Source organism: Pinus tabuliformis, chromosome 4_2 (genome assembly GCF_031772625.1).
Source record: "Pinus tabuliformis cultivar Carrire ecotype Pingquan chromosome 4_2, CPIR1, whole genome shotgun sequence".
Taxonomy (NCBI): Eukaryota; Viridiplantae; Streptophyta; class Pinopsida; order Pinales; family Pinaceae; genus Pinus; species Pinus tabuliformis.
This window is the reverse complement of record NC_142304.1, coordinates 378,533,177-378,677,355: the sequence shown is the minus strand read 5'-3', so window position 1 is coordinate 378,677,355 and position 144,179 is coordinate 378,533,177.

The window sequence follows — 144,179 nt, the reverse complement described above, 5'->3', positions numbered from 1 at the left end:
CTGACTAGTTCGCAGGACTTGGAGGCATTATAACAATTCTTCCATGGTTCCTCCTCCAGCCAGTGAAAGGTCCCACTTAGCCACTGGAAATGAATCCTCACACAATGGTCTCTACAGACATTCTGGGGATCATATGATTGAATTCCAAAGTACCAAATTCAAAATTTTCTATCACCTTTCCTTTGGTATCTGTGACTTTCAGATTATTGATCTCATACAATTTGATTTGCATAGGAAGTGTTGGCCAAGGGGCTTTCTCCTTCCTATAAAAAGATGTTGACAACCATGTGGAGATATGATACACAACTTCTTGCATGACTAACTTATTAGTGGCATACCTCGGTAAAATATGCATAGGCCTACGTCTACCGAATACCTTAAGGAAAGTGCCATCTAGTGAGGCAAACCAATCTGCTATCACCAAAACTACTTCTATTGCCCCTTGTGACATGCAAGGTGGCACTTACTCAAAGATCAACTTGTATAATGGAATGAGGAAGTGATCAGTCATCTTTTTCATTACCCATCTATGGATGAACTCTGAAAGCACCTTGCAATGAATGTGCATGACAGGGTCTCATGGTGTCCAAGTCCAATTCATGCCAGGGAATGCATTATGTGTGCAGATTTCAACCAGTAGATATGCAGACATTCAAAATCTAGATTTCTCGACCTTGGGACGATTTAGGGAATTGGCTACATGGATCTCAACTGTCGAGGCAACAAATATGACTAGTTGAATGGTTTACCTTTGTTCACAACCTGGTTCAACAAAAATGGCCACCCTTCAAGAAAGGTCTCGGTACTCTATTGGATGTAGATTATGAAACCTAGAATGATCAAGAGTCGATATGCCCTCTTGAGAGACTTTCTCTTGTATGTGTTGGTGGGTGCCTAATGGAACTTTGTTGTCTCCTTCACCCAACCTTTAACAATATCCTTGGTGCTCAAGTAGCTGGTGGCAACATAAAAGTAGGAATACATGAGTGATTCCAACTCCGGAAAATGATACATGAGATGATAGTATGGTGCTAGAAAAGAAGCTAGCCTTTGTCTGCTAGCATTTCTCAAAGTCATACTCTTTGGATATGTATGAGAAACTATAGAGTTAAAAACGTATGCACATGGGAAAGATGGATACCTGCATGCAACCTTACGTAACCCCAACTTCTGCACATTAACATACACCTACTGATCTTCAAAATTTACTTTGAAGCTTCTTGCTGAGAATGCTTCATTCACTTTCTCCCATGTGATTTCTAATTCCTTTTCTATAAATAGTTGAGTATCTATGTAAACTGGTAAGTTCAGTGGCGTACTCTAAATTTCCTCCCCAATGCTACTTTCTATGGTATCCTTTAAAGCAGATCTCTTTGGTGCCATAATTTCAGTGACTGATGAGGAGAAGTGCTCAAAAAATGCAATACCTATAGAATATTTCTACAAATCAGCTAGCTCTGATACCATGTAGAAATTCCCACCTGTAGATCACCTGGTAATGCAATATACTAAAGCAAAACAGTTGATCTACTTCTACAAACAATTTAGTGGAAGAATAATCGAACATGAGCAACATCAATACGAGCACATATAACTGATAAGAAGGAATCAATCACACATAACACAAAAGAAATATCCAGGGGAAAGCACCAGCCTAAAACCCCATCTCTGTATTATCATACAAGTGGAAATATGATCAGTATTACAAAAAGAATCAATGCAAAAGCTATCCCGCTCTCTCTGTAATACCTCTACTGCTCATAGACAGTCAAAGGCCTCTCTCAAACCTCCTGATCTACCCTCCAAGCCTCCTATTTCTTTGCACAATTTCGATTGGGGTCCAGTGCAACCACTTGTGTGAATTAGCCTCTTCACACACTCACTAACCTCTAATCCAACTGCACAACCCTGAAAGAGATAAATCCTCATCATGGATGAGGTTCCTTTATAGGAAAAATATTCATCCAACTGATAGTACACTGTCCCTTCTCTGATCTCAACTAGGTCTCTGTCTGAACTGATATGCATGAGTTATTCATGAGAGAATCTTCAGTTATCTGAAGTGCAGCAGTTATATGCAAGCATGCATTAACTAACTGAACTTACTTAATTTAAACAAACTGTTTAAATCAAATATAACTTGACTTGACTCAGTTAACTGAGCCAACTAATTACTACTCAATATAGAACTTATCCTTATCTCTTTAACTGATGGATAAATCCTTCAATCAATGGAGAAACGGTTGCATGTCCTCATATAGACTTCATGTTTGATTTTTCACAACTAATTAACTCATGGAGAATTAATTAATTCATTTTCAAACAACTGTTAAGATCAAATTCGAATTTTACTTCCTATTTTTAGTCTAGGGACTGACTAAAATAGGAATCCATCCTGAACTGCTAAAAATAGAATGCTATTTTTAGCACTTTCATTTTTCATTCCCTGTTGCCCAATCCAACACTAGTACTCAAACTGTTATTTTTAGCAGTGCTATTTTTAGAACTTCTCTTTTTAGTATTTCTTGTTGCCATTTTCAACACTCTCTCAACAATAAAGGCTTCAACTCGAACCTAATCCTGTAACTCTGGAATGTTCTGCATGCAACACTTCTACCAAGTGTGGTTGCTCCAGCAAATCTCAGAACAAAAAAACTCCCCACTGACCTCTCTGTTGGGCTAGAAACATACTCTGATGCTGAAGCTCTACCTGCTGCTGACAAGTGCTCTTTCTCTGACCTCTGAGCTAATGCAACATCTCCATGCATCTTGCACCATTGCACACCTCTCTGTGCCAACCTGCACTGGTGCAACACTCTTGTGCCTCTCGCATTATCGCAACCTGCTAGCTCTGCGCTATCTTGGGACTCCTGCACTGTAGCTCTCTCTGCCGCTCCATCTGCATATGTCTCTACCCAGTCAGTCAGTCCTGCTACTCCTCATCGGGGCTCCCGTAGAAAAGTTGAATCAAAGAGGTTGGGTACGTCAAGGATCCTTCCCCTATTCTAGCCTTGTTGGGACGATCACTCCACATCGCCCCACCTTCTACTTGGAGGTATGGATGCATGTGATACCTCTGCCCACTTGGCTGGAAATTCCCCCCTACTAGAGGTCTCTTGTTGGGTCCCTATAATACTAGTGATTACCCCATTATTATTATATTTATACCCCTTATTTATATTGTTGTGCCCCTATTACCCCCTTATTGTTATTTCTGTGCCCCATAGAATCCCTCTATTGTTATTTTTGTGGCTTTATATTATTATTGTTAGGTCGGCTGGATTATATTGTGACTCCTTAGACTCCTATATATAGAAAAGAGGTTTTTTCATTTGAATCATCCAAGAATTGTTCATTTATGTAATGTAAAGGAGGTTTCCCCCTCGAAGAGGCTGAATTCTAAGGCGTTGATCTATCTTTTCTATCTTTTCTTGAGCTAGTTTCATAACATTTGGTATTAGAGCTTTGGATTTTAGGGTTTCGCTGCTCCAAACATGTCATCGTGGAATTTTCGCTATAAATTTTTTTCTGTGATGTTTCAGAAGTAAAAAAAAAAACCCATTTGAGAAGAAATCGTACTGAACCTTGGGACCGAATTTCAGAGCTTTTTACGTGATATTTTCAGAGATATGATCTGAGGAAGTTGGTCTTTTTGCAGACTCCTGAATTACATTCAAAACAGGTGACCTGGGGAAAATTGTCATAACTTTCTCTCTGGGAATCAGATTAAAATTTCGTAAGAAGGTACAGAAAGAGGACAGACTTTAGTTTCTTGTATATATTTTTTAGAACCAAATATCGAAAATTGTACACGTGGCACTTCATACAACTTCGCTCTTCTGGAAAGGTCTATAATCAGGTCATCTTGGGAGATTGTGCATAACTCTTTCTTGGAGAATCCAATTTGGATCAGACTGGTGGCATTGGAAAGAGGACACAGAGAAATACTACAGGTCAGAAATTCAGAACTAGATGATTGGAAAGTACAGAGATACATCAGAGGCAATATCGAGCTCCTACAAAGTGAAAAAAGGTGTGTAGATTTTTTTAAATTTTTGCTTAAGCTTGGTTTGAAAATTTATTTTGAAGGAATTAAAAGGGCATAGTAGAGCATTATTATCGGTAACTGATGCCCCGAGGAAATAAAATGCAAACACCTAGTAAGGAACCTGAAAGCTCTAGCATGACTCATGAAGAAGAGGAAGAAATGCTACATGATATATCAAAATTACAAGAACAAGTGCAACAAATGTCACGCTCACAAAAGTTAACAGATGCTAAGATAAATGGCGTGGAAGCTAAGATGGACAATTTGAAGATAGATTTGAACATAAATTTGAAGACAGGCATGACAAATTTGAAGACAAATTTGACTAATTTTCTACAAGAAATACTTACTAATGGTGAAAAGGTAGTAAAGGAAACTCATGATGAGAACAAAAGAAATGTTAATCATGATTCCATAGACACTAATGTTGGATCTAAGAATCACCATATTCGAAAAATCGATATGAGGAAGTTTGATGGCAAGGATCCCACAACATGGATATTACAGATGGAGCAATTCTTCGATCTCATTAATGTGCAAAACGCACAAAAGGTACGTATGGCAACTGTATATTTGGAACCAAATCAGTTTGTATGGTATCAATGGCTTTGTTCTCGTAAAAAATTTATCACTTGGGCAATTTTTACGGAAGAATTGATAGCACATTATGAGGATACAAAAAGCAACACTTTTTTTAGCCAATTGATAAGTCTCAAACAAAAGGGTTCAATAATGGAGCACATTGAGGAGTTCCAAAAATTGAACATAAGGGTAAAAGATATTCTAGAGGAGCATAGGATTGATGTGTTCATAGGGTCTTAAAGGATAATATCCAACATGATGTTCGCCTTTGGGAACCTGATTCATTAGAGAAGGCATTCAGGTTAGCAAGAAAAATGGAAAGAAAAATTATGGCAACTAGGAAGCATACCACTCACAACTATAAAGACGGAAGTGTTGTTGCCCCTAGTCTTCCACAACCTACAAGGTTGACACCACAACAATTGGAAGAAAAAAGAGCAAAAGGGCTTTGTTACAATTGTGATAGCAAATACACAAAAGGTCATAAGTGTGTTGAGAAGAAATTATTCTACATAGATTGTGAAGAGGAAGAAGAAAAGGAGCAAGAAAGGTCAAAAGAAGAGGATATATTCCAGGAACAAAGCCTAGATGAAGAACAAATAAATCCGACCATATCTTGTAATGCATTGGCGGGAATTACCACTCCTCAAACCATCAAGATAGAAGGACAAATCAAGAAGAAAAAGGTAATAGTGTTGATTGATTCAGGAAGCACCCACAATTTTATTCATTGTAGGGTAGCAAAAGAATTGAATTGCTTCCTATATCCAGCACCAGAGTGTCAAGTGATGATTGCAAATAGAGGAACAATAAATTTCTCTGGAAAGTGCCATAATATCAAGCTATCCATGGGAGAATATGTATTGACTAGCCCAATGCTTTCCATTCCAATGGGAGGTGCTGATGTTGTACTAGGAGTCCAATGGCTACAATCCTTGGGTACAATAGCTTTTAATTTTCAAGAACTTTTCATCAAATTTTCTACAGAAGGAAAGGAAGTTGAATTAAGGGGTATTTTAGGGAAACCAGGAAAGATAATCAGCTCTAATGGCATGACAAAGCTTCTAAAAAAGGAGCAAAGAGGTGTAATTGCACAATTATGTTCGCTAGATGTTTCCACATTGGAATCATCTATTTCTCCAGATCTCCAAAAAGTCCTGGACAATCATTCCAAGGTATTTGAGACTCCCAAAGGTCTCCCACCTATGCGTGATCATGATCATGCTATTCATCTGATTCCAGGAAGTGTTCCTCCAAACATCAGGCCGTACAGATATCCCTATGTCCAAAAAAGTGAAATTGAACGTATGGTTGCAGAAATGCTAGAGGCTGTTATAATTCAACCGAGTCAAAGTTCTTTCTCAGCTCCAGTAGTATTGGTGCACAAGAAGGATGGATCATGGCGCATGTGTCTGGATTATAGGGAGCTCAACAAGCTCACTATTAAAGATAAGTTCCCCATTCCTGTCATTGATGAATTACTGGATGAATTGCATGGATCAATTTACTTCACCAAGTTGGATCTTCGTTCGGGATATCATCAAATCAGAATGAAGATTGAAGACATTCCGAAAACGGAATTTAGAACTCATGAGGGTCATTATGAATTTTTGGTCATGCCTTTTGGCCTTACCAATGCACCTTCAACATTTCAAGGTTGATGAATTCAATTTTCAAACCATTCCTTAGAAAATTTGTGTTAGTATTTTTTGATGATATACTAATCTACAGCAAGTCTTGGAAGGATCATGTTGAACATGTTGACAGGGTGCTACAACTATTGGAGGAGAAACAATTATATGCAAAAAGATCCAAATGTTTCTTTGGAGTCCAGGAGGTGGAATATTTGGGTCATATTGTATCTCATGAAGGAGTTAAGGTAGACCCTAGCAAAATTAAAGCCATTAAGGAATGGAAAATCCCCACATCCATAAAGCATCTGCGAGGATTTCTTGGGTTGACAGGGTATTATCGCAAGTTTGTTAAGAATTATGGGAGAATAGCAGCACCTCTAACAACATTATTGAAGAAAGATTCATTTTCATGGACTCCGGAAGCAACAAAGGCCTTTGAACATCTTAAAGAGGCAATGTGCCAAGCACCGGTCTTAGCTACACCGGACTTCACAAAAACCTTTATTGTGGAATGTGATGCTTCAGGAAATGGAATTGGTGCTGTTCTAATGCAAGATGAAAGACCCATTGCTTTTGAAAGTCGTCCAATCAAGGGAAAGTTTTTAAGCAAAGCTATTTATGAGAAGGAAATGTTGGCAATACTCCATGCACTTAAGAAATGGCGACCCTACCTAATGGGAAGACACTTCAAGGTAAAAACGGATCATGATAGCCTTAAATACTTTTTAGAACAAAGATTATCCTCTAAAGAGCAACAAAAGTGGGTCACAAAGATGTTGGGTTATGACTTTGAAATCATCTTCAAAAAAGGGAAGCAAAATGTGGTGGCAGATGCACTCTCAAGAAAGGATGAGGATGTGGAAGCATTGTTGTGTGCCATTTCTATTATCCAACCAGATTGGATAAACGAAGCAAGGGAGGAATGGAAGAATGACGAAGAAGTGTGGGCACTTATTCGAAAGCTACAACAAGATTCCAGTACTTCTGATACATTTAGCTGGCAAAATGATTCGTTATGGTACAAAGATCGCTTATACCTCTGTAAGAATTCCCAGCTAAAACAAAAGATTCTTATGGAATTGCACACTTCTCCCTTAGGAGGGCACTCAGGATTTTTAAAAACTTACCACAGGGTTAAGAAGGAATTTTTTTGGGATGGCCTTAAATCAGATATTCAAAAGTTTGTGGCGGAATGTTTGGTTTGCCAACAAAATAAAGTTGAAACAATTAAGACACCGGGTCTATTACAACCTTTATCCATTCCAAGCCAACGTTGGGAGGAGGTTTCAATGGATTTTATCACAGGTTTACCCAAGTCTGAGGGAAAGAGTGTCATCATGGTGGTAGTTGACAGACTTACCAAGTATGCACACTTTTGTGCATTATCACACCCATTTAAAGCCAGTACAGTTTCTACTGCATTTATGGAAACAGTTCAAAAGCTACATGGAAACCCAAAGATTATTGTAAGTGACAGAGATCCCATTTTCACTGGAAATTTTTGGACAAAATTATTTTCTTGTCTTGGTACTCAGTTAGCTCATAGCTCATCTTATCATCCTCAATTTGATGGGCAAATTGAGATAGTAAACAAATGTTTGGAAGGATATCTTCGTTGCTTTGTATCTGATAAACAAACACAATGGGTCAAATGGTTGCCTCTGGCTGAATGGTGGTATAACACTTCCTTCCATACAGCAACAAAAATGACCCCATTTATGGCACTTTATGGGTATCAACCACCATCCATCACATCATATTTAAGAGAAAATTCTAAGGTTCAGGCAGTGGAACATCACATCGAACATCAACAACAAGTCCTCCAACTCTTAAAGGATAACTTCGTGTTGGCACAAAATAGAATGAAACAACAGGCCAATCAACATCACAGTGAAAGAAGTTTTGATGTAGGTGATTGGGTATTCCTACGGCTACAACCGTATAAGCAAGTGTCCCTAAAGCAAGCTAAGAAGGATAATAAACTATCACCAAAGTATTATGGTTCGTACAAGGTGTTGCAAAAGATTGGTACTATGGCATACAAATTGGAGCTTCCTGCAGCTTCTCGATTGCACCCAGTTTTCCATGTTTCATGTTTAAAGAAGGTTATAGGCGACAAGCTCCCAATTCAAACAATATTGCCAGAACTTGACGAGGAAGGAAAAATTATATTGGAACCGGAAGCAGTCACAGAAACAAGAACTCGATAGCTACGAAATCGATCAATTTCAGAGTATCTTATCAAGTGGAAGAACTTATCCGCTGAAGATTCCACATGGGAGATGAGAATTTTATGCAGAAGTATCCAGAATTACTCAAGCATTGAGGACAACACTTTTTTGAAGGAGAGGGGCATGTTGGGTCCCTATAATACTAGTTATTACCCCATTATTATTATAGTTATACCCCTTATTTATATTTTTGTGCCCCTATTACCCCCTTATTGTTATTTCTGTGCCCCATAGAATCCCTCTATTGTTATTTTTGTGGCTTTATATTATTATTGTTAGGTCGGCTGGATTATATTGTGACTCCTTAGACTCCTATATATAGAAAGGAGGTTTTGTCATTTGAATCATCCAAGAATTGTTCATTTATGTAATGTAAAGGAGGTTGCCCCCTCGAAGAGGCTGAATTCTAAGGCGTTGATCTATCTTTTCTATCTTTTCTTGAGCTGGTTCCATAACATCTCTACATGAGTGGATGCCTCAACTCGATCTCTTCTTAACTTTTCTAGTTGTGGCTACTCCACAACCCCCTGAAGCTGCTTCACCAATCGTGGCTCCTCCACAATTGTCTGAGACTTCTTCTGCGCTCCATGTTGAGAGGTAATTCACTCTCCCTCTCAACCACCAAGTATATAACCCTTGCCTTGCTCCTCAAGGCTTTACATGCATCTTGTACCTCAAGTGCATATAGGTTCTTGGCTAGCACACCAATCTATTTCCACTTTCCCTCCGTCATGAAATTTTGTGGAAAAAGAGCTAATTTTAAATCAGCGATATCTCCCTCATCCGAACTCTGATTCAGCCAAATTTTTTTTTTTTTTTTTTGATTTTGGGTATTTTTCCGCAAGGAAACCATATATGCTATTTGTTTTTGAAAATTTTATACAGAAATTTTCATATCTGCTTTGCAAACTCTCGGCCCAAAACTCAAAACTTTGAAATCTCCTCAGAGTATACTGTTCTCTCCTTTGATCACCTGTGCTCCGATACCATGTAGATTTTTTCTACAAATCAGCTAGCTCTGATACCATGTAGAAATTCCCATATGTAGATCACATGGTAAGGAAATATACTAAAGCAAAACACTTGATCTACTTCTACAAACAATTTAGCGGAAGCTTAATCGAACATGAGCAACATCAATAAGAACACATATAACTGATAAGAAGGAATCAATCACACATAACACAGAAGAAATATCCAGGGGAAAGAACCAGCCTAAAACCCCATCTTTGTATTATCATACAAGTGGAAATATGACCAATATTACAAAAAGAATTAACTCAAAAGCTATCCTGCTCTCTCTGTAATACCTTTGCTGCTCATAGACAGTCAAAGGCCTCTCTTAAACCTCCTGATCTGCCCTCCAAGCCTCCTATTTCTTTGCACAATTTTGATTGGGGTCCAGTGCAGCTACTTGTGTGAATTAGCCTCTTCACACACTCACTAACATCTAATCCAATTGCGCAATCCTGAAGGAGATAAATCCTCATCATGGATGAGGTTCCTTTATAGGAAAAATATTCATCCAACTGATAGTACACTGTACCCTCTTTGATCTCAACTAGGTCTCTGTCTGAACAGACATGCATGAGTTATTCATGAGAGAATCTTCAGTTATCTGAAGTGCAACAGTTATATGCAAACATGCATCAACTAACTGAACTTACTTAATTTAAACAAACTGTTTAAATCAAATATAATTGGACTTGACTCCATTAACTGAGCCAACTAATTACTACTCAATATAGAACTCATCCTTATCTCTTTAACTAATGGATAAATCCCCAATCAATGGAGAAACTATTGCATGTCCTCACATAGACTTCATGTTTGATTTTTCACAACTAATTAACTCATGGAGAATTAATTAATTTATTTTCAAACAGCTGCTAAGATCAAATTCGAATTTTACTTCCTATTTTTAGTCCAGGGACTATCTAAAATAAGAATCCATCCTGAACTACTAAAAATAGAATGCTATTTTTAGCACTTTCATTTTCATTCCATGTTGCCCAATCCAGCACTGGTACTCAAACTGTTATTTTTAGCACTTCTATTTTTAGCATTTCTTGTTGCCATTTTCAACAATACCTATAGGAGGAAAATACATTCATGGCAAAGAAAAATTATCTTTAGAAAATCAACTTACAAAGTAATATCACAACAACAACTAGTGGTTTGACTAGGAAAATTGCGCAAATTTTGATGTGAAGGAGGGAGACTGGCTGCTTGAACTGCACATTGCATAGCCTCAAAAACCATTGGTGCAACTTGAGGCTAGAGATTGCACAACACACCATTTTGCCTGGGTAGAATTAGGTGGAGACTGCACATTACGCAATATGAGAGGCCAAGTTGACAACTTGAGCCTTGGATGTTAGGCCAGGCAGTAACTCCATAAGGAAAAAATGATATGTGTGTTTTATTCCATCAGGCAGGTCTTTGTTATATACAACAGGGAGGGACTGTTCAGTTCATCTCCCGATGACTGTTCACATTTCTAATTTAATTATTTACATAAATTCACCCAATCACAAGGATTAGGTGTCAACATTCCCCCCTTAATCTGAAGGGATGTTGGTGAGTCCAAGCATCATTCTGAATCGTTCAAGCTTTTCTCTTCCAAGCGCTTTGGTGAAGATGTCTGCAATTTGCTCATTTGTGGAACAATGACGGAGATGGATTGTTTTGGCCTCAACATGATGTCAAATCAGATGATATTTAGTATTGATGTGCTTCTTTTGATCATGGAAGTTTGGGTTCTTGGCCAACTTTATTGCAGAGGTATTATCAATCATGAGTGGAGTTGATTGTACTTGTTTTACCTGCAAATCTTCAAGAATTTTCCTGAGCCACACAATTTCTTTTGTTGCTTCAGCTGCTACCACGTATTCTACTTCTGTTGTGGAATCTGTTGGAACTGATTGTTTGCGTGATCTCTAGGAGACAACTCCTGATCCAAGACTCATAGCATATCCTGAAGTTGATACCCCAGTTTCTTTGTCTCCATCAAAGTCTGAATCAGAGTATCCAATCAAGCTGAAGTCGTCCACCTGTGTATACTTGATTCCAAAGTCTTGAGTTCCCTTCAAGTACCTTAGAACTCTTTTTGCAGCAGACCAATGTCGCTTACAAGACTTTTGCATAAACCTGGAGAGGATTCCAACCACAAACGAAATGTCTGGTCTGGTAGTAGTTAGGTAGTTGAGACTTCCGACAAGCTGTCTATACTTTGTTGCATCCTCAAATTCTTTTCCTTCAATAGAAGTGAGCTTTAAGTTTTGTTCCATTGGAGTAGTAAGAGGATTGCACTCTGTCATGCCAAACCTGTTCAACAGATCTCCAATTTATTTCCTTTGAGAAAGAAATATGGACTTTGGATGTTGGGTTACTTCAATGCCAAGATAGTAATGAACATAGCCCAAATCAGTCATTTCAAAACTTTTCCCCAATTCCTTCTTTATGGATGCAATGCAGCTTTCATTGTTCCCTATCATCAAAAGATCATCTACATATACCGCAAGATATACAACTGTTTTTCCAACTTTCTTGACAAATAAAGTTGCATCATCAAGATCAAAATGTTTGAAATTGAGTTTTAGAAGATGCTCAGTTAGTTTTTCATACCAAGCTCGCGGTGCTTGTTTGAGGCCATACAAGGACTTCACAAGTTTACATACTTTATGTTCATGTCCTTTCACAACAAATCCTTCAGGTTGGGACATAAAAACATTCTCTTTTAGATCTCCATTCAAGAAAGCAGTTTTTACATCCATTTGATGGACTTTCCAACCGTTCTGAGCTGCTAGTGCAAAGAGTGTCCGGATGGTAGCCCATTTTGCTGTGGGGGCAAAAGTATCCTCATAATCGACCCCTTCCTTATGTGCAAAACCTTTTGCCACAAGCCTAGCTTTGTGCTTGTTAAGTGAGCCATCAACATTATACTTGTTCTTGTAGACCCACTTGCAGCCAATTGGTTTGGTTCCTAATGGAGGATCAACCAGCTTCCAAGTGCCGTTCTTTATGAGGGCATCATACTCCTTTTGCATCGCTTCTTTCCATTCATCATGAGAAGCAGCTTCTTTGAAGGAAGTTGGTTCAAAATCTGTAGACAAGTTCAATTCACAATCATAAGAAACATCCATATCAACAGGTGAATTAGAGTCATCTACATCACCTCCATTTTTCCGGTTTAAATTTCTGGTTCCTGTCTTTCCAACTTCATCAGGATGAACACTTTCAAGTATCTTTGTCACCCACTTTGGGGGACCTTTTTTAGATGGTCTAGGCTGCTTCGTTGATTGAGTTGGGATTGAATCAAGATTGAGACTCCCAATTCTATCAATTACATCACTTAAAGCATCATCCGTTTTTGGAGTTTCATGCGGGGGAGAGTGTTCTTCAAAAGAAGATTCCACATGTTGATCTAGTATAGGAATCCACCCTTCAAGATGTGGAATCTGATTATGAAATTCTTGAAATGATTTTGCTTTTTCTAACCTATCCAAGCGATCAAGTTGCCGCTCAACAACATTGTTAGTTTTGGATGATTCAAGAAAAATTACATCTCTAGATACAACAAACTTCTTATTTACTTCATCATAGAGACGGTATGCTTTGGAGGTGTTTGATTACCCCATGTTGTGGGGAAAAATGCCTATGCAGGACGATCCTATCCACCTAAGGTGTGACAGTGCCTTAGCAACAAACAAAGACAGCTATTCTAGTATTCTTCCTTTATGAATTAAGAATGAAGAGAGATAGATGGACTAACCGGTGTCTTCGGTTTGTCCCTCGATCTGGTCTCCCTTCTCTTTGTGAGTTCCCAGCTACTTGCCTTCTCGCTCGCCTAGCTTCAAGAGGTTTCTGCAAGATCACAAGAAGAGAACACTACACAAGACATGGATTCATATTCATAACTAGTTTAGGATTAGAAATAAACTAAACATACTAATGCAATCATACATCAAAAATACATCAGTATATAGGAGAAACCAAGATAGCTTTATTGATGAATAACAAGGTTCAGGAAGAGATACAACCCAGAGGGCTCCAATCCAGCATCTCCTTCCCAGCAAATGGAATTCCTATCTTCACCCCCTTCAAAGCATTAAGCACCCAATGATTCCAATCTCAAACCAACAGCAATTCTTTGCAATAACAAAATTCCAGCCTCCAGATCTCATGGAGGAGAGATCCATATATAGATGTTTGGAGAGAGGATGAGTCAGCTTGAGATCTGACTAGTGTCCTCTCCCTCTGTCAGTTCTTGATTCCACTTGGAGGTTCTTGCTTCCACTTGGAGATTTGGAACCTCTTACTCATCACCAGTCGAATTCCCTGAGGCAAGTGTCATTTTGGAAGCTTCCTGGGGTTTTGACACCTTGTGGAATGAACTTGCCACATGTCAACTCTCGCTCAGCGCAGGTAGCCAGTGTTGCCTTTGACATTCAGCGCAGGTAGCCAGTGTTGGCTTTGACATTCAGCGCAGACAGCTAGTGGAGCCACTGAAATGATCCTGAATTGACTTGTTTTTGAGTAGTTTCTGGTGGAGAACTTCTGTGAATTGCTGTGGTTTGTTAGCCTTGTTCCTCTAGGGGTAGGAACAACATGTTTAGGGACTTTGGATCCCTTAGATTATGGACATTTTATGCTCAATGCTAAGGCACAAAAATGTCTATAACAATTGCCCCCTAAAGTATGAGGCTGTTTATCGGGTGAAATGCTTTATCAGGGGGATCCGAAGTTCATCCAATGCTGGGAGGAGACCTGTAATAAGATACAATACAATACATTATTTTTCATACTGCTTTCATGATCTAGCTGAGGCGGGCATTCCCATGCTCAGCTTTATAAATTCATTTTTCTGTACATAGAACAGACAATCGTCTGATGGTAGACTGATAATTTTGATGAAATTATCATCCTTTGAGTAGGATGATTATTTGCTGCAATGATGTACATGTCAATGTCTTTATCTTTCCTGAATATATATCGCAGCCCGGATGGATGAAACTAGATCCGGGGTCTTCAAACTCGTTCGATCTTCACTCTAAGTACAAGTCGATCCATGTGAGAAATGTTCTGAAGTCAAACATGGAAAGACATCGCTTGATTACCGGTCAATGATGTGAACCGTTAACAAGCGCGAGAGGAATCACTGATAATGATAATGACCCTCAAGGTACTGCAGTACAATTCACGTGGTGTGAATAAAGGACTTGGCGTCGAAAACCACGCAAAATCTTTCGGTCGAAGGTCATTGATGTATACCTGTCGCCGGAAGTGAGAAACTTGCCATTGAGGCATGCAAGCTTCAAAGTACTGAAGGGGTTGTTCCTAGATCAACTTCTTGGATAATGAGCTGATGTCGACAAGAAGCGATCCGTCAAAGGAGGGCCTTAATGTATCCCACATCAGTGACACGGAACGGAGCAAATGATTTTGATGGAGGTGAAAACGATCTGTGACATATGATTCAGGGTGGCGGTCATGAAAGGATGAAGGATAATGTACGGCAGTGGATGGGACACGGTTGACTTTTCTGAACGACTTCTCTTGAACATATGGCGACACTGATGCGATGGATCGGTAGCATTACCCCAAATATGGATGGTATGGCGAGACCATGGTGATGTGACCGGTGAATGAAACAACCCAACCCGATTGTGGTACGAAGAAAAAGTGTCATGTTCAAGAGCGCCTTGCTACCATCAAAGTTTTCTTGAGTTTCTCCCAATTTTTCCCCAGTCATTGCTGACCAGTACCTCTTTATTTTTGTCAAGCTTGAGGAGGATAACATATGCTTGTTCTATAACCTGCCCTTCGGGCAAGCCCATCGCTATGTTTTAACGAGCCTAGCGATAGTGAAACTCGTTCTCGTCTAAAGACAAGTTTGTCGCTATTTAATGATTTTAACGAGTCTAACGACAAAGATAACTCGGTCCTTTTCATTTTTAGAGAGTCTGAAAAGGTACATAAAGTTAACTCCAAAAGTCCTTTTTCGTCATCTAATCCCTTAAGTCCGAAAAAGTATAAAACAATACAGAAGGGATGAGTTTTCGATAGTTTTAACGAGCCGAACAAAACAAGCGCTCGATCTTTTTGTGCAATAATCCCTCAGGTCCAAAAAGATTAAAATCTAGAGGAGGGATAACACTTCCTGTCCCTTTAACGAGCTGGAAGGCCAAGGACTCGACAGTCTTTTCATATTTTACGAGTCAGTTGAAAAGAGCTTAAAGAAGACTCGTCTTTTGAGGAACGAGTGATAAACAGGGTTAGCAGCTGATTCCAGGTACAGGTTGGAATTTTCCAATCACGGCAGTGTCACAAGGATGGCTAGTGAAATCACTCTTCACAGATGTTCCTCAAAATGGGTAAACAATCATATGGAGGTGAACGATCGGCCAAATGAAAAGTGGAGGTGATGGTGCAAACACGACCAAGGCTTTAATGGCTGATAAGGTTACATTCACAGTGGTTATTTACCGAGTAGTTCAGTTTTTAACGAGCTTAAACGCGGGTGGAAACATTTGCTCGATCTTATGTTTATTTTTTAACGAGCATGAACTATGTGCTAAAACTGCTCGGATCTTGCGTTTATTTTTTAACGAGCATGAACTGTGTGCTAAAATTGCTCGAAGATCAGTTTGCATGCCCCCAGCACAATAATGCAAATCGAGGTGCATGCATATTGGTCACTATTTAAGCATAGTAATGCTTGAGGTACAACCCATTACGGGGCTGCGCCAGTGGAATTCCGTCATAATCCATTAACTCGTAGGCTCCTTTTGCTAACACTCGTTTAACAATATAGGGGCCCATCCATAAAGAATTAAATTTACCTGCTCCCAATTTATCGGATTCTTGGTCATAAAGCAAGACCAAGTCACCTTCTGAGAAGACACGGGGTTTGAAATTTTTGTCGAACTGCGCCTTGACTCGTTTCTTATGGGCTTCGTTAGCCAAAGCGGCATCATGACGGGTTTCATCCAATTGGATTAATTCCAAGAAACGGGTCTCTTCTTCTGAAGTTCCGGGGAGGAGATCAATTGCGAGTTTAAGAGACGAGATTTCACACTGGATTGGCAAGACTGCTTCCAGGCCATACACCAGTTGGAAAGGTGTGAACCCGGTCGCATTACTTACCGATGTTCGGTAAGCCCACAAGGCTGAGTACAGGATTAGGTGCCACCTTCTTTTATGAACTCCGATCATCCTTTGCAACATACGCTTCAGGACCTTGTTGATCGCTTCAACTTGTCCGTTGGCTTGCGGATAGTACGGGGTAGAGCTGTCGTGGGATAGCCCTAGCTTGGCAGCTAATTCAACCATCATGTGATTGCGAAAATGCGACCCATGATCTGTAACTATAGCCTGTGGTATGCCGAACCTGGCGACTACATGATTGAAAAAGAAAAGGGCAGCTGTTTCACCAGTGTTATCTAATGTAGGCATCGCCTCGGCCCATTTGGTAAAATAGTCAACGGCGACTATAATATACCCATGCCCCCCGGTCGAGGTGGGGTTACATGTCATGAAATCGATGCCCCATTTGGCGAAAGGCCCAACAGCAACTATTGGCTGTAAAGGTGCGGGTGGTCTTCTGGTTTTGCTATAAAAAATTTGACAAGCATGGCAACTTCTGACTGCGGTTATGCAATCTTTGAACATGGTTGGCCAGAAGTATCCTGCTCATAAGATTTTTTGTGCTGTAGCATATCCAGATTGATGCCCCCCACACGCGCCTGAATGACACTCATTCAGGGATTTTTCGGCCTCCTCATGGGTAAGGCACCTTCTCAGAACTGTATCGATACCACGACGGTAAAGCGTATCACCGACGATCATGTAGTCTTTTGCCTGGTATCGTATACGTTTCTGTTCTGAGTGAGAGGTGTTAGGCCTGAATTTTTGGGTTTGGAGATAAATTATTATATCTCCATACCACTCATTGCTTGTAGATATCAGAAACAAACTTTCATCCACGATTGATTCTTCGGATGTTTCATCGTTGGACGACGATGGGAGATCGCACAATAATTCTGCGAAAACTAAAGCTTTCTTTGATTTGGATTTTTCAAATTCTAGATCAAACTCTTGAAGGATCGCTATCCATTTTGAATATTTTCCCCCCAGCAACTGTCGCGACAATATATAAGTCATGGGGTTGCAATCTGATAGAATGGTAGTTTTCCGAAAGAGGACGTAATGTCGAAATCTTTGTATCGCTTGAACAGCAGCGAGTGCTAGCTTTTCAACATAAGAATATTTTCTTTCTGTATCATTCAAGTTTTTGCTTAAATAATATATAGGATGTTCAATTCCATCAACTTCTTGAACTAAAACCATTGCAATGGTCGTATCCGCTGCAGCCAGATACAGGTTAAAATCTCTTTGATAGTCTGGGGCATACATTAATGATGATTTTACTAGAGAATCTTTCAGAGCATCAAAAGAAACTTGTGCCACCTGATCCCAGACAAAAGGTACATCCTTTTTCAAAAGACGAGTATAACCTTTAGCAAGTTCTGCGTAATTTGGAATGAACCTCCTCAGAAAGTTTGCTTTCCCTTGGAGTTTCTGAATCTGAAGCAAATTTGAAGGTGGAGGCAAATTAATGATTGCCTGAACCTTGCAAGGGTCGAGACGAATCCCATCCTTAGAGACTACAAAGCCAAGTAAACGATGAGAACCGACGCAAAATACACATTTGTGCGGATTGAGTCTTATCTTGTAGTGTCGGCAACGTAGAAATATCGCTCTTAAATGCTGCGGATGATCAGTCCGCTTTCGCGAATGAGCCGGAAGGTCGTCGAGATATGGTTGAACGATGTTCTTGATGTCATGGAAGGCATAATTCATTGCCCTCTGAAACGTCGCCTCTGCGTTCTTTAAACCAAAGGGTAATTTTCGATAAGCGAATGTGCCCCATGGACAGATGAATGCAGTCTTTGACTGGTCCTGTGGGTGGATATTTATTTGATTATACCCGGAAAATCCATCCATGAATGAAAAGATTTCACATCCGGCACATTCATCAATTATCTGGTCGATGAAGGGTGTAGGGTAGTTGTCTTTCGGACAAGCTTGGTTTACATCCCTATAATCGACACACACTCTAATTGTCCCTTGTTTCTTCATAACAGGGACAATATTCGATACCCAATCGGTTAGAGGAACCGGGTAGATGAAACCATCATGGAGGAGCTTTTCAACTTCTGCTTTAATGGCAGCGACTTTCTTGGGGTGCACCTGCCGAAGCCGTTGTCTTACTGGTTTGACATCAGGATACATCTTGATTTCATGTTCAACGATACTCGAGTCAATGCCTGGCATTTCATCATATGACCAAGCAAAGACATCTCTGAATTCGCGAAAAAGAGCGTTATATATTTCCAGTTCTGAAGGAGAACAACCTTTGCCGACATAAATATTCTCTACAACATTTGTTTTAGTCGAGATATTTATGGCTATAGTCTCTTCAATATTGGATAAGTTTCGCTCGGAATCCACCGTATTTACAGTGTTTGATAGGAATTCAAAAACTGAAGGGTGGTAAAGGTCATGTTGAGTATCTTCTTCATATTCTGGAAGAAGGGAACGATGGTGGCAATCATTCCATGGTGCCCCCTCAATCAACATTGATTGTAGGATTCCTTCGTCAGTCCCATGCACTTTCGACCAAGGATCTAATGGGGTACCATATTCTCTAGACCTATCTACCCAAACGCTTGAGGAGCGTTGATTTGGGTTCGCCTCCCATGCTTGAAACATTGATTGCTACAATATTTCTATTGGGCTTGGGGGCAAAACCATTGCATGATCCATGGCGATATCGTCTTCTGAGATCTTCGTGGAAGATATCATGTTGCAGGCTCCTACCAATGCTACTTCTCCTATATAGATTGGAGGTGGAAGTGCGAAAGTTCCCATTAATGTGGGGTCTTTCAGTAGGCCTACTCCGATGTCTTGAAGCGAATGGTTGCTTCCATGGATCATAGGAATGCTTCCTGTAACTTGTGAACCATTAGGGAGGAAGTCTTGTTGGTCGACGATCGTAATCCCTCCTCGAAAAGGGAATGCGATCTTCCTAAAATAAGTCGACACTACAGCTGCCATGGCATATATCCACGGTCTTCCCAGCAGGATGTTGTAGTCAAGATTCCCATCGATGACTTCAACATCTATTTCTACTGTTTTTCCTCCTAGTTCAACTTTCAAGTTATTAAGGATACCGCATGGGGTATAGGTCCTTCCGTCAAATGCTTTCAATGTCGTCGAAGATCGCGACAAGGTCGGAGACCATAAAGTTTTCCAGCAACTCATCGACATAATACATGTAGATGCCCCCTCATCAATAATTGTTCAGCGAACAATTTTGTTGAGGGCTTTCACTTGAATAAGGAAAGCTAGTTGAGCTGGTAACTGAGGATCATATCCTTTGTGGTCGAAGGATACAAGATTGGAATCCTTAGGATCAACCCCACCAATAGCCGATAACAATGCTTGCCTTTGGGATGGACAATTTTGTAGTACTTCAAGAGTCGATATAGCGGTTGGCGATTGGGCCAAATCTTCCACTATGTTATAATGCTGCGCCGCTCTGGCGCGAGGATTAAATGTTGACTTGTGTACTACTCCCTTTGGTGGTTTTATTGTTAATTCAGGAATGATGGGCGGTACAACTTCTGTCGAACTTGTTGTCAAACTATTTGGTTGATCTTTACCTTTGTCGTTCGACAGCTGTGGATTCCCGTAATCTTTGTTCCTTGTCGAAATCAAAGCATCATTCTGCTGTTTTGAAACCGACAACATAAGCACTTGCGACGGGGAAGCATTTCCACTTTCAACCAGATTTTGACCTGGATTTGGGAATGGATCAGTTAACACAGCTGAGGTTTGCGAACTTTTGAAGAACCGTTTAAGCTCAGCTTTGTATGGACAATTGCCTGTCCAATGATCCTCATCACATATTTGACATGGACTTTTTGGTTTCCCTTTCCCAGGAGGGTTTGCAGAAGTTTTTCCGGGAGATGACTCACCCTGTTTCTTCTTCTTCCCTTTGTTTTGCTTCTTCTTGCTTCCTGGTTGATTGGTTTCTTTGCCTTTATCTGCTGATACGACATTTACTTCCGAAGCAAGAATTTCTTCTTTTGCATTTTGATCTGAAGTCTTACGGGCTTTCTTAGACGAAGCCTTTGTCGATTTCGCGTTTGCTGTGCCAATCACACCATCGCCGGCATGAGAGTCACTATTTGATTTAGGAGGAGGAGGAATTGAGAATTCCGGTCTAGGGGCGTCAGGTATTTTGTCATAGAGCGTGCCAGACTGAGTATAGACTAAGTCTAGATATTGTGCACGAGCAATAACTTGCTCCTCCGTTACGACTCCCCCCTTGGCCACATCTTCTGTTATGGCAGGAAGTAACGACTTGATAAACCATTCAGCTAATAGCTGATCGGGAACGTACGTTTTCACCATTCTACAACGACGACGCCACTCATGTATATGATCGGATATATGAGTGGTCGTTGTCTGTTTGAAGTTGGTTAAGATTTCCGTTCCCGTTTCATACCTTATCGGTAATTGAAAATGGGTTAAGAAAGTCGTGGCTAGGGAGCTGAAATTGTCGAACGAGGCTCTAGGTAATTCAATATACCATTTAACTGCTGGACCCGTTAACTTCCTCTGAAAAAGGCGAAGCCTTATCGAATCATCGTTCAGGGTGTTTGATGAACACCACAGATGAAAAGTCATCACGTGATTCGATGGGCCTTCACCTGGATTTCCATTAAATTTAGGAATGTCTGATGGAAGTTTGTGAGGAATCGCTGGCCACCATGGGGTGTAAGCAATTAGATCGTTTGTTAACCGGTGTAAATCGGGTAACTCTAAAGTTGCCACAAAGGGTAACTGTTGATTCAGGTTAGGTGAAGCATACCCAGGGTACGATGGAATTGCCTGAGCAGTGGGTCTTTGCATACCAGCATAATGTAATTGATGTTGGTATGACTGATACGGTTGGTGGACTTGACCACTGTAAAGCGGTTGGTTTTGACCGTTTTGAATATACGGTTGTCCACTGTTCGCAAAGATATGCTGCTCATAACCTTGGTACACTTGCTGGAATTGCGGTTGTTGGTATTGCACCAGCCACGGTTGTGAAGCCATGTTCTGTTGCACTATACTAACTGTTGGACCAAGGTGTGGGGTAATTGTACCAGTTTGGACCTGTGTCGCCCCACTAGTTGGCGATTGTGGTTGTGTCACAGGGTCAAGGGGCTGTTGCATTACAACCTGAGAAATCTGAGGTTGACACACAACAGGCAACGTTTGAACCTGTGACACCGTCACAATAGCTGGTGTGGTTGGGATGTTCGACATAGGTACACATTGTTGCATGGAATACACAACCCTTGGTTGTTGAGGTAGCATAGGTACCCAACCACTTGATGTAACTCCAGTATAACCTGAATATTGTTCTGAACTCCCGTATGGATACCCTCCCGGAGGGGGTAGTGAAAGGGCATACTGCCCCCCATACGGTAGCAATCCGGAACTCAAGGGGATTGTTTGTACTTGGGGACTGGATTGCCCAAATTGACCTCCAAATGGATCAATCTAGCGAGTTTCAACATAAGAGTTGCCGGATATTATTCCGAAGGAACAAACTGGAACAGACCACAGTGTCGAAATAGTCCCTGGGTGGACTCCTTCTAGTGGTTGTGAGCTAGTTGGGACAGATGGTACGCCGGCAAACATTGTTGGAGTGACGGCAGGGGCTTCTGCTGTCGCTGTGTCATTCGACACAGTCCTAGATGTTGACGGTTGTTCAGACATTTTGAGTCTATCCAATAGATTGCCTAGCGATTCTACAGGAACTTCCACTGGTGATGGACTAACTTCTGATGTAGAAGGAAATAGAGTGACCCCTACTCCAAAATGTGTTGGAGTACTTGCTTGCGGATCCTCTACAATTTCCTCTATCGCAATCAAACCAGGTGGAAGAGGAAGACTGTCAGGTCCGTAAAATATTTCTGGTGCCGAAGAAGGGGTTGAATCGACAGCGACAGTCGTTTGAGGAGCAAGACTCTCTGAACCGGTTACAGATGGAACTGGTTCAGTAACGCAAGTATTTGCTCCCAGACTAGGATCAGTGTTACTGTCCCTCTGTGGCTGTTGAACTTCTTCTATAGAGGCAGGGTTTCCAGAAATGTTTGGAGTAACCGGAATCTCAGATGTCGTTGGAACACTTGTTCTAACTTTGATAGGAGATTTCGAACCGGTTAAACGAGTTCGCTTTGTCCGTACTATTTTCGATTCCGGAGACAAAGACGGTTGACTCGTAAGCCTCCGTGAACGACGGGGTTTCAATTGAATTTCTTCCACGATTGCGGATTACTCGATCAACCAAAATACAAAGGGGAAAATGTGTTTCTGAATTAAATGAATTTTTTAGACGCTTTTAGATACAACTTGCTTTTTCACTTTTAAAGAGTCGAGAAAAAGCTAAAGATGACTCTAGTCTCCTTCGATGTTTTAACGAGCCCGAAGTGACAAATGCTCGGATGGACTTTTTCCGTTATAGAGTCTGAAAAAGGCCAAAAGGAACTGCTATGGAGTTCTAGGCAGAGGGTGTGCCAAACTTTTCGCAAAACCGTAGAATACTTTTTAGGGTATGGGCGGTCGATCTTCCTGAATGCTGTGTTCAGTGCATTGCGATCAGTAGGGCGGCCGACACGGCTTCCTAAGGATAAAGGTTTTATGCCTATAGGGGTCTCCCAATATATACGCGACGGTACGTGGGAGCACAATCCGTACTGGCGCTATCGTCCCTCAGGAGGAATCACCCACCATCCACGAGATTGACAGTCACCAGGCTTTACGACGCCGGAACACGTCTCTAGCATAGACCTCTATGTTGTGCGTTATGTTGCAAAGCGTTGTTAAGTTCATTCAATTTATTTTAGGTTGATCTTTTTAGAAGTTTGCCTTTCAAGGTTCACCACGAGATGTATGATACAATTCCTAAATGTAGTCTAAAGATGATAAGCAAGCTTTATATCTTTTCAACTTTGAAAATCCTAGCTACTAAGGGAAAAGAAAGACACCATCTTTTCTCAAAGAGCAATCAACACACTCTAATGCACTTTTCCTAAATCAGACATGCAAACTATCAAAATGCAAATGCACAATGCAGGTGTTTGTTTTCTGCTTTCTTAGTATTGATGCCTACACAGAAAGCTTTTTGTACAACTTTGAATTTGCTTTTAAATGACAAATACAAACAAGTTTACTTTTTCGAAATCAGAGAGGGTAGAAGAGATTACAACACTTAACGATTTCCGAAATGAATACTTGTTTCGACACTTAAAAGAGACAAACTCAAACCAATAAGCAAGAGTAAATGTATAATCAACTGCAAACAGCCAATGAACTCTCTTCTAAGATCACAATCAACAGATCTGAATCAAGGGCTACAGGATGATTATTTCACTCATGCAAAGGAAAACTGTAAATGACGCCACAAACACATAAAAACACTCACAGTATTTTTGTACAAAAGGAGGCGGAATTTAAGCAGAGAAAAGGAGTTATCAGACTGGTACCTATGTTGGTTGTAGGCTGCAAAAATCAGAGATCAAAACAAGGCAAAATAGAGCAGAGAACCCCAGCTGCACAAAGCCAAACTGGTTCAGTGCAACCTCAACACAGGGGTTTTGACATTCAGCGCAGGTAGCCTTCACGGGACCTGCGTTGAAATGCAGAATCCCTTCACTGGGTCTGCGCTGAAGGAGAAACTCTCGTTTCTCACTGGTTCTGGGTCACAGATTGCTATTTAATCTGCTGTTTCAGGCCAAATAAAAGCAACAAGAAAGGTGCAATCAAAGGGATGCTTTGAGGGAGTACTAAGATCTATCACAAAGGATCATCAAATCATTTGTGAGTCCATTGTTCAGATCATAGACAAGTCTAGTGATTGGATCAAAGCAGCAACTGTCTACTTTGCATCCGGGAATAGCAGATGCAGTTCGATTGTTGCTGTCGAGTCTATGAAACAAACAATGATAGAAACACAAATAAAATGACTAAACAGATTTCCCCAGTGGAGTCGCCAATTTGTTGTGGGGAAAAATGCCTATGCAGGACGATCCTATCCACCTAAGGTGTGACAATGCCTTAGCAACAAACAGAGACAGCTATTCTAGTATTCTTCCTTTATGAATTAAGAATGAAGAGAGATAGATGGACTAACCGGTGTCTTCGGTTTGTCCCTCGATCTGGTCTCCCTTCTCTTTGTGAGTTCCCAACTACTTGCCTTCTCGCTCGCCCAGCTTCAAGAGGTTTCTGCAAGATCACAAGAAGAGAACACTACACAAGACATGGATTCATATTCATAACTAGTTCAGGATTAGAAATAAACTAAACATACTAATGCAATCATACATCAAAAATACATCAGTATATAGGAGAAACCAAGATAGCTTTATTGATGAATAACAAGGTTCAGGAAGAGATACAACCCAGAGGGCTCCAATCCAGCATCTCCTTCCCAGCAAATGGAATTCCTATCTTCACCCCCTTCAAAGCATTAAGCACCCAATGATTCCAATCTCAAACCAACAGCAATTCTTTGCAATAACAAAATTCCAGCCTCCAGATCTCATGGAGGAGAGATCCATATATAGATGTTTGGAGAGAGGATGAGTTAGCTTGAGATCTGACTAGTGTCCTCTCCCTCTGTCAGTTCTTGATTCCACTTGGAGGTTCTTGCTTCCACTTGGAGATTTGGAACCTCTTACTCATCACCAGTCGAATTCCCTGAGGCAAGTGTCATTTTGGAAGCTTCCTGGGGTTTTGACACCTTGTGGAATGAACTTGCCACATGTCAACTCTCGCTCAGCGCAGGTAGCCAGTGTTGCCTTTGACATTCAGCGCAGACAGCTAGTGGAGCCACTGAAATGATCCTGAATTGACTTGTTTTTGAGCAGTTTTTGGTGGAGAACTTCTGTGAATTGCTGTGGTTTGTTAGCCTTGTTCCTCTAGGGGTAGGAACAACATGTTTAGGGACTTTGGATCCCTTAGATTATGGACATTTTATGCTCAATGCTAAGGCACAAAAATGTCTATAACACCCCAAGAAGATACACTTACGACTTCTAGCACCAAGTTTGTTTCTATGTACCTTTGGTATCAAGGCATAACAGGTGGAACCAAAGAACCTGAGATTCTTTACCGAAGGAACATGTCCATATCACATTTCATAAGGAGTCTTGTTTCTTATAGCATTAGATGGGCATATATTCTTTATATATGCAGCACATAGAACAACATCAGCCCAAAACATTATCTTTACATTTTTGAAGAAGAACATGGATCGTACCATATTTAAGATTGTTCTATTCATTCTTTCAGCTACACCATTCTGTTGGAGATTATAAGGCACAATTGTTTGATGTTTGATCCCATGTTGGAGAAGATAGTTTTCAAATTCATTTGATGTGTATTCTTTTCCATTATTAGTGAAAATAGACCCAATATGAGATTGTGCATCATTTTCAATCCATTTATGAAAATTCTTGAATGTTTGAAAAGCATCAGATTTGTTCTTCAATAAATAAACCCAACACATTCTGGTGTAGTCATAAAAAATGTCATGATATATTTATTTCCATTTGCAGAAGGAACAAGCATTGGACCACATAAATCTGAATGAATGAGTTCAATTTTTCTATGTGCTCTTGAATGTGAATCATGAAAAGACTGTTTGCTATGCTTTCCTAGAATGCAAGCATCACATTGATTAAGTTTCCTAGGAATTGAGGCAAACCAGCAACACCATTTTTCTTCAACAATCGGAGACTGTCATAGTTCAAATGTCCAAATCTAGCATGCCATAATAAACTTGATGGAAGTGTACCTTCTTCATGATAAGAATTGTATGAGAAATGTTGTGCACGAGCAGAGGTTCCTTGCAGCTTGAGAAGCCTTTCTTCTTCTATTCCCCTCATGACAAGTGAGTGGTCAGATTCTTTTCTTACCTCAAGCTTGCCATCAAACATATGAATGGAGTGACCTTGCTGGTAGATGTGGACCAAGGACATCAAGTTTCTCTTGAGTTGTGGGAGATATAGAACATGATGCAGAAGAGAGTCTGGAAGACCAAGCAGTTTAAGCCTAATTGTGCCAAGCCCTGATGGCTTGATTTTTTATTGGTCTGCAAAGTATATTGCTCCATCAACATTGTCAGTGAAATCTTTTCTATGAGTCATGTGGCAAGTTGCTCCTGAATCAAGCAACCAATCATTTTTCCAAGAAGTAAGTGAAGCATTAAACAAATCTTCATTTACTCCAATGTTACATTGTGCCACAACATAGTGAGCGGAATTAGGTGATTTACCTTTGTCTGTATCATCAATTTTACCTTTCTGTTGGTTTCTTTTCTGCTCAATTTTGTCCCATGGTAGCTTGCATGTAGAGGCATTATGTGATCCATTTCTTTTGCAGCGAATACAATGCAAATCTGCCTTTTCTCCTTGAGAATGTCTGCCCCCCCTGCCTCTGAAATATCTTCCTCTTCCTCTTCAACCACCTCTTCCTCTTGTAGAATCTTGAGCAGGATGCTTTTCTTTATGATCAAGGCACACAGCCTCTTCAGAAGATTCAGGGGCTGTCTTCTTTCCAAAAGCTTTCTCTCTTTCAGCAAACTTTTTCACAAGAGAGTCAAAGGTTATATCTTTGAGATTTCCATTTGCTTGCAATGACTCAAGATAATTGGAGAAAGTAGGATAAAGTGCCTTGAGAAAAGCAATAAGAGGAATATCCAATTCAACCTTAGTGGATTTGATATCATGCATTATAGACTTTGCTTCAGATGCAAGAGCAAGAGGATCATTATTTTGCAGTTCAAGAGTGAAGAGTTTAATCATGAGTTGAACAACTTCAAGTGCAGAATGTGAGTCATAGAGTTCTTTTAGCTTTTGTAAGGCTTCAAAGGTAGTTGAATATGACGAAATATGGCGAATCACCTCTTTGTTTACAGATGCTGCGATTAATGCATAAGCTTTGCTGTTCTTATTTTCCCAAATGACGAGCTCTTTGTCTGAGGTACGCTGTACTGGTTCATTGTCTCTGTCTCCAACACACACTCCTTTCCACAACTCATTGAAAATGAGGGTGTGTTTTATCATCCAGGACCATTCAGGATAGTTCTCCTTGCTAGTGAGAACTATTCCCACCATGGATATGATTGAATGCATTATGTAAAAAAATATTTCTGCGGATAGAAAAATACTTCTGCTAACAAGAAAAAATCTGTGTACAGTAAAAAAAATACTTCTACTGGCAAAGAGCAAAACTATATTTTATCCATATAGAATATCACCATTTGTATTTTCAACCTTAATTCATACGATATATCAAGCATCCATGCCCTTGACAAAAAGGAACCACTCACTGCACCATTATCAATATATTGTATTCCTTAAACCCATAATGACTAATAAAATAAGGAAAAAATCTTGAGCAAAATTGTTTCTTTCCAATATATTATTATGCTCAACGCCTTTTTTTTTTCTTTAGTGATACCAAGGCTAGTCAAACACCTTCACAGTCTCAACATTTAGCACACAAAGATAAACTACTACTCCTTTCAATTCACACGAATCAACACCATTCCAAGACTTAACCTTAATGCCTCTGTGCTGATACAATCATAAAAATTTGAACATAATTTTTTTTTTAGGAGCTCAACGCGCAGGAGTGGTAGAAAATACGGAGGCTTTTAGGCAATAACCCATCAAGCATCTCCCCTTTCACGACTGATTAAAAATAACCATGATTACATCAGTCCCTTATGCATTGGATTAACCTCAAATCAAACCATTACAGTAGACCCTCATTGAAAAACTATATGCGTATTAACAACACTGTAACTATATTAACAACAAAACTATATTAATACCAGCTGTATTAACCCGCAGATAATATGCGAAAAAAATGTGAATGGGAATGGAGTTGGGCAGTATGGGCAGTGTAACCATGAACCATCACACAATCATGCTAAGCTGCCAACAACACAACTCACCAAGAAACCAACAGTCTACGTCCCAACACACGTCGAATTCCTGAAATAGTGCCATTTCCGTTGTGGGGGTTACGGTTTGAATGGGATTCGAATAAGCTTCTGAGCTCTTTCAAGCTGCAGAGGTATTTAACTAAAAGAAAGGACGACGGCCTTGGACATGCAAGTGGCAAGCAGAAACAAACTCTGCGTTTATGGAACGATGTTGAGGGGACCATCAGAAATTAAGCAGGAAAAGGCTAAGGAGGAAGTGCTCATGCTTATAAATCCTGAGCCAAAAAACCAATGTAGGAAAGCCCTGGCGAGAATCGTTGTGTAGGATAGTGAAAAACGAACTGTCACCTACAAACCCGTAGCAGCAGGCAGTGTCAGGAGCAGTGCAAGCAGTGAATTATATGGAGAGCAGAGGAGCAGCACAGGCAGTGAATTATATGGAGAGCAGAGGAGCAGACTAGGGAGTTACATGGGGCATAAAGGCTAAAAAAGGAGCTGGCTCTGATACCATGTCAGGCCAAGTAGTAACTCCATAAGGAAAAAATGATTTGTGTGTTTTATTCCATTAGGTAGGTATTTGTTATATACAACAGGGAGAGACTGTTCAGTTCATTTCCCAATGACTGTTCACATTTCTAATTTAATTATTTACATAAATTCACCCAATCACAAGGATTAATTGTCAACATTGGACTTGCGCAATGCCCAACTAGACAAGGTAAACACTTACCAAGGGATGAGCAGATTTACCCGGTAAGAGTGTGGGAAACAAGTAGATCTGTGTGATGGGGCAAGTTGAGGTGTAGATTTGATTAAGTATGGATAGATCAGTGCAAAAAAGTGCAAAAAATCAACATGCAAAAGGAAAAACAAACATGCATAGAGAGTCGCCAAAACGACGACCACCAATGGGAAAAAATAAGAAAACTAATGCGGCAATTGTGAAAGGTGAATGATGGACCAAACCAACACTTGTACAAGCTAATATACATTAAAATTCCAAAAACCATTAAAATAAACAAGCAAAAAAACACTCACAAAAGCTAAACAACAAAAAGTGATGAAAAAGCGATAAAAGACAACAAAAACAAAACTCACTCAGAAAAGCGCTGCAAACTCCACCGAAGGCTCCTTGATCTCCTTAGTAATGTTAGAGATACACGATCGAATGAAAAATTGAGCTCCAAGGGCATCCATTAGATATATCTAGACCGATTAGGGTTTATTATCCACATGCCTAAAATCAAGGAAAAAGTGGCAATTGGTAGAAAGTTAAAAAAATAGTAAGTGTGCCACCTTCAAGAAACTAAATAATGAATCTCTATTTTCTAGGGATGATTTTTACTTCTTTTTTTTTCATTTTTTAGAAACTTGCATGCACACTTCCAAGAAGGATTGTGCAATTCCCGAGGATTGGGAAACTTCTTGACTCATTACATTGCATAGTTTCTAAGCTGATGAGAAGCTTTTCCTAGTTTTCAACATCAAGGCTAGGTTGCCATCCAGAATTGCATAGTTTCCATGCTCAAGGCTGGCCTACGAAGAAGAATTGTGTAGTTTCTAGAGGTAAGGCTGGCTTGCCTTCCAAGATTGCGCAGTTTCAGGAGGCAAGGCTGGCCCGCATTCCAAGATTGCGCAATTTCTGGAGGAAATCCCAACAATGCTGCAAGGTCAAGTAAGAAGTTAGCTTGTGTTTGAAGTATATCAAAACCATGATCAATACATGACAAATAAAGCATGAGAAGATAAGTCTTGTATCATAGCATGAAATAATTTACGATAATAAACGATAAGCTCCTGTGGACAGAAGGGAGTTTCCAAAATCAAAGCATAGGAAAAATTTTGGAGGGTGGTTGTAGCAGCTACAACAGATGGTATTCACAATGCCCCAACCATTAAATCTTAGGCCCTTTCCTTCATATCCAATCTTCTTCATTAGCTTCGAGATATATTCTTGTAGTGTTCTTTTCAAAAGAACCAAAATCATGATCGTAATGAGAACATGAAACTGAAGAATCATTGAATTGTTTAACTTAGTTTCCGATTCTAAAGTAGGCGAGGATGGCTTTGCTAAGCCTTCATTGCACTGCAACTTTTCCAAGGCATATTTTGTGGCTTGTAACTAAAGCAACAATCCCTTCTTCTCCTCTTCTACTTCTTGTAGCAATCTTCTCAATTCAACATTCTCTGCTTCAATTCTCTGGTTTATTTCCTTGAGTTCTTTGAGCCATGCATTCTCTAATGCCATGACCATATTTGTTCCAACACTTACAATCACAACAATTGCAATCTTCATCTCATCACCTAAATCAGAACCTAGGTCATGTTTCACTATAGCAATGACTCTCTTCTTCCCTTTTCCACCATACTTCTTAGGCCTTAACTCATGAGTAGTTTCCAACAATGCTCCTAATCATGCACATATTTCTTGCAATGAGCATAAGAGGGATTTCTTTCCTTTTTATTTGCAGTCACTATCTTCCTTGTATTATTGTGTTGACAGTGCTCGATACCATCAACATACATGGGGTCTCCCCGATATGGGGTCCCAATTAGACCTCACACCATTTGGTGTGGGAATCCCATCCAGACTACGACCCAACTACCATTTACTTAAATATATGGCTTGGATTTAGCTGTTAGCACGAGAGAGAAGTGCCCATGTGCTGTTGAATGAGCAAGAGAGACAAGTACCCATGTGCTGTTGAATGAGCAAGAGAGTGTGACTTGTGAATGTTTGATCGCAGATGTATCAAAGTTATTTTACTGCAATTGGGAAATAAAGTGAGCCTATAAGAGAGAAGTAGTAGTACTATCCTAATGGAGACACACATCAATGAGAAAGGTTCGTCTAACATCAAGAAAAATAGTTCACATAAATGCGATGATCATTACAATGATTACAACACATTTCCAATAGGTTAAGCACCAAAGTCATCGAAATAGTTCAATTACTTCAGTACATATGAAAGTGAAAATGAATCATAAACATTCAAATAATAGTCATAGAAGAATCCAAAATCCATGTGTGAAAATGTGTCGATAGAAAGGCTTCAAGCATTAAGCAAAAGTTCCAAGATTCATAAGTAAAATGAACATCACTATCTCCAATAGTGGAGCATTAGAGCAATTTTTCGCTCCCCAAAAGTACTAACTGTATCTCTCCAATGCCTCGTGGGAGAAGCTAAGGTTAAAGGTTCTTTGCATGAGCAATGAGGATCCTTTTATAACTTGAGGCATGACCTTTCACATATCCATGAAACTTGACTTTCCAACTCCTAATGACCTTTAAAATTATACAACCTTTGGACTTCCAAATGACTTTTGGAATTACATATGAATCTTGGTATTACCTGTATTTTGGACTTCTATGACTCTTTTGTACATATATGACTCTTGGAATTTCACTTATCTATCTTTACAATTATTAAATCATTACATCATAACTTCCACATCATCATGTGATAAGACATGGCAAGTCACTATCCTTGATGACTAGGATAATAGTGACTAATGACATGGACTTTCCTCAATGGGTGATAATGGCTGCCACTCATGTCTTCATTCTGAATGCAACTTCTGATCATTGATGTATTCACCCTCCAAAGGGTCTATGATCTGATGGAGTCTTTATGGTACTTTTATCATCAAGTCTTCAATGTGTTCTTGTTCTTTTAATTCTTCCTTTGTTTTCCTTCTTTTCCCGATCTTCTTCATGCATGCTTGTCACGATGTTCCTAAAATACCTGTAGTTACAACCACTCATGGCAAGCAACCATCTGACAACTTGAAAATATTCTATTCTAACATGTTTCATGCATATTTTCTGTTCATGCCTTAATAATGCGCTCAGAAGGATCAAGGAGAGTGTTAGATAATCTAATTGTCCTTAAATTACTTCATTAATTGTCAACCAAGGTTCATGTACTTATGAGATGTATGTGCACCATATATGCTAGGAATTATATCTTGAAATGAAATTGATCTAAGTGTGGATAAATATTAAATGAAATTAAAGAGTTATCACACACATGTTCTTTCCATTAGAGCTACATCCAAATCAAATGCCAAACTGAATTGAAAATTAATCTAGAACTTAAAACCTCAACTTATTCTAACTGTGAAATTGAAAGTCTAACTCTAATTGCAGAATTGGAAGTCTATCCTTAATTGCAGAATGGAAAAGATTAATACTAAATTGCAGAAAATAAATTGTAACACTACTTTGCAAAAAAGAAAATTAACTCTAATTGCAGAAAGGAAAGAAATTAACTATGATTGCAGAAAGAAATGCGCTAATGTAAATGTTTGCAGAAGAAAAATCAAATGAGAACTTGTAACTTCCAATGATTACTGATGTGCATATATTACTCTAAAAAGACATTTCTTCATCATCCACAAAATTAACTGAGTAATGAAAACTAAACTACTAGAAGTAAATGCATATGAGAATCAAATCTTTTTGGTATTTTTCTTTTATGAGCGCTCTGAAATCAAAACAACAAATGATTAAAATCACACAACTGAGATGTAATTATTCTAATTGACAGAAATAAAATTGTATGAAATTGCAAACTGAATGAAAAACTATCTATCAATGTAATAAAAAAGAAACTAACTATCCTTACAACTCTCCAGGGGGCCCTCCCATGAGTGTAAGTCTGGTCAAATGATTTCTCAACCACACATTGAAAACATAGGATTATATTAATTCAAAATAGAGTTTCACAATATTTGAAATAAACCACAACATACTTAACTTTTGAACTGAACTTTTTGGTTTTGCCTTATGGCTTTTATACAATTTTTCATAAACTAAATTAAGAGTCTTATGCTGAGAGGCAATGAAACTGTTCTTCCATCTAAGAAGTAAATGTAAATTGCAACTTTATCTCCTCGTTATTTGCTACTACAAGAGAAAATCATGAGCGATTCTTCTCGAGTCCTATCCTCCTGATCTAACAAGTCTCCTGCACACACGCCTGATCTCATTGTGATCTCCTTCCACACTTTTCTGAGACGTTGTACTGTCATAACTAGAGTTTTAATTTGGGTTTGAATCTTAGATCTTATGATCTCTGTAGCTTTCCATGTCATGCCAATAGGTGGTCGTCCATGTGGTAAACATTTTCCATATTCAAATACCTTTCATTCTTTTATTGATGCATTGCAACCTATCTAATCATGGATATGGCTACGAAATCAACATTAGCTGCAGAATGATCAAGATTCTGTAATTGTAGAGATGTTTTCATTATAATTCATAAAGAAACATTGATTCTAAAAAATGGATGATTACCAACTTTTTATAAGCTCAAGTAAGTCTAAGATGACCTTGATTAAGCTAAGTCTGCTGCAAAATGGTCACAAAAAGATAAAGGAGAGGGAAAAAGTAGTAAAAAAGGAAACAATTTTAAACTTCAATAGAGAGCTTTTGGGCGCACTTTGAAAGGCTGAAGGGATGAAGGGAAGAAGCTTTAAGGTTTTGGGATGCACTCATGTGCTCAAGAGAAAGAGGCAATCAGGGTAGGGTGTGTGGCACAAGTCTGAAGGACGAAGCAGAAGGCTTTGGGCTTACCAAGTGCGATGTGCACTCCAGGGAGACAAGGAGGGCACATGGTGTAGTGCTAAAGGCTGAAGGGAGAGGCTTTAGGGCATTGGGTTGCGCCCATGCACTCAAGAAGGTAGAGGAGGGAGCATGGCACATTGTCGAAGGACAAAGGATGAAGCTTTAGGGCTTCAGAGTGCGTTCATGTGCTTAAAAGGCCAAGGAGGGTGCAAGGTGCATTGCTAAAGGCTGAAGGAGTTGAGCTTCGGGTCTTCAAGGTGAACTTATGTGGTTAAGGAGGGAACATTCCTTTGGGATGAAGGAGTGTGCTAAAAGGAACACTTTGTTTCTCAAGGGTGCAATTCAGAACAAGGAAGGGGAAAGGGCTTAAGGAGTGCGCTTTGCACTCTTGGAGAGTGAAAGGAGCACTTCCCAACAATGAAGGGTTCCCAATCAAGGCTTAAGAGAGCATTCATGTGCTCCTTGCCTTGATGGGTTCACTTTGCAACCAAAATTTGTTTAAGTCTCGTTATTTGGAATTTAAGATTGTGGACAAAGGTGAATTCCCTAGACCTAGTGGCCTAGTCTAGAACAACAAAAGGAAAAGAAAATAGAGTTTTCCTTAGAGAAATTAGAGTATGGAAATGAGGCGTACCTCAAATCTATAGCAAACTTCCATTTTCTCCTCACTTATAAGCTCCAATTGTAGCTCAAAGTGTTATAATTATAACCTGCACACATGGCTAAAGCAAGCAAAGGATCCACAACATCTATGTAGCATAATATAACATATCTATTCAATCAATTAGCATGGCATTAAAATACATAAGTGAAAACATAACAAAACAAATATAGGAAAAAAAATACTCTTTGTATAAATAGAAATAGGAGAGAGTTTATAACCATAAATAGTAGCTGACTTTGTAGATGTCTCCCCAAGTTGACTTATCCTTCCTTGTCACAAAGCACACCTTAAGATAAACCCTAATGCATGAAGATGATGAATCCTTTAGGTTCAAGGCAACAACATAAGGGCACTATAAATCTCCAAAAGCCAACCCTGATGTTATGGATGGCAGTAAATTTATAGGAGAAGTGTGGTAGTTTAGGATTTACCATTATGGGCTTGAGATCCGCATATGATGGGAGGATGATCTCAAGGGATAAGAGGTGAAGTCTCCAAGATATGATTAAATAGGATTTAAACTATTTATCCATGGTAAATAGTTAAAACAACTTTGGAAGCTTCTAGAAGAGGAAGCTTTAGATTTATTTTTAATTTTCCCAAATTTCTAGAATCAACGCACCTGCAGAAGGAAGAAATAGGTGCTGACCAATGTAGGTGGACAAGCATGTAACCATCGCTGAACACAAGTGGCCGAGGAAGTAAGGTGTGGTGGGGCTAAAAACAATGTTTTTGAGCAATTTGTCCCAGAAAAGTAGAGTTTTTGGAGAGTTCACTCATATGTCTTTACGAAGGGATGATGACAACATGTTCACATGTATTGATTGATCTGGTTTGCAGGCCTATTGACTAGATGTGACAAAATGGCCTATAACGTATTCCCCCCTAAAGTAAAGAGTCAGAAGTGGAACTGATGACTAAAGTGCTTTACCTTGTGACAAGTCGGGATCAAGAAAAACTAAGAGAGATCATCATCGGTTACACTATATTTTCATCATGATATCACTGTTGAGAGAGGCATACCCATGCTCGGCACATAAGCTAACATTGCAAGTGTGATGATCAATAAGTCTCTTCCACTGATGAAAGAATATAGACCCATGCTCAGATGACTGTCTATATGATCATAGCCATCATACTTTGTAATCTTGTATTATTCCTGAAATCATAACTCGGATTGATGAAACTAGATCCCAGGGTCTTCTATATTATTCACTCGATCATCCAATGTACGAGTCTAACCATGTGAATAAATGAGTTGGATTTGAACATGGTAGGAACCATCTGATTACCAGCCAATGATGTAAATCATTTACAGATGCGAGAGAAACCACCGATGACGTTAATGGCTCTTAAGGTATCATAGTACAATGAGATGAAGTCAAACACCACACAAAATATCTCGATCGAAGGTCAATGATGAAGACCTGTCACCGAGAGTGAGGAGAATTTTCATTCATGTATGCAAACCCCAAGGCACCAAAGAGAGTTTCTAGGCCAACTTCCTGGATAATGAGCTGATGTTGACAGGAAGTGACCTGTCACAAGAGGGCCTTGGTGTATCCCCCATCAATGACATGAAATGGGTATCAAGATTTAAGATAGAATGATGTTGATGTGGAATTGATTCAGGAATGACAGACATGAAATTAAGGGTTAAGAGTATTGCAACATATATCAACTGAAGGAATTCTCTTGAACATATCGGCGACACTTTATGGAGTTGGAAACATTGACCCAAAACTGAATACAGAGGTTTTTGATACGGTGTGATGAACCAAATAGGAAAGAAGATTTCCCAACCCAACAATCATGGAGATGAAGTGAGAGAGTGTCATGTTCAAGAGCGACACATTGCCATTAATATGTCATGTACCCTGTTTTCCCAATTTTCCCAACCATTTCTGGTTAGTACCTCTTTATTTTTGACAAGCTTGAGGAGGATAACATATGCTTGATTTGTAATTTCATTCCTCAGATGAATCCCTCTCAGTATTTTTTATGAACCCTAAGAGGGAGAGGTTCAGTCTTGTCATGTTCGACGAGTCCAACATTGTTTGATGATTTTACGAGTCCAACAAAGGTGTAAATCAACTTCTTTTTCATGTTTAGAGAGTTTGAAAAAGAGGTGAAAAATAAAACTCCAAAAGTTCCTTTTCGTAAAATTCTCTTGAGTTCGAAAAACAAGAAAATGATGCTCAGGTGAACCTCTTAGCCATGTTTGACTAAGGTATTCCTTTTTTGTAAATAGTTTATACCAGTCGGGAAAAGGGTTAAACTTATACTAAGCAGACACCTTTTCATTTCCTTTAACGAGTTTGAAAAGAAAAGTACTCAACAATATTTTCACATTTAGGGAGTCTAAAAAGAGCTGAAAGATGACTCCAGGGGGTTCTTTTTTCATGAGTTTACAGAGCCCAAAAAAGTGATAAAAGTATTCTCCTTCATCAAAATGATCTGTTTTGACTCAAAAATGTTATTAAATCCTTCAAACAACTGTTAACCTACTCAGAACACCACCAAAAGATTAAAAATATATGATACATGGTAAAATTAGGTAAAATTTAGGTCAACATAACAAAATATAATAAAATAATCATAAAAATGACCATAAATAGGAAAAAGTAAATTCATTTTTTACCATTTTCATTTTACCTCTTTGTGAGTGAGCTCTGAGTGGTTTTTTCCCCCAAACTTTAGGAACTGATTACGTTTAATCAGGTGGATCATTTTTGGTGTCGTCACTTATAGGTAGGATATCTTACCTTTCTCTTTCTTTTCACAGTTCCAGTTTTTGATTTCATGCACTTTTTTTCAAGTTTTGAGCGATTTGGGGCTTTAAATTTGTGCCCTAGCTCCAATGCACCCCATCAACATCGAAAAATGTGTTGGGCTAGGAAAAATATAACTGGGAAGAGCACTTCAATGCACCTCCCAGAGAAGGGAGGGTGTGCTGCAACGCTCTGTTCTCCTTTAGCAAGGTGCGCTAGGGGCATTTCAAAATATTGTTTTTTCATTTTCACCCATTTTTTTGTCAATTTTTTTGCATTACATTTGTTTTGATGATTCTTCTTATTGTATTTTAGGTATCCATTGGAACAAAAATGACTTTGATTTGGTGAGAAAGAGAACATGAATACCAAGACATGGATGCTGCCAATGATCCAACAACTATTCAAGCATTGAGAAACTGTGGGCTTCTCAAGTTCTTTTGGCTTCCTGGGATGAGAGAACAACTGGAATCATTGGAGTATCATGGGATGTTCAGGCACAATGCTTTAGGCTTGGAGAACTTATGCTCAACATACAGGTGGAAGACATTTATTTATTGACAGGTTTATCAAGGAGAGGAGCTTCTGTCTCATTATTTGGTTTGAGAAGGGGTGGAGAGACTGTCAAAGACTATATATCTGCACAATGTAGACCTTGTTCCCAAACAAAATATAGGATAATCGAGATTAAGGATGTGTTCCATTTTCCTCTCAGGACAATCTTTTCTATCATAACTATATTGGCTAGTAGTGCTACTCTGCATTTGGCTAACAGGTCCCACATGCAATATGCATTAGAATTCATGGAACCAACAATGTTCAATTGGAGCGAGGGGGTGTTAGCAAACGTGAAGTAGTAACTCACTAAAGCAAAGGGTGGAAGGTTGAAAATATTTGGATATGGTTCCATCTTGATTTCATTTGCCTTAGAGAGGATTCCATTGCCTCGTCCTCAACATATATCTCCTAAGCTTCCAGATCCTAGAGTTCCACGGATGAGGCATGGGTAGATCTCATTTCCAAACATGTAGGTCCTTCTTCCATGAGTTTCATACCCACCTTCTATAGAATTTTTCTACAAATCAGCTACCTCTGATACCATATAGAAATTCCCACATGTAGATCACCTGATAATGCAACATACTAAAGCAAAATACTTGATCTACTTCTACAACCAATTTAGTGGAAGCTTAATTGAACATGAGAAACATCAATAAGAACACATATAACTGATAAGAAGGAATCAATCACACATAACACAAAAGATATAACTCAGGGAAAGCCTCAGCCTAAAACCCCAACTCTGTATTATCATACAAGTGGAAATATAGCCAGTATTACAAAAAGAATCAGCTCAAAAGCTATCCTGCTCTCTCTGCAATACCTCTGCTACTCATAGACAGTCAAAGGCCTCTATCTAACCTCTGGTCTACCCTCCAAGCCTCCTATTTCTTTGCACAATTTTTATTGGGGTCCAGTGTAGCCACTTGTGTGAATTGGCCTCTTCACACACTCACTAACCTCTGATCCAACTACGCAGTCCTGAAGGAGATAAATCCTCATCCATGGATGAGCTTCCTTTATAGGAAAAATTTCATCCAACTGATAGTACACTGTCCCTTCTTTGATCTCAACTGGGTCTCTGTCTGAACTGACATGCATGAGTTATTCATGAGAGAATCTTCAGTTATCTAAAGTGCAACAGTTATATGCAAGCATGCATTAACTAACTGAACTCACATTAATTTAAACAAACTGTTTAAATCAATCTAACTGGACTTGACTCAATTAACTGAGCCAACTAATTACTACTCAAATTAGAACTCATCCTTATCTCTTTAACTGATGGATAAATTCCTCAATTAATAGAGAAACTGTTGCATGTCCTCACATAGACTTCATGTTTGATTTTTCACAACTAATTAACTCATGGTGAATTAATTAATTTATTTTCAAACAACTGTTGAGTTCAAATTCGAATTTTACTTCCTATTTTAGAACAAGGAATGACTAAAAATAGGAATTCATCCCGAACTGCTAAAAATAGAATGCTATTTTTAGCATTTCCATTTTTCATTCCCTGTTGCTCAATCCAGCACTGGTACCCAAACTGCTATTTATATCAGTGCTATTTTTAGCATTTCTTGTTGCCATTTTCAACACTCCCTCTCAATAAGAAAGACTTCAACTTGAACCTGATCCTAAACCTTTGGAATGTTTTGCATGCAACACTTCTTCCAAGTGTGGTTGCTCCAACAACTCTCAGAACAAAAAAACTCCCATTGACCTCTCTGCTGGGCAAGGAACATACTCTGATGCTGAAGCTCTACCTACTACTGACAAGTGCTCCCTCTCTGACCTCTGAGCTGCTGCAACACTCCATTCATCTTGCACCATTGCACACCTCTTTGTGCCATCCTACACTAGTGTAACACTCCTGTGCCTCTCGTATTGCTGTAGCCTGCTAGCTCTACACAGTCTCGGGACTTCTGCACTGTAGCTTTCTCTGCTACTCCATCCACATCTGTCTATACCCAATCAGCCAGTCCTGCTACTCCTCGTCTAGGCTCATGTAGCAAAGTTGAATCAAAGAGGTTGAGTACCTCAAGGATCCTGCCCCTATTCCAGCCTTGTTGAGACAATCACTCCATATCGCCCCACCTCCTACCTGGAGGTATGGGTGCATGTGATCCCTCTGCCCACTTGGCTCGAAATTTCCCCCTACTGGAGGTCTCTGCGTGAGTGGATGCCTCCACTTGGTCTCCTATCGGCTTCTTTAGTTATGGCTACTCCACAATCTCCTGAAGTTGCTTCACCAATCGTGGCTCCTCCATAATCGTCTAAGACTTCTCATGTGGCTGCATGTTGAGAGGTAATGTACTCTCCCTCTCAACCACCAAGTCTCCATTAGTTTCCTTGCTCCTCAAGGCTTTTCATGCATCTTGTACCTCAAGTGCATATAGGTTCTTGGCTAGCACACCAATCTGTTTCATCTTTCCCACTGTCACGAAATTTTCTGGAAAAAGAGATGATTTTAAATCAGCAATATCTTCCTCATCTGAACTCCAATTCAACCGATTTTTTTTTTGAATTTGGGTATTTTTCTGCAAGGAATCCAAATATGCAATTTTTTATTTTTATTTTTATTTATTTTTTTTTCTGAAAATTTTGTACAAAAATATTCAGATCTTCTCTGCAAACTCTCGGCCCAAAACTCAAAACTTTGAAATCTCCTCTCAGTATACTGTTCTCTCCTTTGATCACCTTTGCTCTGATACCATGTAGAATTTTTCTACAAATCAGCTACCTCTAATACCATGTAGAAATTCCCACCTGTAGATCACCTGATAATGCAATAGACTAAAGCAAAATACTTGATCTACTTCTACAACCAATTTAGCCTAAGCTAAATCGAACATGAGCAACATCAATAAGAACACATATAACTGATAAGAAGGAATCAATCACACATAACACAGATGATATAACCCGGGGAAAGCCTCAGCCTAAAACCCCAACTCTGTATTATCATACAAGTGGAAATATAGCCAGTATTACAAAAGGAACCAGCTCAAAAGCTATCCTGCTCTCTCTGCAATACCTCTACTACTCATAGACAGTCAAAGGCCTCTATCTAACCTCTGGTCTACCCTGCAAGCCTCCTATTTCTTTGCACAATTCTAATTGGGGTCCAGTGCAGCCACTTGTGTGAATTTGCCTCTTCACACACTCACTAACCTCTGATCCAACTACGCAGTCCTGAAGGAGATAAATCCTCATCCATCGATGAGCTTCCTTTATAGGAAAAATTTCATCCAACTAATAGTACACTGTCCCTTCTTTGATCTCAACTGGGTCTCTGTCTGAACTGACATGCATGAGTTATTCATGAGAGAATCATTAGTTATATGAAGTGCAACAGTTATATGCAAGCATGCATTAACTAACTGAACTCACATTAATTTAAACACACTGTTTAAATCAATCTAACTGGATTTGACTCAATTAACTGAGCCAACTAATTACTACTCAAATTAGAACTCATCCTTATCTCTTTAACTGATGGATAAATTCCTCAATTAATAGAGAAACTGTTGCATGTCCTCACATAGACTTCATGTTTGATTTTTCACAATTAATTAACTCATGGTGAATTAATTAATTTATTTTCAAACAACTGTTAAGTTCAAATTCGAATTTTACTTCCTATTTTAGAATAGGGAATGACTAAAAATAGGAATCCATCCCGAACTGCTAAAAATAGAATGCTATTTTTAGCACTTCCATTTTTCATTCCCTGTTGCTCAATCCAGAATTTGTACCCAAACTGCTATTTATATCAGTGCTATTTTTAGCATTTCTTGTTGCCATTTTCAACACCTTCTTCTGATGGCTGCGAATGTAGCTCATAATGATTGAAGACTACCCATATGTCGGGATGGACTTTCGTGGAGACCCAGAGCTTGTGCTGAAGGCAAGCAATGGGGTGCCATAGGTAAAACAAAATCATTTTGAGCGTTTTTTTATTTCTGGTTTTTACAATTTTTTTTTGATATTTTGATGCATCCAAAACTGACTATCAATTTTACATGCAGATCTTGGACCTATTTGACTAGTGGGTTCATCCTATCTTCAACATCCTAGAGGACCACTTCATGCATAGATTGGAGCACCGATTGCTATATGGGCACAGAAAGAGATGCAAGATCTCAATGTGGCTGAAACCCTTACAGAGTTCAAGTGACATGTTGTGGGATTGACCTAGAGCATACCAGATACCAGGGTCAATGAGATTCCAATGATACTACAACGCTACACCATTAGGGTGCCTTAGCGCATTAGTAAATTTCCGTGCAAAGTTGCTCGTGCAATTGTTTGTTGCCATCAAAACCATGAGGACTAGTCTACTAGGAGGCCTTAGAGCCATATTTTTACTACATTGATTTTGGTATGATAGGCCGTGTGGCCATATGTGTATTGAACACATATTTTTTGTAAAACCAAACACATATTGGATTTTACTTTACATGTGTCACAAATGTCTGTCTAAAACATGATTTTCCAATGCATCTAATAATGTGTTTAGACTTCTAGGAATGTGTTTCTATAGAATATAATAAAAATGTATTCCCAGAAGGTGAACCCTTAAAAACATACGTAACATAGTTGGACTTTGTACTAAGTAGATATTAGTTAAATGTAGTACTACAAGTTGTGAGTCAAGTTTGATGACTATACGACATATGCCATGAGAAATTGAATTAGACAACAACTCGATCATTGTTCTATACTCAACGATGTTATTGGTAGAGCGACTGATGCAAATCCCTTGTAAACTTACTAACTTGCCACTCAGAGCATATATAACCCACGCCGTGGAAGAAAGATTCTGAGTACTATGACCAACACCATCATCATAACCAACATATGGTTGAAGGGGCGTCGACATTTGCAAACCAAATGTAAAGCAAGACTAACAGAGATGGTAGGAAAGACCAAACACATTGTAAACACACTAACAGACCTATAGACAATATGTACACGGTGACTACACAAAAATGACTTAAAAATAGTATTTTTTGATGTACAACCCATTTCTAGGTTGTGCCAATGAAATTCCATCAAAATCAATGAGCTCATAGGCCCCTTTCGCAAGACACATTTCACTATGTACGAGCCTAGCCACATTGGCTCAAACTTCCCAGACCCTAACTTATCAGATTCCTGATTATATAATAGGACAAGGTTACCTTACGTGAAGGCACAAAGCTTAACATTCTTGTCATATTGTGCCTTAATGCGTTTCTTGTGGGCCTCATTATCCATAGCGACATCACGCTGGGTTTCATCTAAGCGTGTTAGATGCAAGAGATTCTCTTCTTCTTTGGAAGTGCCAGGGAGGAGTTCAACGACAAGTTTCAAAGATGGAATTTCACACTCGATAGGAAGAATTACCTCTAAACTATACACCAATTAGAAAGGTGTGAATCTAGTAGCAGTCTAGATAGAGGTTCGATATGCCCACAAAGTTGCATAAATGATAAGGTGCCAATCTGATTTATGGATCGCTATCATGTGCTGAAGCATTGTTTTTCAACACTTTATTGATAGCTTCAACTTTCCCATTTTCTTGTGACTTGCCTATTCGCTTGGGAGTAAAGATTTCATGTCGAAGGCCCAACTTGGTAGTAATCTCATATATCATGTGATTTTGAAAGTGTTTCCCATGGTCTGTAACTATATCCCATTGTACACCAAACCTTGCAATGATGTGATTGAATAGGAACAAAGCGACTGTTTCATCGGTGTTATTATATGTAGGCATTGCCTCAGCTCACTTGGTAATATAATATACCACCACAATGATGTGGCCATGCCCCTTGATTGAGTGAGGGTTACATGTCATAAAGTCAATGATCCATTTCACGGAAGGTCCAATGACGATAACATGATGTAGAGGAGCAGGTGGATCACAAATTTTACGATCATAGATATGGCAGACATGACACTTTTGGAACATGATGATGCAATCATGAAACATAGTAGGCCAAAAGTAGCCAGCACTCAAAATACTATGTGTGGTGGCATAACTAGACATATGTCTGCTAGATGCCCCAACATGGCATTCATTTATAGCTTTCTTGACCTCCTCATGAGTGAGGCACCATCTAAAAATTGTATCAATACCATGACGATAAAGGGTGTCACCAAGTATAATATAATTTTTATCCTGGTATGAGATACATCACTGGTCAGAGTGAGAGGTATTGGGCCAGAAAGTCTGGGTCTGGAGATATATGATGATATCTCGATACCACGGGTCAGATGATTTGATCAGGAACAATGACTCATCAAGAATAGAATCGTCTAAGGTAGACTCAGAGTTAGAAGAGGGAAGGTTGCATATTAGTTTAGCAAAGACTAAGGATTTCTTGGATTTGGACTTGATGAACTCTAAATCAAACTACTAGAGAATGTGTTGTTGTTGCGACAAAACCCTCCAAAATTTTTCCTACACTTGAATTTTGGAGCCTACTGAGGATCTTGCGATCAGTCGTTCTGTAGTCACTTCTTGGTCAGCTGATGCCTTGTTAAGTCTTTGAGCTCCCTCTTGGATTATAAGTGTCGAAGTCACCTACTCGCACATGCTCAGTCTGCAACAAGTTCATGAGTGCATTATTTTATGCAAGCTTGTGCAAGAATAAAATAGTCCATCAATATTGTGCTCGTGCGATGATCAATCCATGTCGATAGTTAGTGCGCACTTTCATTGATAATATCTCACTTTTGGTTGTGATTGTACCTTTGCTTCGGTGAGTTTTCCAAACTGTCACTTTTGCACACCTTCACTTCTACAAGTGTCACTTTCATTTTTTCAATTGTCACCTTCACTTGCTTTCATGCTAATTAGTTTTTTTCATGCTATCTTGGATCTAGCATGTATAGTTTTCACCGTTGTTCACATAATGCAAGTGTCGTTCACAATTTTATCTTTATATAGAAAATTTCATCTTTTAGCAAGGGAAGTGTCACTTATCATGTAAAGTGGAGTTATGGATTGTTTCAAGGGGTAACTTTGGTGTTGATGAGTCCTACTGGTTATGAAGACTTGTTTTAGATTCATTCCCAAATTTTCATACATGGTCCCACAAGTGTCGTCACTTTTGTCACAAAGTGTATCTTTTGTGTCATAGTTGGAGAGGTATGTTGCATTGTTATCGCATTGAGGGCATCATGTTGTTATTATTTTTTTGAGTGATAAATGTTATGTCATCAATTGTTCCGAGTGTGTGATCATGATCTAGTTTTATGTTTGCTCATTTGAGCCTCACTAATCCCACACTTAGCCTCATCCAAAAAATTTCGTTCCCAGGAAAATTGACTTCACTCAACCTTCTTGAACTATTCATTATGAAATATCAACCCTCAAGCCCTAACCTTTCATCTTAGAACTACGCACTATGCAGTCTTAGTGCTCAGTCCCATTCCTTGAACTCCAAAACTATGCAATCCTTTACTTCAGCCGACCTTCTCTACGCACTGCGCAATCTCAAGCATCAAGCATCAACCTTGAGCTCTTGAACCATGCAATTTCACAATCACTTGGCCTCTCTCCCTCCAAAAATGCGCATTGGGAAAATTTAACCCTCAAGCCTAAGGCCTTGAACCCCTCAATTGCACAGTCATCCAACCTATTTTCCTATTTGAACTTTGCATTGGGAAATTTCAAGCCTTCATTTTGACCTCTTGAGTGCCTCAACTATGCTGTCACTTAGCTCAGGCCTTTAGAACTACACACTATTTAGTCTCAACCCTCAAGCCTCCAACTTGATCCCTTGAGTCCCTCAACTATGCACTCCCTCTACCCAAGCCTCTAGAACTGCACATTACACAGTATCAAGGCTCAAGCCTCCAGCCTGAGTCCTTGAGTCCCTCAACTGTGCAATCCTTTGACCTTGGCAATCTCGAACTGCGCATTGCATAGTCTCAAGCCTCAGTCCTAGACCTTTGCCTCTAGAAATATGCAATTCCCAAGTCATTCACTGAACCAGTCACTAGTTCTAGCCTTAACAATTGATTTCACGAAGCATCTTAGGCTAGGGGTTTATCAGAATGATGTCATCTTTTCATGGGTGGATTGCAGTTGTAGGTATTCTTTCTTGTCATGACAATGTGATGATGGAGGGAAAGGAGAAGGAGAGCATGCTAGAGGACACCTATGGAGCTAAAGAGATAAGATGATCATCAGGGGAGAAGATGAAGTAACATCAGATGATAAGCAGAGACAAAATATCGGGACCACATGAAGACTCCATCTGATTCACAACCCTTTGGAGGGTGGATATGAAGAACAAAACATATCTCTCATGAAGATGAAGTATTGGATACATATCTTATTGAATACAAAAAGAAAGCAACAACAAAGAGTGGCTTGACATGGACATGTCATCTTGAAGCCCATGTCATTAGTGTCATGTCATGTCATGCCATAAGTCATCATGTGCCACATCATTTTGTGGATTATGTAAATTAAATATTGGAGAAATGTAATGTAAAGTGGAAGTCCAAGAGTCATCCATGTAATGTGAAAAGTCATGTAGGAAGTCGAAAGGTCATAGAGAAGTCAAATAGTCATGAGGGTAGTCCAAGAATCACCACGAAGGTGAATGATCACCCAATTTGTTATATATACACCCTCATAGCACATGAAAATGATTTTTCACCTTGGCTTCTCCCATAAGGCATCAGAGAGATAGAGTCAATACTTTTTGGGAGCGAGTCTTGGCTCCAACACTCCACTATTGGAGCTAGTGATATTCGTTGTATTCATGTATCTTGGGAATTTATTTTAATACTTGAAGCCTGATGGCCCACACATTTCCATGCATGGATTTTGAATAATTGTAAGACTGTTCTATGAATGTTTATGATTCATGTTTTCTTTCACCTGTACTAAAGTAATTGAACTATTTCGGCTGTTTTTGTCCTTATCTTATTGAAAATGTGTTGTAATGGTTGTAACAATCGTTGCGTCCATGTGGACTATTCTACTTGATGTTAGGTGATTCTATTTTCACTTGTGTGCGCCTCTACTAGGGTGGTACTTGTTAACACCCAGGTTGTTCCCTATGACTCCCAAGGGAATACGGCCGGGGTAACCACTAACCAATCTTTTGATCACTGTTTCTAGCCAAACTGTGATCAGAGAGGGCTCTCTCTTTATGATTTGTATCTGTTTATGATATGGTTTTAGGCTAGGTATTATGCACAGGTTTTGTTTATGTTTTGGTTGAAGAGTTTCTTTCAGGTCTTATGATGTAGTATTCAAAGAGTCAAATATCATTGGGCAATGGAGTCTATGGCTGTAGGTGTCTAGAATCCTTAAGGTGAACTGGTGGAACTTACAGGGCCATTTGGATACTTCATACAACACAAATTTTGATTTATAACACAAACAGGTGAAAACACCAGTGAAAGCACTTAAGAATTTTCACTAAAGTGTTTAAGTATTTCCACCAAACTAGGCATGAACAACGGATAGATGTCTCAGGGGCAAAACTTTGAATCCCTGGGAATGTCTATCACTGCAAAAGATATAGTTTTAAAGTGCAGCAGTTAAGAATTACACTTCATTCACTGTATCTGAAGAAAACATGGATAATAGCTCAGTTTGAGTCCAGGGTAATCAGTGATTAAATCCTGGGACTATTCTTCTACTTTAGCTATTAAGTGTAGAACATTTAAACAATCAAAGAGAACAAAAGACTCGAAAACATGTAACACAGAGACTTAAGAAAGACTTATTGTTTTTTGAAGCACTCTGGAATCCTGCAACGTTCACCATTCATCACAATGCATCAAGGCACGACAAGCTTCGGAAATTCCATTCACCCTTTGTATTATTTCTCTGAGAATTTTACAGCAAATGAGATGCCCAAAATGAAAATAACAACAACCCCTTAAGCTTCTGCGAGGGGTGAATATATACTTGCGATTGTTTACAAAATATCTGAGTTCTAAGTTATCTCAGAATTAATATTCTCACCAACTTTTGAGATATTATTATCAGAAATTTATTACAGCATTGAATACAAATTAAAGGCGTCTTGATGTTCTGTCAGAAGATATTTTAGCCTTTGAGAGCTGCTGAGTCGGTTAAGATACTTTGATTAAATGCTGGAGAGCCCGACTTTTTGGCTTGTGCGCTGTATTTTGGGTCTGCCGCCAGTGATTGTGATTGCTGCTGTGGTGAGTAAATAGCCCTGCTGAGTTGGCTCAGCATCTGTCTCTTCCTTGTAGATTTTATCCACCAAAATTCTGCCTGTGCATGACTGTTCATAAACTGGAGAAAAAACTATCGCTACAGGTTCGGGCCTGATAAGATTACCTGTGTCAAATTCCTCCATTCTTCCTGTGTGGGCAATTGGTGTCTTATGATTGCCCCCAGAGTTTCATCTGCTTCTGTATACTTAAAGAAATTAGGTGGTGTATCAAACAGGTGATCAATTTCATTCATGATAAAAAACAGGTTATCCACCCTATCATACAAATTCTGCCCTGATGCTGGCCCTGTTTCTGCTGAGGTACTGGGCTGTTTTGCTATTTGTGCTGCAGCATGTGCATCAACCCTTTTGATGTAATTTTCCAGGGTAAGCAGCCTTCCTACACTGCTTAATATGCTGGGGAGGCCTCTGTTCTGTAATGCCAAGAATCTGTCCAGGAATTTGTTGATCTCAGTCTGCATATCCTGTGTTCTCCTCTCCAGCGTTCCGACTAGACTTCGTAGTGTCAGGACTCTTTTAACCACTGAGATTGTTTCAGTCCTGTTAGTAATTCCTATTGTGGCCAGCTGAGAGCTTGTCTTGTTATTTAAAATATTGATCATTCTGCTGGCAGCATCTGGCATGTGGCCAAGACTTGCTCTTGCTCTGTGTATTTCCTTGTTTGCCTTTGTGATGAGTGCTATTTGCTCATCCATAGTCTCAATATACTGCCACTGCTTGGTGATGGATCGACCAATGTTGCCCCAGAGGACTGCTTTTAATTCTGCTGTTACTTTTTCTAGTGCAAGCTCTTTTTCTATTTCAGCTATTCTCTTTTTTAGAGCTTTTACCTCTCTTTCCTTTGCTGCCTCATTCTGCTTGCTTTTGTCAAATCTTTCATTCACCTTAGTCAAAGACCTTTTGACTTCATCAAGCTCTTTCATTTGGGATTCAAGAACTTGGATCTCAGCTTGCAGCCTCTGCATGTCCAGACTAGGAGTCTGCTCTGTTGTTGGCATAGTTGTTGCTGTAGATGGTGCTGTAGTTCCTATCTGCTGCGGAGGAAGAGTAGTTGTTGGAGGAGTTTCTTCAAGATTGATTACTTCCGGAGGGGGCTGGGAAGTTTGGCCCTCTTCTCTCTGTTTCAATGCTGTCTATAATGCTGCCTTTGTAGCTTCTGATTGTCCTAGCTGGTCTTGAGTCCGAACCAGCTCCTTGTACAGGGATATCAGTAGGTCTGTAGCATCCTTTTCCTGCCTTTGCTGGGCAACCTCGTCTGTTTGAGGATGGATGGTAGCTGGGAGCTTGATTTTCTTTCTTAAGGCTGCCATGTCTGCATCCCTTAGCTTCAAGAGTTCTTGGATACCTTTAACATCTTTAGGATCATGTCCTATTTCTATAATTACCTCTTCCAAGGACTTGATCCTGTTGTCCTTGGCTTGTGATGATGCTCTCTCCAATTCCAGCTGAGAGGCTGTATTATCAAGGCTGCTCTTCAATTTGTAGTTTTCCAATGTTTCATCTGCCAAGGAGGCATACACCATTTCACCGGTTTGTTTATGCAGTTCGATCTTATCCATAGGGTGTATGTCTTTAGCCATAACCTCCATGTTGGTTCTTAGATAATCCGAGGTAGATTGAGGATGCAGCGTTGTGGGCATGAAGTGACTCATGATCATCTTGCCTTCACTTACATCAAAGGCAGACATGAGTCTTTGCTGATTGGTAGGAGCCAGGTTCAGCAAATGATTGTACAGCTGTACTTTAATAGGATCACTTCTCTTCTTAATGTCAATAAATTGCTGTTTGATGCTTGACTGTCCTTCTCTGTGCTGGCTGGAGGAGCTGACCTCTCCTCCTATAGCTCTATCATGTTCATGCTGGAATGAACTGGCTGAAACTTCTCCACTGGGTGGGCCCATGCCCATTGCTTGTCTTATTGCTATGTCATGCTCTGGAAAGTCATTTAGTCTTTGTCTTTTCTCTCCCCGATTGATGGATGAAGTCAGGGGAGTCTCTCTATCTCTTTTCCTGGTTAAGTCCTCCTTTTGTGGGGTTTGGAGGACCGAGGTATCAACAGTAGTCTCTGCCCTAGGAGGCACTATTGTCTGAGCCTGTTGCTCTGTGGAGCTTGGAGCATCAATCACCTTTTCTTGCTGCAAGGGCTGCTGTTCACTATATTGTACCTCTTCTTGTTGCTGCCCTTGTTCCTGCTGCTCCATTTCTTCTTGCTGCTGTAGCAATGTATCCACTTGTTCTTCTGTCAATGGAGGTGGCTGCTCCACCTGCTTCCCTTTATCTTTGCTTGCTGTCTGCGGTGCCTTCTCGGCAGTTTGCTGTTGTGTTGTTGATGATGTAGTAGCTGCTCCAGGCCGCTTTTTGTATGAGAGGGGAACCTGTCCACAAGTTTCTAAGTCAGCTTCCTTTTGAATGTTTCTAGCTTCTCTTTCTAGAAGCTCTTCAGCAGTTATTTCTTCTTCTAAGGTACCCTCTTCCCAGCTTAATGCATTGGCATACTGTTCAATCTCAGGTTGTCTCTTGTGTGCATAACTACCCAATTTGTATTTTATCCTCCTGAGGGAGACAAAATGATTGGGATCATAGGGTATCCATTCAAAACTAGTTTGCAGTCTGAGGCCTTCCAGGATAGTGTTTGCCTCTTTCCATCCCTCCTCTTTTCTGTTATATAGGAAAGGACCCAGCTGGCTCCTCACCTTTAGCTGTGACTTCTTGTTCTTGCTCTGAAAATGGAGGTAGTCTGAGTTGCCAAACTGTCTGAAATATTCCAAGGCAAAAAGCCTCATGGGGACATACCTTGGCAATCTAAAAGGTGTCAACTCACAGCCATATATTCTGATGACTGTGTGGTTCTGGTAGAGGTACCAGTTACCAATGCTGTAGGATTTATTCAAATGGAGAATTCTTCTCATATCATCAGTTAGTCTAGGAGGAGGAGTACCATGCAATACTGTCATGACTGGATAAATGAATAAGTCAATAAACTCAGTGTATGTGTAAGGTGATATAGAGGTACGATGAAAAACAGAGGTCCAGAACACAACTGACCTTGGATTTCCCTGGGCATTGAGTTGCTTCAAAGGAAAAGAGAATATGGCTGGCTGATAAAACAAGAAGAGGTGGTATATATATGAGGTGTACCTGAATAGTCTTTCCCTCTTCAAGTTCATAAACTGGTCATGGATTTTATCTGCAATGTATGTAGCATAATCATAATGCACAGCTGGGGGCTTACCAGGAGAGAATAGAGACATCATTGCTACTATGGTTTCATCCACATCCTCCATTCCCTTGAATCCTAGGGCATAGCTGATCAAATCCACTAACATCCTGCCCAATTCATTCAAGTAATGATACCCAATAGGAAGAGTTCTGACAGATTCAGAGCCTGGTCTTACAAACAGCTGATTGATTTTAATGAGTTGGTCGCTTGACAGCTTGCTCCCTTTCTTTATCAAATTCTGAATATGGAGTGGGGTCAATTGCTTAGCAGTATGGAAGTGCAGCATTTCATTTATACTCTCTGGGGTGATGTGGAACAAAACTAAGCCTGAGGGGCTAATGACAGCTCTTCGGCTTGGGTCATAGCATTCCTGGCAGCTGTGTATCAACTCTGGCATAGGATTTACCTGGGGGAGGTTGTAGATTGGCAGGTTTGAGTCCCAAATCCCCAAGATGTCTGCTCCACTCAGGTGCTGGGCTTTCAACTCATTCAGCATCTGGATATTATACTTGGAGCCTATAAGAAACCAGTCCAGCATTTGATAATCCATATCTCCCAGGGCTTTCCACTCCAATTCCTGGTGAGGGGCATTGAGGGGCTTGATGTTGAGAGCAATGGGAGTCTCCATGATCTTCTTCAAAGTTCAACAATTGTAGGTGGATGGTTTAATGGAAGCAACACAGAATAGAAGTGATTTTCTGTAAAAACAGTTTGTATCTCAGGTACCAGAGGAGGAATTACACAACAGCAGTTGAAATACTGTTTGTTTCAGGAGCAGGGCTTCTCTATGGTCTCACTATGTCCTCTTTCAGCGGGTGAATTGAGCTTAACAAGAAATTAACCGGGAATACGCAGTGAATGTTGTTTTTGAGCGAAATTATAGGTATTAAGGCTCGGCTGGTGTCTTTGGACTTCACAATTGCGAATGTGGACGTGCAGAGGGAAATAGCCGGTGAAAATATAATTTTTAAGGTCTCCTTAGCCTTCTGAGTAACTTCAATTTCAATAACAGGCGTATGGAGGGTAGCAAGCGGTAAATACCTGTTAATTGACGGACAGAGGTCGCATGGGCGCGCACGGTTGAAGCTCTGGAGGTCGCCTTGGTCACTTGAGCAGGTTGGCAGAGAATTTGGACGTAAACAGGCATGCAGAGCCGAAATAGCGACAGGAGTAAAAAGTGAGAAAAAACACGGTTTTTTGGGTTAATATGGACCTTTTACCATTTTGGCGCTTTTTAGTGATGACGTCAGCATGACGTCATTGGTGGGTCAAGGTCAAGTGACGTCAGCTGACGTCATCGGGTGACGTGTCAGTACACTGTTGGTCCATGGGGGCGATGAGGTGGCAGCCATGTCAGCGGCCAGGTGGACGAATAACAGGGGCGGGGACCAGCGGAAATGACGTGGCGATATGGCATAGGCGGGCAGCTGGCGGTCAGGACCGTAGCGGTTATGGTTAAGGCTAGCCGCTACGGTCTCTCGGGGCGGTTTAGGTACGACGCCGAATGTGTCAGGCCTTGCTCCGAGAGACTTTAGCGCTTGACGCGTGGAAAGGCCCTGACGTGACGCAACGTCACTTTCTCGGGCGGTAAAGGACGGCTGCGGGGGCTGCTCCGATATCATCGTGGATCGTCGGATCTTCGGGCCTTGATCCGACGGTGGGCGGAGCAACAACATGCTCGGGTGATATGTGGGCGGAAAACTTTGGGTTGCGGGTTTTTTTAATGGTTTTTTCAATGTTTTTCATAAAATCAAACTGCGCGCTAACCCTTTGGAAATGCGCCAGAGGCGGGTTTTTTGACTTTGGGTAATTCTTGCAAAGGTTTTAAGGAGTAGAAGAGGGTTTACAAGGGTTTTTCAATGCAAATGGTGGTTTGAAGAGCAAGTTGGCTTGTAGCAAGGGGGAATGGGATGTGATAGGTTCACCAAGGTGACCAGAGGTCTCTTTGGTTCCTTTTGAAGAGCATATGGCTATAATGCCAAGGGGAGGAGTATTTATAAGATTTTGGGGCTTTATACACCATAGTGTTAGTATTATTAGGGGAGGGGTAAGATAAGGGAGCTATATAGTAGAATTAGAGGTTAATATGAATGAGGGGAGCAAATGAAGGGGATTTTACTGAGTTTATCTGAAATTGATTTAGTTTTGAGAGTAGATCAAAATGAAAAGATCTTAGACAAGAAATGTGGCTTCTGAATGAACTAGAACCACCATAAAACCATGATCTCTCTCCATAAATCTCAGCTAAAAGAAAGGGAGTGTTAGTAATGGAATGAAGGGGGAGAGGGAGGTTAGTCATGCTCCTTGCTGTAATTTGATGGAATTAACCACTTTGTGCATTGATAGATTTTTGCCTTGGCAAAACACCTCTTGACATGTGTATAATGGTGAAAATACCCTTTCTGCAACCACAACTACTTACCCAGCTATTTTCCTAGCATTTTTTGTTTCTCCATTGGAGGGTGCACTTGGACTTGCAAACCCTTACTTGCCTTTTCTTTTCTTTGGCTTTTTCTTTATTCTTTTCTATCTACTTCTACCCTTATCTCTTCCAAGGTCCCAGATTAAGCTGTTGGGAACCTTTACTTCTCTACCTAAACTACTTGTCTGCCAAGATTAAGCAGTTTGGACAGACTTCTTTCTCTATTCTATAACATCAAAATTGAAACATGGCATGATCCAGGTTAAACTGTTGAATCATCCATCCAAGTTGGAATAAGGTCATCAATATTTGAAACACTTTACACACCTCTTGTTTTCTAGGAAATATGGGATCTTTGTAATACCAAAGCAGAGCATATTTGGACTTTCTTTGGCCAATCATGAAATATGAAACCTATTGGTATAGGTATCCAACAGTACTATTACCTCTCTCTTAGAGCCTCACTTTTCCTCCCTATGTAGTAGAAGAACCTTGATACACCTGCAACTGAACATTCACCATACACACTTTCTTTTTTCAAAGGCACATACATGCTTCTCTCTCTTGATGATAGCTTAAGCCAAGGAAAATATATAAGAATATATGGAAACTAGGCTAATACTTTGGATGGGGATCCTATTCCAAATGGTGTGAGCTCAAATTGGGAATTCACATCGGGGAGACCCCCTGGTTGATGAATTTTCAACACTGTCAACAAAATGACGCTAGAAGGAGGGCCTAAAGAGAAGCTGTGCCCGTTGAGCCTATTTTGTATCTCTTACCTTAGATGGTTCATCCTGAACTCATACTCCCAGGGTGATTTTCTAACCTATCCTCTGGTAAAATTTTCATCCCCAATGAGCCTCTTTATCACTTGTCCCAATTAAAGTTTGATGGTGAGGATGGAACATCCATAACCAAGCACATCTATGATTTCCTTAAATTTTGCGAATATTACAAAATTGATGATGAATATTTTGCATGTGTCTCTTTCTTTGTCACCCTTGAAGTCCATGTTAATCAATGGTGTCATACCTTACCATCTACTTCCATCCATTCTTTTCATTATTTCCTCCTAGAGCTTCATCAAGCCTATGATAGGTATGATTACTAAGATGTTTATAAAAGAATCAATCAACTTAGAAACAGCTAATGATTTTTCTAACAGATTCCTTCACTTATGTTATGAATTTCCTAAAGAATACATGAATTGGGATTTTTCTAATTTTTTTTTTGAGCATTTGGTTCATATCTCTTTGCACGGTGAATCCAAACCACCTAATGTTTCTACTTCCCCAACTCTGGTAAATCATGAGACACCCCTAATTTTAGAGGAGGAACCTTCTATTCATTTTGTTCCTTTTCCTCCTCCTTTTTTAGTTCCTATGTAGGTTCCTCCTTGTGATGATAGTAGAGTTGAGAAATCTACAAATCAAATTCCTAATCCATCTTCTCATCCTCCTTCCCCTTTTCACGATTCAGATCCCATGGAGGAAATCCCATAATGGTTCATGAAACCTATGGTGAAGATTGATTTCTCTGTTCCTCAAGATGATGCTCTTAATTTCTTGGATGATTTGCAATATTCTAATCTCGGTAGTGTATCAAATGAAATCAATCATGCTGATGATGATGGCTCTGTCAATTTATGCGATGATGAATTCAAAAGTGGACCAACTTATCTCTTGATTCTTCCAAAAGAGGTAGATTTGATAGAATTAGATATGGAATCTAATCTAGCCAATGAAAATGTTCTCATCGAAACTACCTTGTCATGTCACTATCCATTGTGATCTCCTATTTGCGATGCATCTACATGTAATGAAGATACTCCATGCTCTTCAAGTTCTTCATCGGATGAGTTCACTTCCCAATTGACACAAGGTAGTGAGGTTGTCCATTATGAAAGAGTAAACAATTAGATCATTGAGTATCCTTTCCATCCCGTATCATCCCTTGTTTTTGGATGAATACAACTCTTCAAATCATCGTGCTCATGAAATTTCTCCGATTCATACATCTCTAGATTTGTGATCAGAAGAATATTTCGACTTGAGTAATCTGGTTGTCAAAGTTGTAAAATTCGATCAAATTAGTGACAAATATGACTACCATTTGGTTAATATCAGTCTCTTTGAAATCAATGAAAGAAACTATCCTCACACCATGCATGATCTGCTTCAATATTAAAAATGCGATTTTACAATCCTTGAAAGTTCCTGGACTTGTTAGGGAGTCGAGGCACTTCAACTTCTATTGATGGTTATGTCAGGATCTCGCAACTATCGTAAAATTCCAAAGCTAGGTTAGTTATGGTTTTCTTTGCAAAATTATTCCTCATGTATGGTTTCACTTGATGTAAATTCATTCTTGAAATATCTTTGGCATTTTGGATATAATCTTTCAAACTTTCAAGATTCAATTTTTGATCGGATTCAAGATTCTATTTCAGTTGATTCATCTCCATGCAAAACTCTTGCTCTTAACTTAGGTTTGGAGTGTGTATCTCTCACTGAAGCATGGAACTATGAAGTTTATTATTTCAAAGACTATATTTGGATGAAGGAATCATGTCTATCAAGCGCATTTCAGAATAATCATCTCATAGTTCTTGTGAATGTTATCGCACTAGAAATCCTCTTGAGTGCTAGTGAATGCATGGGTTATTTGATGAATTGAATTCTTCTTCACTCATTTTACCCTAATTGGTTTCATGTGTTTTTTATACTAACATTCCTTTTCACTTATTTCGACGATTATGATGCTATTGCAATGTATAACCAATTACAAGAAAATGGTTTGTTTCATTCATCACGGGGGGAAGATGATTATGTTATGCAGAGCATTTGTGAAACTGTTCAAATTGATTTATCCTTATTAATTAAAATATGGGAATATAATGTTTTAATCAACCCATCTGATCATGATTCTATCTCTCAAAACTGTAATTCAACTCACCATTTTCCCATCAACACCTCCAATGATAATTGTTTTACATCCTTTGATTGGTACGGTTTAAAATCTCACTATTCGAGTACTTGTCAAGCAGTTGAGGAACTTATGCACTCGCTGATGGTTATGTCAGGCCCTCATTGTCTTGACATGCCAGCTGAATATGATTAGATCCATTTTACCTCACAAGATTCTCATCCCTATCGTATGATTCTAATTGAAAATTCATCTTCTCAGGGATTTGGGGGTTTTAAAGAGGATTGTTTTGAATTTCATGATCCAATCTATGATTGCTTGGAAGAATCTTACTTAGCAAGCCTATTTGCTAACAACAAGTTTCGATATCATCTCATGCTTGATGAGAAGGATGGTAGAAATGAATGTGTATTCTCTGAAGTTTTCGAGATTTGTTTATTTGTAATCTTCATCAAAAAGGTAAGATCACAAGTTGGGAAGAAGTAGTCGCTATGGCATATCTTTATGCTAATAGGAAATACCTTCAAATTTTTGTGCAAGTTATTCAATCTCTTATCTTTTCTATTGCACATTATTTTATATCAGTATTAATTGGTCGTATCTTTGTGATTGTATGTCAACAACAACTATGGTGACTTCACTAGAAGTTTCATTACACGTGACCCTAACCTTCTAGCTAGTTAGGTTAGGAGTAGGTCTAGTTGCATATTAGTTTCCCTTGCACATGCATCTTGTAGAAATTTTGAATAATAAACACATATTAAACAGATATTATCCTGATCATGCACTATTGCGGAATACATGCACAATACATAAGCTCCTCTACGTTGATCATCAATTTAGCAGCATAAAAAACAATGAAACATCAATCGCATGCACACATTAACACAGTATGTAACCCGGGGAAAGCATACAGCTGAAAACACCACACTATCTGTATATTAATGATTGAGAACATGTAACATTACATAGTACAATACTCCTCACAAGTATCCAGCACTATCTCCACCTGTTACACACAAAACTAGCTTAGATCCGAACAAGTCACAGGTTCAAATCTTCTCCATTGCTTTGCCTGCCTCTATTGCACAATACCTGTTGAGAATCACTCACACTGGAAATCACGTGAGCACAGGCTATTCTACTGGGCATATACTGGGCAATTATCATGCGCATACTCAATACATTGCTTGTGCAAAGTCTCATGCACAACTATAGTCACAACTGATAGCAATCTCAACCTCTAACACCTGTCTCCACTGAACTGTACATGCACTGACATGCAACTGAGTTAATTGATGTATTCTTTAGTTGCATTATGAGTTAATAATTAGTGAATTAATTAACAATCAATTCACACAACTCATCACTAGTGTATTCTCCAGTTAGACTGAATACAACTAGTTCAACTGAACAACTCCACATCCAACTCTACCAAAATCAACTGCTTGAGTTCTAACTAAAGTCCTGCATGCAATAGCTCAACTGACTCACAAAGAAAGTGTATTTCCTTCTGACAGATGCATGTGCCACATCTGTAGCTCAAACTGAAGTGCTCCAAGAGGATAAGATAATGTTTATAGTCTAAATATTATTATGAGACAATAATATTTGACTTTTCTATTTTTGACTGCCAGTCTATAAATAGACTTTGATCACTCCTGCTATGATCCAAAAATAGAAGTCCATCTATTTTTCCCAACATGACCAATCATCCATAAACAACATCCTGTAACTCATAGACCATGATCCATATGTCTAAAAATAGACATAGTCTAAAAATAGACTTTGCGCCATAATTTGCCTACGGGCCCACTTAGTGAAGGCGACTCCTTTCCACTAAGCTCCATCATCTTGTTGCATTCTCAACACTCCCTCTCAAAAAGATATGGATTATCAGCAACCCCTATCCTGCCTCGGTGGTATTCGAATTTGCTCCTGGTGAGCGCCTTCATCAAGATATCAGCATCCTGATCCTCCGTTGGAACGTATGAGAGTAACATGATTCTTCGCTGCACACAATCTCTGATATGATGGTACCTGATGTCATCCGTTGAGATCCCTGCCCAATCTAAATCCTCTTGTTTGTACCAAGATCCATATCCAGATGTGCCTCTCTTGAGCCTGCACGCATGTGATTTGCTGCTGAAGATCTCAAAACCTTCAGGCTGCTCAATGTACACCTCCTCCTCAATGACTCCGTTGAGGAACGTAGTCTTCACATCCATCTGATGAATGTGCCATCCCATCTGTGCTGAGAGAGCAAGAATCATCCATATGGAAGAATACCTTGCGACAGGTGCAAAGGTCTCCTCATAATCGATCCCCTCTATCTGTGAAAAGCCTCGGGCAACAAATCTTGCCTTGTACTTCTCCACACTCCCGTCAACTGCCTGCTTAACTTTGTAGATCCATCTCGAACCCACCACTGATTTCCCTTCCAGTCTTGGGACAATCTCCCATGCACTGTTTCTGACAATTGAATCATACTCTTCCACCATGGCATCTACCCATGCAGGATCCTCCACAGCTTCCTCGAAAGAGGATGGCTCAGTCACAACACATTTGCTCATAAGAGCCATGTATACAGTGTACCGATTAGGTGACTGTCTCTGCCTGCGTTGGGCTGTAGGTGGTCCTACAACTTTCTCTGCATCTTGAGCCAGTCGCTCAGCTTCTGTCAAGCACTTTCGCCCTCTGATGGTTGGCGCTGCATGAGTGGTCTCTTCCACTCCATGAACTTCTTCATGTGGCTGATCCACGTCCTGAAGATCATCCTTAGGAACTAATAGCTCCTCATCTGCATGCAAGTGTGGCTCCCTCTCAAGCGAACACTTCATGGCTTTCTCCTCCAGAAATTTTATATCCCGTCGCACAACAGTCTTGCCACTGTCTGGAAAATACACACGATAGTTGTGGGGCGTATCAGTGTACCCCACAAATATACTAACCTCTGCGGTCAGCTCCAACTTCTTCCTGGCATCCTTCGTCACATGCATGTAAATGTTAGCACCAAAAATCCTCAAATGAGAAAGATCAGGCTTCTTACCAGAATAAGCTTCCTCGGGTGTACTCATGCCAAGTATTCTGTGAGGACAACGGTTCTACACATAAACTGCTGTATTGCATGCTTCTGCCCACAAGTGAAGGGGTAGGCCCTGATTATGCAACATTGCCCGTGCAACACCCACGATCGTTCTGTTCTTCCACTCAGCAACCCCGTTCTGCTGTGGGTTATGGGGAGCTATGAGCTCTCTTCGAATCCCTTCTGCATTGCAGAAATCCTTGAACTCGCCAGAGATGTATTCACCACCATTATCGCTCCTAAGAACCTTCACCTTCTTCCACAACTCCTTCTTGACCAGTGCTTTGAACTCACAGAACTTAGAGTATGTCTCGCTCTTCTTCTGCATGAAGAAGATCCAACACTTACGAGAGAAATCATCAACAAAATGTTGGAAATAATACTGAGAGGGGGGGGGGGGTGAATCAGTATTATCAGATCAGTAAAACCTTTCCAATTTCATACTCAGAAACATATACACTACTTCAATTAAGTGAACCCGCATGTACACGCTACTGTGTCTAATGCAACTAGCGTATATCTAGAGATCTTATAATTTAGTTAGCTTAATCTTCAGTAAATGCATCAGAACATTATTAAGCATATTAACAGTAAACAGGTACAGTATAACAGAACAGAACATCACACAAGAGCCACACACATGAACACCATGATATAAGGTGGAAACCCAATGTGGGTGAAAACCACCTGCTGCAATTCGTCTCTTTCTTCTTTAATAAGAAACTTCTTTTACAATGTACTGGTGCAGTCCTTTACCAGTACGCAGGCTACAACCTACAGAGGGCTACAACCCTCTCTCGTTTTCCAACTACTTCTGGAAGGGAGCTACAACCCCCTCAGCTCTTGTACTAGCCGATCCATTTACTAGTACGTAGGTGCTGACCCTATAACCTTCTTTCCTTCAGGGACCACGTTTCATCAATTTTCAGACTGGATCCAAGAGTACAAAACAAACATTACTGCAATACAATCATCAACTTATACTTGCATCATAATTCATTAACCAACCCAATACTGAATCACTGAAACCCTGTCATCAAGAACACAGAACCCAAACCAGAGCCCAGAACTCTGCAACAACCACCAGAATCAACAACAACCTGAAATATCAAATCTTATTATGCATACGCTACTTCACTGTACCAAAACCGCGTGCATACGTTCTTTCTCCAAAGGCAACCCGCGTGCAGATCTAGAAATAATTACTTATGCCTTTGCTGTCAGATCCGACCCTTGCCAAGTGTCCCGAACAGATAAACAACAATACCAGATCTTCTCACTTCGTCAGACACACGATGCATACCCTTTGCCTAATGATCTTCTACTTATATAGCCTTAGGCCCTTCACAATACCACGGGCCAAAACCATAGTAACACAATACCATCAACTTCAAAACTAGGGATCGACACGTTCGTCGAGACACCATGGTCCAAAACCATAGGCACAACTTCCAAGGACTAACCGTCACGGACCAAAGATAAGTTTTCCACATACACGCTCTTTTACTGAAGCCAACCTGCGTGTACACGCGACTTGGTATATAGCGAACCTGCGTATATGCGACTTGGTATATAGTGAACCTGCTTGTATACGCGACTTGGTATATAGTGAACCAGCGTGTATATATTTTCTCTTCATACTTGTAGTCTGATCATCAATTCCTTGCTGCTATCCTTCTGCACTATGATTTGTCATCAGTGTGATTTGCCATCAAGGACAACACTTGTCTCATAATGCCAACAATCTCCCCCTTTGGACTTGATGGCAACCACCACACCAAGTCACTCTCCCCCTTTGACATCAAGGGCAAAGGGCGGACCAAGATATTTTCTTCTTTGGTATACCTTCTGCTGTCCATACTGCTGTCCATACTCTGTCCATACTCTCCCTGAGTACATGCTGAAGTTTCTGATTTGGCTCCCCCTTTGTTTATGCCAAAGTGTACCAATCTATCCATGCTCCCCCTGAGCAGATGCAGGTTCTAAGACCAGCCATTCAGATCTGTACCATAAGCATCAGTCTGCAATACTATTCCTTTGATCAAACAACAAGATGTATCATTTAGTTTCATCAGCAACTTCTAACCATAATGCCAACAATAAATTATTTGAAGTATATGCTCCCCCTGAGTGTGAGCCAACCATTTCCTGAGTCTGTTCTGCTCCCCCTGAGCCTGAGCCAACCATGACTAAACCATTTCCTGGGTCTGTTCTACTGCCCTTTATGCATATACACGACTTTGCAGCCTGTAACTCGCGTATATACGCGACTTGTCTTCATTATATCAGCGTATGCAAGATGGAATACTGAAATTCATCACTTTCAGATTCCCCTGTGTCTGTTGTGTCAGTTGTCTGAATTATGCCACACCTTTCTGTCTCTGTCTTCTTTAATTCCTGGAACTGTGATGATGTATGGTCCTCTTGTTTTGAATTTTGAAATCTGCTCCTGCATTCCCTTGCTTTATGCCCATAGTTGTTGCATGTATAACATCTTACATATTTCATGTTCCTTCTATCGCAATCAATTGCTTTGTGTCCATATGCATTGCAGGCAAAGCAATATCCTCTGAAATACCTGGGATGTGATGATCTTTTGTAATGGTCTTGACCCATTCTACTTCTACATCTGGCTGCAACATGTCCAAGATTATGACATACATAACATTCAACATTATTCAGTGGAGGAAATAATCGTCTATCACTTCCATAGTTAGGAGTAAAGGATCTTCCTTGAGGAATTTCTTTCCTTGGTTGTTCCTTGTTCAACATTTCAGATTTCTCATTAGAATTCCTTGCCTCACCTTGTGCACTAGATTCACCTTCAACATATTCATGAAAACCAAGACCAGTTTTGATAGCAGGAGACCTTTGACTATTAAGAATATCATCCAAGACTTTAGTACTATCTTGAAATCGTAAAAGCTTATCCTTTTCTTCTATTTTACCTTTCAAGATATTTACCTCAACTTGATGTTGTTCTTCCTTTTTCAGATACTGATTCCTTAGGTCTTCTTCAGCTTTTCTTCCTTCTTCCACTTGTCGCTTTAGTTTGATCACTTCATGTTCTTGATCTTCAAGATCTTCTTTTAGAGAGAGAATCTTTGATTCAAGTCTCTGAATAGTTGTGCTCTGATCCTTTACTATATCCTGTAATTGCTCCCTTACCCTGGTTTCTGTCTCCAATTGTTCTTTTAATTTGGCAACTTCTTCAGTTTCTGCATTCTTCTTTTCATGTGCCATGAGACTTTTAATATCTTCGCTATTATTGGATGAAGCATTCTTCTTTTCATGTGCCATGAGACTTCTAATATCTTCACTATCATTGAATGAACTTTTAATATGGGTATAATAGCTTCTACCATCTTCTTCAGATATCTTTCCTTTGTTATGAGGGCATCTAGCAGCATAGTGACCAACTCTACCACATAGAAAACATTTGAAAGGTAGCTTACCTTTGAACCGTCCAGTTCCCCGTTCAAGATTCTTGACAAAATTTACCTCATCTTCTTCCTCTGACACTTCGAATGCGGCTTCTGGTGGTACCTCTTGTCGCATTTCAAAAGCAGTTAAGATCCCATGAAGCTGTGACATGGTGATTTTCTGCACATTCTCCTTTTCTTCTATGGCAGATACTTTAGAATCAAATTTAGCAGACAGAGATCTCAAAACCTTTTCAACTAAGACAACTTCCTCAAATTCTTCACCCAGATCCCTCATACAAGTCACAATCTCATCCATACGCAGAAAATAATTAGCTATGCTTTCATTACTATGCATCTTAAGAGTTTCATACCGGATTCTGAGAGTTTGAAGTTTTGCTCTTTTTACCTGATCATCTCCTTCGTAGCTTGTAACGATTTTGTCCCATATTTCCTTGGCTGATTTGAAATGCATGAGCTTCATAAATTCTGATTGTGTCAAACTACTCAATAGGACAGTAACAGCTTTGGCATTGAGCTCATATTGCTTTTTCTCTGCTGGATCTATAGGAGTTGCTGATGGGAATTTGTATCCTCCTTCCACGATTCCCCAAACTTCTGCTCCAAGAGATTGTAGATATGCAGTGGTTCTTATCTTCCAGTGGGTAAAATTGTTCCCGTCAAATACTGGTGGCCTGATGTGTGCCTCTCTTTCTGGATTAGCCATTCTGATGGATCTTTTCCTTCAAGTGATCAAGCTTCCTCTGAAGGACCTGCTCCGATACCAATTGTTGGAAATAATACTGAGAGGGGGGGGGGGGGGGGTGAATCCGTATTATCAGATCAGTAAAACCTTTCCAATTTCATACTCAGAAACATATACGCTACTTCAATTAAGTGAACCCGCATGTACACGCTACTGTGTCTAATGCAACTAGCGTATATCTAGAGATCTTATAATTCAGTTAGCTTAATCTTCAGTAAATGCATCAGAACATTATTAAGCATATTAACAGTAAACAAGTGCAGTATAACAGAGCAAAACATCACACAAGAGCCACACACATGAACACCATGATATAAGGTGGAAACCCAATGTGGGTGAAAACCACCTGCTGCAATTCGTCTCTTTCTTCTTTAATAAGAAACTTCTTTTACAATGTACTGGTGCAGTCCTTTACCAGTACGCAGGCTACAACCTGCAGAGGGCTACAACCCTCTCTCGTTTTCCAACTACTTCTGGAAGGGAGCTACAACCCCCTCAGCTCTTGTACTAGCCGATCCATTTACTAGTACGTAGGTGCTGACCCTACAACCTTCTTTCCTTCAGGGACCACGTTTCATCAATTTTCAGACTGGATCCAAGAGTACAAAACAAACATTACTGCAATACAATCATCAACTTATACTTGCATCATAATTCATTAACCAACCCAATACTGAATCACTGAAACCTTGTCATCAAGAACACAGAACCCAAACCAGAGCCCAGAACTCTGCAACAACCACCAGAATCAACAGCAACCTGAAATATCGAATCTTATTATGCATACGCTACTTCACTGTACCAAAACCGCGTGTATACGTGCTTTCTCCAAAGGCAACCCGCGTGCAGATCTAGAAATAATTACTTATGCCTTCGCTGTCAGATCCGACCCTTGCCAAGCGTCCCGAACAGATAAACAGCAATACCAGATCTTCTCACTTCGTCAGACACACAATGCATACCCTTTGCCTAATGATCTTCTACTTATATAGCCTTAGGCCCTTCACAATACCACGGGCCAAAACCATAGTAACACAATACCATCAACTTCAAAACTAGGGATCGACACGTCCGTCGAGACACCATGGTCCAAAACCATAGGCACAACTTCCAAGGACTAACCGTCACGGACCAAAGATAAGTTTTCCACATACACGCTCTTTTACTGAAGCCAACCTGCGTGTACACGCGACTTGGTATATAGCGAACCTGCGTATACGCGACTTGGTATATAGTGAACCTGCTTGTATACGCGACTTGGTATATAGTGAACCAGCGTGTATATATTTTCTCTTCATACTTGTAGTCTGATCATCAATTCCTTGCTGCTATCCTTCTGCACTATGATTTGTCATCAGTGTGATTTGCCATCAAGGACAACACTTGTCTCATAACGCCAACACAAAAATCACATAATACCTGTGTTTTGCTGTCGAAGCTACTGAGAAAGGTCCACACACGTCTGTGTGAATTCTCTTAAGGATCGTCGTGGCATGACTATCCTTCTCGTGAAAGGTGGCTTTCACAAACTTTCCCAAAGTACACCCCTTGCACTGATCTGACTGCGCAAGTGTGCCTTTAGGAAGCCATGTAGTGATCTACTGTAGTATCTTCAAGGCTCCATGGTGAAGGTGGCCCAATCTCCTGTGCCATAGCTCGCCATCATTCCAGCTCACCAATCCTTCTGCCTTGCATGCCATTGCTGTGCAACCATCTACATGCAACTGATAAAGGTTCCTCACTCGAACCCCTATCTTCCGGGTTTCTACAGTTGTCTTACTGCGCAGGAAAGCCTTTCCCTCGCTGAAAAAAACATCATATCCCTTGTCTTCTAACATCACCACAGAGATAAGATTCTTCTTCAATCTTGGAACATGCATCACTTCCTTCAATACAAAGGGTTTACCAGAATCCCTCTCAAAGGAAATGGTACCAATACCGGTCGCACTGTATCTACCATCATCGCCCATCTCGATGTGCACTCCAAGATCTTTCTCCTCCAGATCAGAAAACAAATCTCGATCTCCTGTCATGTGAAAAGATGCACCACTATCCAAGAACCACACCGATCCCATCACACTTGAAACCAAGCATGCGATCAATGAAAAGTCAAGCTCGAACTACGAGGCTGGAGCCTCTCCTGCTGCAGATCCAACAACTTGCTTGTTCTTCTTCTTCTGTGGAAAATTAGTGGCATAATGTCCATGCTGGTGATAGTGAAAGCACTTCACCTTGGACATGTCCTGCTTCTTACCTTTTGCACCACACTGAGAAGCCTTCTTGCTCTTCCCCTTCTTTGCTTTGGCTGCCAAAACACAATTTTCTTCATCAGGTCCCTTTGATGAAGATCCGTCCCTAGTATTCCGCCTGATCTCCTCCTACACAAGATCTGACCAAAGTCTCTCCCATCCTGGCAATTTCTCCCGACCATTGACAGAGTCCTGATAGGAATGCCAACTCTTCGGAAGACCAAGGAGAGCCAAGCTCACCAAGTCCTCATCATCGACAGTCACCCCCACACTTCCCAGCTCATCTCTGCATTGAGTGAACTTCGTGAGATACTTGGGCATACTGTCTCCCTTCTCACATTTGATGTTTCTGAGTTTATCCTTGAGTGCCAGCTTCCTCTGATCGCTCTTGCTTTGGGTTTCTCCAATTGTCTTACTGCGCAGGAAAGCCTTTCCCTTGCTGAAAACAACATCATATCCCTTGTCTTCTAACATCGCCACAGAGATAAGATTCTTCTTCAATTCTAGAACATGCATCACTTCCTTCAATATGAAGGGTTTACCAGACTCCCTCTCAAAGGAAATGGTACCGATACCGGTCGCACTGTATCTACCATCATCACCCATCTCGATGTGCACTCCAAGATATTACTCCTCTAGATCAGAAAACAAATCTCAATCTCCTGTCATGTGAAAAGATGCACCACTGTCCAAGAACCACACCGATCCCATCACACTTGAAACCAAGCATGCGATCAATGAAAAGTCAAACTCGAACTGCGAGGCTAGAGCCTCTCCTGCTGCAGATCCAACAACTTTCTTGTTATTCTTCTTCTGCGGAAAATTAGTGGCATAGTGTCCGTGCTGATCGGTCAACACTTTCCACATCAAGTATGGAGAAGCCTTTCCATGCAGGCTGGACACAATGTAATCCTTCACGCCCTCCAACAGAATCCTTCAACACTTTGCTGTCTTCTTTTTCCAAGCATCAACTTGAGTAGCATCAGTAGGCTTTGGGACATCAGCCTATATGAAATCCTTCAACCCATCATCATCCAACACTGCTTCCATCCTGTCCTTCCATGCAATATAGTTTGAGTTGCCCTCAAGAGCATACTCCAATTGCAATCCATTGAAAGACATTGCCACGTTGATACCAAGAAAACACTACTGCAAATTCGAATTCCACCAGCTCCAAACTCAACCGCCTCAGATCTAAGATTCGTGAGAACAAAGTATTTCTCGTACAGAGATTGACTGTATGGGCTTTTACCAGATATCTCACCTTCCAAAGGAAGGATGAATCCAGAGGCTACCTGGCCCAATTACACACTATGCCTGAAGAAATAAGATGTAAACACTTTCTGAATAGTAGATCTGATGATCAACAGCTCTGATACCATGTAGAAATTTTGAATAATAAACGCATATTCAACAGAGATTATCCTGATCATGCACTATTGCGGAATAAATGCACAATACATAAGCTCCTCTACGTTGATCATCAATTTAGCAGCATCAAAAACAATGAAACATCAATCGCATGCACACATTAACACAGTATGTAACCGGGGAAAGCATACAGCTGAAAACCCCACACTATCTATATATTAATGATTGAGAACATGTAACATTACATAGTACAATACTCCTCACAAGTATCCAACACTATCTCCACCTGTTACACACAAAAATAGCTCAGATCCGAACAAGTCACAGGTTCAAATCTTCCCCACTGATTTGCCTGCCTCTATTGCACAATACCTATTGAGAATCAATCACACTGGAAATCACATGAGCACAGGCTATTCTACTGGGCATATACTGGGAAATTATCATGGGAATACTCAATACATTGATTGTGCAAAGTCTCATGCACAACTATAGTCACAACTGATAACAATCTCAACCTCTAACACCTGTCTCCATTGAACTGTACATGCATTGACATGCAACTAAGTTAACTGATGTATTCTTTAGTTGCATTATGAGTTAATAATTAGTGAATTAATTAAAAATCAATTCACACAACTCATCACTAGTGTATTCTCCAGTTAGACTGAATACAACTAGTTCAACTGAACACAACTCCATCAACTCCACATCCAACTCAACCAAACTCAACTGCTTGAGTTCTAACTGAAGTCCTGCATGCAATAGCTCAACTGACTCACAAAGAAAGCGTATTTCTTTCTGACAGCTGCATGTGCCACATCTGTAGCTCAAACTGAAGTGCTCCAAGAGGATAAGATAATGTTTATAGTCTAAATATTATTATGAGACAATAATATTTGACTTTTCTATTTTTGACTGCCAGTCTATAAATAGACTTTTATCACTCCTGCTGTGATCCAAAAATATAAGTCCATCTATTTTTCCCAACATGACCAATCATCCATAAACAACATCCTGCAACTCATAGACCATGATCCATATGTCTAAAAATAGACATAGTCTAAAAATAGACTTTGCGCCATAATTTGCCTGCGGGCCCACTTAGTAAGGCGACTCCTTTCCACTAAGCTCCATCATCTTGTTGCATTCTGAACACATATTGCACTTGCTTTGTCATCTTTTGTTTGTTTTCTAGGTTTTTATCATATTCTGCTGATTGGTTTAGCCTCCATTTCTTTTGTCATTTTTATTTTCCTGTTGTGTCTTGTCTCTTTTTTCGTGCTTTGTTTAATAATACTTCGCATGAAGGATGTTCCCTTTGGCTCAAAGACAATGTGGTAAAATAGAAAATGGCTTTGTAACACTACAACATTTGGCTAACCATTAATCCTTCTTTCTTATCTTGGTTATCCTTTGGACGATGATGTTATGATGGAAAATGCGACCCTTGTATGAGGAAAGCTTTGTGTCAAACTACGATATCTGTGTCTACTTTGGAAATCTCATGTATATACAGAGTTCTTTATGTTTCAGTGTTACCCACACTTATCCATTCAATAGAGAAGGATAGGGGGAAAATATAAGAGAGAAAACCAATATCAGAGGTCTTCTATATGCTTCTTTGAAGGAACAAACTCTTCTACTCTCAATAAGTTGAGATCCCTCTTCTGCCCCTGAAATAAATAAGTGCCAATGCAAATTACTATATAAAATAAATAAATAAAGGGTGAAATAAGAGAGAGGCTTCTTGCATAGGGAGGTGAAGAAAGCAACTCCGTCAGGGTACTATCTAGGCTTGTGGGTAGTGGATAAATGTTTTTTTCCTAAAGTGACTCCGTCGGGGTATTGTCCACGCTTGCTAGTAGCGGAGGAACACCAGTGATTAAAAACTATACTCTGGATATCTAAAACTCGCATGCTAAATTAACTTTGCCTTATCTTGAAACATTGTGATATTGCTAGTGTTATGTTTGCATTCAACCAAGAAGGAGTAAAGGGGACTATGTTTATGCATGGGGTTAGTGGGGAAGCTGGGGTAATATGAATGATGAGTCAATACTTCCTGAAGAACTAGACCCTGCACAAAGAGTTTACCTGGCAAAGAAGTTGGAGTTCTACTAGTGTGTCACCAAGTGTTGTCGCTGCGACAAACACCCTCCCAAATTTTACCTACACTTGAATTTTGGATTCTACTAAGGATATTGAGATCAATCATTTTGTAGTCACTTCTTGGTTGACAGATGCCTTGTTAAGTTTTTGAGATCCCTCTTGGATTATAAGATTCAAAGTCACCTGCTCGCACATGCTCAGTCTGCAACAATTTCATGAGCGCATTATTTACACAAGCTTGTACAAACATAAAACAGTCCATCAAGACTGTGCTTGTGCAATGATCAACCCATGTCAACAGTTAGTGCACACTTTAGTTAGCAGTCTCTCACTTTTGGTTGTGATTGTACCCTTTTTTCGTTGAGTTTCCCAAATTGTTGCTTTTTCACGCCTTCATTTTCATGAGTGAATCTTTCATGTTTTCGACTGTTTCCTTCACTTTCTTTCATATTAATTAGTGTCATTTTCATGTTATCTTTGATCTAGCATGTGTTGTTTTCACTTTCATTCACATATCACAAGTGTTGTTTGCACTTTTCTCTTTGTATAGAAAATGTCGTCTTCTGGCATGATAAGGGTCGCTTATCTTGTAAAGTGGAGTTCTGGATTGTTTCAAGGGGTAAAATTGGTGTTGATGAGTCATACTAGTCATGAAGACATGTTTCATGCTCATTCCCAAAGTTTCATGCACTATCGCACAAGTGTCGTCACTTTCGTCGCAAAGTGTATCTTTTGTGTCGCACTTGGAGAGGTATGCTGCATTGTTGTCGCATTGAGGGCATCATGTTGTTCTTATTTTTTTGACTGATTAATGTTGTGTTGTCAATTTTTCCAAGTATGGGATCATGATCTAGTTTTATCTTTTCTCACTTGAGCCTCACTGATCCCACACTTAGCCTTATCCAAAAAATTTCGTTCCTGGGAAACTTGACTTCACTTAGCCTTCTTGAACTGCGCTTTGCAAAGTATCAACCTTCAAGCCCTGACCTTGCCTCTTGGAACTATACACTGTGTAGCTCAGTGCTTATGACTAGTCCTTGAGCTTTAGAACTAAATAATCCTTTCCTCCAGCCAACCTTCTCTGCACACTACGTAGTCTCAAGCATCAAGCCTCATCCTTGAGCTCTTGAACTGCACGACTGCGCAATCACTTGGCCTCTCTCCCTCAAAAACCGTGAATTTGGAAACTTCAAGCCTCAAGCCTCAAGATTAAGGCCTTGAATCCTTAAAATATGCAATCTTACAGCCAATTTTCCTATCTGAACTGCGCATTGGGCAACTTCAAGCCTCAATATTGACCTCTTGAGTTCCTCAACTACATAGTCACTGAACCCATGCCTTCAAAACTGTGCACTGCACAGTTTCAAGCCTCAAGCATCTAGATTGAGCCCTTGAGTTTCTCAACTACGTAGTCCCTCTGCCCAGGCCTCTAGAATTATGCATTGCATAGTCTAAAGGTTCAAGCCTACGACTTGAGTCCTTGAGTCCCTGAACTGTGAAATACTTTGACCCTTGCCATCATGAAATACACATTGCATAGTATCAAACCTCAGCCTTGGATCTTGGCCTTTAGAAATGTGCAATCACTGAGTCAGTCACTCAATCAATCACTAGTTCCAACCCTAATAAGTGATTTCATGAAGAATATTAGGCCAGGGGTTTATCAGAGTGATGTCATCTTGTCATGGGTGGATTGTAGTCATAGGTATTCTTTCTTATCATGACAACATGATGATGGAGGGAAAGGAGAAGGAAATCATGCTAGAGGACACCTATGGAGCTGAAGAGATAAGATGATCATCATGCGATAAGATGAAGGAACACCAGATTACAACCAGATACCAAAGATCGGGACCGCTTGAAGACTCCATTTGATTCACAACCCTTTAGAGGGTGGATATGAAGAACAAAGCATATTTCTCATGAAGATGAAGTATTGGATACATATCTTATTGAAGACAGAAAGAAAGAAACAACAAAGGGTGGCTTACCATGGCCATGTCATCAGTGTCATGTTATAAGTCATCATGTGCCACATCATTTTGTGGATTATGTAAATTCAATATTGGAGGAATGTAATGTAAAGTGGAATCCAAGAGTCATCCATGTAATGTGAAAAGTGATGTAGGAAGTCAAAAGGTCATAAAGAAGTCAAACAATAACGAGGATAGTCAAAGAGTCACCATGGAGGTAAATGACCACCCCATTTGTTATATATACACCCTCATAGCACATGCAAAGGACTTTTCTGCTTGGCATCTTCCATAAGGCATTAGAGAGACAAAGTCAGTACTTTTGGGGAGCAAGTCATGGCTCCACCCCTCCGCTATTGGATCTAGTGATGTTCACTGTATTCATGTATCTTGGGACTTTTACTTAATACTTGAAGCTTGATGGCCAACACATTTTCATGCATGGATTGTGAATATTTGTAAGATTGTTCTATAAATATTTATGATTCATGTTTTCTTTCAGACGTACTAAAGTAGTTGAACTATTTCAGTTTTTTAGTGCTTATCTTATTGAAAATGTGTTGTAATGGTGGTAACAATCATCACATTCATGTGGACTATTCTGCTTGATGTTAGGTGATTCTCTTTTCTCTTTTTTGCATCTCTACTATGTTGGCATTATGAGACAAGTGTTGTCCTTGATGGAAAATCACACAGATGACAGATTAGAGTGCAGCAGGTCAGTATCAAAGAATTGATGATCAGACTACAAAGAATGAAGAAAGAAGAGTATATACGCAGGTTCACTATATACCAAGTAGGGTATACACGTAGGTTCACTATATACCAAGTCGCGTATACGCAGGTTCACTATATACCAAGTAGGGTATATACGCAGGTTCACTATATACCAAGTCGCGTATACGCAGGTTCGCTATATACCAAGTAGGGTATACACGCAGTTTCATGCACGAAAAAGCGCGTACATGTCGGAAAGCTTATTTTTGGGTCCATGGTATCTAGACCTATGGTTTTGGTCCGTGGTATTGCACCCATAAGTGTTGATCCCAAGTATTGGGTCGATGGTATTGTTTTATTATGGTTTTGGTCTGTGGTATTGAGCAAGGCCTAAGACTATAAAAGGAGAGGAATATCATTAGGAAAAGGCATTCAGAAAGTCTTGAATATTTGATGAAGTATGAGATCCACTATGTAGGTTATGGGTTGATGATGCATTGCTTGATCTGAGCTAAGGAGGGATCTCACCGGTTGATGGAGAACAAGATCTAAGGAGAGATCGAGATCAAATGGTTTGAAATGAACTATCTTTATATGATTGATTATGCTTATTCTAGCTCTACATACTGATGCATGTAATACAAATGTTATGAGTATGACTGATGTTTGGTACAGCTGCAAAGTTATAAGAAAATATTTTTAGATCTGTATGCGGGTTGGCCTTGGAAAAAGCGCGTATGTACGCGGATCTGATTCATCGTAGTAGCGTATACATTTTGAAGACAAATGTTTGAATTTGCAGTTGGGTCTGATTGATTTTGCAGAGTTCTGTGTCTGCTCTGTGTTCAGGTGACTGTGTTGTTGATAGGGTTTCAGTGTTTCAGAAATTGATGATGCTAGTAGTAATTGTTTTGAGCTTCAATGATAGTTATGGGTCCAGTATGAAAATTGGATGAAACGTGGCCTTTCAGATTATGTGTTGTGCTTCAGGAGTATGCAGTCTCAAAATGTATGAAACGTGGTACTTGGAGGAGAGAAGATTGTAGGCCGGCGCCTACGTACTAGTATTTTAGCTAGTACAAGAGCAAAGGGGGTTGGAGCTCCCTTCCAGGAGAGTCTGGAGAACGAGAGAAGGTTGTAACCTTCTGCAGGTTGTAGCCTGTGTGCTGGTAAAGGACTGCACTAGTACGTTGTAAAATAAGTTTTTTAATAAAGGAAGATAGAAACGAATTGCAGCAGGTGGTTTTCACCCACATTGGGTTTCCACCTTATATCATGGTGTTCATGTGTGTTGCTTATGTGTGTTGATCTATTTGTTTTACTACTACTGTTGACTGTTAATATGGCTAATAAAGTTCTGATGCATCCATTGAATATCACATAACTGAATCATGAGTTTAATGGTTATACGCTAGTTACAATAAACACAGTCGCGTATATACGCGGGTATACTTAACTGAAGTAGCGTATATGAATCTGTGTATGAAAATGAAAAGTTTTATTGATTAGATAATACTGATTCACCCCCGCCCCCCCTCTCAGTATTATTTCCAACAATTGGTATCAGAGCAGGTCCTTTGGTAGAAGCTTGATCGCTTGAAGGAGACCCGTGGAACTATGGGAAAGAAGCTTAAGAAGAAAGCACCTAAGAAGAAGAGGACATCTCAGAAGAACTATGACAGCGGGAGAATTGATTGGGGATTAGGTATAAGAAGCTCTTCAGATTCAGAATCAGATTCAGAATCATTTCAGAATGAAGATGAACTATCAGGTATGAATTTGCTATCCTCTGATGTCCCGACGATCTATCCATTTGGAAAAGATTAAAGTGATAGCGAAACAACTGAATTTGCTCTTATGGGTGAACAGGAAAGATATCAAATAGAGGAAGAATTTAAAAGGCTTTCAGATAAAATCAAAGATCAACAAGATCTATTGAACAAAAGGGAATGTGACTTCAAAGAAGAAGCTACCAAACTAAAGGCCCAACTAGAGGAAGGAAACAAGGTAAGGAAGTTATTCAAGGACAAATATCAAAAGTTGTAGGATGAAGCAACATCACTAAGAGATGAAGTCAATGAAAGAAGCACAACCATCAAGAAACTCAAAGATAGATCCAGTTACTATGAAAGTCTTGAAGCCACGAACCGCTCGCTAAAGGAAGATCTTGAAGAATCAAAGAAGCAGAATAAATATCTACTTCAAGCTATTGAAAAATAGGTAAACGAAGTTATCAGCTTAAAATCTCAGCTGGAATGTGCCCTCAGAATTCGTCAAATGCAGCAGGATCTGAATGAAGAACAAGAAAAGGAGATTCTCAAACTAAGGCATCAGTTGGAAGAAGGAAGGAAAGCTGAAGAAGACATGAAGAAGCAATGTCTAGAAAAGGAGGAACAACTTCAAGTTGAGGTAAATATCTTGAAAGGTAAATTAGAAGAAAAGGATAAACTGTTGAGATTTCAAGATAGTACTAAAGCCTTGGATGATATTCTTAGTAGTCAAAGGTCTCCTGCTATCAAGACTGGTCTTGGTTTTCATGAATCTGTTGAAGGAGAATCTAGTTCACAAGGTGAGGCAAGGAACTCTAAAGAGAAATCTAAAATGATCAACAAGGAGATAAGAGAGATGAGAGGTCAACCCCATCAACAATCAAGGAAAGAGATTCTTCAAAGGAAATCTTTTACTCCTATCTATGGAAGCAATAGTCGGCCATTTACTCAGATGAATAATATTGAATGTTATGAATGTCATAATCTTGGACATGTTGCAGCTAGATGTAGAAGAAGAATGGTTCAAGATCATCACATAAAAGGTACTTTAATGGATATTGTTTTCCTTGCAATATGTTTGGTCACAAAGCTGCTGATTGCTATAGGAGGAATATGAAACATGTAAGATGTTATGCATGTAACAAGCTTGGACATATAGCAAAGGAATGCAGGAACAAAGGGCGGACATCACACCAAAATGAGAAAACAGCATCACACTTGAAGATATGGAAGAAGAAGGAAGTACAGTTAGAAAGATGTGGCACAACACAATGTACTCAAATACAGCACAACACAGACATAACAGACTCAGAGGGAGCTGAAAGTGTAAAACTTCAGTATCCTGAATCTCATATGCAAGTTCCATAAAGGGAAGTCGCGTATATACGTGAGTTAGACATTGTAAAGTCGCGTATATGTCAGTCTGAGGAAAAGCAGTGGGGACAGGCTCAGAAAAAGGATCTGATATGATTCAGTCCATTATTCGCTCTATTGTTTAATAGTTACAGTCTGCTGAGGATGTGTGGAAATGTTTTGATACTTGTAAGATGTCTAGAAGTGTTTTGATCCTAACTTTATAAAGATGATGTCTTGATGCTTATTGAAGATATATGCATGATCAAATCTAACAGATGGCACAGGTTGAGGGGGAGCATATGCCTTTAATAATTCATTGTTGGCATTATGGTTAATAGTCCTTGGTAATGATGCTTATATGGATAAATGATATATCTTGCTATGATGTGGTTATGAGTTGTCCATCTCATATGATTCTTGGGGTTACATAGTTGATGTTCAGATCATATTTGTGGATTGATTCTTAGATGATGCATATATGATGCTTACATGGTGATCTTCATAAGGATAAGGAGAAGTACAAAGCTTGAATTCACATCTCCTTTACTTGATGATGAGTCACTCATATGCTGTTGTCGTCATATGCATAAAGATCATATATTACAGTTATGATGTAGGATTCCTATAGTTCTTGGTGCTTATGTGGATGAGGATTGTTGATGTTGATGATATAAAGAAGCCTTGACAAATGATCTTGAGCTCAAGATACATAGTGCTGGATACATGGATAATTATTCAAATTTGCATTGTTGGTGACATGATGATGATGAGTTCTTACCTATATGATGATAGGCTGATTCTTACATTTGATGATTGATGCAGATGTTCCCAAGTAATGATACTTGGATCATGTAGATCTTGATGGCTATAGTGGTTTCACACATGATATAATGTGAATGAATCTAAATTCTGTTCAAAGGGATGAATTGATGCAGACATACTGTGTTATAGATTGATGAATTATACTCTACAAGACATTTACAGGTTGCTGATCTCGAAGTGGTTGTACGCGAGTTCTATCAGTAGTATCCATGTATATATGCCTGTTTATTCAGATATAGTTGCGTATATGGAGTTTTGAAGGATATCAGTAGGGGCAGACTCTGATTGAAGATAGTCTGATATGGGTTTGACAGAGACCATTTGGCACAGGTTCAGGGGAGCAGATAATCTTCTAATGATGCAGTGTTGGCATTACCTTAGAAGCTTTTGGTTCAAGTTCTCATGCAGAGGGAGAACAGAAAGAGAATATGATTGCTGGTCTAGATGCTTATGGAATAGATCATACATTGTGTATAGCTGTTGATGACTATCGTGGTCTTTTTTAGATGTCTGGTCTCATGACTCATGATGTAATTGAGTGTCTCTATCTAGTCATATGATGAATATTGAAATATTTCAGTCATGTATTTTTATCAAGGTCATGTAACGGCCTATGTTGGTTTCCCCACTATGCCTGGGATGAATGATGTTATACTCTTGTATTATCATGTGTAAAATTTTGGTATATCCCCACTTGGTTGGGCGATGGATGTATGTATAAGTCTTTGGTTCTAGGAAGGTCACTAATGATGTATAGAGTCATGTTCTTTCTTGTAGAACATCTTTTTGCAGACCTTGCTTACAGTCAGGGAAAGCATGATCAACACACTTCAGTAGAGCAGAGACTTCAGCATGTACTCGAGGGGAGCATGGACAGATTGGTACACCTTGGCATATACAAAGGGGGAGCTCATTTAGAGAGTTCAGCAGGTACTCAGGGGGAGTATGAACAACAGAATGCTTATCTTGGAAAGAGAATATCTTGGTTTTCCCTTTTCCCTTGATGTCAAAGGGGGGGAGGATTTGGTGTTGTTGCCATCAAGTCCAAAGGGGGAGATTGATGGCATTATGATGCATGTGTTGTACTTGATGGCAACCCTCTCATAGAAGAACATCTCACTTATTTATAACTGGATGAATCTTCAGAAGAGATATCAAATGTGACTGATGGAGGACAGCTCAAAGGAATCAGATGATAGTTCTAAGTGTGACAAGTTAGCTTTGCCATCAAGTCCAAAGGGGGAGATTGTTGGCATTATGAGACAAGTGTTGTCCTTGATGGAAAATCACACAAATGACAAATTAGAGTGCAGCAGGTCAGTAGCAAAGAATTGATGATCAGACTACAAAGAATGAAGAAAGAAGAGTATATACGCAGGTTCACTATATACCAAGTAGGGTATACACGCAGGTTCACTATATACCAAGTCGCGTATACGCAGGTTCACTATATACCAAGTAGGGTATATACGCAGGTTCACTATATACCAAGTCGTGTATACACAGGTTCGCTATATACCAAGTAGGGTATACACGCAGTTTCATGCACGGAAAAGTGCGTACATGTCGGAAAGCTTATTTTTGGGTTCGTGGTATCTAGACCTATGGTTTTGGTCCGTGGTATTGCACCCATAAGTGTTGATCCCAAGTATTGGGTCGATGGTATTGTTTTATTATGGTTTTGGTCTGTGGTATTGAGCAAGGCCTAAGACTATAAAAGGAGAGGAATATCATTAGGAAAAGGCATTCAGAAAGTCTTGAATATCTGATGAAGTATGAGATCCACTATGTAGGTTATGGGTTGATGATGCATTGCTTGATCTGAGCTAAGGAGGGATCTCACCGGTTGATGGAGAACAAGATCTAAGGAGAGATCGGGATCAAATGGTTTGAAATGAACTATCTTTATATGGTTGATTATGCTTATTCTAGATTTGCATACTAATGCATGTAATACAAATGTTATGAGTATGACTGATGTCTGGTACAGCTGCAAAGTTATAAGAAAATATTTTTAGATCTGTACGCGGGTTGGCCTTGGAAAAAGCGCGTATGTACGCGGGTCTAACTCATCGTAGTAGCGTATACATTTTGAAGACAGATGTTTGAAGTTGCAGTTGGGTCTGATTGATTTTGCAGAGTTCTGTGTTTGCTCCGTGTTCAAGTGACTGTGTTGTTGACAGGGTTTCAGTGTTTTAGAAATTGATGATGCTAGTAGTAATTGTATTGAGCTTCAATGATAGTTATGGGTCCAGTATGAAAATTGGATGAAACGTGGCCTTTCAGATTATGTGTTGTGCTTCAGGAGTATCCAGTCTGAAAATGTATGAAACGTGGTACCCGGAGGAGAGAAGATTGTAGGCCGGCGCCTACGTACTAGTATTTTAGCTAGTACAAGAGCAAAGGGGGTTGGAGCTCCCTTCTAGGAGAGTCTGGAGAATGAGAGAAGGTTGTAGCCTTCTGTAGGTTGTAGCCTGCGTGTTGGTAAAGGACTGCACTAGTACATTGTAAAATAAATTTTTTAATAAAGGAAGATAGAAACGAATTACAGCAGGTGGTTTTCACCCACATTGGGTTTCCACCTTATATCATGGTGTTCATGTGTGTTGCTTATGTGTGTTGATCTATCTGTTTTACTGCTACTGTTGACTGTTAATATGGCTAATAAAGTTCTGATGCATCCATTGAAGATCACATAACTGAATCATGAGTTTAATGGTTATACACTAGTTACAATAGACACAGTCGCGTATATACGCAGGTATACTTAACTGAAGTAGCGTATATGAATTTGAGTATGAAAATGAAAAGTTTTATTGATTAGATAATACTGATTCACCCCCCCCTCTCAGTATTATTTCGAACATACTAGTGTGCTACTATTACCTCTATTTTAGAGGCTCACTTTTCCTCCCTTTGTACTATAAGAACCTTGATATACCTACAGCCGAACATTCACCAGTCACACTTACTTACTTTTTTCAAAGACGCATACATGCTTCTCTCTATTTCTGACACCTTAAGCCAAGGAAAATCGATAAGAATATATGTCAGCCTAGCCGATACTCCTGATGGGGCTCCTATTCTAAATTATGTGAGGTCTAATTGGGAATTCACATAAGGGAGACCCCTTGATTGACGAATTTCCAACACCGTCAATAAAATATACCACAACAATAAAGGGTGTCACTAATTATAATATAATTTTTAGCCTGGTATGAGATATGTAGCTGGTCAGAGTGAGAGGTATCAGGCCAAGAAGTTTAGGTATGGACATATATGATGATATCTCCATACTGTTATAATCCTATAGTTATAGGTGTCATATTTCATGATTGACTGGTTGAGCTCTATAATATGTTCATCCTTTCCTTGCTGTAAAGGTTACCATATTATCAAAAAATCAAAAGGAATTAAAAAATGTAAAGAGGGTATACCCTAAAAGAAAAATCAAAGGGTGAAAAAAATAAATGGTCAAAAGAAAAAATGAAAAGAAATGAACCCCAAATAAAAATAGACCAGGAAAGTGTGCAAGTCCAAAATGCCACTACTATTTCATTTTCTGCAAAATAAGCATTGTGTGCAACTTGTTGAACTTTATGCCACAATTGATGAATGGCCAAACAACTTAATCTTGGCCAGTTCATGTTTGAATTTCATGTTTTAGAGATAGAGAATAAAAATATGTCCAAACAGCGTAATCTTGGCAGATAAGTAGATAGGTAGAGAAGCAAAGGAGCTCAACTGTTTAATCTGAGCCCTTGGATGTAATAAATGTAGACTTAGGTAGGCTTACAATGCAAAGAAAAGAAAAGTTGAGAGGGTTTGCTAGTCCAAGTGCACCCAAGTGAAAGAAGGAAAAAATGTTAGGCAAAGTAGGCAGGGTAGGTAGATTGCTGTTGCAGAATGAGACTTGTGATAGGTTTTGTCCCTAAAAATGTATTAACTTACACTTATATCACAAGTACCTGGTGGACATTTCATCTTAGAGCAGTTCAAGTGAGGCATGACTAACTCCCCTTCATACTCTTCTCCCCAATCACTTACTAATCTCCCCTAATGGTATTAAGATCTGCTTAATATCACTCATAAATCACTCATCTCATTCCATAATGATTGCCTAAGTAAGAATATGTTCTACTTAGGGATTATCCATATTTCTTGTATAAACTTTCCCCTTTAACCTAAGTTTTTAAACATTATGGCTTAGCTCTTTCCATTTCATAAAACCATATTAATTTCTAACATGTTTATTATATAACTCCCTTTACATTGTTTCCCAATCCCGAATTATGTATATATAATAAACCCCGATATTTTAAAATCCCCTCCCCTGTCAAAATACGACCATATTCACTATTTTAAAGTCAGGGGATTAATGGTTTATTTGAAGCCGATTAATAACCCACCACGTGTAAAACCATAGGATTAATTAGCCCCAAGTTGATTAATAACCAATCCACCTCGATACCATTATAAAACATTGTTTAAATGCGTTGGCCCCGCAAGTTAACTCCCCGCCATCTTTGTAGAGCGTCCACCGTCCGATTACCACTCCACCATCGGATGGCTATTAACCATTTCGCAACCCATCTTTCTGCCGCTGTTTAACTCCTGGGGAACCGGTGCTATTGCTCCCGTATCATGGACATGCGTCGCGCTCGCGCCTTGCTCGCTCCCTCCCTGTCTGAAACTGCCCAAGCCCAAAAGCAGTGCGGGCAAAACCATTTACCGCCCTCTCACTGACCCTTGCTGACGTCATCCTGCCACATCACCCCTCGCTGATGTCACCTACCATGTCATCCATACCATATCCTCGCTGACGTCATGCTGATGTCATCCATCCTTTGAATTAAAATTTCCTGCCAAAAATCATTTTTGTCAATTAAAGGGGTGAAAAGGTCATTTTGTTATGTTTTTTTCATTCAGCGCCCCCGTGCACTCCAGGCGTAAAAGGGACCAAGATCGCATTTTCAGTTGTTTCGACTGCCTCCGACCAGAAAAGCTCCAAACAATGAGCTCGCGGCCTCAACCAAAGTTTCCATTGTACAGTCTTCTTCCTTTTAAATACAGTTCGAGCCAGCGCCGAAGGACTTCCTAGCCCACAGAAGAAAAAACAGAGATTTACAGGGATATTTGCTACCCCAGCCAGTGTACCGTCAGAGACATGAAAACCAACAGAGAAAGGCGGTGTAAAGACACGTTGCAGTCTTATTTTTTTTGCCGGACAGTGGTGAGCAGAAGTCAAAGCACATTAAAGAGTATCAGATCAAGCTTTAAAGTGTATCAGTGTAGAAATAAAGGCAAATCAAATCAGAATTAATGAATATCGGAGCCGACTAAGAGAAGCAGATCAGAAATTAAAGAACAGTTAATACAAACAGTCGGCACAGAGCTACAAAGGACACCTGCAAGCCGAACCCTAAAGAGCTAGCCTCCAGCACAACATAAGTTAGCTGTTTCTACTTTGCTTGTAAATTACTTTAGGTTAAACTTAGATATTATCTTAGAGCTTTTATGAGATATCTGTTGTACATATTTTTGTTGTATAAATACCCCCTTCATTAGAGTTTTGAAGAGGTTGGGTGTGTGTACATTTCCTAGACTTTGCTGTAATACTGAACTTTGGAATAAAGAGCTGTTGGAAACAAACTGTTGTCTGGCCTACTAGATGAGGAATTGAAGCAGAGGACATGTCACAGAATTCTTGAATCAACCTCCGGATCAATAAGTTCCTTATAACTTGTGTTTTACAGTCTTCATGTTTACAATATCATCCATGTTTCATAATCTAAATGATAAAGAAAAAGATTAATTCAGAATTTGCTTAGCTGCACTCTATTTTCAGTCTTTATTATTCTCCGTGTTTTCTTCAGAATTAGCATAAACAATGAATTCTTAATTGCTCCTGTTTCCTGATTCTCTCATGTTGAGTATTTGCTAAGGAATTCTTAATTTCTCCTTAACAGTAATCATCCATTTTCCCTCTGTCAATATGTTGAAGGATTCTTAATTGCCCTTCATCCATTTGAGTCCATTCCATCTGATTCCAGCCTTTTAATTGTTCCATGTTTGAGTACCTTGCTCTGTGATGCCATCCTCTATTAGAAACCAAATCCAGAAAGCCATCTTCTTTGACTCCATCATGCCCAATGGACTAAACTATTCTGTTTTACCTCACTGTTCTATCGAATCTCACCACCCAAACTCAAAACAAAACCCTTGAACTTCATAACTAGCCTAATACCTTCAAAAAACAAAGCTAAATCATAAAGAGAGAGCCCTCTCTGGATGCAGATTGGCTAGAATCTGTATCTAAAAGATTGGTCCATGGTTACCTCAGCCATATTCCCTTTCTTACAACTTTGGGAACAACCTGAGTGATAACACATACCATGGGTCAGATGATTCGATCAGGAACAATGACTCATCAGGAATAGAATCACCTAAGGTAGACTTAGAGTTAGAAGGGGGAGGGTAGCAGATCAATTCATCAAAGATTAAGGATTTCTTGGATTTGGACTTGATGAACTCCGAATCGAACTCCTGGAGAATGAAAATCCATTTGGATTACTTTCCCCCCAACAATTGTCATGACAAGATGTATATCATTGGGTTGTAATCAGAGACAACCATAGTCTTGCGAAGTAGAATGTAGTGGCGAAACATTTGGACAACTTGGACAACTACCAAAGCTAACTTTTCAACATGAGTATATTTGATTTCTGTGTCGTTTAAGTTCTAACTCAAATAATAAATGGGATGTTCATCCCCTACATCGTCCTCTTGGACCAATACCATAGCAATGGTAGTAACTGCAATAACAAGATACAAGAAGTAATTGCTTTGATAATCTTGGGGATGCAACAATGATGGTCTAACCAAAACATCTCTTAAAGCATCAAACTCCTTTTGAGCAGTGTCATCCCAATGGAAGGGAACCCCTTTCTTCATCAATCGAGTAAATCCTTTGGTCGATTCTGTATAATTGGGAACAAATATCTGTAGAAAGTTAGACTTCCCTTGGAGTCATTGTAGCTAAACGAGTGAGGAAGGAGGATGCAGATTGAGGATTTCCTGGACTTTAAGAGGATCAATACAAATTCCTTGCTTTGACACTACGAAGCAGAGAATTCGACCGGAGTGAAAAAAAAACATGAACTTGTGCGAATTGAGCCTGATATTATAATGTTTCGAGTGGGCAAGTAGGTCATCCAAATATGGTTGTACAATGTGTTTAATGTCATGGAAGGCATAAGTCATTTCCCTTTGAAAAGTTGCCCCAACATTTTTCAAACCAAAAGGGAGATTTTGGTATGCAAATGTGCCCCATGGATAGATAAATGCGGCTTTGTGTTGGTCTGATGGGAGAATGTTGATATGGTTGTAGCTGAAAATACATCCATAAACGAAAATACTTCACCTTGAGCATTACCATCAACAATCTGGTCGATAAACGGGGTAGGATAATTTTTCTTAGGACAAGAACAATTAATGTCTTGGTAATTGACACACACACACGTATCGTGCCTTGTTTCTTCATGACATGAACGATATTCCAAACCCAATTAGTCAGGGGTATTGGGTAAATGAAACCAACATGAATAAGTTTTCCAACCTCTGCCTTAATGACAACAACCTTCTTAGGATGGACCAGATGCAAGCATTGCCTAATAGGTTTAGCATCTGGATATGTTTTGATTTCATCTACAATAATATTCAGATCAATACTCGACATCTCTTCATATGACTAGGTGGAAATGTCTTGTAATTCCTAGAAAAGGGTTTTATAGATATTGAACTCATAGGTAGAGCAAGATGCACCAATGTAAACATTTTCAACAATTCTAGGTTTGATCAAAATATCAAGAGGAATAGTCTATTCAATATTTGATAAATTCTTCTCAGAATCAATATCATGGATATATACGAAATTCATAGATACATCAATGATATTGGGTGAATAGAAATGACTAATATTATCCTTAGAGCTATCAGGCAAGGAGGAACATGATTATTATTGTCCCACGGTGCATCATCCAACATCATGATCTCCATGATTCTCTCATCGGTAGAAAATGTTCTAGAGAAAGGATCAGAAGATGAGCCATAATCTAAGGAGTGATCAACCCAATTGATCAAAGAGGAGAAATCAGAGGATGTCGAACATGACAAATAAATAGATTCATATTTGAGTTCAACAAGACTGAATGACGTCCATTCACCAAATGTATCAATACTAGAAGCATTTGGTATTATCCAAGGATTGAATGGAGTAGTACAAGAAGATATCATGTTGATAAAGGAAATCGAGTTTGGGTTTTCGAGGGAAGGAAGGGGATAAGGAGGAGGAGGAGGACAAAAAAAGGTTCCCATAAGGGAAGAATCCTTAAGAAATCCCACCCCAACATGCTGATAAGGTAGTGGGAATTCACCCACAAGAGGGATGCTTCCAGTAGTTTGAGAATTATTGGCAAAGAAGGCGAGTTGGTCAATGGCCACAATGCTCCCCTGGTGAGGGAAATAAATCATTCTAAAATAGGTCGAAATGACAACAACCATAACATACACCCATGTATGACCCAACAAAAGGTTATAATCTAAAGGTTCGTCTATAACTTCAACTTCTACTAACACCCTTTTGCTAGTTAATTCTACTTGTAACGAAGCCAAAATTCTGTAAGACTTGAAGCCTATTCCATCAAAGGCTTTGAGAGTATTAGGTGACTGATCAATTTGTGGAGACCCAAGAGCCTTCCAACAAGAGAGTGACATGATACATGTATAAGGTCCTTTATCCATAATTTTGTCATGGATAATCTTAGTTTGTACAACAACCTAGATCATAAAATCCATTTGTGCTGGAAGTTTGGGCGTATGGTTCTCATGATTAAGGAACATAAGGCTAGAATCCAAAGGATCGATGCTTCCTATTGCGATAAGTAAAGCTTTCTTCTGGTCAAGATAATTTTGCAAAACCTTAAGAGTTGACACAGATGAAGGAGCTTGAGCTAGATCCTCAACTATGTTATATTTTATGCAGATCTCTCATGAGGATTGAATGTGGATTTTTGAATAACGCCCTTGGGAGGTTTAATTGTTATTAAGTTGGATCCACATTTGGAGAAGGACCCAAAGTGGATGAGGTAGAATTGGCAGGTTGATTAGTAGCCTTACTAGCTGAGGGATTAGGACTACCATAGTCCTTATTTCTCATAGCCATAATAACGTCATTATTTTGTTTGGTGGAAGAAAGCATCATAAATGAGGAAGAAGAAGCGGGATCTTGTGCAACCATGCTTATCTCCCAGTTAGGAAATAGATTTTTTAACACAACCGGTGCAAAATATGACTTAAGGAATTGATTGACTTCCACCCGATGTGTATAGTATTGAGTAAAATGTTCCTCATTACAAATGAAAGGATAACAAGGTTTCCATTTTTCATCAGGGGACTAGTTATTTATTTTCTATTTTTATCTTGCAAATGATATCTTTATTCTTCTTTCCTTTTCCCTTTTTCTTACTTCCTGGTTGTTGAGATTTTCCCTTCATGGATTAGACGACATTAATCTCAGAAGTAGAAGTCATACGAGTAGTGGAGGATAGGATTTGGTCAACCATAACAAGAGATGAAGCAGATGGTTTACCCACTGATTGTTGGATAGCAGAACCAATCACACCATCACCGACATGTGATTCTTTACTGGGAGGTTATGGAACAATATTGGAAGCTCTCAGAGTGTTGGGTGTTTTATCATAGAGCATGCCGGATGATGTATAAAAAAGATCCAGATATTGGGCACAAGAAATTACTTGATCTTCAGTCACAACTCTACCCTTAAAAATGTCTTTAATAATGTATATTTTCCTGCAGATTCGCAACTCATGTAATGTACTAAAACACAAGATAATAATCTACTCTACTCTTTAAACAATGGAAACCAATGATCGATGAAAACAATAATCAGAAAGAGGAAGAATATAAATGGCACATAACACAATTGTTTCTCCAGGGAAATCCATTGCTCAAAACCCTGACTATCTATTGCATTAATCAAAAATTTGAGTTATAATACAAATCTTGTTCTCACTAGAAAAATTCCTGCACAAGTATGATCAACTCTCTGCCTCACAAGCCTGCACTGACCAACACTTAGACAATTTCTGCTGCCTGCTGAGCCCCTATTTCCTTGTGCAATTCCTGAGAGGAATAACCCATATTTAATTGGGAATTCCTTCTTCCATAACTGCGTAATCCAAATATAGGTCCTCTTCTGATTGCATGCATGATCTGTACAACTCAGATCATTCTACAACTAATAGTACACTGTCCCTGCACTCTAGTCTCAACTGAGTCTTTCTCTGAACTGACATGCATGAGTTTCTCATGAGGGAATCTTCAATTAGCTGGAGTAGCACTGAGGATGCACCAGTGCACCAACTCACTACTAGACCTCTACTAGTTCCATAAATAGTTAGAACTAGTTTAATTGATGATAATTCAGTGAAACTGAGCTATCTAATTACAACTGAAATAAACTCAATTTGAACCCTAAAATTTAGGGAGAACATATACATGACTACATAAATACTTCCAACTTGAAATTCCTAAGCTAATTAAGTCAATTAAACTTAATTAACTATTTACAAGTTGCTATGAGAATAGAATTTGTTTTTAATTCATAGTTTAATTCAAGGACAAATTAAACTAGAATTTCTTGTTGCCATTTCTCAACACTCCCTCTCAACAAGAAAGGGATTATCAAATACCCCGATCCTGCCTTAGTGAAAATCAAATTTACATCTTGACAATGAATTTGTCAAAATGTCAACATCTTTCTCCTTCGTGGGAATGTACTCCAACAACATAACTTCCTCAATACACAATATCTGAGATGATGATATCACATATCGATATTCTTGGAACGATCATGAAAAAATTGATTTTCAAAGAGTTTGATACAACTATGATTATTGCAGTAAATCACAGTTGGATCCATCTCCTGACCAAACAAACCAACAAGGATCTTCCTCATATAGATGGCCTCACATCCTGCTTTATTTGTAACCATGTACTCTGCCTCTATCAAATTGAGTGCAACCATTCTCTGTTTCCTGTTGTACCAAGAAACTACTGCTGACCCAATACTGAACATCCCTCCTGATGTGCTCTTCCTATCAAATGGACTCCCTGCCCAATTTGTATCGGTGAAGCCTTGAAGCTTCACTCCCTCTTTCCATCTGTACCACAATCCATACTGAGTAGTTCCCTTGAGGTATCTCAACACATGCTTTTCTGCCTTCCAATACAACTTTGTAGGCCTAACCATCGCTTGACTAAGCTAGTTAATTGCATAGCACATATATGATCGTGTGTTCACCAAATATATGAGTGAACCCACAAGCTACCTATATACAGTAGCTTCCGCTACTTCCCTTGAAGTAGCATCCTCCTTCCTCCAGTTACCTGCTAGAGGAGTCTCCATGGGTTTGGTGCTCTCCATGCGAAACCTCCTGAGTATCTCATTGGCATACCTGCCCTGAGACACAAATAGTTCCCCATCTCCCTACCATAATTCCATGCCTAGAAAGTAATGCATGAGCCCCATGTCCTTCATCTCAAAGTCTCTTATAAGGTCCTTCTTGCAAGACTTGATCAGATGATCATCACTTGTCAAAATCAAATCGTCGACATATAACACAATGATCAACAATTTACCTTCCACCACTATGTGGTACAAGTTCGCATTCACTTCACTCTTGGTGAAGACCAACCCGATGAAGTAGCTATCGATCTTGGTGTACCAAGCACAGGGTGCCTTCTTTAGCCCATACAGTGCCCTCTTGAGCCAACACACATGCGACTCACGATCAAAACCTTTAGGCTACTCTATGTACACCTCTTCCTTAATCATGTCATTAAGGAAGGTTGTATTTACATCCATTTGGTGTATATTACAACCTATTTGCGCTGATAGTGCCAATATAGATATGATCGATGAGTACCTTGCAACAGGAGCAAAGGTTTTAGCATAATCAATCCTCTCTACTTGTGAAAATCCATGGGCCACAAATCTGGCCTTATACTTCTTCACACTATCATCTGCAACTTGCTTTACCTTGTAAAGCCATTGGGAGCTCACCACTAACTTGTCCTCCGGTCTTGGGACCATATCCAAAACACAATTATGAACTATGGAATCATACTCCTCCACCATGGCATCAACCCAAGCCAATTTTTGCATTGCCTCCTCAAAGGAAAATGGCTCTGTCTCAACACATCTGCTCATAAGAGGCTATGCTGAGATGTGGGTGCTCCCACATTCTCCCGTGCATCATGCAATAGCCTATCAGCCTCTCTGGTGTGTTTTCTCCAATCTTTGGAATAATCTACCTGAGTGGATGTCTCCAATTTCAGGTCATCTACATGTGGCTGCTCCACATCAATATGAGGCTCCTCAACCTTAGGAGATAAAATGTCCTCAAGTGCATGTATCTCAAGCTCCCTCTCAAGGGAAACTCACATGGCCTTCTCCTCATCGAATCTGACATCCTTACAAACCATTGTCATCTTGCTAGTCAACAAGTATTCCTGATAGTTGTGAGGTATATCTGTGTACCCTACAAATATCCCCAACTCTGTTGTCGGCTCAAGCTTCTTCCATGCATCTTTGGTCACATGGAAATATATCAATGAACCAAAAATCCTGAAGTGACCAACATCTGATCTCTTACCGAAATAAGCCTCCTCTGGTGTCTTCATTCGAAGAATCCGATGCGGCTATAGTTCCATAAGTAAACTGCTGTGTTGCATGCCTCCGCCCACAAATTTAGTGGTAGGCCCTTATCATGAAGCATCACCCGTGCTGCCCCTATAATGCTTTTGTTCTTCCTCTCGGCCACCCCATTCTGCTATGGGTTATGGGGTGCTGTCAACTCCCTTTTAATCCTTTATGATACACATAAGTTCTCAAACTCATTTGAGACATACTCATCGCCATTATCACTCCTTAGAGATTTAACCTTCTTGCTAGACTCTTTATCAACCAATGCTTAAAATTCACAAAACTTTATGAAAGTTTTATCCTTCTTCTGGATGAAAAATATCCATCATTTATGAGAAAATTTGTCAACAAATATAACATAATACCTGTGTTTGACCGTGGATGTTGTTAAGAATGGGCCACACACATCTGAATGGACTCTCTCTAGAATCACCTCTGCTCGAATATCTCTGTCATGAAAGGAAGCCTTGGTGTATTTTCCCAAAGTACACCCCTTGCATGTATCAACTTGCTCTAGCATACCTTTGGGAAGACCAGTAGAGATTTTCTGCATGATTTTCAAAGCTCCATGATGCAAGTGACCTAATCACCTGTGCCATAACTTACCAATGTCTTGGCTCTACACCTTCTCTACTTTCGTGCTCAAAGAAACACAATCTTCTACCTCCAACCTATAAATATTCTTAACTCGAATCCCTATCTTCTTTACCTGACCCATGGCTATGTGTCAAAGGAACACCTTTCCTTTCAAGAAAATCACATCATATCCTCTTTCCTCAAGCATGGTGACTGATACTAAGTTATTCTTCAACCCGGGCACATACATAACGTCCCTCAAGGTGAGAGAAGCGACTTGCTCCCTTTGAAAATTAACCATGGCCAATCCAGTAGCACTATACCTCTCGTCGTCACCCAACTCGATATGCATATGGAGATCCTTCTCCTCCAGGTCACTGAACAAATCCTTGTCACCAATCATGTGGAATGAAGCTCCAGGTACCATACACTACTCATCATTGATGACACCATTCATGTAATGAGAGTAAAGTATAATTCGAATTGAGAGGCAAAAGCCTCAATCACGCTCCTCCTGAAGACTTCTTCTTGGAGTTCTTGAGAAGACAATTTCTAGAAAAATGGCCCAACTCATGACAATGAAAGCACTTAACTTTCATCATGTCTTTCTTCTTACCTCCATGGAAAGAATCCAATTTGGAATGGGATTCCTTCCCTTTCCCTAATTGCTAAGAATAATTTTCCTCATCATCAGTCGTTGATGAGGAACCATCTATGGTGTTCCTTTTGATCTCCTCTTGCATCACATTTGACCACAATCGTTCCCAATATGGAAGCTTCTCCCTCCTATTGAAAGAGTCCTGATAGCTATTCCAACTCTTGGGAAGGCCTAGGAGAGCTAGGCTCACCATATCATCCTCGACAACGGTTATTCAAACACTTCCAAGCTCATCACGAAAATGAGTGAACTTCGTCAACTATTTTGGAATGGTCTTGCCTTTCTCCATCTTTATTTTTCGAAGTTTGTCTTTAAGTGCAAACTTCCTATGGTCACTGCTGTTCTAGAATAGGTCCGTCAATGCTTTCCACATAACATATGAATTTTCATTCCCATGAAGACTCGAGACAATGTGGTCTCGAACTCCCTCAAGGATTATCTGCCTCGCCTTCACCACACACTTCTTCCATTCGGCCAGATTTTGTGCATCTGATGCTATTGGCTTAGGAATGTCTTGATCAATGAATTCCTTGAGGCCATTATCCTCTAGCAAAACCTCCATCCTATCCTTCTAGGCTATATAATTCGATCTTCCTTCCAAGGCATACTCAAGCCTCAAACTGTAGAAAGCCATTTTCCGATCCTGAAGTATGTATTGAAAATTCAAATTTCACTTGTAACCCAAAACTCAAAACTTCGAAATCTCCTCTAGTATACTGTCTTCAACTCTGATACCATGTAGATTTTCATGTAGATTCACATCTCATGTAATGTACTAAAACACAAGACAAGAATCTACTCTACTCTTTAAACAACGAAAATCAATGATTGATGAAAACAATAATCAGAAAGAGGAAGAATAGCAATGGGACATAACACCATTGTTTCTCCGGGGAAAGCCAGTGCTCAAAACCTCAACTATCTATTGCATTAATCAGAAATCTGAGTGATAATACAAAGCTTGTTCTCACTAGAATAATTCCTGCACAAGTATGATCAACTCTCTGCCTCACATGCCCATACTGACCAACACTTAGCCAATTTCTGCTGCCTGCAGAGCCCATATTTACTTGCACAAATTCTAAGAGGAAAACCAATATTTAAATGGGAATTCCTTCTTCCGTAACTGCACAATCCAAATCTAGATCCTCTTCTGAATCATGCATGTTCTGTACAACTCGGATCATTCTACAACTGATAATACACTGTCCCTGCACTCTAGTCTCAACTGGGTCTTTCTCTGAACGGACATGCATGAGTTTCTCATGAGGGAATCTTCAGTTAGCTGGAGTAGCATTGAGGATGCACCCATGCACGAACTCACTACTAGACCTCTACTAGTTCCACAAATAGTTAGAACTAGTTTAACTGACCATTACTCAGTCAAACTGAGTTATCTAATTACAAATCAAATAAACTCATCCTGGACCCATAACATCTAGGGATAACATATACATAACTACAGAAATACTTCCAACTTTAAATTCCTAAGCTAATTAAGTCAATTAAACTTAATTAACTATTTACAAGTTTCTATGAGAATATAATTCAATTTTAATTTAAGGACAAATTAAACTAGAATTTCTTGTTGCCATTTATCAACAAGTGATGGATACTAACAAAGATTTAGTGAACCATTCAACTAATAATTAATTAGGAACGTAGGTATTGACCAAATGAAAACGATGTCACCACTCATGAATGTGATCATAAATGTGAGTGGAATTAGATTGTATGAAATTGGTCAAAAGTTTAGTTCCAGTCTCATACTGACTGGGCAACTGAAAAAGGTTTAAGAATGTAGTTGCTAAGGAACTGAAATTGTTAAACGAAGTTCATGTTAATTTAATATACCACTTTTCAACCGCACTAGTAAGTGTCCATTGGAAAAGCCGTAAATGGATTGAATCATCATTTAAAGAGTTTGAAGAATACCATAAATGATACATCATAACATGCGTAGATGGGTCTTCCCTAGGATTTCCATTGAACTTCGGGATATCGCTCGGAAATTTCATAGGAATGACTAGCCAACAAGGAGAGTGAAAAATGGGATCATTTGTAAGCTAGGTAAGATCTGGTAATTCAATGGTCTCCACAAATGGAAAATGCTTATTAAAGTACAGTGGAGGGTATCCTAGGTAAGATGGAATAGCTTGAGCAACATGTATCTGTCCTCCTGGATAAGGAGGATTTTGGTAGCCTGGATAAACATAGCCTTGTTTCCCAGCTCCAAGATATCCTTGAAACAGTTGAAATGGTTGGGTTTGAATTCGCTGAACTTGGTAAGGCATTTGAGGAATACCTTGATATGGTTTGCCTGTGGGATTTTTCATCATCCCTATGTAAGGTTGGCTAGCTTGTGCCTATGCCATGCCATATACAGGTTGATTCACTTGCATTTTAGGAATAGCCTATCCAAGCAGTGGAGGCTGTAAGGCACCTTGAAGAGGCTGGGTAAGTGGGACTTGGGAGATCCCAAATACCAGTGGAATAGGTTGAGTTAGAGGTGCAACCTGCAAAGGTTGACTTACATGAACTTGAGCTTGAATAGATTGATAAATAGGTTGAAAAGTAGGAATCTGAGATGAAGTTGGAATAGATTGAGAAGTTTGAATTTGTTTCGCAATCGAGCCAGGTTATATGGGCACTATAGGTTGCCAAGGGTTAGTAGCCATTCCTAGAAATGGGGGACTTAAATAGGTTTGGGCACCAACTTGTGGTATTTGGCTAGGGGATTGGAACATTATGGTAACAGGTTTCCCACTCACAAAAATATTATGGGAATATAGAGGAAACTTCCCTTCGGGAGGAGGGTACTGGGTAAGTTGGAGTGGGTTGTTGTAGATGTCTATAGCCAATGATATATGAACCAAGTTGTTGCACCACTGTAGATTGTGATGTAGTAAGAGGAGCAGATTGTGTGATACTCATCAAAGAAGTACCAGATGGAATTCTAGAAGAGGATGACATGGGAGAAGTCCATGGAATGGTCATTGCACTAGAAAAGGTACCAGATAACAATTGGTAACCATGCGGGACAAACGGGCCACCATTCAAATGTCTTTCTGGTGGTGTTACAAAAATAGAAGTGGTTGTAACATTGGTTGTCCTACTCATAACAATAGATGTGGGTTGAGACATTGTAGCAGAACCAATCATGCTCAAATTTCCCAAATAGGATTGTAGAGGGAAACTCAAGGGTGAGTTGAAAAGAGGATAAGTAGACAAAGGAACTCGTATTAGAGTATAAGGAGGAGGGACCTGATAGAGATGAAGTCCTCTTAAATGAACAAGAGAAGAAGGTTTAGGTTCTTCTTGAGGAATTTCCTCAATACTTAGAAGACCAGGTGGAAGTTGTGTATCGTCGGGCCTAAGATATACAAATTTTTGTTGGGTCAAAGACAGAGGAAGAGCCTAATGTAACAAGTGTCATTAACTAAGGTTCCTTAGGTTGCAATGTTTTTGAGTCAGGAAACTTAGGTTCATTGACCTCAGGCAATAAAGTTTCAGGTGCTTCTATTTTGACTATGTCAGATTCACTAGCTAGCGAAGAAGTGATCTTGGGTTCAATACTCACAAGAAGAGATGATTCTAGTGGATCGAGTTCAGATGGAGGAACAAAAGGGGTAACTCCTAAAGTACCAAATTCAGTAGTTTGCGTTCTTTTGTTATTTTGACGTCTAGGAGTTTCCTCATGTGGAAGAGGAGGCAATATTTGCATCCTATGTGAATGAAGATGTTGTTGGGGTTGTTCTTCCACGATGGTTTAATGAATTTTAGAAATTAACAAAAAAAAAAATCAAAAGGGGGTAACTAGGCAGAAGGGTTTACTAAGCAATTGTGAACTGCAATATACCACCTTGGAGAACCAAGGATTTACATATGGGCAGGCAATCTCCCCAAATGGTTTGTTCAATGTATCACAGTGTACAAGGTGGTTGAATCAGTTACCTAAGGTGGGATAGAAACCTAGTGTGGACTTCCCAAAATATACCTGAAAGTATGTGGATGCGTAGTCTGTAGTAGTGCTATTTAATGCCTAACCATATGATGAGAGTGTTCCCATATAATTTTCATGCGTGGAGCACCATCCAATATACCCAAAGGTATGGGGAGAATGATTTGATACACTTACATATGTGGAATGGGATATCACCCCCCGAATGTAACGTTGACAAAAAAAGATAGCTCCTACGCTTAAATATGCTAGAGAATGTCTCTAACCTATACCTATAAATGTTTATGTTAATGTTCCAACTGCTCCTTAAGATTGATTGTGAAATTTCAAAGTTTACATGTGTTATGCTACATTTACATTCATGTATTTCAATGCATCACTGATTCATTAAATAGAGTAATTGAATTATGCTACATAGATGTTGTGGATCCTTGGCTTGTTGTGGTTGTATGTGTAGGTTTTAATTATAGCAATCGTGGCTACAATTGGAGCTTACAAGCTACGAGTAAAGTAAAGCTTGTGACAGATGCTAAGTAAGCCTCTTTAAATTCTTCAATTCTCTAAGGGAAACTCTATATTCTTCACTTTTTGTTGTTCTACACTAGTTCACTAGCTCTAGGGAATATACTTTTGTTCACACTCATAAATTCCACATAACACATATGATGGGAGGATGAGCTCAAAGGATAAGAGGTGAATTCTCCAAGATAGTATCAAATAGGATTCAAGATCCTTATCCCTGGTAAATAGTTAAAACAACTTTGGAAGCTTCTAGAAGAGGAAGCTTCATAATTATTTTTTAATTTTCCCAAATTTCTAGAGTCAACGCACTTGTAGATGGGATAAACAAGTGTTGACAAACATAGGTGGATAAGTATGCAACCAACGCTGAATGTAGGTGGCCAAGGAAGAAAGCTGTGTTGGGGCTAAAAACAAAGTTTTTGACCAATTTGTCCCAGAAAATCAGACTTTTTGGAGAGGTCATGCTTAAGGCTTTGTGAAGGGATGACGACAACATGTTAATGAAATTTATTGATTGATCCGGTTTGCACGCCTAGTGACCAGATGTGACAAAATGGCCTATAAAAAGTCTGGAAGATAGAGAAAATGGCGAACATGATGCGTTCAAACATAAAACCATGTGTGACACATACCAAATCATCAAGAAAACTTAGAAAAGATTGAACAAGGATAAGTATGCATCAATACGACACTTTACATACATTCCCTAAGTACAATGGATGAAGTGTGTGAGACTTCGACACAAAAGTGTCATTTTACAACAACCGAAGGTGTTTCGACCATGGTATGAACCAAAGATGTGCTAATAAATGAAAAGACACTTGAGAACACTCAAGAACACTTGAAACATATAGAATTACATGAAATGACACTTGACGACCATGACGACACTAGATATGATGATGAAGTAGGCTCCAAAATTTGAATGTAGTGAAATTTTTGGAGGGTGTTGTAGTAGCAGCAACACTAGGCAAGTTCCATATTTTCTGTCTAGGAGTACATTTTCAGTTAGAGGGCCATCCCATCAAGAATTATTGATTCACCAATTAGATTACCTTGACTTCCCCCCTTCTACCCAATTATACACATAATACCTCACTTTCTTCTACTTGGTTGAACACCCAAAACATATGCCATATCACAATTATTTCAATCTAGGAAAGGGTAATGAGTGTGACGAGTTTAAAATAATCAGAGTATGAGTTTTCATCTCTAGTGTTGCTCCATTGCCATCAAGCCTGGACAGTACTCTGACAGAGTCACTTCAGGGGCACAAATATTGCTTCACTTCCAACAGGCCCGGATAGTACCCTGGCGAAGTCACTTGCTTCAGCGTCCTGTGCATGAAGCCTAACTCTACTTGTTGGCTTGATGGGCCCTGACCCAGGTTAAATGTTAATTAGCCAAGAAAATCCCTACACTAATGGCCCTTTCAGCATCAATCTGCGGAGTGCAGACTAAAGTCTCACCCGAAGCAGTATGGGGGGATGCAGGAAACAATTTTCTGCACCTTGATATGGTCGTGATGTCGTTTTATACCCTAAAATTTCCTTCACATAGACCTATAAGCCCTTTAGGGCTTATCAATGTACTTCTCTTATCCAGCTTTGAAACCTGCACGAAAGTCTCTGATCATCCTTCACGGACCCTGAGTAGTCAATTCAGATGTTTACACACCTTTGTAATTACCTTTACTTCTGTGTCTACCCAGATTAGCTTAAGTATTGGTTAAATTCAACATGAATTATGATTATTGTCGCGTAAACAAGTATTCTTACTTGCGTTCATATGACAAAATAAAACACATAGATTCGCGCATCAATATAGCATTAAATTGCAAACCCAGTATTCAACATAACATAACCTCAAACATTCATAACAGAAGTAAAATAGATCATACACAAATATCTCCAGAAAAATTCTCTTTATTGTTTGTTTAGATCTCCAGCACAAACTCTAACTGCCTTGCACACACAACTGCAGGGGTCCGCGCACTCAGCTGCGGACTTCTACCCTAGGCCTTTGCGCACTCAGCTGCAAAGCCTCTTCCTACACTAAGACTCTTTGCTCTTAGCTCTCAATTGCCCAAAGACTTCTTAGAACTCTACTAAAAAACTACCTTAGACTCTTCTAAGACTCTCTTTTTATACATTCCCATGGGCCACGGACCAAGGGCGGATCTCATCAAGTCGACACAACCTATCTAAACTAAGGGCGGAAACCCTTTTTGACAGTTTACATCTTCGCGCTCTGCGACCAAAAAATGCGGAGAATTTACATTCTGTATACAAAATTTGGGCCTTTAGCCCCAAAACTTGGGCTTTTAACCCCAAGATTGACTCGAGGGGACTCGCTCCCAACAAGTCCCTAACACAAATCTGATGACTCGCCCCGAGTCACTTGGATGGTGAGGACATCTTGTCGCGAAGACCTCCCAGCTCCACCTGTATGACTGCAACCTTGGCGGTACACTACGTCGCCGCCTGCTTAACCTGCTCGACCAGTTGCTCCGTCACTAGTTCTGCGCTGTCTGCTTGCATTTTCTGCTATGTCGCCTGCAGACTGGCTAATTTCCCTTCAATGGAGGCAGTGAGTACATAGGCTTCCTCTAGCCAAGGCCCCAATTTGGCCTTCAGTACTGCCTCCTTGCACTGAGCTGCATCCACCTGTTCCTTTAATTCCTTCACTTGCTACAGCTTTTCCAACCTCTACATGATGGTGACGGTGTGCACTGTCACTTTGTCCTCATTGTACTTCTACTACAACTCCCTTGCCTCAGTTTCTAGTCTTTGCAGGTTGGGATCTTCCTGCAGATTGGTCACTACTTCGAGTGCCTGCTCGAAGAGCATAGTGCAATCCTTCACTGCGGTGTAGATAGCTATAATGACATCTTTTACAGCGGTTGTGTGCTGTTCTATGACTTTTGGTGGAGTCGAAGGTTGGGCCCTCAACTCAAGTTCTATGATCTTAAGGTTCAGTTCAAACTAAACCTTAGCCAGCTCTGTTCGTGCCTCGCACACACCTGCAGTGAGCTTCTGGATCCTTGTGTCAACTGGCGCATCTTTGGGGATGTTCAGCTCTGGAACAGTCTGACATGCCTCAGCCACCACAACTATTGTGCACTCATTATTTTCTGTGATCTTCTTAAGAAGATCAATCACGGACGATTTTTCGGCGAACATCTGTGCATTTTTCACCTTCTTCTTGCTGATAACGTTCAAGGCACGTTGTTCCCGAGCCCATATTTCTACGATCACACCATCCAATAGGGTGTGAAGGGCTTCACTTGGAAGCACGACCAAGTTTAACCTGACTTGCTTGATGGCGCTGACAGTGGCCCTGTCAGCCTCTGCTTCTGCGGTCAATGCTCCATCCGGCAGTGCGACAGCCCAAGGGTCATTGTGTAGACCATCTCTATTGTGTCTGAGGTTCCTGGTGCCAAACTGCTTGACACCGCGCTGCCCTACCCTACATTGGTCTGCACCTAAGTAGCCTGGATCTACAGCTCATGCAGACCCGTTTGAATGGCAACCAAGGCATGTTTCTGCTGCTGCTCGAATAGTTGCTTCAGTTCCGCGGTCGGGTCCCACACTATATCGCCGATATCATTCAAATCACCCTCTATTAAGGTTATTAGGTCGAGGGATGATTTGTTGGCCTTTGACTTCTTCTGCAACCCTACTTTCTCCTGCTCCCTTGTGTGCTTAACCCGAAATGGAGTAGTCTCCGGGGCCTTTCCTCCCTACTCTGAGTGCCGCTCCTCCTCATCTATCTATGGAGAAGGCGACTTTTGACTCCTATCAGAGTCATGGTCATCCTCTTCCTCCTCCTCTTCTGCCTGTGTTTTGGTTGTGCGCTCTGCTGTGGCTTTATCCTCAGCTTCCTTCCTTCATTTTTCAGCCAACTGTTCCATATTTAACCTAGCCTCTTCCTTCTTCTGCTTCGCGACAGACTTACTAGTCCTAGCTGATAAGTCTGAGGCCTTGCGCCACTCTACGGGCCAACTCTTCGGAACTGCGGTGATTGCATCATCCATCGCCAGGTATGGAAGGTCATACCATTTATGTGCAGGTCCTTTCGCGCTCTGATGGACACATAGTGGAAGTTCACCTTGAACTCCACATACTCGGAAAACTGCTCAAAGACAGTCAGTGAAAGCCATGAATTGCGGTTGATTGCAGCGTGGATGCTTGATTCCATGAGGATCCAGAATATTTTGCTATCCTTGATCCTTTGGGGGTCCTTCGTGGTGTAGAGCGAAGCGAACTTCGCTGCTTCTGGTAGCTCTGGTGCAATCAAAGGAAACTGACTGTCCTCCTGCAAGTCCCACACAACTAATACAATCGACAACAACAACCATACATAGTGGAATGTCTTGCTTTGATCTTGTGCTTATCTACAGTTCGCAAGGAACTTGCTGCAGAGGTAACGCACTTAGTTAAATTGTACGACCTCCACCATTCAATCGTCCTGGTTTCACAATAACTTCAAAATCATATTCTTTAAACAACAACTGCCATCTACATATTTTCCTCCCCAACACAGGCTTGTTCACCAGATACTTCAATGCAAAATGATTTGTATACATCTTAAAGTGTCCGCTTAACAAATACTTCCTAAACTTCTGGAGTGCGTATACCATGGCTAGACCTTAGTGCTCTGTCACTGAATAATTCTTCTCAACTTTAGATAGCTTCCTACTTGTGAACACTATGGGATGATCCAAGTCTCCCTCACTAGCCTATGTCAGTACTACTCCCAATGCAATACATGATGCGTCCACATGCACATGAAATTCCTTCTTCCAATCTGGGAAGACTAGGATCAACGCGGTAACCATTTTCTCTTTGAGCACATCCAAGATCTTATAACATTCCTCATTCCTGCAGAATGTAGCATCCTTTTTTAAGATTTTCTCCATTGGCGCACTGATCTAGGCACAACTTTTGATGAACTTTCTATAGTACCTTGTATGCCCCAACATCGTGCGTAGCTATTTCACACTTCTTGGTGCCTCCAAATTCATTATAACCGCGATATTCACCAGGTCTACCATCAAGCCTTGTCTGCATACCACGTGACCCAACAAGATCCCAAAAGGGATGCAGAACAAACATTTCTTCAGATTGAGTGCGATCTGTTACCTCCAACATGTATCTAGCATCAAGTGCAGACTTGCTACGCGACGCTTTACCAGTCCAAACACTATCCAGTTGTCAAAGTATACCTCCAGAAATTTGTGAATGAAATATTTGAATGCTGCGATGACTACGCGCGAGAAGATCATCGACGCGTTCTTCATCCCAAAAGGAATCACAGTATAATGGAAGCATCCCCATTTAGTTGTGAAGTTCGTCTTACTCCTATCCTCTGGCGCGATCTTAATCTGATGGTACCCTAAGAACCCATCAATAAACGAATATGCTTCTTGGTCACCAACATTATCCAACACCTCATCGGTGAATAGAGTTTGGAAGGGATCATGAACACAAGCGCCATTCAACTTTCTGAGGTCTACGCATATCCGTATCTCATCCTTCTGTTTTTTGTCTTGAACTACCATTGGGCTTACCCAATCAGACTCTTCTATGGGTTCAGTGATGCCTGCTGCAAGCATTTTATCCAACTCCAAACAGACCCTTTCTTTATACTTCGGATTGAGGTGGTAAGGTCTTTGCTTAACTGGCTTCGCGTTTGGTTTTAGAGTGATCTTCATGACACCCAGGTCCTCGATTATCCCTTTCAAATCTAAAAACTTCATGGGGAACAGATCTTGATATTCCCATAGTAATTCAACGACCTTATCTACTGTCATGTCGTCCCAGTAGTCCCCAATATTTGCAAACTTTGGCTTTGACTCTATGCCAATGTTCACCTGTCTAGTTTTGAGTGGCTCGGTTATGTCTAGATTCTCTAGTTACGGTCCTTCAACTTCACATTGACCTTCAGTCTCTGGAATATTAATATTCCTTCAGTCTTCATCTTCTTCTTTCGTTGTTACGTTGTAGCACTCGAGTGTGTGGCTCAGCTGGGTAGTCCAATTAGGTTGAATCAAATCTAGAGGATCCTGCGGTATCTTGGAGATCACTGCCTTAACCTCCTACAATGCTTCATCAATACATTCAAACCCATCCTCAAAGATGAATGTCATAAAAAATCCTTGGTGCAGAACATCCCATTCTTCAATGCCATGGTGGAGTTCCATCTCCAAGCACCAATTCATCGGTATAACATCCAAGGTATGACAACATAAATGTACCCACTCTGGCTTAGGCTTCACTCCATACACTTTAGTCCATCTGGCTAAATGGTCGTGCGGATCATTCCTCCCATCATATTTATCCATTAGCCATACTTGTGGGTGACCAAATCGCATTCTCATAATTTTTTTGTATACACGTCAATCATCAAAACTGTCCTTGTGTGTGCTCCCCCATCTCGCAGGCGTAGCGCCTTGGTCATCTTATTACAACGCAGCGTAGATACTTCATGCATTCGATTCTACCAGTGCTCCAGTTCTTCGTCTGAATCTGATGTGCAGGAACTTTCATGGTCCCATGCAATACATCCATCTGTTGTTGGATTCACCCAATCTTGATCTCGCGTCGTTATCTTGTAAATCTGGTCCAAATTTTCATCACTTTCATAATCGCGAACCGGTTTAGTATAGCGCAGTCCTTTTGCAGGGTCCAGGGGAACTACTACGCAGAGCAATTTATTCTCACATATCATCTTTCGCTTCTTTAAATTGATTACCCCATTCATGTCAGTGGCCCAATCTATCCCAAGGAGCATTGGGTAGGGATTGTTGTCATCCACAATCTCTATCACTTCAAAATCAGCTAGTGCACTCACACATTCAATATCAACCGTTACCCCTTGCGACCTCCCCATTGGGATGATTTTCTACTAATTCACCATCCTTAACTGAATCAAAGACCACTATATCACAGGTCTCCTCATTCTATACCATGTCTGTTTCAACAAAACATTCACGTCTAACCCCGAATCTAAAATAACCTGATCCATCTCATATTCTCATATTTGTGCAGTAAGCCTCATCTCACGCCCTGTTCTCGTCTTCTGCCTGCCAATCTTTTTGACTACGCACGGTCCATCAGTAGCATTTTCCTTTCTAGCTCACCTATTGGTGAGCTCTTGTAGTCCCTTCATAGCCTTGCTATCATGTAGTAGTTTCATGCAGGTCTCCAAGAACGTGGTAATCATGGATGGGTCCATTTCTTCAGTCGGCTTCTCCCTGAGGTAGAGGCCTCAGTGAAGCTTTTCTTCGCTTCCATAAATGTTTCTTTTGCGTGCTACAGATCAAACCCAGTCTCCTTTTCCAGGGCTTTGCAGACCCACCCACCTTCATCAGGTTGCTTCCCCTTATCTTCACCAGTCGTTGCTCCACTTTGCAACACAATATTTACCTTAGGATCTTCCTCGCGAGGCTCAACCCTCATAATCTGCAGGTTCTGAGTTGGTTGCTAAGGCTACACCCCCTTATCACATATCTTAGCTAATAATATAGGGCAGTCCTCCGTCGCATGGTCAAACTGAATACAATAGCAGCATGACAAACACATTGGATTCGGGCAGTCTCGCGTGTAGTGTCCTAGTCCCCCACAGTTGTAGCAAATGACCTGCCCTCGACCTCTACCAGGTCCTCCTCCACCTCGGCCTCATCTGTGCCCCTGATACTTGCCTCACACTCCTCCAGCGCCTTGGTCCAGGGGCCGAGTTTCATCCTGCACCCTGTATGCAGGTATTCTATCCATTATTAATTCGTAACTACAACAATTGTACTCATCATGACCCACTGATTGATAGAAGTTGCAAAAGAGCTATTTTGGTGTCTGTATGGATTTCTGCAGCAAATGGCAATTGTCTGTCGCATGTTTTCCAGCTACTTGACAGAGAACACACCATAATGCGGGCCTTGTACTTGGCCCTGTTGGAGCTTTCGGCCTCATAGGAATTGGTCCCCCTACTGCAACATAATTTGCAAAAATTGGACAGTGATATTTGTCATGCCCCTAGCTTTTGCACTTCAGGCACCAAACTTCTTCACGCACCTCGGGCCAAGCTGTTCTATCTTTCTTCAGACTCTACATTTCTAGGCAAAGGTTCTGCAACTATGCATGAATCTACTGAACCCCCAAATTAGCATCTTGCATCGGTGTCTCATGCAATCTCATCGCAATTTCTAGAGCTTCTGCCTGGGTCCCAATCTTCTGTTGTGATAGCGCAACCCTTAGATGAGGCAGGAGCGAAGCCACAAACCATTCGCGGTGCTACCCATCAGTCAGATTCATGTTAGCCTCACGGATCATACACTTCAATCTCTGATCTAGATCCTAGGGTGTCTCACCAGGCTTCATCATGATCTCTTTGAATCCCACAATTGATTGCACTTCAGACTTAGGTCTACTGAATTCCTTATTCAACGCAATCTAGATATCTGCTAACGCGGGCATTGGATTATCAGTGCAGTACTTAATGTACCACGTTAGCGCGCGATCCTGCAACACACTAACCAATGGTGCTTTCTTCATTTGATCATCTGTGATACCTTGGGTTTCCCATACAGCCTTCATGACGAACCAAAACTGGTCCGGATCTTCATTTCCCATGCCCTTGAACACAGGTAGCTTTATAGAGTTCACCATATTGAACGGTGATGGAGGTGGTGGTAGTGTAGGTGAAGGTGTATGCAGCGGAGTTAAATATGGAGGTGGTGTGGGTGGAAGGGGTATTCATGGGAACCCTTGCTTTATCAACTGAACAACACTCTGTGGAGATGCCTGTGTTGCTTCCTCATCGTCACTCAGAGGGGGTTCAATTAGTGGGCTATATTCAGGGCATGTTCTTCCCTTGTTCTTGAATGTCCTTCCACTTCGCGTAGCCCCAAACATCAAGGTAGCTGCATAAACCACTTTTCACACAAGAGCATCTTAATCCAAGTATTTAACGAAGTGGCGCTTTGCTTCACTGTAACTGACCGAGGTATTGACCGCAAACTCTGTCATGAACCCTCCTATGATATTATTGAGCCAATGATCGACAACACATGCAATCTTATCTTCAGAGGCTTCTAATCTTTGCACTAACTCCGGGGTCCAGACTATTGGACCGTCAAGCCTCCACCTTCCTTGTCCATCTGCCAATTTCGTGATCCACTCATACAACTCGACCGGGAAGGAACATAAGAAGATCTCGTGTATTTATGTGTATAGGTATCTGTCCAACCACTGTTCTTTTGTCAACTGCAGATTCCTATTTTCTTGCACTGGGAATTCGTGGATCTTTCTATCCAACCAGTCTTTGGTCTCCTTCTTAGTTGGATTCCAATGATGCGACATCACACATCTTGTTATGCAGATCCCGGTCCCAACAACGAAACCATTTTTTGGCCTGATGGGCCCTCACCCAGGTTCAATGTTAATTAGGCAAGAAAATCCATACACTACTGGCCCTTTCGACATCAATCCATAGAGTGTGGACTGAAGTCTCACCTGAAGTAGTATGGGGGGATGCAGGAACCAAGTTTCTGCACCCTGAGATGGTCGTGATGTCATTTTATACCCTAACCCTTCCTTCACGCAAACCTATAAGCCATTTAGGGCTTATCAATGTACTTCTCTTATCCAGCTTTGAAACCTTCGCAAAAGTCTCCGATCGTCCTTCGTGGACCCTGGATAGTCAATTCAGATGCTTACGTGCCTCTATAATTACCCTTACTTCTATGTCTACCCAAATTAGCTTAAGTATTTGTTAAATTCAACATTGATTATGATTATCTTCGTGTAAACATATATTCTTACTTGTGTTCATATGGCAAAGTAAAACACATAGATTCACGCATCAATATAGCATTAAATCATAAACCCAGTATTTAATATAACATAACCGCAAACATTCATAACAGAAGTAAAATAGCTCATACACAAGTTTCTCCAGAATAATTCTCTTTATTGACGGTTTAGATCTCTAGTACAGACTCTAACTACCCTGTGCACATAGCTGTAGGGGTTCGCGCAATCAGCTGCAGACTTCTACCCTAGGCCTTTGTGCACTCAGCTGTAGAGCCTCTTCCATTGCTAAGACTCTTTGCTCTTAGCTCTTAATTTCCCAAAGACTTCTTAGAACTGTACTAAAAGACTGCCTTAGACTCTTCTAAGACTCCTTTTTTATACATTCCCATGGCCAGCAGACCAAGGGCGTGGAGCATGATTATTTAGAGGTCTTTGTTTCAGCCGGATGTATACCCCAGGAAGTTTGTACACCCCTCCATGTGGGGGGGTGTGGGGGGGACTTGTCCCCCCCGCGGGGGTTTGGGGGGCCCGATCCCCCTCGGCTGGGGCGTCTGGGGGCCAGCGGTCCCCCAGTGGGGGTTTCGGGGGCAGCACCCCCGAAGCTAAAAACATATGTAAAATTGCCTTGTAAAAGTATAGTAATTTCTAGTTAATCTGGGCCGTTCAGTAGGCGAATGATCTGACGGTAGAATTTATGTTTAGTTTAGGGTTTTTTTTCCCTAGAAGGTGTTATGGCCTAAATCTACCTCAGGTTGAGAAAGGCAGGATCTAGGGTAACATCAAACCATGCTTGACTTGGTACCTAGCCCTACCAGGTCGGGGGAGGGCTCCCTCCTTGTCAATCTCAGGAAAGTATAGCAAGTGAGGCTTGAGATGACTTATGTAAAGAATAATTTTAGGCTAGGTATATGTTCAAAGGAGTTTGATTGAGTTTTATGTTGTTTCACTGGCTCAAATGTGAAAGGCAGATTTGGGTCCAGGGAATGGACTTAGTCTTGCAGAGGTTTCTGTGGCACGAGGTAGGCAAATGGTTTAGTACTTTGAAATAAGTGGGATGGAGAGTCTTATGATTGGTGACGAGTTGGAGAGGGCATGAGAGTCTCAGGAATCCTCTTCAAACAGCTAAAAACATGAATAACTAAACAAACCCTAGGTAGAGCACTGCACCATCAATGAATTCTACCTTTATCCTTGATTCATTTAGTTAAGCTGAACAGAGAGAGATGATGGCATACATAAACGCATGTAAACTTGAATTACAGAAGGAAAAGCAATACCAAATCACTTGCCACAAGAATCCCATAAAATGCTGCAAACCCTGGTTTATTCCTTTGCCAAACTGCGGAGATGAATGTACAATAATGCTCAAAGCATTCACAAGAGTCCAACCTTTACAAATGACTGAAAAACTACTAGATATAGGCAAAAAACAACTCATCCTAGGCTTTAGGGGTCGAATTCATGAGTTTAGGAGCTGTTTCAACAAGATCTAAACTAAGAACTAAAAAGTAGGTAGTGGAACAACTTGCCTCTAAAACCTAGGAAACTAATTCATTCAGTTCAAAACTACCTTTTCATGATGTATCTACCTCCATGAGTGAATTTTTAACATTTTTACATCAAATTCCATCAAGTTACATCAAATTACATCATGATTTTGACTATGAGAGAGAGAAAAGTCAAACTGAGAAAAAACTAGGCGAAAAATAGAGTTTTTGGGCAAAAATAACAATTTTCCATCCTGCGCGCAGGGCCACTGTCCCTATGCGTAATACCTTTTTGCAGCTGATTTTGGAGGCCTTCCCATGCACCAATTTTTCTCCAAGTGGGCTTGTTGGAAAGGTCTATGTATCAAATTTCTAGAACAGGTAGAATTTCTGAATTTGGTGTCCATTTGCTCCTCCAAAAGTTTGTTCTCCCAACACTGCTTCCTGTGTGGCCAAAAAGGGGCAGAAAGGGCATTGTTGAGGTGTTTTTGACCCTTTTGGAGGCTCAAAACTCAACAGAACTTTCTAGCCATTTCTGGGCATTCATAATTTTGCATGAGGAATCCAAAAATGTTGAGTTTTCCTCCAGAGGAGGTCCCTAGCAAAAGCGAGCGCTAGGCAGAAAAATCTGTGTTTTGCTTCAAAAACTCAAAATTGACAAAAAGTGTGCCAAATTTCTTGAAATTTGGGTTGAGTGACCTGCATCAAGTGCTATGTTGGGATAAGGAAGCCTCAACCAAAATCTTGAGCTTGTCTTGCTGTTTCTTCTTCCTCAAAGCTTTCCTCAACTTGGCCTTCAAAGTCGTTATTCTGGCTTTGCAAATTTTGTTTCTTGCCAAATAGTGATAGGCCATGTGCCTCAACATATTTTTCTCTTTGTTGGCCTTCTCCAACATCTTCTCCAAGTGCATTTTTTCCCTTTCAAGCCAAGATTCCCGATCAGCTTCAATCTCTTGCTCTAGTGGTGTCAACTTGATTTTCATCGTCTTGGCTGCTTGCTGGTTTTCTCCTATGTTTTGCAGCTCCATGATATTTTCTGGTCCTCTAATTATTTGTTCCTTTGTTCAAGATAGTTTATTACCAACTTGGCTCTTTCCAGGGTAAGAGACAAGTCATGAATGTCAGCTTCTTGTTCCTTGATGATTTCCTTGAGCTTTGAGCTTTGGGAGCCCAAATCAGAGTCATCATCTTGAATGAGAGTGAACTCCCTCTCTTGACCTTCTGAAGGCCCCTCATCATGCAATGGCTGCTTACCTTTGTCCTGTACCTACTTTTTTGTTGAAGGAAATGAGACCCCTTCCACCCCGGGTGGAGATAGTACTCATTTTGCTACTGCAAATAATCTCCTTGTGCCCTTTTGGTAAGTGACAAATACTGGCACACTGGTGGTTTGAGTCTCATGCACCTCTTGTTGATGTGAAGGCCCTCCTGCCTCATGAAAAACTGATGGGGTCACTTGAGGGCTTGTGAAGACCTCATGTGAAATGAAATCATCCCATGAAACATTCAGTAAACTCAGCTGATGCAAAACCACAATCTTGATCAATGCAAAGTGATAGATACTGTTATACTGCTGATGAGGAGGTTTCCTTTGCACTAATGTGGTCATTTTCTCAATATTCCGGCATATGAAATAGGGGATGTTCATCATCCTCACTCTAGTGAAATGCATCAATAATCTGACATGATAGGTGTATAAGCGAGAAAATCTGCCTTCACAGCTGAAATATTTAATTATGAGTTTCATAAGGGGAGCATATGTATCCTGTAGGTATCTGAAAGGGAAGACCCTACTGATTTGCCTCTGATAGCTAGCCTTGATATAAGGCTCATAATGCTCTTTGTCCACCAGCTGTCCCTTGTTCCACTATTCACCCACATTCAGAATACCTGTTGCTTCAGCTATAGTTTTAGGTGTCAAAGTGAATGTCACACCTGCCAAATTGACCTGGCCATTGTGAAGATGGAGCACAAATAATCTAGCAAGCTCATGATGGTATTTGACTCTTTCCACCATCTCACAAAACTAATAGCAAGATTGATGTTTGAAACATGCTACAGCAAGAGGGCAAGCCAATAGCTCAGTAAGTGTAGTGGGCTCCTCCTGGATGTGTTTTCCTCCCTTGTGAGGTTTCCTTGGTGCATGAATTTCTTGGGAGGAATCACTTACTGTTTCTTCATCCTTGTCATAAGGTGAATCTGTCTCCATGTTTGCCACTATTTGATGTTCTATGATGAGTATGAAGAGATTTTATATCAACAATAGGTGTTTGCTGTTCAATGAAAGGGATTGATGAGTGGGACTGATGAATGAGGGATTTTATGCTAGCTGTAGGTTTTTTAGGGAGTGATAGGGTTTGGGAATAATGGGAATTAGGTATTAGGGTTTTATGGTTTTGGGGATAAGGGGGTAGGATGAGTGTGAATGGGAGAGGGAAAGGGAAATGAAATGAGGGGAGTGTAGTGGAGGAATGTGAAAATGATTGCATGGGTGCAACAGTAAAAATTACAACTTTCAAAACCCTAAACAGTTTTTTCACCTATTAGAACACCATGAAAGATGGTCAAACCTATTTAAATGGAACTTTTGGGATGTTTACTTACTTGGAAGAATGAATTTTGCAATATTTGGAGCTTGGGAAATTTGATTTGAGTGAAATTATTCTTGGCAGACTGGTGCGCTGCGCCAACACGCAGGTGCGCCGCGCCAAGGAATAGGTGCATAGAGCCTTTTTGCAGACCACTTTTGGAGGCCTTCCCGGTGTCAAAATTGGGCGCAGGATAGATCATTGGAAATATTATTGAGTCTACTTTCCAACACAACTTGAATTTTTTAGTTTGGAGTTCATTTTCCCTATGAAAAGTCAAATATCCCAAGACTGGTCAAAATGTGCAAAATGAGGCTGCCTAAAGGCAGAGTGCTATTGCAGTCAACTTTTTAAGGTCTTCCTCAACCCCAAATTGAGCTCATGATAGCTCATTGGAAATATCTTTGTTTCTAGTTATCATGTGACTCATCAAGCAAGTCATTTGGCCAACCACGCTAGGAGAAATCTTGATTTTCCCATGGTCAATTTAGAGGTGCATCAATTCTCCTGAGGCAACTGTATTTTTGACATTTCTCTAAAACCATGACACCTCTGTAAAGAGTGAAGGTATTTTTTCTTCCTTGGCCTATTGTGCACAAAAACCTCTCTCAGTTTTCCCAAATTCATCTTTTCTTGCTTAGAAACGTCATTGGAGTAAAACCTATCCTGATGTGTGGAACAAGGGATTTGTCGAAATGAAGTGAAATGAAGGGGATAAGGGGCTTCTAAATTCTTGAGAAATTTTTGGGAAGTAGGGAAGGATGTTAGGAAGCAGGGGAAAGTGGAATTTCAAATATTGAGTGAGGTGAAGGGGTCCAAAAGGGCAAAACACAGGCCTAGCCTAAAAAATTGTCAAATTGTAGCAAGAAACTAGGGTTTGTGCGAAAATGAGGAATTTGAGGGATATCCGTGATGGGAAGTGTTTAATAAGGTACATTAAGGATAGGGGAAGGTGTATGAACATTAGGATACAATTTTTGCTGATGATTTGACCATCCAAGATAAATTACCTTCAAAACCCTAGGAGAGGGAAATGAACCTTTCCTAGGCACAACTAAAGCATGAACAAGGTGTAAAATGATCCATTGGAACCTGACATGATGATGAAAACCCTATGAATGATGGTACATTCAGCTGAATGGTGACATGGACTGACATTTGGACAACTTTGAAAGGAGTTGAAAGAAACCCTAGACCTAATACCTAGTGACCAAATTTTGCTTGAAGCTCACTGAAATGACAAAATTTGACCTTGACACCTTAAAATCACTTTGTAAAAGCATGTTTGATCACTGAAGGAAGGTTTCAAAGACTGACACTAACAGAAGGCAACCCCTCTCTTTGTATGAGGGCATTGTATTGAGGCTGTGTAATAGATGTGTATTCTCCAAGCGAGAAATAGAGAGGCGAGATTGTGAGAGAAAACAGAGGATATTAAAGCGGATCTATTGTAGGTTGTGTCTCTTCATTTTGCTGGATAATAAAAAGGAAGGACTGGCTGTTTGGGGTGGACGTAGGCCAAAATAGGTGAACCACGTATATCTATGTCTCTCTGGTTTTATGCATTTTCTGTGTTTATATTTCTGCTATATTCTATGTGTTCCATTGCTCCGTAATATATAATTTTCTAAGAAATGGTATCAGAGCCCAAGGTCTATTTGGCTGATAAACTCGCAGGAAAGAAGGGTTCCTCGTTCAAGTGGGAGCAATGGCGGAAGATAGTAAGTTTAGGGTCGAGAAATTTAACGGCCAAAACTTCTCACTGTGGAAGATGTAGATGGAAGATTATCCGTATCAAAAAGATCTATACCTACCATTGGGCGGAAAAACAAAGATGTCGATGGGTATGATAGATGAAGAATGGAACCTTCTCAATAGAAAGACACTCGGAACAGTGCGGTTGTGCTTCGCAGTGTCGGTCACCTTCAACATTTCAAAGGAAACAACAACATAGGGTTTGATTAAGGCATTGGCGAAACTATATGAAAGACCCTCGGCCTCAAACAAGGTATTTCTTATGAAACAATTATTTAATATGAAGATGTCGGAAGGTGGATCTGTTGCAGATGATTTAAATGATTTTAATACTGTTACAAGTCAGTTAAGTTCTTTACTTTTGCTGAAAACTAGAATATCATCAAGGTAAACAACAACAAATTTACCTGTATATTCTTTCAGAACCTCATTCATTAGTCTCATGAATGTTCTGGGCGCATTAGTGAGCCGAAAAGGCATCACTAACCACTCATACAGTCCACTGTTGGTTTTGAAAGCTGTTTTCCACTCATCGCCTTTCCGAATTCTGATCTGATGATACCCGCTTTTCAGATCTATCTTAGTAAAGTACCTGGATCCACTTAAACAATCCATTAAATCATCCATCCTGGGTAAAGGAAATCTATACCTGACTGTTATCTTGTTTATAGTTCTGGAATCGGTGCACATGCGCCATTCTCCTCCCTTTTTCGGACTAAGCACCATTGGCACAGCACACGGACTCAGACTTTATCGAATCAGTCCCTTGTCCATCAGCTCTTGAACTTGTCTTGCAACTTTTGCGTTTTCCTGAGGAGTTAATCTATATGCAGCTTTATTAGGTAGACTTGCTCCTGGTATTAAGTCAATATGGTGACTTATACTTCTAACCAGTGGTAATTCATTTGGAAATTCATCCACAATGATATCCATGTAACTATTTAACACAGATTGAATTTCTTCAAGAAAATCATTTAAATTTTTGGAGGTTAAAATTACCTTTGGCCTTCCCACGATAGCAAAATGCACCTCTTCACTTTTATCAACCTCCTGTAGCAGTTCCTTACCACTCATCAACATAATACTATTTTCAGGCAGCTCTTTATCAGCATCATTCTTCACTGGCAGCAACGTATGCTTAACTCCATCCTTTTCTATGGTGTATGTATTTCTTCTTCCATCATGAATCGCCTTTCGGTCAAATTTCCATGGTCTCCCCAATAACAAGTGACATACATCCATGGGCATTATGTCACATAAAATCACATCTCTGTATGTGCCAATCTGCATTTCCACATTACACTGTTCTGTCACGATGACTTGATGACCCTTCTGAAGCCAAGATACTTTGTAAGGTGCAGGATGCGCTTTCCTTGTTAACCCAAGCTTTTCCACCATCTCTGTAGACACAAGATTGTCAGTACTCCCGCTATCAATTATAACCTTACAACACTTACCCTTTGATTTGCATGTAGTCCTGAACAAGTTCTTTCTTTGCACAGGTTCTCCAATCTCCTTTTCTGATCTCAGCAAAATTCTTCTGAACAACAATGATTCACCTTCTTCCGGTGGTTCTTCTTTCTCTACAAGTCGAGGTGGTTCCGGCTCTGCCTCAGCCACATTTGCACCCCTATGGCTTGCTGATTTGTTATGAGGACAGTCCTACGACATATTTCCCCATTCTCCACAGGTATAACACCTAACATCTCTTCCTCGCCCTCTTCCTCTGGGCACGAATCTCCCTCTACTAGATTCACCCATCTATGGTGATCTACTGCTTGGACTTCCTGCTTCAAACTGATTCTGTGTTCCTCTGGATCTGGCTGATCCTCTACCTCTTGCTGAGCTCTTTCCTCTGTTTCTTTGACTATGTTTTCTTAATATTTTCTCCTCTGCTTTCAAGCTTGCTTGATAGCCATCCTCAACAGTTTTCAAACTTATCAGGCTAATCTCATCTTGTATTTCATACCTTAGCCCATTAACGTATCTAGCTACTTTCTCCAAATCATCTTCTACATGCCCTGTTCTGATACTTAACCTGTAGAATTCTTTTGTATACTCCTTAACAGACATTCCTTCCTGCTTCAGATTTTGCATCTGCTTAAAAAGATTCAAATGATAGTCTTTAGGCAAAAACTTGGATTTCATTTTGCTTACCATTTTATCCCACTGCTTGATCTCAGATTTCCCTTTTCTCGTTCTTGATGTCTGTAACTCGTCCCACCAGATGGCTACATGGTCATTTAGTCTAGTGACTGCAAACTTCACTCTCTTATTCTCCTCAATCTCTTCATAATCGAAGTATTGATCTATGGATCTGATCCAATCCATGAGCTCCTCGACATTCAGACTCCCTTCATACATAGGAATCTCCATTTTGGGTTTGCTTCCAGCCTTTGCCAACATCTTGATGATTTTGACATTGTCATTCTCTTCTTCTGCTTTCACATCTACATCATATTCTTTTGAAGAACTCTCAGCTCCCTCATCAAGCACTCTTCTTTGGGCTGTCTCCATTGTCTCCATTCATTCACGCAATCTCCGCACTTCTTCTATCAAAACTGCATTTGGTTCTGGTCTCCCTCGACCAATTCCTCTCCTTGGCGGCATCTTTGCTGCAACCACCTGTCTAACTTGGCTCTGATACCAAAATGATGTCCCTGAAACTCCGATTGCACTCTTATAATATTGCAAGCAATGGCTGTCAGTATACAAAACAAATAAATCTTGTTGACTTCTAAAATGCCAGAATGCCGAAATAGAAATCCTATTTCAAACTAAAACACAAGAATTGAATTCCTTTACTTCATTCATACAGGGCGCAGCCCATACAATTATTTTCAAAACATATAACATATCCAAACTTTTATATATGCGTTAACACGCTCTTATACCATATATCAACGCCCAGAAATTTTGACGTGACATTGAATCTAATTGCAACCTGTGGAATTTCTGTATATCATAAGAGATCTGCATTTTTCCTTTTTTTACTGGTCTTGGACGCGATATCCAGTTATCACGACTCACCAATGTTTTTGTCTGTCCATAACACCAATGCACGCACTATTTGGGATCGCAGATTCACTGGAGTGACATGTCATTCATCCCTCGTAGAAATTACATCGCCGATGCGATAATTTTGGAACTGCATTCATTTAAAACTGAATTTAATCTTACTTCCGGTTTTATTGCGATAGGATGGGACATGTTGTTACTTCCGCTCCGATGTCAATTACGCCGAACCGTTACAACTAACATGATATATCTTCCCTTGATTGCTGCCGGTTTACACAACGCCAATACAGACTTTCTCACCGATTCAATTCAAAACTGAACTTAACTCAACTCCGGGTTCCTGTATTAACGTATTTCAATCTCACCAAGTTCAACAACGCTGAAAGTGAAATAAAACACAAAATCTACAACAGAAACACAACTCGAAACCCACATTGACCAATTTCTTTGATAAACAATGTTTAAATCAACGATATTTTTATTCGATTATATATATCACAGTCACATTTATAAAAACAAATAGAAATCGGATTTTGGCCTTCTTTATGCTATAAAAGGCCATTGTTCTACACAAAACACCATCCTTTATTCCATCTGAGCTTTCGCTCTACAAATCACACACTAGAAAATTCTCCCCACACAGAAAAATCTCTTTGTTTATTACCACTTTTTTTCCTTAGCTCTACTAACAAATCGATACATAATCTTCTAATTTTAAAATTCTAACAAATAAAACTCCTATCTATTAGCGCTCACACACACCTGTTATAACAAATCTTATCAATAAGATAAACACACTTATTACAATAATAACTAATTATTTGTGAAATCGACCTCCTTAGTAAACTGGATTTTAACACACAGCAATGAATTTCACCCTGTCAAGCCACAACATGTGGACAATTTTCCACATTGCTGGTGAGTTCCGATGCTCCTACATCAGACTCCCGGAGAAGAAAAGATTGGTTCTTTAAAATTTTAGGATTTATGCCGTATTTTTGCAATTCAGTTGTTGTCAACCAACTGGAATCTTCCATTGGCTGCTCTTTCCACTTGACAAGATACTGAAAATATGTCTGTCCTCGAGTTTTCTTGGATATCCTTTGATCTAAAATAGCTTCAACTTATTTCTTGGATGTTTTTGGTACCTGTTCTTCCCAATCCACAGTTTGAACCTCATCACCTGTAGCTTCAGTCTGCAATTCTGTTTATACCTCTTTGAATGGATATAAGTCTGCAATATTAAAAATGGGGGATATTCCAATCCCTTCCGGCAACTCAATTTCATATGCATTGGCTGAAAATTTCCTTTTGATTTTACAGGGTCCTATCTTCTTCAGTTTCAGCTTACTATAAGTCTTTTTAGGAAATCTCTCCTTCCTCAAATATGCCATGACCAAATCTCCTACCTGAAAGTGTTTTTCTCTCCTTCTCAAATCTGCTCTCTGCTTGTATCTCTTGCTGCTTTCCTGTAGTTTACCTTTAACCTCTTCCTGTAGCTTCTGCATTTGTTCAACAAAATCTTCAGCACTTGCACTTCTAGCTTCTTGTTTCCCCAAGTCCCTTAGCTCATATACTCCTCTCAGATGCATTCCAAAGACGATATGGAATGGACTCATTCCTGTGCTTCGATTTGGTGTGTCATTGTAAGCAAATTCACCTTGAGCTAATGCCAAATCCCACTGTTTGGGATTCTGATGTACCAGACTTCTTAGTATATTTCCCAAGCTTCTGTTCACAACTTTAGTTTTTCCATCCATTTGAGGATGGTAGGCTGAACTAAAACTGAGTTTAGTTCCCAGCTTCTTCCAAAGTGTCCTCTAGAAATTCCCTACAAATTTAGTCTCTCGATCTAATACAATGCTCACAGGTAAACCATGCAATCTTACAATCTCAGAAAAGAATAAATTGGCTATGTGTGTGGCATCATTAGTCTTCTTACAAGCAATAAAATGGGTCATTTTTGAAAATCTGTCTACAACAACATAAATAGAATCATTTCCTCTTTGAGTTTTTGGTAAACCGAGAACAAAGTCTATACTCACTGCATCCCATGGTCGATCTAGTATGGGAAATGGCTGATATAGACCTGTATTTTGACTCCTTCCTTTGCCATACTGACATACCCTTCATTTCTCAACAAACTTTTTAATATCAGTTTGCATTTTAGGCCTATAATAAAAAGCATTCACCTAAGCGAAAGTTTTGTCTTGTCCAAAATGGCCAGACAATCCTCCACTGTGCTTCTCTTTAATGATGTTTTCTCTCATTGAACATTTAGGAATACATAGTTTGTTGCTTTTAAATAACAGGCCTCCTTGAATAAGGTAATCCATCCATTGACTTCTATTATGGCTCACCGGATTCTGCACTGTAGTGTATATGTCTTTAAAATCCTCATCATCCTTGTACATTTCTATCATTTCATCAAAACCTACAACACCCACTTTAAATTCTTGCAAAAGAAAAATTACCCTGCTTAATGCATCCGCCACTTTATTAGACTTACCACTTTTATGCTTTATTACAAAAGGGAAACTTTGTAGAAATTCCACCCACTTGGCGTGCTTCTGATTTAGCTTTGGCTGATTATTAATAAACTGCAAAGTGTGGTTGTCTGAATATAATATGAACTCCTTCGGCAACAAGTAATGCCTCCACTTTTTCAATGCCTGCACAATAGCGTAAAATTCTTTGTCATAGGAAGAGTATTTTTTCTTTGCATCATTTAACTTCTCGCTGAAATATGCTATCGGCCTTTGCTCTTGGCTTAGCACTGCACCAACTGCTTCTCCGCTTGCATCAGTTTCCACTTGAAAGACTTTCTCAAAATTTGGAAATGTTAGAATAGGCTTTTCTGTTATCTTCTTTTTCAGCAAATTAAAATTCTTATCAGCTTCTTTTGTCCATCGAAATGGCTGATTTCCCTCCTTGATTGTCTCAAGGATTGGTGCACAAACTTGACTAAATCCCTTTATAAATTTTCGGTAGAAACTAGCAAGTCCATGGAAACTTCTTACCTCGAATACACTCCTGGGAGTAGGCCAGTTTCTGATTGCTTGTACCTTCTCCAGATCCATTTTCAAACCATCTCCGGAAATCACAAATCCCAAATATACCAGCTCCTCTTTCATGAAACTACATATCTTCAGATTGATTAGTAGTTTCTCTTTCTGTAGAGTTTTCAAAACTAACTTCAAGTGTTCCAAATGCTCCTCTTTACTTTTGCTGAAAACTAGAGTATCATCAAGGTAAACAACAAAAAAATTACTTGTATATTCTTTCAGAACCTCGTTCATTAGTCTCATGAATGTGCTGGGCGCATTAGTGAGCCCAAAAGGCATCACTAACCACTCATACAGTCCACTGTTGGTTTTGAAAGATGTTTTCCACTCATCGCCTTCCCGAATTCTTATCTGATGATACCCGCTTTTCAGATCTATCTTAGTAAAGTACCTGGATCCACTTAAACAATCCATTAAATCATCCATCCCGGGCAAAGGAAATCTATACCTGACTGTTATCTTGTTGATAGCTTTGGAATCGGTGCACATGCGCCATTCTCCTCCCTTTTTCAGACTAAGCACCGTTGGCACAACACACAGACTCAGACTTTCTCGAATCAGTCCCTTGTCCATCAGCTCTTGAACCTGTCTTGCAACTTCTGCGTTTTCCTGAGGAGTTAATCTATATGCAGCTTTATTAGGTAGACTTGATCCTGGTATTAAGTCGATATGGTGACTTATACTTCTAATCAGTGGTAATTCATCCACAATGATATCCATGTAACTATTTTAACACAAATTGAATTTTTTCAGGCAAATCATTTAAATTTCTGGAGGTTAAAATTACCTTTGGCCTTCCCACAATAGCGAAATTCACCTCTTCACTTTTATCAACCTCCTATAGCAGTTCCTTACCACTCATCAACATAATACTATTTTCAGGCAGCTCTTTATCAGCATCATTCTTCACTGGTAGCAACGTATGCTTAAATCCATCCTTTTCTATGGTGTATGTATTTCTTTTTCCATCATGAATCGCCTTTCGGTCAAATTTCCATGGTCTCCCCAATAACAGGTGACATACATCCATGGGCATTATGTCACATAAAATCACATCTCTGTATGTGCCAATCTGTATTTCCACATTACATTGTTCTGTCACGATGACTTGATGACCCTTCTGAAGCCAAGATACTTTGTAAGGTGCAGGATGTGATTTCCTTGTTAACCCAAGCTTTTCCACCATCTCTGTAGACACAAGATTGTCAATACTCCCGCTATCAATTATAACCTTACAGCACTTACCCTTTGATTTGCATGTAGTCCTGAACAAGTTATTTCTTTGCGCAGGTTCTCCAATCTCCTTTTCTGATCTCAACAAAATTCTTCTGAACAACAATGATTCACCTTCTTCCAGTGGTTCTTCTTTCTCTACAAGTCGAGGTGGTTCTGGCTCTGCCTCAGCCACATTTGCACCCCTCTAGCTTGCTGATTTGTTATGAGGACAGTCCCGCGACCTATGTCCCCATTCTCCACAGTATAACACCTAACATCTCTTCCTCGCCCTCTTCCTCTGGGCGCGAATCTCCCTCTACTAGATTCACCCATCTATGGTGATCTGCTGCTTGAACTTCCTACTTCAAACTGATGCTGTGTTCCTCTGGATCTGGCTGATCCTCTACCTCTTGCTGAGCTCTTTCCTCTATTTCTTTAACTCTGTTTTCTTAATATTTTCTCCTCTACTTTCAGGCTTGCTTGATAGCCATCCTCAACAGTTTTCAAACTTATCAGGCTAATCTCATCTTGTATTTCATACCTTAGCCCATTAACGTATCTAGCTACTTTCTCCAAATCATCTTCTACATGCCCTGTTCTGATACTTAACCTGTAGAATTCTTCTATATACTCCTTAACAGACATTCCTTTCTGCTTCAGATTCTGCATCTTCTTAAAAAGATTCAAATGATAGTCTTTAGGAAAAAACTTGGCTTTCATTTTGCTTACCATTTTATCCCACTGCTTGATCTTAGATTTCCCTTTTCTCGTTCTTGATGTCTGTAACTCGTCCCACCAAATGGCTGCATGGCCCTTTAGTCTAGTGACTGCAAACTTCACTCTCTTATTCTCCTCAATCTCTTCATAATCGAAGTACTGATATATGGATCTGATCCAATCCATGAGCTCCTCGGCATTCAGACTCCCTTCATACATAGGAATCTCCATTTTGGGTTTGCTTCCAACCTTTGCCAACATCTTGATGATTTTGACATTGTCATTCTCTTCTTTTGCTTCCACATCTGCATCAGATTCTTTTGAAGAACTCTCAGCTCCCTCATCAGGCACTCTTCTTTGGGCTGTCTCCATTGTCTCCATTCGTTCACGCAATCTCCGCACTTCTTCTATCAAAACTGCATTTGGTTCTGGTCTCCCTCGACCAATTCCTCTTCTTGGTGGCATCTTTGATGCAGCCACCTGTCTAACTTGGGTCTGATACCAAAATGATGTCCCTGAAACTCCGATTGCACTCTTCTAATATTGCAAGCAATGGCTGTCAGTATACAAAACAAATAAATCTTGTTGACTTCTAAAATGCCAGAATGCCGAAATAGAAATCCTGTTTCAAACTAAAACACAGGAACTGAATTCCTTTGTTTCATTCATACAGGGCGCAACCCATACAATTCTTTTCAAAACATATAACAGATCCAAACTTTTATATCTGCGTTAACACGCTCTTATACCATATATCAACGCCCAGAAATCTTGACGTGACATTGAATCTAATTGCAACCTGTGGAATTTCTGTATATCATAAGAGATCTGCGTTTTTCACTTTTTTACTGGTCTTGGACGCGATATCCAGTTATCACGACTCACCAATGTTTTTTTCTGTCCATAACACCAATGCACGCACTATTTGGGATCATAGATTCACTCGAGTGACATGTCATTCATCCCTCGTAGAAATTACATCGCCGATGCGATAATTTTGGAACTGCATTCATTTAAAACTGAATTTAATCTTACTTCTAGTTTTATTGCGATAGGATGGGACATGTTGTTACTTCCGCTCCGATGTCAATTACGCCAAACCGTTACAACTAACACGATATATCTTCCCTTGATTGCTGCTGGTTTACACAACGCCAATACAGACTTTCTCGCCGATTCAATTCAAAACTGAACTTAACTCAACTCCGGGTTCCTGTATTAACGTCTTTCGATCTCACCAAGTTCAACAGCGCTGAAAGTGAAATAAAACACAGAATCTACAACAGAAACACAACTCGAAACCCACATCGACCAATTTCTTTGATAAACAATGTTTAAATCAACGATATTTTTATTCGATTATATATATCATAGTCACATTTATAAAAACAAATAGAAATCGGCTTTTGGCCTCCTTTATGCTATAAAAGGCCACTGTTCTACACAAAACACCATCCTTTATTCCATCTGAGCTTTCGCTCTACAAATCACACACTAAAAAACTCTCCCCACACAGAAAAATCTCTCTGTTTATTACCACTTTTTTTTCCTTAACTCTACTAACAAATCGATACATAATCTTCTAATTTTAAAAATTCTAACAAATAAAACTCCTATCTATTAGCGCTCACACACACCTGTTATAACAAATCTTATCAATAAGATAGACACACTTATTACAATAATAACTAATTATTTGTGAAATCGACCTCCTTAGTAAACTGGATTTTAACACACAACAATGAATTTCACCCTGTCAAGCCACAACATGTGGACAATTTTCCACATTGCTGGCGAGTTCCGATGCTCCTGCATCAATAGGTACTGTTCAGAGCATGGAATTCGCAGAGAGAAAATAGTTCCAAGAACACCACAAGAAAATGGTGTGTTAGAAAGGATGAACAGAACAATCATGGAGCGTGCAAGGTGCATGAGATTGCATGCAGGATTGCCTTTACAATTTTTGGCAGATGCTGTAGATACTGCTATTTATCTAATAAACAGAGGGCCTTCAAGTTCCTTGGATGGTGGTGTTCTAGAGGAAACATGGATAGGTAAAAAGGTAAACTACTCCTTTTTAAAGCCTTTTGGTTGTGAGGCCTTTGTCCATATTAATAAAGAAAATAGAACAAAGCTTGAGGCAAAATCAAAGAAATGTACCTTTATTGGATATGGTGTTAATGATTTTGGTTATCTCTTATATGATTATGAAAATCACAAAACATTAGGAGCAGAGATGTAATATTCAATGAAAAGGTCTTGTATAAGAATCAGTTGCAGGAAAAGAAACAGGAAAAAGAAAACAAGGAATACAAAGTACTTGATGAGATCACTGAAAAAGTAAAGGTGCCTGAAAATAATAATAATCAACAACCACAAAAACAACAACCACCACAATAACAATAGGCACTCCAAACACCTGAAAGTGGTGTTAGAAGATCTACCAGGATAAGTATACCCCCTGAACGATACTCTCCTCCATTATATTATTTATTGTTGACTGATTCTGGTGAACCTGAATGTTATGAAGAAGCAACGCAAGTTGAAAGCAGGAAGAAGTGGGAGCTAGCCATGGAAGAAGAGATGGAATCCTTAATGCATAACCAGACTTGGGACTTAGTTAGGTTGCCTGTAGGTAAAACTACATTGCAGAATAAATGGGTTTACAGGTTGAAGGAAGAAGATGGAGGAAAACAGAGGTACAAAGCTAGACTTGTGGTGAAGGGGTTTGCTCAGAAGAAAGGTATTGATTTTGATGAAATATTTTCTCCTGTTGTTAAAATGACTTCAATCAGAACTATTTTAAGTTTAGTAGCTGTTGAAGATTTGCATCTTGAGCAGTTAGATGTAAAGACAACCTTTCTCCATGGGGATTTGGAGGAAGATATGTATATGCAACATCCACAAAGGTATGAGGTAAAAGGGAAGGAGAAACTAGTGTGCAAGTTGAAGAAGAGCTTGTATGGTTTTGTGATGCAGGAAAGTGTTCCCTCTGCGGATAGAGGCAACCCCTCTAGCCCTAGAGTGGGTCTAGTCACAAACAAGGACAAATCAACAATAACTTTCCTTAAACAGTCATAGTTGGAGGCCTACCTCAACCGGTGGTCGATGGAGTTCCGTTGCGCTGCTCCAGCTTCCGCTTCCTTCTCCTAGTGAGTAATCAACCTAAAACAATGCAAAGGAAATACAACAAAGCACGTAACTGGAACAACAATGATCTATTTACTCATAAAGTCAAGAAGTCATGAGCTATCTAGTACATTACATACAAGACATAGGAAAACATCATTGATTGCATTAATTATAAAATAGAGTAAGCTTACAACCAAAGTCTTGACGTCACAAGCCTCCTCAGAGGGGTCCAACTAGCATGTTCCTCAAACATTCACTCTTGAAAATGGATCTCCCAATACACAAGTCTCTCTCACCCACAAGTTTTACACAAAATCAAAGGCACTTCACAACCTTCCTCAAGCTACCAACAAACCCACACTTGTCACACTCACACCATCTATCTAGCAAACTCACAGTACTATCAACAACACTCCAAAGACTAAGAATTCTAAACTAGCAGCCCATAGCAATGGTGAGAGTTTAAATAGGAGAAGGAGTCTCCATGAAAGGTGGGAGGATGAGCTTATCTCCAAGGAAGGTAGCACAAATGACGGAACAACCATGCCAAAGAAAGGAGGGTGACATAAACTAGGCCAACAACTAGGTCTGGAGTTATCTGGAAGGCCAATTGTTGGAACAAATTCACCCAAACTGGATCATCGCGGGCACATAACTGGTCTGCCGCGCTGACATCGCTATTGAATAACGGAGCTAGTCAGATCATCGCGGAATATTACAAGATACAGTAGCGCTGGCACATGAAATTCGACCATCACAGGAATCACGTGTACTTCCACGATGGCAACGCTTCTGGAATGTTTTGGAGCGCCATTCAATGCGTTTATTTGGCCAACAAAACGTGATGATGCAGAAACCTTTGGAAAAGTGGGTCATTTGGCAACATCAGAGAGCACGAGCATGAATGATTTTTGACTCATGACACAGTAGGAAGACTGGGATGAAGGCAGTGAAAAATTACTATGTAACAGGCTTAAAACGGGCTCTAAGGTAGTGGTATCTAAAATTTGACAAGTTTATGTCTGAACAAGGTTATACTAGATGTCACTTTGATCATTGTGTTTATCTGCAAAAGAAAATGGCAGCTATATTATATTGTTATTGTATGTAGATGACATGCTTGTTGCAGGGTCTAACATGCAGGAAATGAATGCGCTCAAAAGAAAATTGGCAAATTCATTTGCAATGAAGGATTTGGGAGCTGCAAAACAAATCCTTGGTATGAGAATAACTAGAGACATGAAAAATCACAAATTAACATTGTCTTAGAATGAGTACATACAAAAGGTGTTGAAAAGATTTAATATGCACACTGAAAAACCAGTTAGTACACCTTTTGCTAGCCATTTCAAACTTAGTAAGGAAATGTGCCCAAGGACCCAAGAAGACATGGATTATATGTCTAAAGTTCCATATGCATCAGCAGTTGGAAGCTTAATGTATGCAATGGTCTGCACAAGGCCTGATATTTCACATGCATTGGGAGTTGTAAGTAGGTACATGAACAATCCAGGAATGGAACATTGGATGGCAGTGAAATGGATTCTCAGATATTTGAAAGGTACCACAAATCAAGCATTATGCTTTGGTGGTTCAAACATTTCTCTACAGGGATATGTTGATGCAGATATGGCAGGTGACAGAGATAACAGGAGGAGAACTTTCAGGATATGTATTTACTGTAGGTGGAACAGCTGTCAGTTGGGTTTCAAAAATCCAAAGTGTTGTTGCACTTTCAACAACAGAAGCAGAGTATGTTGCTGCTACAGAGGCTAGTAAAGAATGATTTGGTTACAAAGGCTTATGGGTGAATTAGGTAAGAAGCATGATATGGGCACGTTATACAGTGATAGCCAAAGTGCCATTCATATTGCAAAGAACTCAGCATTTCATTCCAGGACTAAACACATACAGCTCAAGTACCATTTCATACGATTAGTGTTGGAAGATGGAGAGTTGAAGCTCGAAAAGATACACACTAGCTAGAATCCTGCAGATATGCTAACAAAAGTTGTAACCAGGGAGAAACTGAGAATATGCTTAGTTTCAATTGGTCTTCAAGGATGATGATGAGGATGAGAAACAACCAGGTCCAAAGAGGAGTCATTGTCTGACAAATGAAGCAGCGGTGGAGTTGCTACAATCATTCTCCAAGCGGGAGATTGTTAGGTGTGGAGCATGATTATTTAGAGGTCTTTGTTTCAGTTGGATGTATACCCCAGGACGTATGTACACCCCTCCACGCGGGGGGGTGCGGGAGGGACTTGTCCCCCCTGCGGGGATTCGGGGGCGCTGATGCCCCCCTGGTTGGGGGGTCCGTGGGCCAGCGGTCCCCCGGCGAGGGTTTCGGGGGCAATGCCCTCGAAGCTAAAAATAGATGTAAAATTGCCTTGTAAAAGTATAGTAATTTCTAGTCAATCTAGGCCATTCATTAGGTAGATGATCTGACGGTAGAACTTATGTTTAGTTTATGGTTTTTTTCCCTAGAAGGCAACCCCTCTCTTTGTATGAGGGCATTGTATTGAGGCTGTGTAATAGATGTGTATTCTCTGAGCGAGAAACAGAGAGGCGAGACTGTGAGAGAAAATAGAGGATATTACAACAGATTTGTTGTAGGTTGTGTCTCTTCATTTTGCTGGATAATAAAAAGGAAGGACTGGCTGTTCGGGGTGGACGTAGCCCAAACTGGGTGAACCACGTCTATTTGTGTCTCTCTAGTTTTATGCGTTTTCTGTTTTTATATTTTTGCTATATTCTATGTGTTCCATTGCTCTGTAATACATAATTTTCTAACAGGGTGGATCTCATCAAGCTGCCACAAGCTATCTAAACTAAGGGTGGAAACCCTTTTTGACTATTTACATATTTGCACTCCGCGACCAGAAAATGCGGAGACTTTACATTATGTATACAAAACTTGGGCCTTTAGCCCCAAAACTTGGGCTTTTAACCCCAAAATTGACCTGAGGGGACCTGCTCCCAACACTAGATACTAGATACACGATGAAGTAGGCTCCAAAATTTGAATGTACTGAAATTTTTGGAGAGTGTTGTAGTAGTGGAAACACTAGGGAAGTTCCATATTTTCTGTCTAGGAATCCCTTTTCAGTTAGAGGGCTAGGACTTCAAGAATTATTGATTCACCAATTAGATTACCTTGACTTCCCTCTTTCTACCCAATTATACACATAATACCTCACTTTCTTCTACTTGGTTGAACACACAAAATATATACCATATCACAATTATTTCAATCTAGGAAAGGGTAATGAGCGTGACGAGTTTAAAATAATTAGAGTATGAGTTTTCATCTCTAGTGTTGCTCCACTGCCATCAAGCCTGGACAGTACTCCAACATAGTCACTTCAGGGGCACAAAAATTGCTTCACTTCAAACAGGCTTGGATGGTACCTTGGCGAAGTGACTTGCTTCACCCTCCTGTGCAAGAAGCCTCTCTCTTCTTTCACCCTTTATTTATTTATTTAATAGGATTCTGCTTCGACACTTATTATTTTCAATGGGTGGAAGAGGGATCTAGACTTATTAAGAGTAGAGGAGGTTGCTCCTTCAGATAAATATTTTTAGAATCTCTGATATTGGTTTGCTTGCTTTAGATTTTCCCCTTATCCTTTCTCTACTAGATTGGACAAGCATTAACACACAAGTAGACTTACACCAAGTTGAGTAGTTTGGATACTAGCATAGGTACAGGTCTAATAGGTTCCCTCAAGGTTTTCCTCTTGGATGTATCATATTTTTCATTCAAACTTAGCTCAACCTATAACATCTTCCCCAATAAAGAACAAGAACAAATATAATCCTAAGCATTGTGGTTGTCACATTTCTCTTTCATTCCACCACAAAGTCCTTTTGAGCCATGCACTTTTTACACGAGGTCTTATTTATGCACAATGACCAAGACAAAAACAAGATATGACATGAATAACATGACACACATATGATACAATAACAAAAAGAAAAGAAAATAAAAGGACAAACTGTACAGGAAGCATAGCTTGTAGCTGTTGTTGAAAATATTGCTTCAAATCTCGGCCATTTACGGTAAGGGGGTCAATCCTCCCATCTAAATATTTCAGCTTGAAGGTTTTATGACTGAGCTTCTCTTCAATGGTAAAAGGGCCAATCCATAAAGGTTGTAACTTCATGTGTTTTCCTTTCTCTTCATGGGCTTTATCCCACTTTAGTACTAGGCTACCCACATTGAAACTCTTAGCCCCTGCAGATTTCTTGTCGAACTAACGCTTAACACGATTTTGATGAACGAAAAACCTCTCTTTGGATTTGAGCCTTTCTTCCTCAATTTTGAGTAAAATTTCTATCTTGCTCTAAACCAAAAGGCAAGACCTGCCTTGGGACTCTTGAGAGAGTTGCAAGGCTGGGAGATATAGGTTCGGGGGCAAGATAACTTCTTTACCATAAACCAGAAAGTATAGCAAGGTCTTAAGGGAAGGCTTAGGAGTTACACAACTAGCCCATAATTCATTTGCATTATGTCAAAGTGTTGTGCAAGTTCATTTTCTTATAGAAAATGGTTTTCTTGATGATGTGAATAATGTTTTTATTTGTCGATTCAACCAAACCATTTCCCTGCAGGTAATAATTAGATGCATGCTTTAATACAATCCCATTTTCTAATGTGAAATCATAAAGTTTCAATAACAAAAAATAAGTCACATTATCAAAGAAAAGAGATGTCAGAATGCCAAACCTAGTTATAATATTTTGCTGCAAAATGTGGATGACTTCTTGGTCATTTACTTGTCTCAAGGGAACTGCTTTTGAGCATTGAGTAAAAAAGTTTGCTACTGTTAAAATAAATTAGTGTTTCTTTGATGAGTGTGGAAATATTTCTTCGATAACATCTAGGCCCCACTGTTGGAATGGTTCCTTGACTGCTACTAGTAGCAGTGGGGTGGCTGAACTTTGATCCTGATTGACACATCTATGACAAGCTGGGCACTTGCGGACATAAGCGTGAGCATATTTAAATAGTGTGGGCCAATAATAACCAACCCTCATCACTTTATGCATAGTTTTGTTTCCCACATAGTGACCACTTGCTGGTCTATCATGCAGATCTCTAAGTACCTTCTCTATATCTTGTGGCTCAAGGCATCTTAGTAAGACAATATTGTGGTGCTTTCTGAAAAGCACTCCATGAACAAGTTGATAGGATAAAGATTGTAAATTAGTTTCCCTCTTTTCTTCGTTCGATAGATGCATGGGAAAGGTGCCATGATTTAGAAATTATCGTATATCACAATACCATGGCATTGTAGATGTGGATTGAGGAACATTTTTGAAACTGTACATCTCTATTTCTTGCTCCCAAACTGAAAGATCTTGCTTGGGAGAATCTCTTGCTTTAGATGCTAGCTGAAAGAGGCCATGACCCTTTATGGTATGAATTGGTTTAAATTACATATCATATTCTTGTAAGCAGGTCATCTAATTTCCCCCCTTCTCACCCAATTCTTGCTGCATAAAGAATGTTGTTATTGCTGGACGAGGCACAAATATGATCATGTGAGCTTTTAGAAGATAGGGCTTGAAGTATTTGACTACCTTATATACAACATATGCTTGTTTGTTAATGGAAGGATAGTTTAGTTCTAACCCCTGTAGGCTAGCACTCATGAAATAAATAGGTCATTCATTTCCTTCAACATCCTTTTGAGTCAATATGGTTGCAATAGACGAATCCAAAGAAAAGGTATAAAGAAGGAAATATTTTCCATAATCAGGACTGAAAAGCGTAGGTGCATCAACAATAGTCTGCTTGATTTGAGTGAAAGCATCATTTTTATGTTTGTCCCATTTATAAGTTTCATATTTCTTAATCATCTCCTGTAAAATCTTAACTATTTGAGCATAATCAGAGATGAATTTTCACAAGAAATTAATCTTCCCTAAGAAAGACTGCATAGCCTTCTTGTTCACAAGTAATGGGATTTGTGTAATAGATTTTATCCTCTTGGGATTAACTTTAATTCCACTTTTGCAATGATGTGCCCTAAGAGAGTCCCTTCTAAAACCATGAATATGTTGTTCTTTGGATTGAGAGAAATCCCATATTCGTGACACTGCTCAAATTTTTGTTTCAGGTGACTTACATGATATGATCTTCTTTTGGAAAATACAGTAACATTATCTAAATAAACAACTACACTTGGACCAAAAAGGCCATAGAAAGTGATGTCCATCGCTCTTTCAAATGTGGCACTGGCGTTGATAAGTCCAAATGGCATTCCCTTAAAAGAAAATATTCCCCATTTGGTCTTGATGGTAGTTTTCAAACGAGGTAGTTTTTCTATTAGCACTTGATTGTAATCTGAGAAACCATCTAGAAGCGAGAAAATCTCAGACCCAGATACTGCCTGGAGGATCTGTTCCATGGATGGAACTATGTAATTATCTTTATTAGATGCCCGGTTGAGATTATGAAAATCTACACATAACCTTATCTCACCGGACTTCTTTTTGACTGGGACGAAATTGGAAACCCAAATTGAATGTCTGACTTTGAAAATGATCCAGGAATCTAGTTCCTAAATTCATTTTGGATTAGGGTATCCAACGTTGGATGAAATTTCCTTAGTTTCTATTGAAAAGGTTTTGCCCCTTCTTTGATGGGAATGATGTGATAGATGATATGAGTATCACATGTCTTTAAGTCATCGTATATCCATGCAAACAAATCACAATACTGATTGAATAAGCAAATAAATTCTTTTCATTCTTGTGAAGAAAAACATGTACCGAGGTTTACATACTTTGGATCTTCTTGAGTTCCCAGAACTTGTTCAGTTGATAAATTAAAATGCCAAGTCTTGGTGTTGGTTGGTCCTCTAAATCAGTTTTGTAGGTCATATAAATTTTCTAGGGACACCACACCTTTAGGCATAGTGTTTCCTTTCATTGCATTAGATGCCTCCTGCAAATCCTTATCATGCTCATCCTCTTCTATGGAAACATCTTTGAATACATCCGCATTAGCCATAAAATGCAGTATCTGTTGGTCATCATTGAAAACATGAAAGTTGGTGACGTTAGCAGACACAAATGTCTTATATATATAATCTCAATAGAAAAACCATTTCTCAATGGTGACATCCTAGCGGCTGCATTTGCTAATGCATCTGCTACAAAATTTCTAAGCCTAGGAACATAAATAATATTAAAATCTTTAAAATAATTAATTAAACACCATACCTCCTACTAGTATTTTTTAATATTCGGTGAAACACAATGGATAGTATCTCATACTCGACGAGTGACCACCTCCGAGTCACTAATTACCTTGAGAATCTCTACCTTTAGATTGATGGATTTATTTAGTCTAAGTATGAGTGCTTCATATTAAACAATATTATTTGTATGCTCGAACTCCAAACGACATGAAAATATATGCTTCTTATTACATGAATATACAAGTATGCAGCCAACTCTAGAGCCATCCTACATCTTTGAACCATCAAAGTATAAAGTCCAAATATTGTGAGCAACGAAACTACTTCCTATATTGTTATTAGGATTAATATGTACATTTATATTACAAGATTCATTTGCACCAGCTGGAGAGAAAGGAAGGAGTTCCAACTATGTATCTGGTGGAATACGTGATAACTATGCTTGATAACACCCGTGATTGATTTCCAAGAAATAATTTCCAAAGATTAATAAACAAAGGAAACATGCTCATTATGGCCCTCGAGTGGTGTCACAATGCATTTCATGTATGGCTCACTTTCCACTTGAATCTAGTTATTTCTACCCTTGTATGGAAGCCATAAATGTGACCAGTTTATAGCAAAATAGCCTTGCAATTTGCTAGACCAATCTCTACTTAGGAGTATGCCATAGGCTTTAGGGATGTCCATAATTGAAATATTTATACATTGATGAATTCGACGATCATACGATAATTAAATAAGAAAAGTTTTAAGTTCACCAATAGCTTGGACTAGAGATTTTTCCAGCTGAATAATTTGTGGATTGGTTTTGTCCCATTTAGCATTTATTTTCTTAGCAAAAAATAATGACATTATGTTCACAGATGCACCAGAAATGACTAAATAATTATGTACATTGTAATTAAAAATTTCAAACGTTAACAAAAATGGAGGGAAGAGAGTGTTAGCATCTAGTGTTACAACATTAACTATAGATTCAAGGGAACCAAAAGGCTTACCAGACACCTTCTGAGAGGAATAAGCTTTGTCACTTGGTGAAGCCTATGAAAAGGCTTGGACAAGTAATTCATGCTTGCCTGCTATCTTTGTGAGCTCAAATATGGAAACATTAGCATGAGCTATCTTCAAATATTCAAATATGTTATAATCAATTATTTCATTCTTAGTAGGCAGTGCTGAAGTGTCTGGAGGAGTAGCTTTGCTTGACACTTCCAGAGTGATAGAATTCCTTTTGTTGCTTGTTAGGTCCCTATAATACTAGTGTATCCCCCTTATTGTTTATTAATTTTTTTTTTAGCTTGGGAGGTACTCCAAGCCTTGTGGATTGAGGGTTTGGAGGAAGGAGACCCACAAGTGGCCTTGTGGGCTTGAAACCCAAGCTTGGGGTTTTTCACCCATCGTGTTTTGGGGAAAATCTATGGAGCACTTTGGACATGTGATGGGATGAGATGATAGATGGTGGAAAGGAGAATCCAAGGTTTCAAGAATCATCGAATTCCAAGTTATCCTTAGTGAGATCTGAATTTTTGAATTTTATGGTTGGTTTGCACATGAGGAGTCTAGGTCAGCTTCATGTTAAGAAGGCATGTGATAGTTGTACAAGCCCTATGATGACGTTTTGAGGAGCCCTCTTTATGTGTATATATACGAGGTGAGATGAGGTCATTTGAGTCATCCATTTGTGCAACACATCACAAGAAGATAGCTTGTTGAGGAGAAAAGGAGACCTTGTCTAGACCACATCAAAAGGAGGTTGAAAAATGAAGATGAGAGGGAATTGTAGGGCTATTTTGAGGCCCATTTTAGGTGATCAAGTTGATGGTTGGAGGGACGAGGAGCCGTGCTAGAGGTTCGAGGCAAGGAGGGACTATTTGAGGGTCGTTTGAGGGTGGGAAGACCCTAAACTAGGTTATCGCAGGCCTGTGAGGGAAAATATGAAGAAACCACAGAGATTTGAAGGAGGGCCGATGGTTGTTTGAGGGCTAGAATAGCCCAGACTTGTAGCAATCCTCCTTGACCCCTCAAGGAAGGGAATCCACACTCCTTAAGTGCAATTTTGGGCAAAAATAAGGCTGGATAAGGAACTATGTTTTGTGCCCTAACCAGGCCTAGATTGCAGTAGTGGAGCAGACCTCAAATAATGATCTTAAGGTATATATTTTTGTGCATTCTTGTGGGTGTTGTATTTGTATTTTGGATCAATTTGGATGGGATTTGATTGCAGCCTAGAGTAGCCAAAGTGGAGGGGAAAACTTGGTGGTTAGATGCCCTAACAAGTGGAAGTTTCTACAATTATTATTTATCAATGTATTAGACACTTGGAGAAGTATGTTAGCAGCCATGTGGCGGGGTTTCCTAGGTGTTGGATGCCCTAAATAGGAGCATATGCTACATCAAGTATTGGTCTCTCATGGTCTATTGGAGTGAAGCGTGAGAGTGGATCAAGTGTGGATGTAGATTGGGAATTTATGGTCTGTTGGAGGACAACGTGGTAGTGCCCAAGTTGGATCCCGGTGTGTACCATATTCATGGATCTTGGTGGTTTCTAGAGTGGTATTTGTTGAGATCAAGGGTATGATCAACCAGGAGTAATTCGTGGAGACCTAGACTTGTGCGTGGAGAAGGAATTATACAACAGATGACGGGAAATCTTCCTAGTCTGTGTTCATTGTGGGAGATGGACATCTTGTAGTGATAGGTTGAAACCCTCCATGCCCTATGTTGGTATTCCTCAAAGCAGCGCAGGAAGACCATAGTGGGCTAAAGTCCCCGAGTAGCTGAGGAGGAGCAGTGGGTAGATTGAGAGTTGTTCACAAACGGAGTTGTGAACAACTTGGCAAGAGTCTCGATGTGTTGATGCGTTAATGGACGATTGATCAACTTGTGAGAAAATTGGATAGCTAAGGTTCAGTGGTCAGATGGACTTTGAGAATTAACAGAGGCAGGAGATGTAGAATGGGAGCTAAAAGACTGGGCATGTACATGGTATGACGAAGGCAATTGTGAGGAGTTATACAACAACTAGAAGGTCAAAGTATCTTTTTGAGGTTGCATTGGTTATCGATGGACTGATACCAATGATCAATTTTGTATCTTGATTAATATAACGAAGTTGGGTTAAAAAATGTAAAAAGTTATCTATATTTTGTGCATGTGTGATTTACTACTATTTATATTCCGCTGTGCATAGTAGTATCATTGATATTCTTGATTTAGTAGCATTAGAGATTTTAAGATTCTATCATAGACCCAAGCTTCTGGAAATTCAACATGGTATCAGAGGGTGTCTGAGCTACTTTGAGGGATAGTGAATCAGAGTGTGCACAATGGAGCAACTCAGAGGGAGTTGTGGGTGTCTAGATAATGTAGCAGAGGTTTCAACTGAAGACATGGAGATGATGTCTCGATAGAATACATGGTGAGATGGGCTGGGAGTTTTGGGGATTGGTGGTGGACCTGGTGCACTTCAGTATGTTGTGTGGAGGTTTGAAAATCATGTAATTTCTATGTATTGTCATGGATGGTTGGGGAAAATCAAGGAATTCTTTGGCATGGACGAGATCAACATGATTGAGAATGATTCATGTGACCGACTACAGGTTGGCATGATAGAGTCTTCATCGGATCATGATGTTGCATATCCGATATTGGAGGGATTTGCATGAGTGGTATTTGATCCAGGAGGATGAGTGCTTGCAGGACTGAGACAATGGAGATCATGTAGGCTCAGAGAGAGTCTAGCCTCAGAGGGAGCAACCCTATGGAGGTTTGGGATCTACGGGTTTAGATGTGATGAGGCAGAGGCACTACCGAGATTTCCAGATTCATTCGATAGGGTATGCTGTAGTGATGGATACCAGATGGGCTAGTGTCGCCAAATGATGATTGTTACTTCTTAGTCTTGGAAGTACCTCCCTTTCTAAGAGGGAGTGTTGATTTTTGTAGCTTGGGAGGTAATCCAAACCTTTTGGATCGAGGGTTTGGAGGAAGGAGCTCCAAAAGTGGCCTCGTGGGCTTGAAACCCACGCTTGGGGTTTTTCACCCATTGTGTTTTGGGGCAACTCCATGGAGGATTTTGGAGATGTTATGGGATGAGATGATAGAGGGTAGAAAGGATAATCCAACACTTCAAGAATCATAGAATTCTGAGTTGTCCTTAGTGAGATATGAATTTTTGAAGTTTATGGTTTGGTTTGCACATCAGGAGTCTAGGTCAACTTGGTGTTAAGAAGGTATGTGATAGTTGTACAAGCCCCATGATCACGTTTTGAGGAGCCCTATCTATGTGTATATATAGGAGGTGAGATGAGGTTATTTGAGTCATCCATTTGTGCAACACATCACAGGAAGATAGCTCGTTGAGGAGAAAAGAAGACCTTGTCTAGGCCACAACAAAAGGAGGCTGAACAACGAAGAGGAGAGGGCATCGTAGATATGTTTTGAGGCCCATTTCAGGTGATTGAGTTGCTGGTTGGAGGTGTTATCACTCGGCTAGGATAGGTTGGGTTGTATCAACCTTCAACCAAATGTAACTATTTCAAACCAACTTTAGACTGGAAGTTAGTCCTTCCAATCTAAGAGGGCTCTCTCAAAATGTTTATAAAATGACTTGTGATAAACTCAAAATTCAGATGACTAACTCTGATCTCTTTTTGTGATTTTTGTAGGTGAAGAAAAATGTGATAACTGCCACCATTGGGTATGGAGTCAAATTAAAACAAAAAATGATCAACAACAATGTTTAATGGAAGCTGAGGCATTTGTGGCTTTAAAGCTGATACAATTGAGCACCCACAGTGACACACAGTAAATGAAGAAAATTGGAGCTGTATGAAAAATTTCCAAGAAATCAAGATACTATGTAAAACTATTAACAATAGAACAAAAACTCATAAAAGCCATAATAATAATCTCAGGTACAAAAACAGAGTGCTGTTGATTTTCTATTACAAGAAAAAATATTACAGAAAGCTAGTTTCTCACATTCCAAATCAACTCTTCTCAAATTTAGAAATCTACTTATTTATAGAGAAAGGTCTCTTTACATATCTTGCCACTAGGGCCAAATTCAATTGACAACTATGAGATCTAATCCTATCTAATTAATAAACTTAGAGCCTTTATAGGAATTTCTATTACAACATAGTCTGAATACAAATGGGAGTCATATGGACTGTTACAATAATTTAAAGCAAGACACTGTATTGGTGGAAACTCGAACATCTGTATCTTTGAAACTGCTATGCTGTCCACTATTAAAACATGTTAAAAAGTGCCATTATTGTTCCACTGTGTCTCACTGCCTATTTTCTCTGTGTTCCATTTAAAAACCATGCTGCTGAATAAATGCTAAGAAATACTCTCATTGTCTCACGGAGCAGAAGCGGAATGGACGTGTTGATCTAGGCCATTGAACTGGGTAGCTGATTTAACTTGGGAATTGTCTAGTCAATTTAACGTCTTAAATTGCTCTACATAAATTATCAATCCAGGTATCGTAAACTGATGAAGTGTGGTGCACCATATGTGCTTAGTTAACCTTTTTCTTACTTCGTTGTTTTATAGCTTTTTATCTTGTTTTGGGGTTTTGTTCTTGTTGATCTCCTAAAGTGTCTAATGCAAATGGAAATCCTATTCTAAGGTCTTAAGAATACTTTTAAAGGTCAAGTATGGATAAAGATTTCAAGACAAGGTTTATCTCCCTTATGGTAACTTCCAAAACTTAGCACTTCAAAAGATCTCAAAACATGCTATTGATCAAATCAATACTTGAACAAAAGTGTAAATATGCAGCTACTTAAATCAAACAAAATATGAAATACTGATCATGAAATCACTATCTTTGCTGCCCATCTAATTACAGAAATAAAATCTAAACTATTGCACTCAAACAAACCAAAAATTGCAGACTAACGAAAGCAAGATCAATTTACTTCACTTATAATCCGATAGCTCGCCAAGTAGCTTTTCTGGGTTAAGCCATGGCTCCGGAGATAACGTCAATAACATGAAGAATTGATATCTAAATTACCTACTTGCAAATGAAAGTAAAATCAAGTCACTTCACTTATAATCCGATAGCTCGCCAAGTAGCTTTTCGGGGTTAAGCCATGGCTCTGGAGATAACGTTAATAACATGAAGAACCTGATATCTAAATTACCTACTTGCAAATGAAAGTAAAATCAAGTCACTTCACTTATAATTCGATAGCTCGTCAAGTAGATTTTTGGGGTTAAGCCATGGCTCTGGAGATAACATCAATAACATGAAGAACCTGATATCTAATTGCAGAGATGAACGTAAAATCAAATCACTTCACTCATAATCCGATAGCTCGCCAAGTAGCTTTTCGGGGTTAAGCCATGGCTCTGGAGATAACGTCAAATGACATGAAGAAATTGATATCTAAACTAACTAACAACAGCGAATAAATAAGATTGAAATCAAAGCATCACTGAAATTGAAAAGCTTAAGAAAAAGTTCAACAGAGAGGCAAATCTCATGTCACTATTTGATGCAAAAACATGTAAAGAAAAACTAATCTACAATCAACCAGTTGAACACACTTGCATGAATTAAAATTGCATGAATGGAAAATCTAAACTATCAAACTTGAAAGCAATAAATTGACATACATGAATGAAATCAAAACATAATTACAAAATAAAATCTACTCTAACTTACATTCTAATATGCTCCATGACATCTACTTCACATCTCCTTCCATGTTGAGAATATCAAAACTTTATTCAAATTCTTCAAAATTACAAAGTACAACAAAGCTCTCCAAAGCTTTCCAAAGCCATCAAGGAAGAACTACAAAACGAAGCTAAGCTAAGACTAACAAAACTAGCAAATGAAGGAGAGAGATCTCCTATTTATACAAAAAGATGAGAAACCATCTCATTAATGAGAGTCCATGAATCTCTCTCTCTACCTTTAGGATCCTAATCAAAATAGGAACTGATAAGACACTTATCTTCTTAGAGTTTCAATACAATTAGGAGATGTGACACATATCCTCATGATCCCATGATTCTTTCCACTCAAATTCGAATTTGGCCTTAGAGTGCCACATAAAGGTCTTCTAGAAGCCTCCTTTTGACCTATACATGTCAACAATCTCAACCCACTTGTTAGGTATAAGCATATGCACATTATTTCCTAATTTTTAACCACAAATTCACTTAAAAAGGATAAGAATGAATAAAGTTTGGAAAAACATAAATGTGGCCCAATGATAATGAAAGTGGGATGAATGTAGTGACATAGTAGTGAAATGGAGGTGATATAATGGACATAATAGTGAAAGTGTAATGGAAATGAATGACATTTTCAAGACCCAACATACCTCCCAACTGAAGTTATTGCATGTCCTCATGCAATATATATTACATTAACTTTTTTTTTGATCTTTGAGCTTTGGCTTAACTTTGCATGATATCATTAGATAACTTCATATTTATGAAAAGTGTTTTACTTGAATCGCAACATGATTGGTTGGTTCTTGTGTTACAACCATTTTTTGTTGTTGTTGTTGTTGCATTCTATTTTGATCTTTGAACTTTGCATAATGATATTTTGATTATTGTTGCAAAGTATATCTTTATTGGATTGCATGATGGTTGGTTCTTGTGTGACAACCATGATTTTGTTTGTATCCAATTTATCCTTTAAGCACTTTTTTCAAAAAGCCATTATATGTTCATAATAACAATGTAATAGTTAATATGTGTTAGAAGTATGTGGGCTCCTAAATGGACATGGCAAAATATGAAGATGAATGTATTCCCCCCCGAACTGATGGTGTTGGCAATTTTATGAAATGAGGAAGAGAAATGTTTTTCCAACAACTATCATTCTAGCTTTTTATTGAATTCTATGGTCAAAAGTTAGAAAATGACGTAGCTTAACTTACCCTTTGGAATGGATGAGTTGTATGTGTGGTGGCTGCAAAATTCTTATCATATTATTCTTCAAGTGGCTGAACAAGAGGAGTCATGGATAAAGAGTTAAGATGACTTTTTATTGCTTCTACTAAAACTTGCTGACTCTGCTCCAGAATGCTGAAAATAAGAGTCTTCATGTCTTCAAAACTCATTGGCACAATTCCTACTATGTGAAAAGATGTTCTGATGTTGAACATAGTAGGAAATTGTTGACTTAGTGGCCATTAATGGATGCCACTAGTGAACATGAGAACTCTCACCATTGATGACAATGAGAGTCAAGATGCCCAAACACATCTTGCTAGGTACGAATGAATTTGCCGATGTTGAGTCACCTAGAAGATCTGATGAACAAGGGACATTAATGTATTCCCATTGTTTGTCAGCATGAGGACTTGCCATTAAGACATGCAAGCTTCAAGGTGTCATTACAAGGAACTTAGACTAAAAGGACCATGGACTCAATAATTTGCATTGAAGCAGGGCTTATTTGTGAAATGAAAATGACAGGAAATGAAAGATGAAAATGGAAGATGGCAATGGAGAGTAGAAATGGCAATGGGCAATAAGCATGTGAATGAGCCTCTTGCTTTTATTTGCGGGTTATGAATGGACAAAAAGAGATGGAAAGTGTATGTGAATGTAAATGGAAAATATGGAGTGAAATGAGGTAAATGGTTTATTATGAAGTATGGATGTGATGGAGACAATAGTATCTGAAAGTTTTTCAAGTGTTTGGATTTGATTTTGCATCAACATATTTCCTCTTTGTTGCTGATCATCCTCTTATGAAACAAATTGGTCTCTTAGAGAGACACCATTCTCTTGTAGTCATTTGTCCTTCCTCCTGGAACCTACAAAAAAACTAATACTTCTTCTGCAATGGAATGTAAGATTATCAAGTAGAGAGGTGATCAATCTCTCTAGTATTGATATTTACACACAAAACTAAGAATTTGTATTAATGAAACAAGTCTCAAAGGAAAAATCAAAAGAATTTATACCTGCTTTGGAATTGGTGCCCTGAGTTGAATGTTGCTTCTTTTCAGCAATTTATTTCATTATTTACCATTTCAAACTCTAATGATGGATTTTTAATTGTGTAGATCTTGTTGATATCTTTCCAACGATACTTGAATTATCGAAATCTAATTTCGTATGAGAAAGTTAGGCTGATTTGAACAATGAGGTTTTTTAAGTTGGAAAACAACTGCAGAATTGGACTTTAGCTGCGGAATGTGCACAGTTTCTGTAGCTAAAAATCTTGAATAAAAAGTTAGCCATTCATCTTTCATCATGAGTCCAAAATTAATCAATATTTTCAGAAAAGTAAGCAAATAACTTATTCATTTCATTGATTCAAAATTGTTTTTCTTCTTGACATGCGGCGACTTAGTGTGGCGACTTAGTGATAACACACACCTTGACTTCCCTTTGACCGGGGTATTTCTCATCGACTTGGATCAAATGAATAGGAAACCATCCATGTACTAACATTTTCCTAGCTACTCGTGTGGTTTGTTTCGTCTCTTGACACCTATAACCTATAGAAGTATGAAAATGGCTGCGGAATTGCCAGTGAGCTGCGGAATCAGGCTGCATTCCATAGTTAAAAGACAGTCAACCATCAGTTTTCTGATTTAAGTTATTGGAAAAGAGATTTTATGCAGCCAAGTACCAAGAAGAGAGAGAGAGAGAGCCTAAGATCACAGCTGGTGCACAGGACCAATTATTCATGAGCTTCTTTGCTATTTTTCAAAAAAAAATCTTCACTGTCTGCCTGAAAAATAAAAATTTTGTAAATGGTATATGAAGCAAAATAGTTTTAATGATGAAAATATATCAGAGTAATGGAAATGTATGATCTCTTCAACAACTTTAATGACTCATACAGCAACCGTTTGACACATATCCCTGACTGCAAAATGACCCAATGGAGGATACTCAACAAAGGTTTCAAACTTGACGGCAATGTGGCAAGTGTGGCAATCCAACACAGGGGCATAACCAAATTCATAATAATAACCTGTGCGGTAAAGTTGGCAACTTCCTTTGCTGGCTGCCACATCTATCAGTTCATTAATTAACTAAGAATCTTTCCTTCCGAATCTGAAACACTCACGTCATTAATTAACTGTTCAAATAGTGTCGTATTCAACCAGTTCACGTAACAGAGTCGTATTCACTTGAGATTGTTGTTAAACAGGTGTTGGATGAATTATTAAAACAAGAGACGTGTAATCATGATTGCTTTTTAGCACATAGTTGATTCCAAATTGGAATTCCCTTCCATAGGCATCCGAATTAAATCACAACCTGTTCATTAATTCAAACTCGTTTTTCTTCACGCGGCATGCAAAAAGAGGCTTTAAAGAACCGAGAAATTCTCCTAAAACTTTGCAAATTTCTTAAAACCATTTATGGGTTATCTAATTGACCATGTTTCCGAAAAAAACCCATGTTTTATTTTTTTCAAATTCGCCTCCGTTTGGCCAGATCGTGCATTCAAAGTTTGACATTTTTCTCTGTTTTGTGTTTTTTTCTAAATTGTTGTGGCAAATGCGTTTTCTTCAGGTTTGCAATATCTACAGTAGCCAGTGGCAGCAAGTGAACATCTTTTACAGTAACTATCCCATGTTTTCATAGAAACAACTAAATCTTTAACATGTTGAGCTATGGGTAGTTTTGCAATTTTCAGCACAGAGAATAGCCTCTGTTGCTTCATCGACGACTGGATCAAGAACAGAAACAACTGCTGTAGCATAAGATGGTTTAGCTTTTGGCTTGACTGGCTTTCCTTCCCTTCCTCCAGTGCAACATTACTTCAAACAAAGGTGCACTCTCAGAATAATTTGATCAAGGAATTATAAATCGATTAACCCCAAATTCTAAGTCGACGATTACATCAGACTCCTGAGAAGTTCTTGGTTGATGAATTTGAGCTTGTCAAAGATATAATTTGTTGATTCGAATGTGCTTTCCCCTTATTTTAGAGCCAAAATGAAGACAATGTCTACAAGTAGGGCAGGAAGAGTTAGAATGAATCCATTTGTCTACGCATTCTGTGTGGAAGCCATGGTTGCAATTCAGCAACATTGTGGCATCTCTTGTCATGAATTCTGCCAAATAGATAACGCACTCTATTCCAAGCTATGGCATAATTATTTGAGTCGATCTTAGTTAACTCCATAGAGCTGCAGTTTTTTTTTATTGTTTTCTTTTTTTTTAATGCTTTTGCAGGTTTGTTTCTAGGCCAAAGCTCAAACAAGAATGCAGATTTTCTATTGAGGCCACAGTGGAAACTGGAATTGGGGATAGCCATTGATTGTTTTTTTTTTTATTATTTTATTATTTTTATTATTTTTTTATTTTCTCTGAAATTATGAAATTTTATAAGAATGATTAATGATTTTCAATTTCAGGCAGCAAAAGACTTCAAGGTAAATATGCTAAAAACAGGACTTTGACTGAGGTCTTAAGCTAATTTTTTATCAATCTGGGCTGGGTGACTAGGATAGGATCCATGTCGGGACAATTCTAGAGATGCCCATGTGGTCGGTTTCTTCATTGGATGCATGTAACCTATTAAACCTTGAAATTAGCTGCGGAATTCACAATTAGCTACGGAATCAGGCTGCATTCCGCAGCTAATTTGCAGAATCTTATTAAAACAGGACACAGTGTTTTGAGGACCACTACAAACCATAACCAGTCAATCTTGGACAGCTGAACCTATCAAAGTAGTTGGGTTTCATTTTTTTATTTTTTATTTTTATTTTTTATTGAATCAATTGAAATGATGAAGTTTATTTTGTCTCCTTTTTTTTTTTTTACATAACAATTCTTTTTCTGATCCTCCAGATCACACAAAGTGCAGGAGGAGAGCATACTCAAGAATTATTAATTTTTTTTTTAGATGTAAGAAATAAGGTCTCCTAATTACACTTCCCCGGCAACGACGCCAAAATGTCTAGTCAATTTAACGTCTTAAATTGCTCTACATAAATTATCAATCCGGGTATCGTAAACTGATGAAGTGTGGTGCACCATATGTGCTTAGTTAACATTTTTCTTACTTCGTTGTTTTATAGTTTTTTATCTTGTTTTGGGGTTTTGTTCTTGTTGATCTCCTAAAGTGTCTAATGCAAATGGAAATCCTATTCTAAGGTCTTAAGAATACCTTTAAAGGCCAAGTATGGATAGAGATTTTAAGACAATGTTTATGTCCCTTATGGTAACTTCCACAACTTAGCACTTCAAAAGATCTCAAAACATGCTATTGATCAAATCAATACTTGAACAAAAGTGTAAATATGCAGCTACTTAAATCAAACAAAAGATGAAATACTGATCATGAAATCACTGTCTCTGCTGCCCATCTAATTAAAGAAATAAAATCTAAACTATTGCACTCAAACAAACCAAAAATTGCAGATTAATGAAAGCAATATCAATTTACTTCACTTATAATCCGATAGCTCACCAAGTAGCTTTTTCGGGTTAAGCCATAGCTCCAGAGATAACGTCAATAAAATGAAGAATTGATCTCTAAATTACCTACTTGCAAATGAAAGTAAACTCAAGTCACTTCACTTATAATCCAATAGCTCGCCAAGTAGCTTTTTGGGGTTAAGCCATGGCTCTGGAGATAACGTTAATAACATGAAGAACCTGATATCTAAATTACTTACTTGCAAATGAAAGTAAAATCAAGTCACTTCACTTATAATCCAATAGCTCGCCAAGTAGCTTTTCGGGGTTAAGCCATGGCTTTGGAGATAACGTCAATAACATGAAGAACCTGATATTTAATTACAGAGATGAAAGTAAAATCAAATCACTTCACTCATAATCCGATAGATTGCCAAGTATCTTTTCGGGGTTAAGCCATGGTTCTAGAGATAACGTCAAATGACATGAAGAATTTGATATCTAAACTAACTAACAACAACAAATAAATAAGACTGAAATCAAAGCATAACTGAAATTGAAAAGCTTAAGAAAAAGTTTAGCAGAGAGGTAAATCTCATGCCACTATTTGATGCAAAAACATGTAAAGAAAAACTAATCTACAATCAACCGGTTGAACACACTTGCATGAATTAAAATTGCATGAATGGAAAATCTAAACTATCAAACTTGAAAGCAATAAATTGACATACATGAATGAAATCAAAGCATAATTACAAAATAAAATCTACTCTACCTTACATTCTAATATGCTCCATGACATCTACTTCACATCACCTTCCATGTTAAGAATATCAAAAGTTTATTCAAATTCTTAAAAATTACAAAGTACAATAAAGCTCTCCAAAGCTTTACAAAGCCATCAAGGAAGAACTACAAAGCCAAGCTAAGCTAAGACTAAAAAAACTAACAAATGAAGGAGAGAGATCTCTTATTTATACAAAAAGATGAGAAGCCATCTCATTAATGAGAGTCCATGAATCTCTCCCTCTACCTCTAGAGTCCTAATCAAAATAGGAACTGATAAGACACATGTATTCTTAGAGTTTCAATACAATTAGGAGATGTGACACATATCCTCATGATCCCATGATTCTTTCCACTCAAATTCGAATTTGGCCTTAGAGTGCCACATAAAGGTCTTCTAGAAGCCTCCTTTTGACCTATACATGTCAAAAATCTCAACCCACTTGTTAGATATAAGCATATGCACATTGTTTCCTAATTTTTAACCACAAATTCACTTAAAAAGGCTAAGAATTAATAAAGTTTGGAAAAACATAAATGTGGCCCAATGATAATGAAAGCGGGATGAATGCAGTGACATAGTAGTGAAATGGAGGTGATATAATGGACATAATAGTGAAAGTGTAATGGAAATGAATGACATTTTCAAGACCCAACAGGAATCTCATTATGATCCAATTTAATAATGAAAACCAGGGGGACCGATTCTCTTGAACTGTGAATGGATGCATGTGGAGGGGCCACATGGTAGTTGGGGACTGGAGGGAATGAACACATTGTCGGGACAGTGGAGGCGAGAGGTGACATGGAGGTGAGTGATAATGTGGAGGCACATGGTTGGAGGAAAATATTAGGGGAGGAGGATGCATGGAAAAATAACAGTGGAGGAGGAGGAGCAGGGATGTGGCAAGTGAATGTTGGCACAGGAGTAGTTGGTCAATAGGGACTACGTGGCAGTAGGCAAATGGATGTGGAGCAGGAGTATAGGCGACGTAAGTGGGAATTTGGGTTGTGGCGGGAGCGGAGAAAACCACTTTCAGAGGGGGGTCAGAGCAGTATACGGTATTGGGGGGGGGGCATAAATCATAAGGGAAGTATACGTAGCGGTGGGGAAACTGCTTTTCGGACCCCTCCCTCGTTGTTAAAGAGAAAAATAGCAGGGGGGTCCGAAAATGCTTTAGATCTGTTGGATGGAAAGAAAGATCATGATGGAGGGGTGAACTATGTGGTGTTTACCATGGGTGTGACCGACATATTTTTAGATGTGTTTTATGCCATTTCGCATATGGGAGTGGGTCCTGGTAGCAATCAAAATATGAAGGGGACTCGATGGAGTTCATTTTTCGCATGGGAAATGTGATTGTGATTGCAATTGATAGAGGGACCAGCGGTAATGGGGAAATGATGGTAGGAGTTGGAATAACAAAGGGTTTACACCTAGAGTTTGGTAATTAGAGTAAAGAAATGGAAATGCAGCTAGAATTTGAAAGTAGGAAATACAGCTAGAGTTGGAATGGGAAACACCGGTAGAGTAAAAATGGGTAAAATGGGATACAGATATGGGAATTTCTCCAAAACTAATAGAATGGACCCGTTCTTCCTCCTTAATCTTCAAATATAAAGCACAACAACCTCTTTCATAAAAACAACAGATAGATGAAAAGATCAGTGGTGGAAAACCTTAACTAATAAAACTAAAATTTATTTTAGTGAGTTATCATGGATAACATTGGCTCCAATGGGGATGCTGCGCCCCTATGGTGCAGCAAAGAACTAGCAGACCAATTGCCTGACCATTTGGTTGATCCCAATATGAAGACTATACCAAACCCACTTCACCAAATTGAAAAGAAAACTACACCATGTAGTTTAAACCTGAAGGAAATTCTTGGCCAACAAGCTTATTTATGTCCTATTCTAACATCTG